Source organism: Barbatula barbatula (assembly GCF_947034865.1).
Source record: "Barbatula barbatula genome assembly, chromosome: 5".
Taxonomy (NCBI): domain Eukaryota; kingdom Metazoa; phylum Chordata; class Actinopteri; order Cypriniformes; family Nemacheilidae; genus Barbatula; species Barbatula barbatula.
The window spans coordinates 5,239,428-5,358,008 of record NC_136769.1 but is presented as its reverse complement, the minus strand read 5'-3'; the positions used below and the strand labels follow the sequence as shown (position 1 = coordinate 5,358,008).

At 38.2% G+C, this 118,581-nt stretch overlaps 12 protein-coding genes across 24 annotated transcripts in view; 7 read left to right on the top strand and 5 right to left on the bottom strand.

Annotated features, from left to right (window-relative positions):
* The first annotated feature begins 7,559 nt into the window (after positions 1-7,559).
* ptger1b (prostaglandin E receptor 1b (subtype EP1)) lies at positions 7,560-29,172 on the top strand. Of its 3 annotated transcripts, none has more exons than XM_079456983.1 (3): positions 7,560-7,673; positions 26,250-27,163; positions 27,814-28,805. In XM_079456983.1, exons 2-3 carry the CDS (start codon positions 26,294-26,296, stop codon positions 28,087-28,089), a joined length of 1,146 nt encoding a protein of 381 aa, XP_079313109.1. In that variant the 5' UTR covers positions 7,560-7,673; positions 26,250-26,293; the 3' UTR covers positions 28,090-28,805. The 3 variants fall into 3 exon arrangements, with proteins under 3 accessions (XP_079313109.1, XP_079313107.1, XP_079313108.1); XM_079456981.1 differs by lacking the exon at positions 7,560-7,673 and adding an exon at positions 25,072-25,460 and having other exon boundaries at positions 27,814-29,172; XM_079456982.1 differs by lacking the exon at positions 7,560-7,673 and adding an exon at positions 25,210-25,452.
* On the top strand, positions 22,099-26,269 carry LOC306894872 (protein Wiz-like; the record flags this gene model as incomplete). The annotated part of the gene is made up of 4 exons (XM_079457710.1): positions 22,099-22,347; positions 22,447-22,998; positions 23,138-23,587; positions 26,250-26,269. Exons 1-4 carry the CDS (start codon positions 22,344-22,346, stop codon positions 26,267-26,269), a joined length of 1,026 nt encoding a protein of 341 aa, XP_079313836.1. The 5' UTR covers positions 22,099-22,343.
* On the top strand, positions 29,024-39,356 carry ilf3b (interleukin enhancer binding factor 3b). Of its 7 annotated transcripts, none has more exons than XR_013786693.1 (19): positions 29,024-29,378; positions 30,190-30,279; positions 30,420-30,649; positions 30,730-30,910; positions 31,014-31,161; positions 32,644-32,735; positions 33,647-33,742; positions 33,823-33,940; positions 34,097-34,194; positions 34,273-34,384; positions 34,729-34,839; positions 34,914-35,119; positions 35,202-35,369; positions 35,540-35,665; positions 35,746-35,883; positions 35,977-36,100; positions 36,302-36,349; positions 36,826-38,566; positions 38,647-39,356. XR_013786693.1 is itself a non-coding variant. In XM_079456980.1 (19 exons), exons 2-19 carry the CDS (start codon positions 30,277-30,279, stop codon positions 38,781-38,783), a joined length of 2,490 nt encoding a protein of 829 aa, XP_079313106.1. In that variant the 5' UTR covers positions 29,024-29,378; positions 30,190-30,276; the 3' UTR covers positions 38,784-39,356. The 7 variants fall into 7 exon arrangements, 4 of the variants coding, with proteins under 4 accessions (XP_079313106.1, XP_079313103.1, XP_079313105.1 ...); XR_013786694.1 differs by having other exon boundaries at positions 35,528-35,665; XM_079456980.1 differs by having other exon boundaries at positions 38,213-38,566.
* On the bottom strand, positions 39,331-41,559 carry itln3 (intelectin 3). The gene is made up of 7 exons (XM_079456984.1): positions 41,382-41,559; positions 41,135-41,281; positions 40,691-40,938; positions 40,447-40,605; positions 40,092-40,212; positions 39,903-40,006; positions 39,331-39,823 (listed from the first exon to the last, which is right to left on the bottom strand). Exons 1-7 carry the CDS (start codon positions 41,422-41,424, stop codon positions 39,686-39,688), a joined length of 960 nt encoding a protein of 319 aa, XP_079313110.1. The 5' UTR covers positions 41,425-41,559; the 3' UTR covers positions 39,331-39,685.
* A 1,247-nt stretch (positions 41,560-42,806) lies between these two features.
* farsa (phenylalanyl-tRNA synthetase subunit alpha) lies at positions 42,807-50,252 on the top strand. 2 transcript variants are annotated; one of them, XM_079457147.1, is made up of 14 exons: positions 42,807-44,177; positions 44,583-44,743; positions 45,228-45,365; positions 45,476-45,574; positions 45,651-45,769; positions 45,910-46,002; positions 46,234-46,362; positions 46,553-46,668; positions 46,981-47,065; positions 47,169-47,268; positions 47,356-47,524; positions 47,685-47,762; positions 48,198-48,312; positions 48,419-49,541. In XM_079457147.1, the coding sequence occupies exons 2-14, from the start codon at positions 44,597-44,599 to the stop codon at positions 48,522-48,524; spliced, it is 1,494 nt and encodes a 497-aa protein (XP_079313273.1). In that variant the 5' UTR covers positions 42,807-44,177; positions 44,583-44,596; the 3' UTR covers positions 48,525-49,541. The 2 variants fall into 2 exon arrangements, with proteins under 2 accessions (XP_079313273.1, XP_079313272.1); XM_079457146.1 differs by lacking the exon at positions 42,807-44,177 and having other exon boundaries at positions 44,495-44,743; positions 48,419-50,252.
* LOC306894519 (uncharacterized protein) lies at positions 49,610-51,826 on the bottom strand. The gene is made up of 3 exons (XM_079457148.1): positions 51,593-51,826; positions 51,103-51,471; positions 49,610-50,813 (listed from the first exon to the last, which is right to left on the bottom strand). Exons 2-3 carry the CDS (start codon positions 51,332-51,334, stop codon positions 50,527-50,529), a joined length of 519 nt encoding a protein of 172 aa, XP_079313274.1. The 5' UTR covers positions 51,335-51,471; positions 51,593-51,826; the 3' UTR covers positions 49,610-50,526.
* Positions 51,827-54,712: 2,886 nt separating this feature from the next.
* syce2 (synaptonemal complex central element protein 2) lies at positions 54,713-56,310 on the top strand (the record flags this gene model as incomplete). The annotated part of the gene is made up of 5 exons (XM_079455833.1): positions 54,713-54,776; positions 55,449-55,535; positions 55,612-55,688; positions 55,779-55,986; positions 56,116-56,310. The coding sequence occupies exons 2-5, from the start codon at positions 55,452-55,454 to the stop codon at positions 56,308-56,310; spliced, it is 564 nt and encodes a 187-aa protein (XP_079311959.1). The 5' UTR covers positions 54,713-54,776; positions 55,449-55,451.
* Positions 56,311-56,317: 7 nt separating this feature from the next.
* Positions 56,318-63,817, bottom strand: LOC306893788 (uncharacterized protein). The gene is made up of 11 exons (XM_079455832.1): positions 63,720-63,817; positions 63,603-63,639; positions 61,608-61,632; positions 61,173-61,418; positions 60,501-61,085; positions 60,264-60,424; positions 59,725-59,948; positions 59,136-59,297; positions 58,551-58,671; positions 58,274-58,368; positions 56,318-58,188 (listed from the first exon to the last, which is right to left on the bottom strand). The coding sequence occupies exons 3-11, from the start codon at positions 61,618-61,620 to the stop codon at positions 58,083-58,085; spliced, it is 1,713 nt and encodes a 570-aa protein (XP_079311958.1). The 5' UTR covers positions 61,621-61,632; positions 63,603-63,639; positions 63,720-63,817; the 3' UTR covers positions 56,318-58,082.
* A 1,882-nt stretch (positions 63,818-65,699) lies between these two features.
* LOC306894849 (uncharacterized protein) lies at positions 65,700-69,148 on the bottom strand. The gene is made up of 5 exons (XM_079457687.1): positions 68,994-69,148; positions 68,466-68,689; positions 67,849-68,010; positions 67,264-67,384; positions 65,700-67,071 (listed from the first exon to the last, which is right to left on the bottom strand). The coding sequence occupies exons 1-5, from the start codon at positions 69,009-69,011 to the stop codon at positions 66,970-66,972; spliced, it is 627 nt and encodes a 208-aa protein (XP_079313813.1). The 5' UTR covers positions 69,012-69,148; the 3' UTR covers positions 65,700-66,969.
* Positions 69,149-72,399: 3,251 nt separating this feature from the next.
* On the top strand, positions 72,400-88,294 carry LOC306894447 (choline transporter-like protein 2). Of its 4 annotated transcripts, none has more exons than XM_079457004.1 (22): positions 72,400-72,553; positions 77,097-77,145; positions 78,851-78,924; positions 79,820-79,898; positions 79,998-80,082; positions 80,363-80,473; positions 80,553-80,613; positions 80,729-80,852; positions 81,122-81,205; positions 81,308-81,420; positions 81,511-81,642; positions 81,728-81,827; positions 81,914-82,006; positions 82,405-82,489; positions 82,673-82,935; positions 83,080-83,174; positions 83,531-83,634; positions 84,211-84,284; positions 84,413-84,483; positions 84,608-84,696; positions 85,093-85,177; positions 85,761-87,314. In XM_079457004.1, exons 1-22 carry the CDS (start codon positions 72,523-72,525, stop codon positions 85,922-85,924), a joined length of 2,166 nt encoding a protein of 721 aa, XP_079313130.1. In that variant the 5' UTR covers positions 72,400-72,522; the 3' UTR covers positions 85,925-87,314. The 4 variants fall into 4 exon arrangements, with proteins under 4 accessions (XP_079313130.1, XP_079313132.1, XP_079313131.1 ...); XM_079457006.1 differs by lacking the exon at positions 85,761-87,314 and adding an exon at positions 87,420-88,294 and having other exon boundaries at positions 72,402-72,553; XM_079457005.1 differs by lacking the exons at positions 72,400-72,553; positions 85,761-87,314 and adding exons at positions 75,452-75,599; positions 87,420-88,120.
* Positions 88,295-90,545: 2,251 nt separating this feature from the next.
* LOC306894351 (ral guanine nucleotide dissociation stimulator-like 1) lies at positions 90,546-101,546 on the top strand. Its single transcript, XM_079456822.1, has 17 exons — positions 90,546-90,827; positions 93,541-93,815; positions 94,800-94,844; positions 95,168-95,337; positions 95,669-95,811; positions 95,905-96,141; positions 96,228-96,331; positions 96,423-96,507; positions 97,417-97,491; positions 97,562-97,648; positions 97,944-97,976; positions 98,213-98,334; positions 99,128-99,223; positions 99,363-99,486; positions 99,591-99,842; positions 100,026-100,140; positions 100,429-101,546. The coding sequence occupies exons 1-17, from the start codon at positions 90,804-90,806 to the stop codon at positions 100,572-100,574; spliced, it is 2,133 nt and encodes a 710-aa protein (XP_079312948.1). The 5' UTR covers positions 90,546-90,803; the 3' UTR covers positions 100,575-101,546.
* A 16,536-nt stretch (positions 101,547-118,082) lies between these two features.
* The window catches only part of nfil3-2 (nuclear factor, interleukin 3 regulated, member 2), a 10,004-nt gene continuing 9,505 nt past the window's right edge, over positions 118,083-118,581 (bottom strand). The window contains exon 3 of the mRNA XM_079456811.1: positions 118,083-118,581. This exon is cut by the window's right edge and continues 3,215 nt beyond it. The gene's annotated coding sequence lies outside the window, so the exon portion shown is untranslated.

The following is a 118,581-nucleotide window of genomic DNA, read 5'->3' as shown; positions in this document are numbered from 1 at the left end:
TTGTTGTTTTGCTTACCGAAGTACATCACCATAAATTCCATATTGCTTTTGTTGGCCAATCTGAGGTTTGTATTGTGCTTTTAACGATTTCTTTTTTGTATAAGGTCATGGTGAGGTAGAAGTTTTGATAGTCGCCTAAATCTTATGGACGATGAATCTATATTTCAAATTCTTGTGTGAGAATCTAGAATGATGTCATCAGCAATTATAAGATGTTAATCATAGCCTATTATTAAAGATTAATATTAGTGACATTTCACCATCAGTAAAGTTCATTTTAGATCTCATTCGCTCTTAACAGAATGATCTCGAGTCATGTTAAACTATTGCAAAACTGTTTTTAGAGCGTTCCAAACTGCTACCGCTTTGGACACGATCTCCATTTCGTGTTGCATTTCGTAATCCATTTTCCATTTTCCTTCTGCGATCAACGATGTCATTTTAATTTGACTTTGTTTACACTGATGCATGCGCTTATTTTCATTATTGAAACCCCAAAGCATAACTTTCCATTAAATCAACTTTTGTTAACTTCCAAAACACAAAGTCTAAATTCATCCTGTTGCCATCTAACGAAAGTTGTAAATCAATTTTCCTGTATTAAATTTGAGTGAATCGCGCCTCTGTTGCAGAACAAAGTGTCTTTTACATGGCCGGCTTTCAGAGGTCTCCAAATCCTTCACTCAGCACTCATCTTCCATGACATCATCAGTTCACGCTCCTCATTTCTCTCTTCGCCGGCCAATGAATTCCTGTCGACTGAACATCCAGAGGATTACGAGGATCTTCTGTGTGCTGCTGCAGTTCTTGTTTTCGTCTCAACTGTTGTGAATCGCAGCGGCCACATTTAGCTTGGCATCTGCTAATTCGTTTCCTGAAGGGATGCAGGTTGATTCTGTGGGTGTATGCAGTGAGAAAACAGAACGACAGCTCTGTGACGTTGTTTTGCTTTGCGTGGGCAGATGGTGTCCGGGAAATGGAACGAAATCTAAAAGTAGTGAAGAATGTGAAAGAAATTGTTTTATGGCTTGAAATTTTCTGAAGATGTGACTGGTGTTTGTTTGTGCAATGCTCACTGAGCTTAGTTGTTTGTTGTTGGCTTTACTGACCCCTGTTGTCATCCAGGATGTTTATGTATTTTTTTCTTTACTCGAAAAGAAATTAAGGTAATTGATGAAAACATTCCAGGATTATTCTTCATATAGTGGACTTCAATGGACTCCAAATGGTTGAAGGTCAAAATTACAGTTTCGGTGCAGCTTCAAAGGGCTTTATACGATACCAGACGATGAAAAAGGGTCTTACTTAGTGAAAACATCTCTAAAAGAAATTAAAATGTACGTCTTACGACTTTACGTTATATGTAATTCCGTTGAAAAGGTCACTTTTCACAAAATGAATTTGGACCAACTGAGATTTTGGAAGGACAGCAACGATTTTTTAAAGAAGCAAAGTGACCCGTGTTCCTGTAAAAAATGTTGGGTTATTTTCGAAAGGGACGAATCCAACCATTGGGTTGTGAGTGAACTTACTTGTTTCAACCCATTGTTGGCTCAATATAAACATTTTCTGATCTAAGTTGTTCTGGGGTTGGGTTCGTGGGTTTTTACATTGCAGTAAATCAGTGGATCTCAACCCAAAGATTTTCATTTGATGCCCCTTCACGCACATGTATGACAATCTGCTTTAACGTTTCTCTAACATTTTTCTGCTATGATTATGCTGTAATTTCGACAAGCACGGTAAGAAAGCGAAATAGGGCGAAGAAATAAACCTGGGTTATTTTCAAGCGAGCGATGGGTCGGAAAACTCTGGGTTAAAGGTCCAGTGTTTTAAATTTAGCAGCATCTCGTGGTGAGATTAAGAATTACAACTAAGGAATTTTACAGATAAACTATTATTTTACTGTTGCAATATTTATTTATTTTCAGGCACCCCATGACTAGATGTAAATGTTTAAATCAACTCAAATGTAACCCTGAATGTTGCATTTGACTAAATGTTCATTTACAACCCAATGGTTGGGTTCATCCCTTTTGACCCAATGGGTTGAAATTACCCACCATTTTTTTTGTGTCATTGTTTTTGTGAGTATTAGCAAATGTTCGATTGAGTTTCCATGCACACTAGCTTCTCGAGATAGAAACTGTTTCTTCTCGTATGCCCGTGGACTTAATTCCTAGTTGAATGATGTCCAGTTTTGGAAATACCATAAAAGGGCCTCAATTTCCCCAACATACCCTGCGTTAATCCAACATTATTCACGCACTGCTTATTAGCGCATTCCTAAAGAGCATATGGCTATACAAATACCATTTATTAATCCTCATATTACAGGTTTGGACAACATAAGGGCGAATAGATATTTTTGGGTGAACAATCCCTCTAATTGAGAGTATTGTATTGTGTCTCTTATTTGTTAGATGCTAAGTGCATTTACAGCAGGAGGTCTTGAGGTTTAGTGTCTCACTCAAGGCTGCGGTGGTCATTAAAGATAAAAGCCAACGACAAACACTTTTACAAACAGATGTTCCTTTTCCTGCAAATGCAGTATGCGGTCCTGAGAGACAAATCTCTCTTCCAAAATACACCAAAGTGTACTGGAAAAACATCAATGAGTCTAGTGGATGCACGGACATACTGTATTCTGGTCTTTTTTCCAAATACAACACTTGGTGTCTATGGTGCTTATATCCCTAACGTCTGTCATATTCCTTCCACCTCCACCCACATCCCTCCGTACACGTCTGTTGTGTTGTTTTCTCCCCCATGTTCACACTTTTTGTCCAGATCGGGCAGTAATGTTTATGTTGGCCATCGGCTATAAATCTGACTTATGCTGAAAGCAGCCCTGTTAAGATAACAACACCATGGGAAGATGTTTTTTTTTCGGCGCAAAACATGTGTTTAGAGAAGATTCGCCAACGTCCAAACAGATGTGACGGAGAGGCAGCGTTTATCTGTGCTTTGGTGAAACGCAGCTTCCAAACTAATATTAAGTCGCTTGCTGTTTTCCCTTTCTAAAGTGTTTTTCACCATCAGGATGCTTTCTCAGCTTTTTCTCTTCTCGGGTTTTGCTGTCTATTGCGATGACGGGCTGATGAAATTAAACATGCATTATTATAAAACTGAAAGTTCTGGTGCTTGATACTCATTGGCCGATCGCAACAATATTATTGTTTTTTGCAAAGCAACCTTTCAAGTTTAAGTGTTAAATTGGTTACACCCAAGACCATTTTCCACATTAATGCATCTAATAAACAGCGGCCCCTAAAAGTATTGGGATGGGATAGTTGACCTAGAGATTACAATTATTTTATTATTTGTGCCATCGTGTCCTGTCAAACACGTATTAAAAACCTCTGTGGAACACAAAAGAAGATATTTTGAGAAATGTCATAGTGGTTTTGTGTGTATCCAATTGAAGTCAATGGCGTTCAATGGTGTTTGATGACCAACGTTCTTCAACATATATTTTTTGTGTGTTTTGCAGAAGGAAAAAGTCATAAAGGTTTGAAATAACATGAGGGTGAATATATTATCAAATCATTTATTGTTTATTTTTTTTGGGTTAAACAATACCTTTAAGTCTCGCTTCAAATAAAATTGAATGTATTTGTATGTCATTGCATTATAATGTGTCAAACTGAATGAAATGGTTTGCTTACAAACTGTACTGTGACTGCAGTGGCAATCGTACGTTGTTCGTACAGACATACAATGTCCCATTATGTCTTTTCTCATTTCCAGCTTTATGTCATCTTTATGACAATCCGCTAAAACCAGTAAAAAGAAACACTAGTGCATAACATTTGCATCAAAGAGCATGCGTGTGGATGTTGTGATGTTCGACAGTATTCTCTCGAGTGAGCCTGTTGGTGTTCTGGTAACTCTGATTCACAGTTTCCTTCTAATATTGAGGCACAGTGAAAGCTGCTTTTCCTCGACAACCGGATTGCACTGGATGTGTTATGAATCATTAGGTTCTTGTATGCAAGAATGACCCACGAATTATATTGACATTTTTATATTGAGCACATTCAAGCTCTGCACTTCTTATGAGATGTTTGGTTTATGAGATGTTGGATCGATCGGTCATTATTTGATTTAAACTGGATATGCTTCAAGCTTCTATCATCTTCATCGGCAGGCTTGCTTTGATTTATCGTCCCGTTGATTTTCCATTGCTGTGGTGTTTTGAGGTCCTTAATGTTCCAAAGTTGCCCGAGAACGTGCTGTCAAATTTCTCATCCATTGATGGTCTCATACAGCACTGTATATGCAGATTTCAGTAAAGTCCAGGTAGATTTACAGAGTTTAAATTGTTGTACCGTGTGAAATATGAAGAGCCGATGGGTCCAGACAGAACGGGTCCAGACAAATTAAAGGGACCAAGATAAAAACAATTGCAGATTGCGACTTGCTTCAAATTGTATCATTTAAATGTTTCTATTTCTCTCTCTCTCTCTCTCTCTCTCTCTCTCTCTCTCTCTCTCTCTCTCTCTCTCTCTCCCTCTCTCTCTCTCTCTCTCTCTCTCTCCAGAGACCACAGTGACGTTTGAATGTGTGTCGCTGGTTCAGGATAAAGTCATTAGACTGACGTTTCCTCATTACAGTGTGTTGGATTTGCTGACATGTTAATAATCTAATTTGCTTTATTTATTTATTTTGCATCGTTGGAACAAACCCATCTTGCCTTTTTTAACGTTCCCTACATCTTCACCTTTCTTTGCTGAAATGTATTTCTTGCGCATATATTTTTGTTCCGCACGTGCAAAATTATTTGATGTTTTGACAGAAGTAATGGTGCCTGACAGCCAAACATTAGGCTGCCATCTTTAGTTCAATTCAATAGAAAAAAGCCCTCGCAGACACCCAATGACCTTCTCTATATATTCCACGTATTACATCACAAAGACCCTCAACCTTGATTTTATTTTTATAGATCCCCTTGGTGACTCTGGCTTGGACACTAATACACTGGCATCCTGTGTAATTGCAGTCCGATCCAGACGAACGGCGAGTGCTATCTTTTATTTATAGTCTCTCTTCCGGACTCTGATGGACAATCAATGTTCAACGCATTAGGAGCCTTTCTTGAAAACACTAAAGCTTCCCTGTGCTAATTCCTAGCGTTTCATTACAAGTATTCCTGCATTTGCCGACACCATCATTATAGAAACATCTGAAGATAAATACAGACTTATTTATGAAGACCGGTGTGTAGACAGTTTAACTAAATTATCAGTTTTATGGAAAGTATTATCAACATCTAAATGATTCATATAGGTGAGTCGGGCGACTTTATCATTTATGTAAGGGAAGCTTTGATTTTGAGAAAAGTCATGGTTTTGTGTCTTCGTTTTACAATTTACTACATTTATTGCCGCCTGTGTGTAATGTATGCTGATTGTTTACTTTTTTATTACTGATGTAAATATAAAAAGAATGATCATATTTGAAATAACATATTTTATTTAGTTAAACAATTGGACGACACAGTTTAATTTAACCTTCTTTATGCAAACGTATCAAAATGAAATAAATCTGCGACTGAAAATGAAAAAAGTCAAATATAAGACAATACTTATTAAAAATTTGAGGGTGCAGTGACCAAGACATTTTCCTGATGTTTTCCTCTATTGAAGTGGTTTGGTGCTATCGATGGACTTCACATCTGAGTCACTTAAACATATTCCCACTCTCCATAATTCCTGCTGCCGAACATTCCAACGCCTTTATAAATCTAACCCCACTCATCCCAACAAGTTCTGCATATACCTGAAAGCTTTTGTTTGTGTCTCGTGAAATGAGAGATCAAATCTTCAGTACTGAACGTCTAAATATCTATTTCTGCTTCTCATCAAACGGTGAGTTACTCACGCTGGACTCGCGTGTTTATTCTGGAAGCCGGTTACAGTAAATGTTACGTGGCAAAAACAGCGAGATGCTCTTGACGTTGGATATGCATTCAGATTGTTCAACTACAGTAGAAAATGACTCATGTTGGTCTACAGGAGACTAGGATTAAAACTATTCACTTAAATCTCTTGCCGGCACATGTGTGTCTTCCAGATGTCTTAGACTGTCAAGTGTGAAATTTAAAGTCAGATATTTCATTCTAAAGTTGCTTTCAAAGAAAGCTGAAGGATCTTATGTGAAGCCTATTCAAGCCCTCCTGACCCCAAACGACCCCAAATGTGGATATGCTGAGGTTAGTTTCATGCCAAAGAGAGACTCTCTAATTAATTATATTCCTTTAATAATATAGTGAAGTGAAATGTTTTGTTTTTGCATGAAAAAAAACATTGTTCCCAACACAGTTTGTCTTATTGAAGACTGATGGTGGATACTAAGATTATTAACGCATCGCTTGCACATTATGCACCAGGAGTCACAGAACAAATGTCTTCGCCATGACTTTAAACAGCGATGGTTGGATTCAAACAAAGTGCTACAAATATAGCAGAAGCCTATGGGGTTGATTACAGATTCGGTGCCTAAAACGCTTTTTCTAAACACTTTATTTTTGCCTGTTTACAGAGACGTAGCTGAATAACATTCCACACGGACAGAGTAAATCCTGCATCTCCATCTTACTGGGATCTGCAATTCACTTTCCCATACAACTGTTGCCTTGTACTTTAAAAATGCCTTTTTAGTACAACGAGAAGGATAAAAACTGAACCACAATTGTATATTTTATATTACAGAAGGTTATATTGCTCAGATGTTGCTCTTTCAGAGCTCAGGAGATTCTCTGTTGTGTTTCGTTTAGTCTTACATGTTTGTCCTAAAACTGCTTAGGAGAAATAAAAATAGAAACATATGAGTATTACAAGGAGAGTATTAAGGTGTTAAATGAATGTAGATTGTAGAGGTGAAATCATTTCGATTTTGGTCAATTTGATGAGAATCAGAGTTCATATTTTCTGATTCTCAATAAAAAAATGAATATTCTGAGTCTGTGTGTTATTCCGGTGTGACGATATAACCGGAGGCATCATTTCATTTGTTTGGATAACAGCAAACCCCTTCGACAACTTGCATGGTTTGAGGCAAAGGTCTGTTACACAAATGTTGAGGAATGAGTTACCTTTTCATAACGTATAAATCAATATACAACGTCTCGTACAATAACAAAATGCACAAAATATGACCAAACCCAGCCATAGACATTCGATTAACATTTGAACCAGACACATAAAACAGCATTTTTGCAACAAATTTATAGGAATATACTGGAAAATATAAATAATACATTTTATGAATATACAATAAATGAAAAGCTGCCTTTCCCTATTAACTGTGTTAATATATAAACAATTTATTATTCTATATATTTAAAAAATAAAGATTTAATATAGCACACAATAGTGCACAGAAGAGATAACAGCTCACAACCATTCTTGTTTTTTGACTTTCTCATATTCCCTCCAGAGAAACTCAAATGATTCTCTCTGGTGCCAGAGGAGAAGATCTGATCTGCACAAACAAGAGTTGGGGCTAAATATAGGTTTTTGTGAAAAACAAGTTCAAGCTCAGCTATTGATTTCATTGAGGAACATTGAGTTCACATTGATGAAAGTGTTGTGCGTCTCGTGCACAGTTTCCGCGTTAGGTCTTCAGGAGCCCTGCATCGCTATAAGAAGTGTATGTGCCGTATCTCACGCGTGAGTTTGATTTTTTTGTGTGTGTTCCTGTGCGTCTATCTTTCCTTTGTTCTCGCCGTGGTCTTTCCGGAGAAATACGGCACAATCAGTGCAAAACTGGAGCCTGACATTCTGCCAGCTGTGTGTGCATCTGAAGAAACATTGGCACGATCACAAATGCAATGAAAGTTTGAGCAGAAGTCATTATCGGATGCACTTCACATCTCAACGTTGTAATTGTTATGATCGTAATGTTGCCCTCTAAATTACATATTGAAAGAGAAAGAAAAATGTTGCAGGCCAGACTTAGATGACTCAGGAAATGCAATGAAAAGTGCAAAGGTGTAGAAAACGTATTCTTCCGGCTCAAACACACCTTTGTGACCTCATGTTCTTCATAGAACGGATAGTTTCGATCCATGATTATGATTGGCTAAGCCATGTTCAAAAACTGACCGCATTACATCAGTATTTCTGTGTTATGCATCTGTGTTCTTTGGCATTGCATTTGAATTCAGTTTAATTCACAAAGCGCCTTTCACAATTTGCACAGTTGTAAAGCAATTTTAGTCGGTATATACATTCAGGCTGTGGTTACTAGTAAAGAGAAATAATTATGATCTATGGTATTACAGAGTATTATATATATGATGTACATTGATGAAACATGAGTGATGTTTCATAAGGATACTATGTTTGTACTATTGACTGTAAAGATGACTGAATTTCATTCCGCCATTTCTGTCGTGAACGAGGACGTGGAACGTGGTGGAAGAACCCAAGTGCAGGCAGACACGGGGATGAAGGGGTTAACACACAGACTTTAATAACAAAACAAACACCCAACGATGGGGTAAACACTAACAAAACTGAAAATAAAGACTTCCCGCAAGGGGGGCAAAAATAAACTAAGAATAATTAAACAAGGAACTTGCCAAACTGCATACAGTGACCAAGAACATGACAGAGACCAAGAACATGACAGGAAACAAGTACAACGAACGAGCACAAGACAATAGACAAGAGGGCATTAAATAGGGAGACTAACAAAGGAGATAACAATGGGCAGGTGTGGGTAATGAGACACAGGAGGAAAGCAATACTAGGAACGAGAGGGGCGGGGCCAATGACGAGACTGGAGAGAACACATATTATGTCCTGATTGACAATAATATGTTTCTCTCCACATAAAACATGTGGGTCTGTCATGATTCTGCCCCTAGACCAGAAAACCAAGACAAGATTAGGCAGAATCATGACAATTTCATTGAAAGGCTTTTTTATAGAAAGAAAGTGTCATAAAAACTTGGCCCGAAGTCTGTGTTTGGTTATAATATGACAATTTGTTTAATATTTCATTTATATTAATTTTGATTTATATTTACATTTTATTGTATAATAATTAATGTATTTAATTGAATTAAAACGCCTCAACAGTCTTTGCGATCTACCAGAAGTTAAGTTTGGGACGCAGGATAACATTTGTTCATGTTGTTGCCCCTAAAACCCGTCTATAGAATTTGGAGACAACGCAACATTTAGCTAAATTACTTTACTAGTCCAATTTTAATTGATTATTGATTGATTTAATTACTTATTTGTTTTTTAATACTATTTAGAAGTGTTTAATATCATCATTACTATCGTTGGGTGATTTATACACAATATCAGTATTGTCAATGCATAAGGTACAGTAAATGCATAATATAAGTCAAATGTAAAATAGTCGCCTTGGAATTATAAAGTTCAGTAATTTTCGTCAAGAGTCATTCGCATGTTCTTATTCTGTGACTCGCATTGTGTGATGTTTTTTCTTTACCTTTTGGCACTTTTTTAGGAAAGAAAAGATGTCAGTTCGAAACTGTTCAGAATGCAGTACCTTATAATCCATATGTTTGTTAAGTAAAGAAAGCCCCAGAATATTATTCTTGCTGTATATTTATTTTGAATAAGCATTTTATTAAATGAATAAGCATTGTGAATCTGTGGTTTACAGTCAATTTAGAAAGCCAAACTCCGCTCCATGTTGTGCCCAACGTCACGGTTATCTGTTCCAAATTCATTGTAAACAACAACTTTATCAGATGAATGTTCTGCCAAGTTACATTGCTTGGTTTTCATGAACATTGTCTCTCTCAACCATGTAAAAGCCCTGTAGTGCATGTTCTCCAAGCTTATAAGTTCATCTCTTTCAGGCATTTAATATTTCCTTATTCATGTTGTGAGTTCTGAGCTTTGGCCGACTTCTTGTAAAAACAGTATAGAGGTTAAGGAGATTTCTGCATGGATGTTAAACTCTACCAAAAAAAAAAACAATCTTTCCAGAAGAGGTTGTTCATCTCATTGAGTTTATTTAGGAGGATGGCCAGTCACACATATGAATTTGGCAGGGCTGGATGATAGTTTCACACAAAAATAGCATGTGCTCAGTCCTGCAGCTTAGAATTTGTTTTGTTTGGCGAACAGATATGCGAGAGGATCAGATGCACTTGATCCAAATGGATCATTTGAGAGAAAACGTTGTATTTTGGACCTCAGGCAGCGGGAGGACGTTTGAGGTGATGTCCTATACTGCAATGGGTGGTAGATATGGTCATCAACAAGTCCCTCGCCGACTAGATTATACACAAATAGATCATACAGGAGCGGTTCAATTCGTCTTTTATAAGTGACTCATTGTTTAAATAGATGTGTGATGATTCTCACTTTCCAGCTGCTCATGCTGACAAACCTGTGCTTGTCTTGTGAAGTTTATGGTTGACAGATGATTCACCACAGTTTAGTGCCTTTACATGACAACGAAGACGACACATTTTGTTGATCTATGTGTTTAAAGTAGTCACGTCATATTTTTTTATGGTAGACCGTTTAGTACTTTATGTTAAAATACTCTCACCCTTATATATCGGCATGACATAAAATTTTTCCCCAAAACACACTGTACATGTGTGCTGCTACTTTAAGGAACAGTTCACCCAAAAAAATCTAAGTTTACGTTTTGTCATCCCAGATGTATACTTCCTTTTTTCAGTTTATCAAACAAATGATTTTATGTATTAAATCTATATAATCCTAGAATCTATATAGGATGCTAAATCACGCCGCACGTAAAATCTTCATTCAAGTCGTTCGAATGACTCCATTTGGTTACTAAATATATGTTAATAAATGTTCATAAAAGTGAAACGAAACATGTATAGAAGAAAACGCTTATTTAGAGCTATTTAAACCAAAACAAATGCATATTAACAGTACATTCAACTATTTTGTCTGCAACATTTGAGTCTCATTGGTTCTTTACGTAGCCTGTCATCTGTTTGTCTGAACAATGAAATACTTATTTTAACAATAATCGAGTTTCACATTTATTAACCAAGTTTGATGTTCTGTTTTAATGTTTTCGTGATAAATAACGCCTCTGATCTCAAAAGATTGCATATTTCATTGCTGGCTTCATTGTTTCCACATCTTCCTCGTTGTGACATTAAAATTCCTCCGCACAGTTTAATGAGAGCGATGACGATGATGGTTTCACGAGAGCACAGAAGATATTCTTAAGTGTCTTAAGTCGGAGCGAGCGCTTTACTGGTGTTCAAACATGTTTGACCTGGTTTAACAGAGAGCAACTCAATCCTGTCGCCTCCTCCACAGTCTGGATGAAGATCTTCGTCAGAAGATTACCGGAAATACTTGAGTGTACCCGATTCTCATGGAATATAAAGGACATGGAGGGTCGCAAATCATTTGCCTTCTTGGCAAAGCCATTTTATGTCATGATTTATTCAAATTTATTAGTTAACCAATGCTAATAGCACAACAAACAAGAGGCAGACACAATGGCATGCATTCAGAAAACGTGACATGGTCTTTTGAAATAAGCAATGCACAAAGGCAAGCAAGCATTTGCATGGATAAAATATGCAGCAGATGTCAGAAACAAATGTATATTACAATGCAATGTAAGTCGCTTTGGATAAAAGCGTCTGCCTGTGGATTCAAATCTTTGCTCATCATTCTGAGTTTTTATTATTGCATAATATTGTGTGAAGATTATTCTTATGAATAAACCAGCAAGATATGTTTAATTGTGTCCTAGATTTCTACTGTTACTATTTACATTTTTTTATCTGTTTTTCTCATTGCACTTAATGATTTGCATCAACAGATACAGCTGGAAATCAAGTGTATATGACGACATGTAAGTGTCTCTTCTGCAGGGTTATAAAAGCAGGAAACACTCGACTGGAGTCCTGACGTTTACGGCGATGTTGAAAACTTCATGGTCATTTTGTACATATACATTTAGTCATTTAGCAGACGCTTTTATCCAAAGCGACTTACAAAGAGTTCGGGGAGCGATAAGCGATATGTCATAAAAGAGCAACAGTACGATAGGTGCTAATAGTTTCAACAAAAGCTAGACCGCAACCTGTTGAGAGAAGAGAGGTTTATATAATTACTATTATTTTCATTTGTACATGAATGAAAAAAGACTCATCTATATTAGAAAAGATAGTTTTCATTGAGCGCAGAATGAACTGGTTTAAACATGTCTGCAGTCAACTTTAAATCGATCTGTTATTTTTCTGGTAGCTTGTTATGAACAACAGTTTACACAATATTAGCCTGATTTCGCCGATCAGTTTGATGTAACGTGTTGTAGTGGACGACAACTGACGCTGCAACATCCCGAAAGCATGTTTAAATGGTTTTTTTTGTAGTTTGTGGCGGTCCTGTCACATCTGTGATGCTGACCAATAAGAGCACAGAAACCCTCTCGTGCACAACTTCCCACATTGCAAAACAAAAGGAGACGATTAGGGCTGTTCGGTGGAATAGAGGGTATGCATTGACATCACTTTCCCACTTGAACACGTCAGGACACGCCCCCTTGAGTGGTAAAAAAAGCAGCAAAATGACGGCTTTAAATAGGAGAAACGCAGAAACCAGGACTAAAACATGCAATTGTTTGCTGAAATTCAAACCAGTTGGATTCGACAGTGATCCTTACAAATAACAATGGAGATATGTTGCGCGTAATTCCGTTTCCTGATATTGTAAGCAGCCATTGTGCTTTGAGTGTTTTGCCACTCAAGGGAACGTTTTGCTATATCCACGTGGTGTTCACATGGGAAAGCGTGCATACCCTCTATTATGATGCAATACAGCCACGCAAAGAATGAAGAGGCCATTTCAAAGACCGTTTTTCAGATTTTAAATGTTTTTAGGTAAAAGTAAAAAACAGGTAAAAATAACAGTAAAGATGCTCTGTATTTCTTTCCGACCTTAAATACTGCGAAGAAAACTAATTCATATTCACTTTTAAGCAATACAACAGTAATATTTGTATTTAGGAAAAGTTTTGATTTGTGTCTTGAGTTTCCATTGCTGTTGGATAACTTTATGTCACTCCTGAGGTTTGATTTTGACAGACACTGTTTTTTTCTGCGGCTGTGGTTTTGGGCAAAACGCAAGACAAAACACTATGTTCATGCTCTTGTTTCCGAAAGTGAGTAGCCAATTTTGCCATGTATACATGTTATAGATGGCAAGCAATGATTGGTTGGCAACAACATGTAGTCCAGTGTTTCTCAAACTTATTTTGAGGTATAGGGAAGGGTCCCGAGCCCCACCTTTCCCCAACAAAATGGTAATACACTTTCCATTTACATGGTGGCATAATACAATTGTATCTACGTATGTGCAATCCTTGGGATCGAACCTGTGACCTTAGCGTTGCTAGCACCATGCTCTAAACACTGAGCTGTAGGAAAGCTTTGGCTATGTCTGTCTGGGTTTCGTCTGCTGGTACAAAATTTCCCGGTTTTCTTTTCATTCCATGTCACAAACGTATCCATTGCTACCTTATCCATTGCCTCTCCAAGTTGTGCCGCTTCAATTAACATCCCGGCATGAAATCGCTCTTCCGTGTGACATTTTCTTCACAGTCTGATGTTGTGTTATGTAAGGCTTACATTAAAATGTGTCTTTGTTTTGAGTGCACGGTCAATAAATAAAGGAATTCATTAAAATGACCCAATTTCCTCCCGTTTGTAGCGCCCCGTCTGTCTCCATTCCAAACCAGTTGGGCCCGCCCCACACTTTGAGAAACGCCGATGTAGTCTGACATGTTTCTTGCCAACTGCACAACAAACATTTAGGAGTTAAAATGGCATTCTCTCACAAATATTGTGTAGTTTTTCCAACAGAATGTTAAGTGTAAAAACGTTTTTTAATCATTTTTGCAGTTGCCTGTAGGCCCTTGTGACCTATTTTCATGGGTTAATTCCCCAGAAAACTATAAACACTGTGGCAGTGTTTACACTATGAAAACATTGCTGTGTTTGTTTGGTCAGCAGCTCGAGCAACCAGACGCAACAACAACAACAACCAATAGCAAGAGTTTGGGGCAGTTTGTCTGACCAGTGGAAGAGAGGGGAGTGTACTCATCAGTTTATGCCATTCAGTGTGGTGTTCAGAAAACGCACACTTCATGTTTTAGTAAATGTTTGTTTCAGATTGTTATTGTGCGTCTTTGTTCTTGTAGTTTTGCAGCGTTAGATCAACAGCGATTCGGACTCCAAATACGCTCGTGTTAAATAAGGATGTCCACGTTGTTTACTTGGCAAGATAGCAAGGATGGTCTGTCTCGACCTATTTATGGAACATCATCAGATACGGGCGCTCATTGATGTGGATAGCATATGATCAAAAACACAGATCACTGATGGGATTAAAATGAGATGTGGAAGATGTTTACACGGTTTTACATCATTTTAAAGAAATACGTATGGAATAAATACACTTGTTTTATGTGTCTCAGCGTATATGCATATTATGTTTATTGATTTGGTCAGTTATTCATGCAGAACTTTGTTATGTTTTACTGCTTCATTAATGGAATCGTACCTGATTTTAAATGCAGTGGTCAGTAATGAAAGTGAACAGCCTTACTCTAAGGTGATGACATCTTCTTTGAGTTTTACAGTCAGCTGGACTTCAAAGTGAAAGTGAGATGTCATTCAATGATTACAGATTCACAACACGCACACACCGCAAATGAAGATATTTTGGGAAATGTCTCAGTGGATCTGTGTTCATGCAATGGAAGTTAATGAGGGTCAATGTTGTTCGGTTGCCAACATTCTTCAAAATATCTTCTTTTGCCGAAGACGGAAAGTCGTACGGGTTTGAAGAGAGAGTCAATTATGATTGTTTTTATTCATTTTTGGGTGAGCTATACCTTTATGAAGCATCACTGTTTTGTTGACTAGTGTAATATGGACGTTTGTATGTGTATACAAAGTTTGTCGATAGCAAAACTCTCTTTATTCCTGCACATTTTTCTTCTGTCTTGTCTTTTTGAATATATGGTTCTTATCTTAGTCGCATACCGCACATGTCTCACTGAAGATATGATCCGACACAAAACACCCGTAAGTGATATCATACACCAGGGAATTCATCTGGAACTTAAAAAGACTTTGTTGAAATCCGGGAATTTATAAACACGAGAAATGTAAACGACGACAATTTTAGAAAGCGACTCTCATTACGCCTCAAATAAAGCAGATAAGAGGATGTTTTTGAATTTCATGCATTTTTTGTCTTAGATTGCTCAGAATGACCCAGTGTTTAAATATGTAGATGCATTATTAAAACCGTGCATTTATTTGTTCAATTTGTTTGGGTACTTCTGTTTTTTTCTTGCATTATTCAATAATTGCACGTTTTTGCTGTACTATAGTAAGGTAGCAGATGGAAACGTAAGAGCAAACAATCCCCGGCGGTTGTTAACAACGAAGAAAGAATTCACAGTTGAACTGTCTAAATATTGTTGTTCTGCTAATGGCTTTTAATTCCTTCTCTATAGAGACAGACCGACACACACAAACATTTGCTCATGAAATCACAAGCGGTTGCCGCACCTTCACTATACAGTAGAAATAAAGATTGCTAAAAGTTACTTTTGGTCGATCTGTACGGTTTCACCTTTAATATCTCTTTGAATGGTGCTTCTATGGCATCTTTCTTATATTTGATTTATTGTAACTTTTTCCACGACTTCTTTGCAACATAAAAGCTTTTATGTGTACTGTAGCTTTAAAATCTTGCTTACAAAGTTTTGTGTACAAACTTTTGAATATGCAAAGTGGGTGTTTAATATTTATTATTCTAAATTGTTGAAGTTGTGTCATTAATTTAGTCAGATTTGCATTTTTAAGCAAATAAAATGTGTTGGAAACTGTTTAGTGTGTATTAAGCATTGCCATCACAGGTTTCTGTTGTGTGATGTCAGTACTGACAACTTTGTTTATTTATCGCTTGTATAATATTTAGACTTCTGTTAACATGTTGAATTTTTCCAATAACATACTAACTGGGAAACAATGTAAAGAAGTAATTCATGTTAATCGGTAGCTTTATTTCAGCAGAGCTCTTTCGCTCCCTTTAACTGTGATGAAATGGAACGATTTGTTCTTAATGTCGCTGTGGAAATCTGTGTGTGTTGTGAAGCCGGCTTATACGCAGCTCTCAGGGAAGGGTGTGAGAGACAGAAATTGGCCAAGACCCAAAGCACACATGCTAGAAGTTACCAGCGCCTCTGACTGGGTTAATAAACGTTATGTGTCAGGCCTATAGCTGACCATTATATCTGCACAGCCTACGATAGAAAAGATATTCAATCCTCTCTATAATGAAATCGAATTGCCGGAATGCAAAATGTGTATCATGCGTAGGGACTTGTGGCTCAGAAAACAAGACTTTTGAAGGTTAAGAGGTGAAATAAGCAACAACGAGCCACCTCGAAAAGTAGGTACAAATTCAGATTGCGTTGATATATATAATAATTCGTATCTAAATACATTAGATTGAAAGTTGTGCTGAGTGAAAAGGGGTACATTTGTGTCCATGAACACGAATCGATAGAATTTATTTCATTACTATGTTGCAAATGCCTGCGAGACTGTCATGTAAGGTGAGGTCATGTCAACTTTTAAACAACGTACCATAAATTCTGCTGGTTTTTTTAGGTACATTTACATTACATTTAGTCATTTAGCAGACGCTTTTATCCAAAGCGAATTATAATAAGCGATATCTCATAAAAGAGCTATAGTACATTAGGTGCTTATACAAAGGTAAATGCGCTTTATGTTCAGATACTGCAATGGTCGCCATTTCAGCTATACAGAAATGTATTTGTATAGGTTTTGGCCAGAGGAATGTTGTGGAACTAAATCCTTTACTAAGAAATTGAAAAATTAGTTTTTTAGGTTTATTACTTCAATATCTACAGGTTGTGATGGTGCTGAATGAAACGTGAGTGTAATTCAAAAGATTAGGGTCAGTTTTTGGGGAGATGTTGGTCATTTGAGATGAAGCTTCATTTCAGATTTCAGAGATTCAGGCAATGGATTTGTGTGCATCGTACCAGAAACCCAAAATCTAAAAACATTTGGTAATTGTGTTAGTATCACAGCGGGGTTCTGGATCAGGATAGAGAAAACCTTTTAGCCTTAAATGTTAAGAAAATCTGTTGAGACTGTAGATGAGTATAAGAAAATAACAGTACAGCGGGGTCATTGTGGGTTGCTGATATTAACAGGATTGACCTCTGTGAAAACAAACCAGAAACAATTCATTTAGTTCTTCACGGTTTAATACATCACATTTAGCGAAACGATTTCTTTAGACCGGAGGCTCTGTTTGCCTTTTAGAGAGATTGACCTTTCACCAAACTGTACCGCTTGCGTTTTTTCCTATTCTGGTTTGTGAACTGGAGATGTTGTATGGTATCGGTTATCTACATTTACATTTAGTCTTTTAGCAGACGCTTTTATCCAAAGCGACTTACAGATGAGGAAACATTGGAAGCAATTATATCTCTTTAGAAATATATATTTTAAATATGATTGTTATCGTATATTCAGTTTTCTTAATCATTGCAAGTTCGACCTGGTTTGTCCTTCACTGTATTTTATTTTATAGTTCATTGTCTTTGCAATTCATTGTTTGCTTCTACCTCATCTTTCTCAAAAGCAATAAACAAAAAAAAAGAATGCCAATGTACCAAAGTAGATCACAAGAGCATGAATTGATCCTTCAAAGTTTGAATAATAAGAACGAAAAGCAATGACCTGAAGCAAAGTTCTGGGGCGAATACAAATAAATATTGGTGCATGCTGTTCATTTACAGTAAATTATCGTTTTTCAAAACGATTGAATTGAAACTTATTCTGTGTTTGCTTGTTTAATACAAACTAAGATGGGAATCGAAATCGTTTTCTGAAGTAATCTAGAAAAGCTTTTGATTTTTTTATATTCAATCATGAACAACGGAAAATGCTTGCAGGTGATCTAAGAAGCCAACGAAACACAAAATGACATCAAGAGTTATTGCTATTAAACTGAAGGACCTTGGAAGACGCCGCAGAGGGCCACAGCTCCTCTAGACGTCACTTCATTAATCCTCACGACGGTAAATCTACGCTTGTTTCTGGGCACTGTCAGCACAGTCACTTGACTCCGACAGACAGGGAAATGACTTTATTGGGCGGATGTGCTGTTTGTCATGAACGCAGTGTGTGGCACAGCTGATTGACCTGCCAACTTACAAGAGTTTATAGTTGGAGGTGGTAAAGAGTATTTACAGTTACGGCTGACGCTTGAGTATCTTTGGCTATTTGTCTTTTGTGGATGAGGACACTTGAGCTGCCAAACGGCTTGTCAGCTGAAGATAAGAACTTAAGGGCTTGTCCACGTATATGTGTGGTTAATGAGGGCATTCATGTTTTACACAGAGAAACAGAAGTGGTGGTTTAGCTTCATTCCTCTAGTTCCTGTAGCATACACAATGCAAAAATGAAAGAAACAGGCATTGCATGTCAGTACAACTAAATGCAGTGTCATGTAGTTTATTCTTAGTTATGTAGTATATTATGTCTTGACTGTCTTGATTTAAATTTGTTCAAAAATGGAACGACAGTGGCATTGAATTTGTCATATCTTTTAGACAGAATGGCTTAAAGCGTTTATCCTTTTTCAGTTCTACGTCACAGTATTTTCAGGCCTGATGCTTTATTCACAGACTGCCAACATTGGATTGCATGAGATCATGAATATTTGTTTCATGGGTAGTCAGGCTTTAATATCTTTAATTATTGTGCACCCATCAGAGAGGCCAAAAACAGCCCACTCGGTAACACAGATAAATCTTGCAACCATTATGAAAGTATGCTATTCCTTCCAAACATTGAACCCTAATATGGCAAGTTAACTGGGAGAAGACCAGCATTTGTTGTGTTTTGGATTGCTGGCTTGCCAACACCGTTTAACCGTCTTGACCAGTGCCAGCTACCATAAACTAACCAGCATGCTAATTCATGTGGGTTTATAGTCTTTAACGCAGAACCCGGTGCGTTGCATTTTGGGACTTGGGAGATGTGTTATTTCCCGGACAGGTCTTGGCAATGTCACTGCTCAGAAAACAGTCAGCGGCCCCAATTCTCAAATGTTTGCTTCAGTTCCACAACAAGGTGACCAGTTTCCCAGTTGTGCAATAAGAGCCAGCGGGCTGTTGAATTGTGTTCTAAAATGTAAGATGCATTTAACCCTCTTGTTATTACCATTTAAAAAATATATCATTAATCAGTTTATCAAACGACATTTTTATGTTAGAAATGTAAAAGACAGACTTTGTAACAGTTGAATTGGATGCCCATCATTTCCCCACAGAGGTCCTTTTCAGCCAAGCATCTCATCCAAGCGGAGCAACTGTGGATCGGTGAAAGATGCTGTACATCAAATGTTGTCTCTTTGAGTAAAGTGTTCTGCCAGGTTCAACCTTCGATGCCTGTGAAATGTCCCTGGAGAAAATTGCTCAAGGTTTTTAAATCATTGTGTGCGGTTTATAAACTTTCTCATATTGCTGCTGTCCTTCTGAGACCTCGTATCTCCATATTTCGTGATTAATATTATTTTTGCCATAAATCATTATTATGAGTCATCCTTTATGTTTGTCAGGGGGTTTTGCAAATATTTAACTAAAGAAGATATTAAAGGGGCTTGTCAACTTTGACAACACAGTATTAAAAAGAACTGCGTTTTTCCTTATTACTTAAAAAACCAATTTGTACAACCAAGGTTTCGTAAGGACATGATATATCTCTTGCATTTAATAGAGAATACATATTGGATTTTGTACGGTCAGATTTAGGGGTACGGATTCGTTGTTGCTTTTTTCTAATGTGTGTTTTTGTACGATTCCCATCATTCAAATAAATATGAATTAGCCACCTCGTAAAATGTTGCACATTCTCCTAACTTCTATTTAAAAACTTTGCACTGATATTTTCTGACATTTTGCCTGTTGGTTGGATGGTTGTAAATGGGCATAAAGTTGTTAGGATTTGTTTGGACCTTAGCAAGCGCATAGCGTTGCTCCCCATTTATTGACAAGAATCGTATTTCATCTTATTCCTCGAGGAGGCGTGCTAGAGGAAGTTGTTTGCTTATCTAATATATTGAAGTATTTGCCCTCATAAGACAAACGGATGAGCAAAATTTCCCATGTGGCGTTTTTTGTGAGCCTAAAATGTGATGACATTGTGCTCTCTATTTGAGATCTTTTGTCTCGCTAGAGACCAGTGAGGTCAGGGATTCACTGAATACTCATCCCATTTACAGCATTTAGCAAAAATTAAGCAAAGCCATCATATGATTGTATATCACATCCATCAATTCTGCTAATGTGACTGAAATGTAATGAGGGGTATAATGGTTGACAGAAAACCACAAACATGACCTCCATTGGTTGTTATAGACAAAACTAAGAAGCTTTTCAGATTTTTCTTTTGAGAAGACCAGTTTTAGATGAGATCTTTGCTCAGATTTACCATGACCAACATTTCTCATTCAATTCTTCCAAGGCAAAATTATTCTCCTGTGTTTGGGTGATGACCTGTAATTCTGTGGCTGGAAGATGCTCGACTGTATCCGCTCATAATGGTTCGGTTAATCGGAACAACCGAAGCCACAAAAGACGCCTGATGCCAGAAAACAACAGGAAGTCATTATGAATTTAGTGCCTCAATCTGCAAAGTTCTGGAGATCTGTAAGTACTAAAGATGTTTTAAAGAGAAGACAGATCTGAGAAACAGATTCCCCCTTAATTTACAGAATCCGTACATCACGCACCACCGCTTCCAGGTCCAAATTCTCTATGACGCTACACACAATGCTAATACACACTCATGTTAAAGTTCCAAAAACCCCAGTCATAACCTTTCCCAGACAGCCAGTGAATCATTTTTAGGATTTATTACACTATTGATCTCGGAGAAGCCGTAAGCTTGGAGACTGTAGTGGACACCGTGAGTTTATTCCTTACGTAACTTAACAAGTGGATTCTCCATGCTGTCTAGGAAATGCAATTTTCGATATTATGGAGATGATATATTCAGTATATCTTATTGACTCCTTTGTAGCCTTTGGTTTGCATTCTAATCCAAACCATGTCTTTATTCACGTTTGATCCCGGAAAGCCTGCAGGAATGAAGGCAAATCAAATTCTGATGTTCCTTGATCACAGACCAGACTGTTCATGCATTATATTTTCCTGTGATACCACAATTGCCTATGGTGGAAAAACACAAGATTACTTGATGTGTGCAAGATGTGTATGAGATCTTAAAGGGAAAGTTCACCCAAATAATAGTATTGTCACCATTTACTCACGGAATGTTATTCCGTACGAAGAAAAGATATTTTAAAGAACGTTGTTAACCAAACAACATTGATCCACAATTAAATTTTTAATCGTGTTAGTGCACTGTCAATCAATGTTAACAGATACACTTTTTTGTATCATGTTTTACTCAATTCTGAAATGAACATGAGCGAAGATAAAAACAATGCTTTTGAGTTGGTCATTGTTATGTTCGCTAATGCGTTAACAAATACAACGAGTGTTCCCAAAACTTTTAATAATGTTTTGTTTGATTACCATGTGTAGTACCACAAACACCATGAATGAATTACGGTGTTTGGATGAGATCACAGTAAATATTCGTTTTGCAACCAATAAAAAACAAACGAACAAAGAAACAATTATTGCAATAGTTAAACCATGTTTCATTTTCATAAGGGTCTGAACCCGGTCCGAAAAAGAAACCCCAACCTGGTGTTAAAATGAAATTTTATGACCAAACGCTCTCCCAGATGCACAGATGATCATTTACAGTGCTTTTGTGCTCTCTTATAGATGTAATGTGTGTGTTACATTTAAATGAGAAAACACAATTAACCATGACACAAATTGATATACCTGAAAAACTTACCTGTGATCTGTCATATCCCGTCAGGCTTGGGTTAAGCGCAGACCTTAATTGAATAAATCCTCTTGGTCATCTTATGAAACACTTATTGTGACTTTTGTGCATAACCGTAAGATATAAAAACAACTAGAAAACATCTTGGTAAACAATTATTTTGAGCCTGGTTGTTCAAGAACCTGAAGTATGATAATATTATTTTCCTGTCTATTCAGGTGGTGAGGAGGTGGAGGATGACAACGACGAAGAAGAGGATGCCAAAATACCCCTTGCAGATAAGTTGGCCACAAGTCCAAGAGAAAAAACTCTGTTCTCCTTTCAGGAACAGAGCCCTGAATCCAAAGAGACAGACTCTATGGGTAAAATGTATTACATTTCACATGTCAGATTACCACCTTGTCCACCACATTTCATTCTACTGTATTGTACTCAACCACCTTTGTCTTGCTTTCTTCTAGCCTCCAGCTTACTGAAATGTGAATTGTGTGGTGCTACCTTCGAGACACGTCGTGGTTTGTCTAGCCATGCCCGCTCTCACCTCCGCCAGCTAGGCATTGGTATGTCTGAGAACAGTGGGGCACCTATTGACCTCCTCCGCCAGATCACTAAAGAACGTGCCATGGATGCACGTTTCACTGGTACTCCTCCTTCCAAGGGATCACCTAAGATGCCCCAGCATCATGCCCTGACTATACCCAGCCCTACAAAAGATATTGAAACCGAAGAGGACAACAAGCCTACTGTCTCGTTCTGCGCGCGACCATGTGTTAAAGTTTCCTCTTCCCCTGCCGCTTCCTCTGCGGCCGGCTCGTTGCCTTCATCTCCATTTGTAAAGTCGCGCTCGCCTTCCCCGGTGCTGAGAAAAGCTCCCATCTCTTCCCTGCTTCCTGCGTCTTCCCCGCTGCGATCCCAGGAACACAAAACATTGGGAAAGAACAAAGCCACAAACCTCTCCAGTCCCAACAAACCGTTTTGGGCACCGCAAGACACGGATGCACCTTTGAATCTAAGTAAGAAAACATTTATGGTTAAAATTGATGGGCGGGTGGGTGTATTTGTGTATGTTGCTTTTATTAGCCCCTCGGGTTGGATTAAACCTTTAAGGTATTTATTGGAAATTAATTTGATTTTGGTGACTCTCTTTTCTAGCAATGGAGATGGACTCCAAAGACATTATTTGCCAGTTGTGTGGTGCTTGGTTTGAAACAAGGAAAGGCCTCTCAAGTCATGCTCGGGCCCACTTGCGCCATTTCGGAATCGAGTACTCGGAATCCAAAGGCTCCCCCATCGACTTACTCAACCGCTTCATCCTAACGGATGACTTTAAGCACAAAGCTAATTCTTTTCTCTCCGATGCTCCTGGAGACCTCAGGTCTCATAAGACCAGCGTGGCTTCCCCTTTACCCTCCACCTCTTCTGCTAAAATGCCTCTCGCCTCTAGTCTTATCCTATTCAAAACGACTCCAATGAAGACCAACATCGGCTCCAAAGCTACCTCGCCATCTGCCCACCTCTTAGGGCCACCTTCAAAGAAGCTGAAACCTTCCTCTGTTCAGGTTCTTCGTTTCGGTGGCGGAGATGCGATGCCCTTCCCTATAGGTAACAACTTTTTGGTTTCCTTGCATTTTGTAAATTGCGTCCTCAGTGTGTTAAAGGGAGAGTTCACCCAAAAGTAAAAATTGTGTCGTCTTTTGTATATGACACTTTCTGCTGTTTATCACACAAATATATTTTAGGAAATGTCTGAGGGGTTTTGTGTTCACACAATGAAAGTCAATAGGCGCCACTGCTGTTTGGTTACCAACCTTTCTTATCGTCAAGTATAGTCAGCTTTATTGATATAGCGCTTTTCACAATTTTCATTGTTACAAAGCAGCTGTACAAGAAAACATTGACTACAAGCTAAACATATAAGGTTATGCAAGTCAAAACACAGGTCAAATATCAGACAGACTAAATTCCTAAATGCAGTGTTAATGAAATAAAACTATAAAATTCTAGCAGCCCCCTGGCTAGGCAAACAGTGCAAAACAGTATGCAAACGGTGGTGAGGAGCCCAAAACTCCATTGGAGGAGAAAAAAACCTCAGAGGGAAACCAGGCCTAACCAGGGGATTAACAATTGACTTCCACTGTATGGACGTGTATTCTTCTATCCGAGAAATGTGTGTTAATGGCAGAACATTTAAAGAATTGAGATATTAAAGAGCCATTTAGACCATCAGACGTTGTCTTCAAAGTTCTATGTATGACTAGCTTTGATCTTTGTATTATTCTTCCCTGAAGGAATTTATCAGAATGTATAAATATAGAACAGTATTCGGCATTGACAATCTGGGATTATGATAAGCCTGATATTTAAAGGATATGATGCAAACGTAACCAACCTTTCCAACGGACATGGACTGGTATTTGTTATGTCTTTCAGATTAGTGCCAAAAGAATGCTGTTTAGGAATGGAAGTCAGTACCAAAAACAGTAACGTTACAGTGTCAGAGCTACTGCTCGACTCTAAACTAACTACTTACATTTGGTTTTTATAGTTTTAGTTGCTTCGAGAGCCACGAAGCATTCTCTAGAGGTGCAAAAAGTACAAAATTTACAAGCCCTGTCAGTACCTCTTACATCTGAACAGAAATTGTTCTTTTACAGCCATAAAGAAATGAAAAATGAGCACCTTTCACATTTTCTTTTGTGTAATTTATCCTTGTTTCTTCCCCAGTGTCCTTCCGTCTGGAATGTTTCTAGCTCTTATATCCCAGACCTGTCAAATCCAAGACTTTAATGCAAATTCTGCCCCGGCTGCCGCCGTGACCTCTTCGATCAACTTCTAGCTGTGATGTTAAAAGTCAGCAGTGAAAATGTGAGACATGTGCACTTTCCATCTCATGGAACACAGATGAATTTACTATCAATCTTATTGACCCTAAACGCTCAGGTCCTCATCTTTCCCACAAGAGCTTCTCGTACATCTGATGTCCAAAACTGATGCGCATTCGTAGAGACCTACCCAAACTGCGCGCGCTCACGTCCACCTCCGCCCTCAATCCAAAATGCACGAGCCCATTTAACGCCAAATAAATCAGACCAAACTATCGCAACGCTTAGGTGGTCGATTTAGGCATGTCTGCAGTTGAGCATCATTGAGCGAGCGCGTACTTGTCTCCTTTAAGAGAGCGTGTCCTGCGCTATAAATACAGCAGCGCGCGCGGATCACCGGCCAGTGGACGAGCAATAAAACCCGAGATCGACGCGTCTCTGTTACCGCAGCGTTCACAGTTTTTTCGGACTATACGTAATGCAGTCGTATTAAAACAAAGCTCGTATTCTGAATAATAGTAGTGATCGCACTTTTCTGGAAAGACACTCCAAAATCGGAAATATAACAAGTTTATTTCTGCATGTGATGTAAGTGAAGATGCTGTTTAGATGGAGTGACCAAGATGTGGATTATTTAAAATGCAGGTCAGATGGTGAGTTTTTCTTTTTGCTTATTATCCTATTTAAGAAAAAAAGCTCTCTCTCTGTCTCTCTCTCTCTCTCTCTCTCTCTCTCTGCGTTGTTTTCTAAATGCAACCTAGATTGCCTTTTTGTCATTTGCAGATTGCCTAAATGGCTTTTTAAAGACACAGATTAAAAAAGATGAGAGGTAAAAGCTTGAATGTTTGTGAAGATGTAAGTAGCTGATCTGACCCTCTCTACATTTACTTTGGTGTATAGTCAGGCTGCTTATATGCTTGGTTCCATCAAAAGTTGTGAATCTGAGGTTGCCTGCCAAAACATTTTGAAGTGTCCTTATATATTGCACACATATGTTTTTTCAATCATATTCAAGCAGTTGTTCCTGGCAATTACCGTGTTTTGGTCAATGGTCAGAAGTGTTGAAATTTGTGCTGCGCTTTTTGCTTTCTCATGTACCCGGGAGGAAATTGTGAAAAACAATGTTTCTATTCACTCAGTCTGCCAACTTTCTTAAAGGCGTGTCAGTATATATACACGCCAGAAGGCTTGTAATTTATCTCAACGGATTTTAGTGTTTAAACAAAACTAAATAAATAAAAGTATAAAAACAAGAAGGATGACATGACTTGCTTGATACTTTAACAGATCGGCCATGAATTCTTGTTTCATGATGCATTTATGAATACTGCTGACTGCTTTGCTTATAAATCCAAATAACAATCAAACAATCCTCGGGATAAATGCACATTGGTTTTGATCAGAGTGGTTATTTAAATCACTCTTTTTTCTTTTCTCTTCAGGTATGTATCTCAGAGGTTAATGGTCCTCATCCCATAGCCTGGAGATGTTAGCTATCCATCAATGCAACTCTTCAGCTCTGGATGCGGGAGAGCCCCTCGCCAATCAGATGCAGAACTTATCTGGTGTGGAACCAGTGCGATGCAAGGAAAACCTGACCACCCACACAACCAGCCCGACGGTGGCTGCCCTGTCCATGACACTGGGCATCGTGTCCAACATCATAGCTCTCATCATACTGGCCAAAGCTTACGCCCGCCTGCGCAAACGTTCCAAAGCCACCTTTCTTCTTTTTGCCAGTTCCCTAGTGGCCACGGACCTTGCCGGTCACGTTATCCCTGGCTTCCTGGTTATGAGCCTCTACATGGGTGACACTGGGCCTTGTAATTCCCAAACCGATTCCACCTGCACTTTTTTAGGTGGAAGTATGGTGTTCTTCGGTCTGTGCCCGCTCTTTCTCGGGTGTATAATGGCAGCTGAGCGCTGCATGGGCGTGACACGGCCTCTTTTGCATGCCCGAGTTGTATGCACTGCGTACACCAAGATGCTGTTGGTGATGATATGGTTATTGGCATTGTTTGTAGCAATTCTGCCATCATTTAATTTGGGCAGATATACCTACCAGTACCCAATGACATGGTGCTTTATTAAGGTGTTTAATAAGGACCCAGCGATCTCAGATGACAAGGACACGGCCATCACAGACGTGATTTTTGTGCTGCTCTTCTCTGGACTAGGACTGGCGTCTCTTGCCGTGGCATTTATATGCAACACAATCAGCGGCGTGACTCTGGTCATTGCCCGGCTCCGCAGGAAGACAGGCCACCAGAGGTCAACTCATTCACATGATATTGAGATGGTGGCACAGCTGGTGGGCATTATGGTCACTTCTTGTATCTGCTGGAGCCCTCTGCTGGTGAGTATGAGGATTACAGCTTAACAGGGTAAAGACAATTGACGTGATGGCACTTATTACAACAGTACAGTTATTATAATGATATAAACCATTTTCTTGTTATTATAATGGTTACATATTATATAGGCATTTGAAGTTTCACTATTATTTTTTGAATATAATAATAATAGAAAATGTTTTATTGATGATAATTAATAATAATTGAATAATTCATAATATTATAATTTTGTTTCATAATAAATCTTAATTAGGTACCAAAATATATCTAATATAGAAATATAGAGAGAACTTAAATATATGATTTACTTATATTATATACAAAATAACTCAAATATAAATATTAGTTTTTTAAATTATGAAACTGTGAAGTATTGGATAAGGAAATTGTATTATAAAGTAAATAAAACAGATCAATGAAACTGGTTTATAATAAATGTTAAAACATATTCAAAAAGACGATAATCGAGGTCTCACAATAAAAGCTATTAAGTACAATTAAGATATTGTGTAATATGTTAGCATTATTTGACTTTGCCTACCAAGAATATATCTTTGTAATGCTAATTAAAAAAAGGTCAAAGCTAATAATATCTTGCTTTAGGTGCATGAATGTAACATGGTACTGACTAAATGACTCTTCTTTTGTATAGGTCTTTGGACTAATGTCAGTCATCCGCTCATACAGTGGTTCTATGAAGGACGAGTGTGATTTACAGACCTACAAAAGTTTAATGGTACTAGGAGTGCGTCTCGCTGCCTTTAACCAGATCCTGGACCCTTGGGTCTACATTCTCCTACGTCGGGCCGTCCTAAGGAAGATCTACCGCTTAACCACAGGCCGCAATGACCGCAGGGGAAGCACATTCCGGCGCTGGGAGATTACCTCCTTGCAGAACTCAGTGAAAAAGGCCATTAATCTGAATTGATGGGGTGTGTGATTAAGGTCTGCCACATGGAAAGGACAAGGAGATGGACAAATATTTGGACAAATGCTACCATATGTTTGCACTGCAGTATTACTGAAAGAAGAAGAATGGATACACTGAAGAAGCATACTGGATACTTGATCAACCACAGAGACGTCAAACATGCTAATGGATCCTTTCTGCTAAATAAAATGTGAAATGAGAGTTTGACATGCTCTCTCGATGTCTTCTTCATTAATATAAACATGTGAATTGTGAGTAAGTGAAGGACTGTAATTATAATGGCCAGTCAAACTACATTTCATGACAATGATTCAAGTTTTAGATGTAAGTTTCAATGTAGATAAAAGGATGGAAAATATCCAAATAAATCAGGGGTCGAAATAAATGTTGTTTGTACCTAGCTGTATGTTTTAATAGTGGCTCATGTGCAAGTTGCGCATTTGAATCCGTCGGTCGTTGTGAAGTGATCTCTTCATCCAAAGCTTTTTTTAGATCCAGGCTATTTTAATTCGAATGTTTATTTCAGCTGTGCTGTTTTCAGCAGTTATACAGGTCAAATATCGACAAATGTTAAGTGTACATATTACAGACATGTAAAAGCAGAGCTTATATAAGATCGACTTTAGTATGGTTTCAGTGTTCATCTTTGTGTATATTTGCATTTTCCTTAATTATTTGTGATCGTGAAAAGTAAAGTCGACCTAAAAATGCGCAAAAGTCTCTCTTTATCTGTCTGCCAATGCAAACATTTCAAACACGCAACACAATGATGGTTGCATCACGAATAATGCAACCATGCAAAGTATAGCATAATTATGCATTTAAACTTTACGCATGCCAATTGTTTATTCACTCACAAATTGATTCTTCCCATATGAATGAGTTTTTGCTCCAGTGACAATATAAATGTTCAAATCGTAAATGCAGCGAAAGTGTTTTATTGTGTTAAAGCATCGCACCGCCCCCTAGCGATTGATCCTACGCCTTACACTCTACACGACTCATACCGGAGAAGGTTAATGTGCACGCAAAAACTTGATCACATGTCGTAAAATAAATGGCTTTAAACCGAAAGCATTCATAAAAGTGTCCGTGGTCCTTCAAACAGATAGAAAGGCCGTTTTATTTATGCGTCTAGTTTAACATGCGCCGGGACACGCCTCATCTGCCTGATAGCAACGCACGTTGATCCTATTGGTCTCCTTAGACCACGTGACGTTCGAAAGCGTTTCTCACGCTGATTCTCAACAGCGGCAGCGGTTGGCCTCATCTTTGTCGCTGAACCGGTGAGTGAATCATAAATATATCACATTCTAGGCGTTTGAAACGAGGATATATCGGTTGGGTTCTTCACGTTTATCGTCAATACAGTCCTGTATCGAAAGGTGTTCGACGCAAACCGCACATACGTATATATGTGCAGCAAACGCGACGGCTAACGGCTAGCATGCTAGCACGTCATAGATTTGAGCATAAGAGCGACAGTTCGGGATTCACTTGACGGGTTTTCTACGTTTTCGATTACGTAAATCGCGTGCATTTGTCTAATGTCTCGTTTTCTTCGGAAATTGACATTTGCCTTTATCCCGTTTGGAGGAAGGGTCACGACCATTTTACGTTTAATTTTAAAACGTTGTCTTAAAATCTCGAAAGCTCCAGAGTTGCTTTGAAATATTTTTCGAAACGGATTTAACATCAATGCAAAATGCACTGTTCGGTGTTTATGTTGAATGTGCTGTTTTACGAAGGTACGTCGTGTTTCAGCGCGTCGATGAGCAAATGACCCCATTGTCTGACTGCGTTAAAATGGCCGCACGGCTGTTGTCTGTACAGACCCGTTTTCTTTTGTTTTTGTTGTTGTGCAACAGCTTTAAATGTTATATTCATTTGAGTATATCGTTCCATTAAATGCCTATTTCGTTTCATTGTAATGGCATTGTTTAGAGAAACGGGAAAGTGTTTATTTAGATGCTTTGCATGAACTTCATCTGAAGAAATAGGTGTATTGTTGTAAACAATGTTTGGTTGTTTATTTGTTATGGTTGGTGCGATGTCTATTTACGATTTTATGCCTTCCATGATTGTATTTTGTTACAGTTTGACCAAGACAGCATTAGACCAACCACATTCAACGGTTAACGTTAGACAAACACTGCCAAACTGAAGAACCCTTTCATAGCAGATATGGTAAAGTATACAAAGTCAAAATCTATGTTGATTCGTGCAAACTGCACAAATGCTTATAACATAAAACTTGTTAGTCGTGTCTGCTGATAAAACACATTACGTCTTATTTAAATTGATTTCCACGTTTTGTTTGTGTGAAGCCGCCTCCTATCCGTCATCGCTCAATGCGCATCTTCGTCAATGATGACCGCCACGTGATGGCCAAGCACTCGGCCATTTATCCCACCCAAGAGGAGCTGGAGGGGGTGCAGAATATGGTTTCCCACACCGAACGGGCTCTCAAGGCTGTCTCCGATTGGCTGGATGAGCAGGAGAAGGGAACTGCCAAAACAAACACAGTTGATTCAGATGAAGACGGAGAGAAAGAGATGTAAGTGAGGATCCAATAAAATGGTATGTAGATCGCTAAAGTTGTCAGTAATTTAAAAAAGGTATTTGAATTTGTTGCAGCGAACCCAAATCTTTGGATCAGCCCACCCGTTCTCTGCGTGGAGTAATGCGCGTTGGGCTTGTCGCTAAAGGTCTCCTTCTGAAGGGAGATGTTGACCTGGAGCTGGTGCTGTTGTGCAAAGACAAACCCACCATCAACCTGCTGAAGAAGGTTGCAGAGAATCTAGATGAGCAACTTAAGGTACTATACTGCTTGATCAACAGAATCCACGGTTGAGGTTAAAGTCCTTACTAGTTTTTCCGTCAAGTCCCACTAAATCATCTCTACATCATATCTTGGGCAGCTCATCACTGAGGAGAAATACGATGTCAAGCCATATGTCCACGAAGCCACCATTGTCATCAAGAACTCCAAAGAACCACCGCTGACGTTGACCATTCATCTGACGTCACCCCTCGTAAGAGAGGAGCTGGAGAAGCAAGCCGCTGGAGGTAGAGTTTGATCCCGCACGCCTTACATCTCTCTTAACCACCCCCCACCCTACAGACAGGAAGTGCAGATGGGATGGACTCAGGCAGGGATATTGTTTATTGGGCCTTCAATGGAGCTTTGGGGATATTGTCTACAAAATAGCCATGTAACACTGATTGCTATGCTTACTGCCACCTGAAGTCTCACAGTTCCATGCAGGGTGATGTTTAGTTTTGATGGCCCAATATACAGTAAAAAAAAAGTGATGGGAGAAGCAGAAAAACATGGCCCAAGTATTTTAAAAGGAGTTTAATGAAGGCTTACTGAGAATTAGGAAACAAAAATCACAAACCTTGTTTGCATGTGTTCATATAATGACAGAATGGAACAGTTTGCATTGCAGCAAAAATGAGAAGCAAAAACATTGTCGAGTTCTGGCTCTTAGTCGCCAGAACTTCTTGCCTGTGCCTTTAAACAGCTGGAAGCAGGGGTTATAGATAATGCTAGACATTTGGGCACAATGCAAACACTGTATGCAGGGTGCTTGATAATATATATTGTCAAAGTCATTTAGTGAATCTAAATGTATATTAGACAGAGGGCGAGTTTTTAAGTCAACATGAAATAAAAATCGACCTGGCCATATTGTGCACACTGTTTTAAACTACAATTCTTCTCTGATGATGTCATATAGGCCGTGTGTCCTATTAGTAAATGTTAACCAGTATTTCAAATGATTGTATGGGTTGCAAATTACATTTCATGTTGACTTTAAATCAGAGGCCAAATCAAGAACACACATTTTCCGTGTCGGACAAGAACCGTACTGAAATCAATATTTTCGGTGAAGGCTGGAAGCCTAGCCCTATCTGTGACCCCGCGGTTCATGACACCTGCCTCAGGACATCCTAAGCCATCAGTTTTGCTGCAGTGTGGACTCGTTTGAATAATACCTTTTGTGTATCTGACTACTGCTGACTGTGGTTCAAAATCTGATTCTCTCTGTCAAGCCTTCTAGTTTGTCAATTTTAGGGACGCTGGACCTTTGACCAACTGGACACTCTCTGTCTCGGAAGGGGCAAGGCAGTGCACCCAAAGCAAAACGGGGCGAGGAGGAGGGGTTTCCCCATTATACATGAAAGCAGATCTTTTTTGCCCTTTCTTAATTTAGTTAGTAGCCTGATTAAAAAAACTCAAACTCTCCTGTTAAAATATACTTCATCTAAAATTTCCGCATATGCACCTGCATGCTTCAAAAAAACGTTCTCATGCAGTGATGGCTTACTTCCTGCCCAGATCTGAACTTTGTTCACACCGATCTCGTTGTTTTTTAGCACCGGGTGGGTTGTTTATGTTGGTTTGTTAAGCGTGGGGGAGTTCCCCCTCCTCTCCCCTCCACACTGCCTTTGGTGGGGTTATCTGCCTCCTCTCCCCCTGGCCGTGAGACAGAAAAACACCCTTGGTCAAACTGTACATTGTCTTCTTATTCCACCTGCCAATAGAAACGCTATCAGTCAACGATCCCCCGGAGTCTCTGGACAGGCAGAAATGCCTGACTGCATTGGCGTCTCTCCGCCACGCCAAGTGGTTCCAGGTTTGCATCTTGTCTTTATTTGTCTTCAAGTAGTCTAGTTTCTTTTGTTCAGTTTTTTGTGTTAACGCTATTTCATTCTGTACTTTTTCAGTTTTGTGGATTTTTCAGTGTTTCGGTGTAAAATGTGATATTCTTGCCAAATGGGTTTAAATTGCCTTGCGGAGAGCATTTTTGTCAAAGTTTACTTGCCTCTTCTTGGCCAATTTAAGTGCACAGTTAATCTTCGTCTGGATCTTTGCGAGTGTACCATTTAGATTTACTGCTATTTGCAACAAATTTGATGCCACCTTAGCAAGCTTCGTACGGGTTTGCCTTTGTCACGGCTCTGTGCCAAAAAGAAATTGCACCTTTCTGCCCACAAAGTACATCATGATAGAGAAAGTTTGCATACATTTATTTTATCCTTTATTTATTCCCGTGTTGTTCAGAAACTGTATATGACACTTTCTTCTGTGGAACTCAAAAGAAGATATTTAGTTAAATGTCTCTGTAGTTTTGTGTTCACACAAAGGCATTTGAGTCCAGTGTTGTATCCTCTTTTGTGTTCTGCGGAAGAAGGTAAGTCAAACAGGTTTGGAATAACATGAGGATGAGTAAATTATGGCAGAGGTTTCGAAGCTTATGCTTATTTTATAAATGCAGCTGCAGCATTCAGATTAAAGTCAATATCTTATTTGCTTTTGTCCGGAATTTTCTGTTTATTTCCTGAGATGATGCATTTAATGTATTTAAAAAATATATATGACTTAGGAAGGTGCTTAACCAAGCAGTTTGCTCTTTGTAACCACTTTCTTCATGTTGCTAATAACACGTTATTCTGTGTCAATGTTTTGTGTGAGTTTTGCTTTGGTGTTGTGCCACATTATGAGTCCATGAGATAAACTGGTGGGCCTTCCTCCTTGTGTCTCCAGGCCAGGGCTAATGGACTGCGCTCCTGTGTGATTGTCATCCGTATATTGAGGGACTTGTGCGTTCGAGTTCCCACCTGGGCTCCTCTCAGTGGATGGGTGAGTCCCAAAGACTTGTGTCGACCTTTGTTATTTCTGTGGCATGAAAGCATTTATGTAATGTCTCTTGTTTCTTGAAGCCCTTGGAGCTGTTGTGCGAGAAAGCGATTGGGACCGGAAACCGGCCAATGGGAGCCGGAGAAGCTCTTCGTAGAGTTCTGGAATGTCTTGGATCCGGAATCCTCATGGCAGGTCAGAGTGAGTATTGGACCAAATACTGAATACGCTGAATATGATTGGATGTATGATTTTATTCCAACAAGGATGTTGCCTTTTAAATTCCCTAAAAGCTTTTTAATTATAGAATATAGAAAGATGTTTCTGACATGTTCGGATGTCTGTGTCTGCTTTAAGGTGGTGCAGGCATCTGTGACCCTTGTGAAAAGGAACTAACTGATGCCATTGGTCACATGGATGGCCAGCAACGAGAGGACATTACACAGAGCGCTCAGGTTTGATTCACATTTGCGGTTTATATGACGTGATGTTGTCTGGGATTTTATACGACATATTTTGTGTTTGATTGACAGCATGCCTTGAGGCTTTCTGCTTTCGGACAGTTGCACAAGGTGCTTGGCATGGACCCGCTCCCCTCAAAAATGCCCAGAAAACCAAGGAGCGAAACCATTATAGACTACACGGGTAAAATAAATACATATATACAGTATATAATATTTCACTTCTGTGTTTCTCAATCTAATTTTGTTGTAGATGATATGTACATAAACGCATTACATTTGCAAAGAACATTTTAAGGGAAATACTCAAAGAAACGGTGTCTGAAGAATTTTTAAGTCATAATTTTAATAAATAAGTTGTGCTTATGATACCATTAATGAGAAGGCAGAAAAATAAGGAGTTATTGGCTTCTAAAAGATACAATTGGTTAAAAGCAGGATAAAAATAAGAACACATTTGGGTACCTAGATATTTATTTTGGAGAGGGAGAATTTTCACAACTATTTCTGTGATCTTTTATCATGCAGTTCAGATCCCACCCAGCGTGACCTACGTACCCCCCATGAAACGCCCCATAGAGGAGGAGACGACAGACGAGAAGAATCAAAACAAAAAGAAAAAGAAAATACAGAAGAAATGTAAATGTCACGCCTGTTCTACTCATTGATGGATCTATTTTTGCACATCATAAACATTTTTTTCGACCCTGTAGCTCCAGACGAGAAGGCTGAACCTTCACTGGCCATGAACGCCTTGATGCGTCTGAACCAGCTGAAGCCAGGGCTGCTGTATAAACTCATCTCTCAGACCGGTCCCGTTCACGTGCCGGTCTTCACCATGTCCGTGGAGGTGGACGGGAAGACCTTCGAAGCCTCAGGCCCATCCAAACGCGCCGCCAAGCTACACGTAGCTGTCAAAGTAAGAAACCCTGATGTGTTTAAAGTTAGATTTTTTTTCAGCCATACCAGAAGCTAAATACATCTCAAATGTAATGCTCTAGGTTTTGCAAGATATGGGTCTTCCCACGGGAGTGGAGCAGAAGATTGCTGAACTGGTGAAACAAGAGGAACCGCAGATGACCACAGAGCAACCAGAGACTGAACCACCACCAGTGACCCAAATGGAGCCGGAACCAGAACCAACCAATACAGAGAACAGTAATGATGAGGTAGTAAAATACATCAAATTCATAGAATGCGGCTTTATTCTTAAATTGTCGTTTTTGGTCGCATATGTTGGCACAACGTCCTTAAAAAGTGTAAACTAAATCTATCCCTGAAAAAAATCTCTGGGGAACGTTAAAGCATGTTTCTCTGGGTCTCTCAGAGCGCTCGGCAGCAGGGTCCTATCCTCACCAAACACGGAAAGAATCCGGTGATGGAGCTGAACGAGAAACGGAGAGGACTGAAGTACGAGCTCATCTCTGAAACGGGAGGAAGCCACGACAAACGCTTCGTCATGGAGGTGACTCGTGTAACCGTCAACCTATTAATTCGGTACTGTTGTTTCTTCCTGCCTAAACATGTCATTCCTGTCTGATTTAGGTGGAAATCGACGGTCAGAAGTTTCAAGGTAGCGGTTCTAATAAAAAGGTGGCGAAGGCTTATGCTGCATTAGCGGCACTGGAGAAGCTCTTTCCAGAAGGCTCCAACTCGGAAGCAAAAAAGAAAATGCCTCCAATGGTACAGCTCTTCTGTTGATCAGATCTGTTTTATCGATGTTAGGAGTTTGCTCGGAAGAGACGTTGTAATCTGTGTTTGATTTGCTTTCTTTAGCACACTGGTTTTGGGATGATGAGTGGGCCACCCGGTGACCTGGGAGCCAATCCCCGGGGCAGAGGAAGAGGACGTGGCAGGGGGCGGGGTCGAGGATTTAACAACGGTGGTGGATTTAACCAAGGTACTTATGACAGCCCAAACCATTCAAATGGACTCCTTTCTGTTTGTCTGTCTATCCTTTGTGTTCCTTTCCGTCTGTCATTTTGTACATGTGCGGACACACATTCCTGTTCTTACTTTACATAATTCAGTGCTCATATTCTTCACTTAATCTTTTCTTAGATCAGATTTGTTGATATTGTTCTTTCTAATATGGTTTCAGGTGGATATGGAGCATATGGCTATGGGGGCAATGCTAACTCCGGCTACAGTAAGTGTTTTTATCACTAGGGGTGTGGATGTCCTATAGTCTCCATTGTCGTCATTGTCATGTCAATTTTATTTCCTAAATGTTCTTTAAGAGTTCAGAATATAATCTTGCTTTGAAAATGTGACTTCTGGCTCTAGTTAAACTGGTTTTAGCTCCTCTTTTATACATTTGATGAACATAGATCTGCATCTTTGCTTTGTCTATCTTCCTTTTGATTTCTCTGCTTTGTTGAGCCATGGGACGCAAACTTTCCTCGGCGAAAAACGAGAAACGTTTCCAACATTCCAACGCCATTTTCTGAGGAAAGACTTTCTTGAGGGTGACCGGAGCAGAGAAATCTAAAAAAACCAAAACAATCTTTGATATCTGATTGACGCTCTTAAATCATGCCCATCGACGTGGTCGTGGCATGCCAAATCAGTGATAACACAGAAGAGATCTAATTCTGTGCTTCTCTGCTCTGTTTCATCCTATAGGTGACTTTGTCTCAGACTCCTATGGCTACCAAGAATTTGCAACATAAACCAGCCAATATTTTCAATAAGCATGCGAAATAAAACGAACACTTGGTTGTCCCACATTACGAGTTTTACTTGACGTATCGCCCGCAATCTCACCTCAAAAAAAAAAACTGCGCCCCACGATCACCTAACACTGTGGATGCGAATGGGACTGTGCTGCCTTCAGTTGCTGTGGAAATCAAGGATAGTTTGTCATGGTTTTGCCCATTGACCTCTTTCTGCCACTCTGATTGGCTGTTGGTTGAATGTTGGCAGACTGAAATGTGCATCAATGCACTTCTGAATCTTCACTGAAGTCTCTGTATGAGTTCTGTTGTGTTTTTCTTGAATTGTTACTTTCTTGAACTACATTTTATTAGTCTGTTCATTGCCATGTCATTGTTTTGAAAATGTGTTTTGTAATTGTGCTTAATTACATTGTTTGCAAAGAACGGGTTTGTTAACTAACAGCGAGGGGGGTAAGCACAGATTTTGTATTATTAATTTGGTGAACCAATGAACTATTTGCTCCATTTGTATTTTTTATACTTTTGCGTTATTCATAGAATTCAGATCATTGTAAAAAATTTTAATCTGCGTGTCATGAATGGTCTGAAGGCAGTCTAGGGGTCTTCTATGATTTGTAAGGCCTTTTTGCTCGCATTGCAAATTGCATCAGCTTCATTCTTACAAAGCTCTTAGAGTACACCTATTTAACATCCCTTGGAGTGGAAAACCAAGTCATGTTTTGCTGATCTGTTTCTGAATCCGATAGGATACTTTTTCATTGATGATAACCTCAAAATGTGAATTGGCCTGTGGTGTTAATAAAACATGTTTATCAGACACGAGACATTTCGAATATTGAAGGATAAATCAGCTGCACGTGGATATCAGCAGTGTTTGAATGTTGATAACAGTATTTGTATTTAAAGGGACAGTTCACCCAAAAATGAAAAGTCTTTCATTTACACGCCCTCATACATTCCAGACCTATATGACTTTCTTCTGAACACAAAAATCAAGGCTGTTAAGGTTTATACTGTAAACGTCTATACTTTTTGTTCAATTTCAATGCAAACAGGTTGACAGTAGGACGTGTGATCTTTTGAACATACGGTTATTGACATAAATGGCATCATGGAAGGTTTTGTCATTTCCATCATCATGTGGAAATGTATATTTTCTACCAAGATTCAATGTACAGCAAAAATGTTTTTAGCCTCTTGATGAATGAAAAGCTATTAAAACTGTCTGACTCTGTCAACGCCTCAAGGTGTGTGATGTATAAACGATAACAGTGCCAATGCTGTGGTTTAAATATTTTCAGAGCCATCTAAGTTATTTTTATGTCCCGCTGCAGATTTCTATAATAACGGCGGTTCTAACGGTGGTTCGGGTCCTGGACCGACAGGACCGGGCACAAACGCATCTTCTGGAGCACCAGCGGGACCTGCTGGCTTCAGTTCATATTTCCAGAACGATGGAGGCTTCTCGTCCCCTCCTTCAACACCCAAAGTAGCTCCTAAGAAGCCGCCCATGCTCCAGAACACGAGGACTCAAGGATCCGGAGCGGGTCAGGGAGGGTCCTTCGGTCAGTTCGGCCAGGGCTTCGCGCAGGCCAAGAAAAACTTCGGCCAGTCTCAAGGTGGAAACTTCAATTACAGCACGGCTTATCCATCGCAGGTGACCGGAGGGCAGGACTACGGCTATGAAGGTGAGAAAAACGTAGGGATTTTAAGATGGTTCGCTATTGGTGTGTTCATACAGATTGTGACTGACAAATTTGTCTTGTAGGTTACAGCAACCCATCAAGCTTTGGTTCACAGCAGGGTGGTTCAAACCAGAGTTTCGGTGGTAATGCCGGCCCGTACAACAGTGGATCAGCAGGATACGGTCGAGGAGATGGCAGTATGAACTACCAGTACAGATAAACTGAACGTCTTTTGTGATGGGTGGCGATTGAGCGTCAACCCTTGTCTCTCTTTTCATTCTAGAGTTCTCAATCTTTGGCTCTGATCACGATCAGACCACCTTGGACTTTAAAAAAACAAATGGCAGTGTCTTTAAACTTTGTGCAGAATAGTGTGTTTCTGTTTCTTTAAGTTAAGAGTTCTTTGAACCTGTGAACTCCCCCAAACTGCTGTCCGAAGCAAAGCATGTGAAGACCTGATGTTAGATATTCAGCTGCAACATCCACACCTGATTTTAACCATTCTGACTTGTAAAAATGTGTTCGTCCCGAGCTGTAAATCTTTAGTTTTTTAGTTTTTTTTCTTTCCTCCAGCTGACCAGCAACATTTCAGTACCGTGATTGTTGGCTTTTCTTTTAAATTAAGAGTGCACATGTGATGTTATGTTTTAAGTGGTTGTGATTGTGAATGTTGTCGCGTGTCAGGTCGGTGTAGCGTTCGGCTTTTTTTGGGGACGGGGACCTTTTTATTTTCTGCTGAACATGGTTGAAGAATGTGTGGTGTTTGTAATAAAGGATTTTATTTTGGAGGATCTCTGATGTTTGGTGTTCATGAATGCAGTCACGTGAAGGTTTCGTCAGAATCATGTTTTTTAGTCTTTCCAGTTTGAGTCCAACCTGCTGAATAGGTTTTTAAAGTTTATTTTCGAATAAATATAACATGATAGGTATGCCGTTTAGGATGAGCAGGAGTGTAATAAAAGTGAATGAAAATTATGTTTATTCAACATTTGTTTAATCCTTTGGTACATGGATTATTACAATTACATTTCCAAGTAATTATTTGACCAAAAATGCCAAAATAGTTCTTTTGTTTCACATCCAATAGCTTCAGTTTGATGTAGAATCGGTTTAATGATGCTCTTAGCGATAGAAGAGCAGCACGGCTGATTCAGTCATTTCTTTAGATGCATTTTTTGTCTTGTCGGAGGTCCACTGAAGAGCTGTGAAGTCTCCACAATGAAGAGGCTCCCGAAAATATCCTCCGCCACCGATACAATACTGCAAAACATAATCTTATGTCAGTTTGAGAACTTAATAATATCGTGTTCGTTGATGTCATGAATAAAGCTTTACTCACATGTTGTGAATCACATCCAGTGGGTTTAACTCCAGAGCACATGGCCATGGCTGATTTATCAGCGTTAAATACTCTAAAGGTGACGTAACCAGACTCGAAGTCTCCTGAGATGGATAAAAACCTCAAATAAATGACCTCAGACTTATTTATTTCTTTGTTATCCTTGATAATGCTTTCCTGGGTTTATACCTCTTAAAGACGATCCATACATGTCTTTATTTGATTCCTTGTCTCCAGTATCATAGACTACCGGACTGCTGGGTCCCATATCAGTCTTACAGTCACCTGCTTCATACTTCACAGGGTATTTCTGTCCAAACAAAAACAGATAATAAATAATATAAACCGTAATTTCCTAATCTTTATAGAAACAATGCTGTTCATCCAAATATTTAGATGCCATTCACTGTTATAATTATCTATCTATTTTTCGTTTTTATGTCAATTGTGGTTCAAGTTTGAACCAATATTGTAATGTGCTTTTGTTGATCTGTTATTCATGTTTTACTTTTAAATAATACAACAACAGAATTGTGTCATTTACCTGAAACAAGTGGTACAGGTTTCCACCATGCTCATTAAAAAAGTGGCTTTCTGTGTGATAGCGAAGGATCGCAGCGGTCGTCCAGTCTTTCAACACTTTATTATTCGGAACGTGCCACACTGCCACGTCCTGTGCGTGAATGTCATAGTACCCAGGATTCTGTAGAACGTCAAATCAAATGTTATTTATAACATCATGTCAATCCAGGTCCAGTAACTGCGAAGTGTCATGTGATTATCATCACCTTATAATCGTCACCTGTCGAACCCTCTGCCGTTCCAAACGTTACAGTGTTTGCCCACGTTCCCTCTCCCTCCGGCTTGTGATGGTCATTGCCCTGCTGACTCGACCAACGGTCACCGTATGTGCACGCCCCATGGATGTTGTTCTCGTGCACACTGGCTACAAGCGTCCAGCCTCCCCCGGCTGTGGTCATATCACAGAACGTCTGGTACACTGAACCGCTCTCTGTTGTCAGGAAGTATATGCCATCTAAAGAGAAATAAAAAAACAGAAAGTGTAATAGTTAAGGTTTTCACTACATAATGAACCATCAACTGTTAAACAGTTGTGCTTTATTTCAGTAGGATTAAATGATTCCCATCCGCCAGATAGTATCTCTCCAAAACCGTGAGACCATTCTATCCCATTAAAGCCATTAGATGTGCTGGTTTGTCAGAGCACTTACCCCCGGAAGCACCATATTTCTCTTTAATATCCAGGCAGCTCCGGGCGAGGGTCCTTAACCGGGCGTGATACTTGCCTAATTCTGGGTTTACATACGTGCCGTTTATAATAATGGGTTTTGGGGTCACATTTCCCAAAACATGAAGCCCTGCAGACAGAAGTTTGGACATGTCAAGACTAAACAGTGTTTAGCAATAAAAAAATGTAGCCCTAGATTTACATTGTAGAGAAAATACTACAGAACATACCAGTGTGCAAAAAGCACATCAGAAAGAAAACAAAGTGCAGCATCTTGGCGTTTTAGCTCGAGTCGTGGCTGTTGAGTGCCGTCCATCCAGACTGTGTTTATCCATCCCAGCTTATATTTGAGAAAAAGTGGATTTGTTGGGCAACAAAGTCAACGTGTTTCATAAACTTCAGGGGAATGCCCATTATTGAAACACTGATTACAATTCAGTTTGTTTACGTTGTAGCAATGTTCATCTGTTTTTGGCAAGTGCCTTTACCAAAAACATGGGAACACGTCAGCTTTTTTCTTCATTGTGTGTTTGCACTCTAAACAATGTGGCAAAAATGCCCACTTTTAAGTAAACTTTTCTGAGTCCAATGTCCACACACGGTACTGTCTGTTCGCGTTTTACTGGATTTTCCGGCATTGCCACACCAATGTGTTTCTGTGTAAAAAGTATATTAGAATTATCTCAATGTTTGTTTTTTATGACCAAACAAAAAGAAAACATAGAAATATATCTATCATAGTACAATCAAATTATATTTCGTATTATTATCCTCATCAGGACGCAAACTCTTTAAAAATGATGTTACCGCTTCAATGCTTTAACCGTCATTTTGTTTAGTAAACAATCCAAGAATATATTTTTCACACACATACACTAAATCTATACATGGTTCATTTAATTTTTAGATTAGATCAGATTCAACTTTATTGTCATTACACATATACAAGTACAGTGTAACGAAATGTAGTTTAGGTCTAACCAGAAGTGCAATTAGCAAGTGCAGGATATACAGTTAGAATAAATACAGAATACAATATTGATAAAATATAATACAGTTATGAAAATATTTTACAGTAGGTATGTACTATGAACAATATATACAGATCACTATATACTATTAACATTAACACTATGAACATTAATGTACAGGTGGATATGAGCAGATAATAATTTAGACTAAACAATAGTGCAAGTGATTAAGTGTGCATAGATTATTGACATTAGCTGTTACAGTTGCAATGCAATAGGTGAGTTAATGCAGTTGTTGAAGTAACAGTGCAGTGGATGAGTTAATGCGGTTATTAAAGTTACGGTGCAGTATAAGAGTTAATAATAGGTTGCAGTCCAGAAGATGAGTAAATGCAGTTATTGAGGTTACAGTGCAGTAGATGAGTAGATGCAGTTAATAGAGTTACAGTGCAGTAGATAAGTTAGTGCAGTTATGAAAGTGGTCCATTAGTGCAAATGAGTATATTTTAGATGTGCAAGTTAGCAGTATAGAGTGCAAATGATGCTGTGCGTAGGTAAACAGTCCAGTAGAGCAGATAACATGAAGTACTGGTGTGTACAGTTCAGTCATGCATGCAGCCCTGTAGTGCAGTGTAAACAATGTTATAGCAGCTCGGAGTTCAAGGTAAAAGAGGTAGTGGAATCAGTGGGGGGCAGAGTTCAATAATGAAACAGCTCTGGGAAAAAAGCTGTTTCTTAGTCTGCTGGTTCTTGTCCGAAGGCACCGGAAGCGCCTACCGGAAGGCAGGAGAGTAAACAGTCTATGAGCGGGGTGAGAGGAGTCCTTGAGAATGCTGAGAGCTCGACGCAGACAGCGTTTCTTCTGGATGTCCTCAATGGGTGAAAGTGTAGTCCCTGTGATGCGCTGGGCTGTTTTCACCACCCGCTGCAGTGCCTTGCGCTCAGCAACAGAACAGATCCCGTACCAGACTGTGACACAGTTGGTCAGGATGCTCTCTATCGTGCAGCGATAGAAGTTCACCAGAATAGTTGAAGACAGTTGGTTCTTCTTCAGTGTCCTCGGAAAGAAGAGACGCTGGTGAGCCTTCTTGACCAGGCATGAGGTGTTGGTGGTCCAGGACAGGTCCTCCGAAATGTGAGTCCCCAGGAACTTAAAACTGGAAACACGTTCAACAGCCATCCCATTAATGTGGATGGGGTCGTGTGTGCCTCCTTTCGCCTTCCTGAAGTCCACGATGATCTCCTTTGTCTTGGAGGTGTTAAGGAGCAGGTTTTTGTCTGAGCACCATGTGGCTAGGTGCCGGACCTCCTCCCTGTATGCAGTCTCATTGTTGTTGCTGATGAGGCCAATCACCGTTGTATCGTCTGCAAACTTGATGAAGGAGTTAGATCCGTTCACAGGCCTGCAGTAGAGGGTGAAAAGGGAGTAGAAAAAGGGGCTCAGTACGCAGCCCTGTGGTACACCAGTGTTGAGGGTGGTGGTGGTGGTGGAGCAGATGTGGCCTAACCTAACAAACTGAGGCCTGTTCGTCAGGAAGTCCATAATCCAGTTGCAGGTAGGGTTGTTGATGCCTAGGTTTCCAAGTTTGACGATTAGCTTGGAAGGGATGACGGTATTGAAAGCAGAACTGAAGTCTACGAACAACATGCGTGCGTAAGTGTCCTTATTGTCCAGATGTGTGAGCACAGAGTGCAGCGCCATGGACACTGCATCATCCGTGCTCCTATTGTTGCGAATTGGTATGGGTCCAGTGTGGGTGGTAGGGAGACCTTTAGGTGTGCCAGGACCAGCCGCTCAAAGCACTTCATAACAATGGGTGTGAGTGCTACAGGGCGGTAGTCGTTAAGGCACGTCGGGTTCGAATGTTTTGGGATGGGCACAATGGAGGTGGATTTAAGACATGCTGGAACCACTGCTTGGGCGAGGGACAGGTTGAAGATGTCCGTGAAGACCCCAGCGAGCTGCTCCGCACATGCCTTGAGTACACGACCAGGGATGCCGTCGGGGCCAGCAGCTGCATTAGTATCTAATACAGAAGATACTAAATAGGCAAGGTATGCAAAATCAAACTGGCGTACAAACCAAAAGGAAATTAAATACATTAATTAAAATAAATAAATAATTTAATTTAATAAAAGGAACAGAATAACATTGTTAAAACTTTAACAAATCACACCTGTACAGTACTTTTGATCCTTTTCATTACCACAATTAATGGAAATATCGCTGTTTAGGTTGGTTTTTGACAATATGATTCATGGTTACTATTGTTTTACTATAAATACTGAAATAAAATCAAAGTACCATTGTATGAAAATGAATCATTTTTGGATGTAGTTATCCTTTAAAACAAGGACTGTTAACCCTAACGAGTTAAGTTACCGTAAACAACAGCGCGTTTCTTTTCCCGTGTCTACGGTCATATGTTTGACGTCACGTCCGGTTCCTCGTCGCAGCAGAAGGCGACTCCAGCATGGCTGACACCGGGCTTTTAGAGTCTTTATTGCGGCTCGTGGAAGCCGCCGACGCCGGGATTGACAGTCAGGAGGCCGCGGCGGGTCTCGGGCTGGATCATCAGGTGATCGTGGGGGCCGTGAAGAGTCTGCAGGCTTTAGGAGAGGTGAACATCTCCGGCTGATGCAACAGCGCTGTCACGGACGCTCATTCACATGCAGTCACAGTATTGTTTATAGTACATTTGGGTTGAATTGTCTAGAATCGTCCATGAACACGTATAGCTGTTATGATCATCCGAATAAAGTTATGGGTTGTTCCATACAACCTGAAAGAAAGCATCGCAGATATTCTAATGGACTCTGAATGATCTATGGGGGTCTCTACTGGTAATGTGTTGAGTGGGATGTTATCTGGTGGATGAAAACCAATTAAATATTATTAAATTCTACTGGAACCACTACATGAAGAAATACTGTAATGGTTCTAATGGTAAAGTGCTGATGGTGCATAAATGGTAACCATAAGTATTTGTTTCTGCGTGCCTTGGCTTTCTTTATTGTGTCTGTTTAGTGTTAGTATATCAAACACTTTAATTTCAAAACAACGTGAAAATGTTACCATCTGTTGACGGTGGATGATGTTCACAGGTGATCGCAGCAGAACAGAGATCCTCCAAACACTGGGAGCTGACCGGAGAGGGCTGCGAGATCGCCGAGCAGGGCAGTCATGAAGCCCGAGTGTTCAACGCCATCCCTGCCGAGGGTCTGCCGCAGAATGAGCTCATGGTGAGACAGATTTATATATATACGTTAGTCTTTAGACATCTTGGGTATGTGTAAGGAACAGTGATGGTATCCTGTATGGATTTCCGACTTGTTCTGTGTTTTCTTTTTAGAAAATGCAGAGCGGGAAGGTGGGATTCAGCAAGGCCATGTCTAACAAATGGATCCGTTTGGATAAAGGTCACGAGGGAGGGCCCAGAATCTTCAAAACTGTGAGTTATACATCAAATAGCCTGGTCTTCACATCTTTGCATAGCATTACCCAATCGTTTCGAACGCGCGTTTCAGGTGGAAACCATTGAAGACACGGTGAGAGAGAAACTGCAGCTGGTGCGGAAGGGACAGTCCTCAAAAATGGAAGAGAAAGAGAAGAATGACCTGAAGAAACGCAAGCTGCTCGCTGAAGTGTGAGACAGACTTTATATTCTTTATTGTGGTTCATTATGTTGCAGTGAAGGCCTTGTTGTTGGTGTTTGTGTTGTTTCATCGTGATCATTGGGAGGCGCTACAGACACAGTCTGAAATAAAATGGACTATTTTATTTCAGGACTATTAAGTCATACCAGATCACTAAAGGAAGAGACTTCAGCATCACCATCACAAAACAAGAGACCGAACTCACACCAGAGATGATCGCCAGGTGAGAACAGCCACTCGACTGTCTTCAAACTCTTTAATAGCCCAATAACAGGCTTACTACGTACAAGACACGGTGAATTCAGTGTCTCAAGAAAGGAAAATAGTAGTACAAATTACATCAAGCAGTATTTTCACAAACAATATATATATTTTGTGTGTGTTTGCTATGACTGATCAGTATATCTAGCTTTTTTATTTCTTGTTTTCTTTCTGTTCTCATTCTGTTTCTCAGTGGGAGCTGGAAGGAGAAGAAGTTTAAGCCGTATAACTTCGAAGCGATGGGCGTGGCTCCAGAATGCGGTCACCTGCATCCGCTCATGAAGGTCCGCACGCAGTTCAGACAGATCTTCCTCGAGATGGGGTCGGTTCTTCTACAGCAATACATCCTTAGTTGTGCTCAAATAATTCATGGCTTTGCTAGCTTTGTGATCAAACACAAGCAGAAGAGATGTCTTGCAACGATTTTTACTCCTCAATGGTGTTTTGAGTTTAGTTTACTGCTGTCTTGATATATATTTTCAAATGAAATAATATATATATTATATTCACAGGTTCACGGAAATGCCCACTAATAACTTCATCGAGAGCTCCTTCTGGAACTTTGACTCTCTGTTTCAGCCCCAGCAGCATCCGGCTAGAGACCAACACGACACCTTTTTCCTCTCGGGTGAGGAGACACTGACACTGTCCTAGTCCCAGAGTTACAAATTGCTGTTGTTTTGTGTAAAACTACACCGTAAAAACAAATTTCAGCTGGAGAGACAGAAATATACCGTAAAATAATCATTTTCCTTGTAAAATTACAGGATATAAGAATATACATATAATTTTTCCCCATTTTTCTTGTAAATTTGCTGTCGTTTTTCTGTAAGTTTACAGTTTGAGAAATACAGTAAAAGTACAGTTTTTATTTACATGGAGATTTTTATCATTTTCAAAATTACATTATTTTGCAGTGATAAGTGTTTGTGTTTTGTAGACCCAGCACTGGCTCATGGGTTTCCTCAGGACTATCTGGAAAGAGTGAAGAAGGTTCATTCTGAAGGTGGTTATGGATCACAAGGGTAAGACTATCGATGGCATGAGTTTTAATGTGCAATATGGATTTCAATTTTTTGCTGTAGTTGTAGATTTAATGTTGTTGTAACATCTGACATCACTTTTAAGATACAAGTATGATTGGAAAATCGAAGAGGCTCAGAAGAACATTCTGAGAACACACACGACGGCGGTCAGCGCTCGGATGCTGTATAAACTCGCACAGCAGGTGCACGCTCGCTCAATGTTTCATACAAATGTTAGAGTTCATATATTGGCAGTGGTTTAGATGTTTGTTTTTTTGTATGTCTTTCAGGAGAAGTTTACACCAGTGAAGTACTTTTCCATCGATAGAGTTTTCCGTAACGAAACTCTGGACGCCACTCACCTGGCGGAGTTTCATCAGATCGAGGGCGTGGTGGCCGACTACGGTCTGACCCTGGGTGACCTCATGGGCATTCTGCATCAGTTCTTCACTAAACTAGGTACTTTTATTTTTATTTAGTAGTTTGATACACTGGTGAATACATGGTTCTTAAAATGTTTACCTAAATACACGTGAAGTCTGTCAATATGCCCACATGTAAGATTACAACACGTAGTCTTGTTTAATAAAACTAATGATTTTATACTGTTGTATTTCAGGAATTACAAAATTACGTTTCAAGCCTGCATACAATCCTTATACCGAACCTAGCATGGAAGTGTTCAGCTATCACGAAGGTAAACGTCACCCTAAAACGTTATATTGTGATATGTTATAAAAATGGTCATGTGTTTAGATTTAGAGAACCTGTGGGGACACATCTGTAGTGATGTGGCTTTTTAAGCAGCGTTTTAATTGTAGAATATTATGTCATTGAATTAGATTAAAGAAATTAAACTAAAAGGCATCTGAAATTAAGTGACATTAACAGACTTTCACAAAGCTTATTTTACCATTGTTGTTTTTTTATTTACTGTTGTTGCATGATTTTGAATGCTTTCATGCATTAAGTTATGACAGCCTCAGTCAGGATGTTTTGGTTTTTAAGTCGTGTGTGTAGTTCTTCACAAATGAATATTCCAAAAACACCCAGAAAATAATCCAATATTTTTCTCTTATTATCTATTATCCGGTTTTATTATCTAAACCCTAACAAACTGATTCTGTCTCAGGTTTGAAGAGGTGGGTGGAGGTGGGGAATTCTGGGGTCTTCAGACCTGAAATGCTGCTGCCCATGGGTCTTCCGGAGGGCGTGTCTGTCATCGCCTGGGGGCTGTCCTTAGAGAGGTAAATTCAAACTATGATCAAACTGTAAAAATAACAAATTTAGAAAGTTCTAGTGTGGTTTTAAATGTTTTCCTTTAGTAATTCTTCCCCTTCTGTTCTCTGTTAGACCTACCATGATCAAGTATGGAATTAACAACATCCGGGAGCTCGTGGGGCACAAAGTGAACCTACAGATGGTCTACGACAGCCCTATATGTCGACTGGACTCTTAAACTATTCTCTCTACGCAGAATAACTCCTCACAAAAGGCTTGTTGTAATACTCAGTGTATATGGGTTCATTGACGCAGTCTTGACTGGACTTGACGCTGTTACTTTCTAAATCATAACACAACACCATGAGCTATATTTTTTCAGCTCGGGCATTAGCTAAAAAAAGTCGAACAGGCTGACATCAAAGAGGTAGTGGATTTGAATAGCGAGGAGGATATTCACTTCTTTGCATGTGGACTGCCGTGACCTTGAGTCACTCATAAAACGATATTGTGTACCACTAAATGCCAAATACAGAAATCTAATAAAAAAGATTTGGTTAGTGTTTGTCACATTTTATGATTTTAAGTGATATGTTATCTGTTCCACAGACTATTTTCCATCAAAGCCTTGTATGAACAGCTACGTGGGTTATTCCCACAGCCATGAATACAACGCAAACTATCAAAGCCCTCCACTGTAGAAATGCCAAAATTAAAAATGTTTCTCGTATAAAGCTGTTTGTTTTGAAACTAATTAATTCACGAATTTAACATATTCAGCTATTTATGTGGTTCAGAACCTATGTGACTCTTTCTTCAGTTGAACACAAAGAAGGTTATGGAATGGAAGTCAATGGTGTGTAATGTTGTTTGTTTACAAATGATCTTCAAAATATCTTCTATTGTGTTCTGAAGAAGAAAGAGATTAAATAATGAACGACTTCTTGGTGAACTGTCTTGTGAGAGGAGCCGGTTTGTGCTGTGGTATCACGGCTCACTTGTGGCTCTTTGGGGGAGGAGAGCTTGAACGAAACCTTTGTTAGGGATTATGTCTTGTTTACTTGCTCTAATGTCGTAACATCTTAAGTGCCCGGGTCAAGGTTTATGCCCTGACGTTTGAAAATAGCCTGTTTGAGATCAGCCTTACTATAGCTCAACGTCTACTCGCTATTTGGATTCCTTGCATCATTTTAACCAATTCTGTAAATGAAAGCTTTTGTTATTTTGACTGCAGATGAGCGCGTCACAAATATTGAAAAAATACATATTTTAGAAATGTAGTTCATGTAGAGAGGCAACAACACAATGATATCCACTTGTTTTGCGCATTGTAAGGGAACAAACATGTATGTATTTGGTATGTTACATTTATTTACAGATATTGTATAACAGTGTAAAAAGGTCAAAGGTCTGCAGAAAAATATGAAATAGCCCAATCAAATTTTACACTGGACTTGATCTTGCAAATAACAGAACAGATCAAGCATTCACATTCAAACGAATCATCTCCATCACAACAGTAAGCTTATAGTGATCCTTTCAAGGGCATTTATTTCCCTTTAGACTTCCATCCAAGCAAATGTTCCCTTCTCATCTCTGATTTTTGAGTCCTGTGAAGTGACACTCCGTTGAGACCACCTGAAACTAATAAGATTTTTCTGCGTATTTGTGCAGGAACGGAAAGTCTAGACTTGAGTCGTTATGTCATTAATGCCGAATGAGAAAGTAATGCCAAGCATTTAAAGTTCTGATGCTTTTTTATATTAATCCTTCTTTTGGGGATAACTTGATTATGTGGGGCACTGCTGGAGTTAATGTAATCGTCTTACACAACTGGACAAAAGTAATATGACATGAGGAATCCATCATCTGCGTTTCAAAGTGACCTTTCGGGTCCAAAAATGGTCAAATGTGATATGGAAGAGGATTCCAAATAAACTGCAACAAGATGCTTTTATGTCCCCTTAGCGTGCACGCTAAAGAAAGTCATGCATAAAGTTGATTTGCAGGAATTGCTTGAAGTGATCAAATGTATATCCGGAAAGCACAGTTTTATCAGTGTTAAAGAACATGTATACCTTCACATTTGCACAAGCTGAATGTGATCTGAGGTCTCAGATGATGTCCAGCATACGTCTGTGAATCCTGTTTTTTTCCAGGCCCCTACCCTTCATGATCATAATGCTAAAACGTCATTCATTTACATTGTCTCTTTGCTAATTCCTTTGAAGTTTCTACTATCAGACATCCCGTGAGATAGCATAAGTTTCCCCAGGACTGTTTGGTACAGACGGGCTGTTGGAGCTGTTTGGGAAGAAAGATGGAATGTAGGGAATAGCGGCCAGCAGGAGAGGGCTCAGCTGGGGGCTGTCGTCCGATGATAAGGGGATAACCACATCATCCTGGTCCCACACATGGAAAGCATTTGAACGGGAGAGTGAAAGAGCTGTGGGTAGGTGGCTGGATCCGATGCTTGGCATGTCACCCTCTTTTTCAACATCATCTTCATTAGGGCCGAGTACACAGTCTGCCGGGAGAGGGAAGAACAGGGGTCACCGTAACACTTAGTAAATGTAACATTAGTCATAGCTTGTGTCTCCCCGATCGGTTTTTTGATTAAATAATTGTCCTTGTAATGTCATTGTTTGATTATTATGAACTTAGATCTGAACTAAAATGATTAAAATCAGATTTTTAACCACTATTAAAATTGAATGATCATGCGTTTTATATATATATATATACACACACAAAAGCCTTATTACAATACACACACACCTTTCTAAACCCTTTCAGTGGTCATTCAGACCTCTTACCTGCTACATCTCTTGCCAGGTCTTTGATTAGATGTCCAACTATCGCATAGGCGACTGCAACAATGACCAGTGCTGCCATTAACAGATACAAAACTCCCTTTGGTAAGGGTATAAGGTCTCTGGGCACAGGCTTGTAGTCTTTAAACATCGGGTCGTCGTTTGGAAAGGAGTACTGAAAGGCATGTCCAGTCTTATCAGTAACATTGAGACTTGTAACGTTGAGAGAATTCATCACCAATCTCTCCCTTAGTACCAAATCCACATCAGAAAGCAGAGATTGTGTTTGCAACGTGCATTTATTTTTCTTTCACCAGGTGGAATCCGGTGGTGCTTTTTTTGTCATCGAAAGCTCATCTGTGAATCATCTGTCTGTAAATGTCAGAAAAATGAGGCTATAGGTCTGCAAACATCATGCAAAATCCGACTCCAACCCCGAATGGTTTATTTTTATTCAGTTTTGATAGTTGATAGTACAGTTGAATGTCCTCACCTTCATCGCAGCTGTATGTCCATTCCAGTTTCGTTAAATGCGCGACAGAAGTTGACTGTTTGTTATTTTAAGACTCATTTTTGTCTTCGTCCGCGTTATTTAACGCTTTTTTCCTAATGTGTGAGGGTTCACGAAACGTCCTTGTTGCGCAGGCGCGTTTGTGCCGTGTGCGCTGTCCGCGGTGCTGAAGTCACTCGCCGTCCGCGCGGCTCCACTTTCCACTCGATTTAATCCAATGGTCATCATTGGATAGACGTTGATAAACTTCTTGATCCAGCCCCCGATGAGTTGATAATAGCCGTGCTGCTCACGTCTGACGTCCCTTAATTCCAGCTAAGTCGAGGATTCCGCGAAGATGGTGATCCCTCTGAAGAAGACGCAGTTTCCTATTGACATTTGTAACTCCCGTTTACTCGACCAATCTTGACTTTGTATTCGCAGAAACACAAGACTGTGACAGTCCCAACCCGAGTGATATTTTTAGTAATGAACGGTGACCAAAATACTTTCTTGGTCATTTAAGTTGTCACCTTGTTATATATATTTTTATGCCATTATATATTTGATAAAATATCTTTTTTACAGTCTAATGTAATATAATAAATGGCTGCATCCAAATGCATCGTATCACACATACAATGTATAAGGCAAATACACAAAAGACAGTTGCCAAATACACGGAAACAATTACGAGACTTTACATAAAGCTCATAGGCTGTTTGTTGGCAGCAAGTTATCGAGAGATCCCGACTTTGAGATCTGCTCTTGATTCATGGAACCTTCGGCTTAACCTCTACTTAAATGCTACCTTTAGCTTCCCTGGTGCAGACACATTAGTACAAATGAACAAAATGTAACCTTTATGGTACAAATACCTTACTGTCTAATGTTAAAAAGTATACGGCAGGTATAAATTTGACACACTTTCTGAGACATTCTAATGTGTGAGCTTATAGATTAAGGTTGTTTTTTAATATTGATCTTTGTGTTATCTTTGGATAACATGAGGATCAAGTATTCCCTAAGAGTCACAAACTCAATTCGTATTCGTCCTTCAACATATTTTTCGGAAGGGTTCGGTTTTATCATAATAAATTTTAAGCTAAAGCTAAGCAAAATGTTCCCTTACATAACAACTTGAGCTTGTGTGGGATTTGTTGATTTCCTAATGGCCTGCTTTAAATTCAGCATGGCGCGACAGAAGACTATGATCCGCCCATGTAAGTGGATCTGTTCCACTACACGAAAGACCTTTTATCTCCTCATTGTGTTTTCCTGATGGATTCCCTCCAGGTCAAGGCAAAGTGGGGCACTACTAAACCGAGATAATCGCTCTGGGTTCAGTGGGTAGCAGGAACAGTGGGTCAGATGTCATTATTTGGTGATTTAAATAATTATATCTTTTAAGGTTTAAAAAGCATAGTTTTTCACAGTCAGGTTACAGGTATTAAGTCAATTCTCACATCCATAAAGGTCTATATTCCTCATAAATGGGCACATAAGAGAAATTAAATATAGTAATTATTTTATGTTCTATTTTTTCCTCCTCTGGGGTTGCATCTGCACATTTTAGTTCAAAGTCTCATTCTTTTTGTCACACATGGATTTTCTCACTTTCAAAATAAATATCTTGTGCTAAGACTGGTTTAATTTATTGGTATTAATCCATTCTTTGAGAATTTATATGGTAAATTTTCATTTAAAAAAAAAAAACCTTAAACCTGTCTGGGCCAAAGCTGACCAGTTCTGTCATTTACCATTAACACCATCCCAAACGAGTGTAAACAAACATATTCTTCCTTTTGTCCTGTTAAGGAATGGTTTACCTTCAAAATCTATATTGTCAGGAATATAAGAATGCATGTGTTTTAGTAAACGCCATATATTTTTCACCAAGTGATTTCATGGCAGCACATCCAAAAGTCCAAAAAGGGCCATACAGTTCCATTACATGAGGAAATACCCAGCTAAAATCAGTTTTTTGAGACTCTGTTCTTTCATAAAATCGTCCAACATAAAGTAAAGTACATTTTGTGAAAAATGCAACCTTGATATCTATAATATTGACTAAGTATAAGTCAATGTCAATGATTGAAATCGAACTTGCTCCGTTTATCATAATGCTATTTCCGTCTTAAAATCAGTAGAATTATGCTTCACAACATCCCGTCCTCCTCTCTATATCTCACTGTTTGCTATTTATTTAATTATACATCTGTTGAAACCTCCCATTTGTGACGATGGTCAGAAATGTCAAACATCGCATCCCTTTTTAACACTTTTTGTAGCACATAAAAATATGTGCTTTGCGTGGTTTTTAAGACCTTTATAGCCTGGAATCTATCGGAAGAAGGTTAAACGGCAGTCTTGCAGTGTGCAAATGACACTGTTTGTTTATCTACAGGTACCGTATATCCCAGCTGCCTCTTGAGGATTAACTGTGACCTCTGACTTTCATTCATCTCATTATTGCAGTCCATTATGTTCAGAGCTTGTCCAGGCCTCCATGAATTTCCATTCACGGATTACTGCTCAGATACTGAACGAGTTTCTCCTAAAAACTCAGTGTTTGAATTGCAAACTAAAGAAAAATATGAGGAACATTAGGAAACATCACAGACATTCAAATGGATTTATGGGAATTATGGTATAAATAGGAAAATGCTCTTGTGGTCTCTACTGGCTTTTGTTGGCGTGATGATGGTTCTGGTAATTATAATAATAATAATAATACATTTTATTTAATGGCGCCTTTCAGGACACCCAAGGACACAACAGAAACACAAGCAATAAAACACCAATACACAAAAGCACAAAATATTACATTGAATAAGTAGATTTAAAGAGTTTAATTTGTGATTTAAAAATGTTGATAGAGTGCTGGTGGCTATATATTAAAAAATACCATGAAAACCATATTTTTAGTGTGTGCGCGCGCGCGCGTGTGTGTCACGCGCTTTCAGAACGACAGGCAACGAACAGCACGCTCAGTAAATCCCAAATGCAAAAAAATATGTGTTTTTAATACGTCACGTAATATCATAAAAAATAGCGTTACGTAAATTACAATATTACATGCTCTGAATACTATGAATACCAGAATACGTGACACTCGCCGTTAACCGAGAAGCGCGCTCACGTGCGGTGCAGGTGACGCGCATCATTCTAGGGTGGGAGCGAGTGTGTGAGTAGCCAAATGTGAAATACCTCTTAAAAGCGTCAGAAAATATCACCAGACAATCATTATTTTTATGTATAAATATTCCAAGTCGCCGACGAAACTAGTCAAGACACACGTTACTCGACGTTAACACTTTACTTAAGCTACTCAAATTCAGTCAGATAAGCTAAGCGACCCGCTAGTTACCTAACATCACATACATGCTAACGTGTGACAAAGTGAAAAATTCAACAATAACAGTGTATATAGTGCACTGAAATGTACAAAACGTGGCTCTAAACTAAATCAAGTTATATTTTCCCGCACGTGTCGCTTAAAAACCGATTGTACACGATCTTAATCTAAATACGACGCTATATGGTAATATTTAATATTGTTATTTTTCAAGACTGCAATCCCTTGGCAAAATTAACCATGTTATTTTGGCAGATTGAGTATAATTTGCATAACCATAGTTTTAAAATGGTTACTGTTGAAACATGGTTGATTTATTGTTATCATCGTTTAACTACAGTTAGCGAGGTTGGTTTGGTTTCATTTGCATGCTAATCTTGGAAATATTGATTATATCATGTAAATATATACACATGAATGTATACAGTGTGCATGTTAGAATAGCATATAATAAAAGTATTGTATATTTATCGCTCGTGTGTATTTTCTATGTTTATTTAGGCCATGGCTCAGCAGCTTTTTGGAAGTTCAGGGTCCATAACATTACATTCAACACCCAAAACGGATCATCACCAAGCATCAGCAAAGGTATATAAGATATTTCAACGAACAATAATGTTGAAATGATGTCGCTTTGCTAATGTGGAACCTCTTGTCTGTACAGGTGTCAGATGAGGGGCAAACCTCGACAGGTGAAACATTATCATTCGTAAACCTGGATGAGAGCATCGAACAGCACAGGTGAGCCATTAGAGCACCATTTTTAGATATGTACCATACTGTATTGGTCATTGATAAGGATTGTTGCCGTCTCCTCCATCTCTCACACAGTGAGGACTCCGGCATCTGTGTTTCAAAATCCTCAACTAGAAGTTCATCGGACCATAGCACCGTTGAAGACGGTAGCATACTGTCTCCCACCAATTCAAGAATAGATGATATTGGAAAGAGGGCACAGGATCTTATCGAGAGGATCAACGAACGCCGGGCCATGGACCAACATGTGATGAACAGCTTTGAGGAGCAACTCACGAAAAAGGTATTCAGAGGCCAAGAGATAGGAAACGAATGCAATCTAAATCTGGATTGTAATCTTTCTGGTATATATTGCCTGAACAAGTTTAATACAAAATTTCACGGATGTTCTGGCTCACGTGTGTTTATGCAGGTGAGTGAGATGTGTCAGCAGGTTAGGGAGCAGATGTTTGACTATTATGAGCAGCATAGTCAGGGCATGCAGGCCATCATCACTGAGCTGTCTGAGGTGCTGGAGAGAAGCAGTCAGCTTAGCATGGAGCTACAGGAGGCCAGTCAAACTCTGAAAGCTATTAACAAAAACCTGCAGCACGTCACAGAGCAGTAGATATTCAGCGTAAAACGGTTTTAATATAAGGAGTTCAAATGTATTCTCTACATTTATTCTAATATGATTGGTTTGTTTTTATACAGTGGATAGAGACAGAGGTTTGTTCACATGCTTTAATGGGTTTACAATGCTCTACAGGTTGAAAACTGAATTGCAATATTGTTCAGATGTAGAAAGAGAAGGATGCTATAAGCGTAATTTGCCTTCTTATTTGTATGTATGAAATATATTTGTTTCTTTGAAAAATACAGTTTTGTTACATTACATTTTTTTAATTGGCTTGGTAACTAATGTTTGGCCTTTTTTAGGATTAAGGATTTCCAGTACCGTCTGTGTAACAAAAAGTGGAAACCCTATAATTACACAGTTTATTTACCTGATGTAAATAATATACTTTCAATTTAAAACAGCCTAACACTGAGTATAGTTTAAATGCAATCTTTCTGTACATAGTAATGTACTCGGCAATCCTGCACAATACTTACAAAACCTTCAATTAAAAACTGGTTACAACATAGAGAAATAGCCCTTTGATGCTTGTGGGGAAATCTCGCCCTCAGTCTTGGGGAGGACAGACGGTTCAAGCCATCTTCAATGATTTAGCCACGTATCCCCCCACACCAAACCCATATCAGTCTGCAAGGGTGAGATTACAATCCTGTGGGTACAGCAGGGCAAGTGTGAACCTGTGTCATCTATAAGAGTATGTTATCTTATAGCTTGTTTAGATTTGTACAAATTATTTGACCAATGAATTGACAAAATCACAACTTATTTTGTGTCTGTTTGAATTAATTCAGGACAACAGCACCACCACGTGGGCACAGATTGTAAATGACAATGTAGACTGTTATCAGTTTTATATAAAGCACTTCATTAGTTTACAAAATAAATGCCTCTCAATTGATCCTATATTTAAAAACATGCTGTTGTGAACCATTTTTAAAACTTAAAAGTGAATGGAGCATAAAAGAACAGGATATGAGTTTAGGCTATAAGATACTCGTGCAATGTAAGCTTAACAAAACCATTTTCTACATATTGTCTAAATAAAATAATATATAATATTAAAAGTACTGCACTAATGGGTAAAAACCTATTAGATAAAAAAACAATACTGATGAATAATATACATATTCAATATAAACATTAGCACAAAGCTTGATTCGCAGGGAAGGGAACACATACTTAGAATAGAAAGTGAATCAGGTAAACTAGAAAATTACCTCTTTGGACAAATATGAAAAGCTGATACAAAATTGAATACCTTGGAAAATGGCATTTAAGACATTTTAATACTTTTTAAGGGCCCTGATTTTCTCTTAATGTATTTATAAACTTTTAATCCTTTTTAAGACCGCACAGACACTCTGTGACAGTGCAATGAGTCCTGATAAACAGAGTTTTTTGCATTACCAGGAGCTGGTAGACAATGAAGAGAGCAGATGACTTGCCACGTGGAGAATGTCTTGGGAGACTGGATGAACACAGGAGACAAACAGAGACTTTTGTTGGAGAAACACTTGGAGGTAGGTACTCTGAGAACACTGGTAAGTGCAGCTTTGCAGCGGAGAAAGTGCAGTTGGCGTGGTGGCTTGTTATAGTGTTGTGACTGGGGATTGGGGAATGTGGATCAGGTTTCCAATTCCAAGAATGCAAAGAACAGACTTGTGTTCGCGTGGAGACTGGTTTTGGAAGGCAGCCTAGGAAGAATGAACTCAGAATGACACGGATCCTAAAATGTCCTGCTCCCAAAAAGGAAATGAAGACTATGCAGCATTGTAATCCCAGCTCAGGTCTTTAGCCAGCCCGTGTAGACATATAAAGAAATCTGGGAAATGATTAAGCGATTTCTTCTCATCAAATTGAGCTTTTCTGTTGGCAAACAAAAGTGTGAGATTTAATTGCAAGTATAGATAAAGCAGAGATTAGATTCAGAGACCAACGCCACATCACTTACTCATGCACCAGTTTGTTACGCATAAAACGAACAAAGCCAAGTAAGTCCTCTGGTGTCTTTTGGTTGATCTCTTTGGATGTCCATATCTGCAAAAGCTGCAAATCATGCACTTTTTATTAACTGCAGATGTTCACGTTCAGTGTTAAAAAACAAGAGGTATTCACAAACCTTATCAAGGTTGATGGCAAATGATATCTAACATTTTTTTTAATAACAATATAGTTTTTATTGCAATGGTTTTGGATTTTTTTTTTTGCTGTTTGATGCTTTTACTTACATCAGTTTTCCAAGCAGAAAAGGTTTTCTCCACACTGTATTTCTTTACAGTGAGACACCATTTCTGAAGTTTTTCTACATCGTCACCCACTGCTTGATGAATACAATTTCTGACCTCCTCCCTGAAAAAAAGTGCAAGGCGGTTTGGTTAAAGGATCTGCTCAAATAAATAAAGTTAGTGAAAATGAATGTTAATCTAACGGTCAATCTACAGTAATAAGACCAAAAACATACACCCTTAAAAAGAAAGGTGCTTCACGATGCCATTGAAAAAACGCTTTGGTCTCATGATTCCATAAAGAACCTTCAACATTTGAAGAACTTTTCGGTTTCACAAAGGTTCTTTGTGGCGAAAAAGGTTCTTTACAAGAAGTAAGAAAGAGATTATTATTTCAAGAACATTTGACTGAATGGTTCTTTGTGGAACCAAAAATGGTTCTTCTATGGCATTGCTTCGAAGAACCTATTAAGCACATTTATTTTTAAGAGTGTACATGGTACATGTAATGCACTTATAATCAGCATTTTTCTTTGATATTAGACATACTTTGATAACTCGGGTTTCTCTTCACTGTTTCTAAGTTACCTTTTATTTTTCGAAATTTCCAAACGCTGAATGGCCTCGTCAATGGTCAATGTTGCTGTTGGGTTTCCTCCCACACCGTTCATCAGGTTGTAGAGGTTGTATATATGTTCATAGTATTGTACTTCCTCTCTGTCTCCAAGTTTCCTTAGAATGGCATCTTTCCTGAAGAAAATACAATTTTGCAAATAAGAGTACATGTAAGTGAGCAATATTTTGCAAGTCTTCTGATGACATGCTTAGATAAGTTATTGTATGAATTCATGCAAATGATGGAAGGAAAGTACCTTTGAGTTCTGAGACTTACAGCTCAAGACAGATGCTAAGATGAGACCCAAGATCCAGACAGTAGGAAAAGAAAAGCTTTTATGAATAAGAAACCATTTAGAACAGAACAGGTAGAAACAGAGAAAACAAAAATCTGAAAAACTAAAGAAATGTACAGTTTGCAGCTTGAGATTGAGCAGAAGATGCATCACAAAATTATTCAGGTGGCAAACATCACCACTTCGTGAACAGTATGACATATTTTATTCCTCAGATATACTTTCTCGAACATTCTATTCTATGTAAGACATGAAATATAATTTACCTGGTGTCATCCCAGAAGTAAGGATGCTGTAGGGCCTCTTCAATGGTCGGTCTCTGTGCCGGATCTCTGTTGATCATTCTCTTTATGAGATCTTGTGCTGCTATATCACAGACACCAGTAAGAGAGTAATTCCCTTCTCTTATGTTAGTCTCTCGATCAGAGTTATTTACATCAAAAGGATGTTTCCCACCAGAGAGGATGTAGTACACTAGCATGCCAGCAACCTAGAATAAATGACAACCCGTGAAGCACAAACCGATCTGACAGTGGGAATAGTACTGAAAAGAGTCCTGAGATCTTCAAATAAGATGCTCCCTTCTTGAAAATGTATGGTATCTGTACTTTAATTTATAGACTAAGGACAAACACCTTATATTAAATTAAGTTGACAGTCTAGTTTTCTCATTATTTTGGTACTTTTAGATGTGTAATTCTAAAGATAATCAGTATAATTTTTGAAACTCTTCCCAGATCCTCAGTTTGCACTCTTGAGCAGTTATATGAGAGCAATTGATTCAATAATTTATTGATTTACAAACCTGGATATCTGAGCTCATTTTGTATATTATTTTTCCAGAAGGAGCAAGGGTCTCCACGGCCTCCCAGCCTCTGGTACCAGCTCCGTTGGTATTCACAGCACTGCCCTCCTCCAGTTTGCGACTTAAGCCAAAGTCAGCTAGCCTTGCATTATGTTCTGAATCTGTTGAGAGTTTTGATGTTACTTTATTATATCAATAAAAGGTAACATTACTTACTAAATAAACATTTTTTCATACCAATCAAAACATTTTTAGGTTTTATATCCCGATGTATCACTCTTTTTCCATGGAGATATCCAAGGCCATCAAACACCCCCACCGCAATTTTTTTTAATGCGTCATCTTTTTGGTCTTTGTTTTCTTGATTATTGAGGTCTTTCATGTGGCTCTCTAAATCACATTCACAAAGCTGTAGGGCAAGGTAAAAGAAATTCGTATCTTCTTCAAAGTCCATATATCTGACTATGTTCCTGCTTTCAAAACTTTGTAAAAGCCTGAGTTCATTTTCAAAGTTGCTTTGGTTTAGTTGACACTTTAATATTTTTTTAATGGCAACCTCAGTACCATCTTTTCTCAGGCCAAAATAGACCTCTGTTCCACAGCTTCCTGAGCCAATTTTGTACTTTTCCTTTACCAAAAAGTATAAAGTGCCAATTTTATAATTTTTGTCATTCTGTAACTCTCTTTGTAACTCCTCAATTGTACGTCTGTGCTTTATAGAGGACGGGTTCCACTTGATGAGAACATCCTCAGGTGTGCCTGTGATATCTTGTATTTTTTCTTGAGATTGCAGTTCTCCAGAAGAGGTCTGTGAGGAGGATTCTAAAATACCACACCAACAGAAAAGATTTCAGAAATTGTGTTCAAAATTATATCCATTCATATCTTTTTACTATTTTTCATTCTTACTTTCAAGGTCTTGAACAAGGTAAGGCTCATTTTCTTTTAGTACTTTATAAAAGTATGATATTACTTCAGGTCCTCCAGACAATACAACAGTTAAGAGCTCTCTCATTTTCTGATGATTAGTTTTTTCTGTACTGATTTCCGAATACGTCTCCCTGGAAAGCATTTTTCTCTCTAACAGCTTATCAGCAATGGGCATCACAGCAGTAACTCGTTTGATCAGAGATGCATAGTTGTGTTTTACAAAATCTGAAAGAAATAAAAACTACTTTAGAAATTTCACAAAATAATAGGAAACTCCCCAGGCATACCTTTGTAAATCTTTTTTCACAGTTACTATACGGTAAGTACACTATACTGTGTAACAACATGAGTCAATAAAAAAATAAAATGATGTTCTGAAAAAAAATAACATGATGTTTAATATAATGTACTTGCCCTGGTTAGCCATTGCTGTTCAGTTCTGTAAAGAAAAACTCAAGATGATCTACTTGCATGATTTACTTGATCAAAAATAACAACATCATAAGCATTAGTAACGTTAAAACCACACTGGCAGAGATTAAGGTATGGAAGCCCAATCCTGCCAAAAATAAAAATTAATAAATGCAAAAATTAATCCATAAAGAAATGTAAAAAAAGCGAAAATAAATACAGAAATGAATTTAAAAAAATAACAAAAATTAAAGTCAAAATGTATATTTATACTTATTTAATTTATTTAATTTAACATTTATAATTTTTTGGTACATTTTTGTATTTCTTTAATGCATTTATGCTAATACGTATGTATTTCCACATTTTTACATATTCACATATATTTATATTTTAATTTCTCTGTCTTTATGGTAATTTTTGTCAAAATCCTCAATTATGAAATTGTCTTTTATTCACCTTAACACAACATGCACGCACACTTTGTGCAGTTATTACCGTGTTTTGTTCCGTAATGAAAACAGCTCATACCACAACAATGTGCACTTACACAAATGCTCCCATATGTTATTTGAGGTCGTACAGGTTACATTAAGGGAGCATACTGTGGGATTTTTATGTCTTAAGCATTATATTAATTACAAATGTATTCTTGTATTTTCATTAAGCATTATATTAATCACAAAAAGAATGTCTACATGTGCATTAAAGTTTTCCTTGCTGATATTAGAGTGTGCAGCTCTAAGTTTCCACAGGATGTGGGTTTGTGGTGTGTGTGGGCGTAAAAAGCTGTGTGTGCAGAAAGAGGAACTAGGGGGAGAAAATGTAAGAGCCAATGTGTTTTACAAACGGTTTGATTGGAAAGCATAACAAACATTAAGAGAATGCTATGAATGGTGATAATAACTGAATTTAGGGTGAAATTCGGTGGAGGAAATATGTTGTTTTACAGATACCATATGTGGCTGCACCCCATCGGACACGAAAGAACCAGCCAATGCAAAGAAGACGACCAGTAGCGAGAGCGAAGATACACACACAAATCTCTGTTAAATATGTTGTGAACTGGCAGGGCGGGGCGGTTCCTCTGTAAGACGGTGTGTGTCTGAGGCTGCCCAGCGCTGACTTTCTGATTAATAAACTCGAGCTTTTGATCAACTTGAGTCCTAAAGTCCGATTTTTGGATGCGCAGGACAGTCAATGTCCAACAATACGAAACTAAAACGGTCGCAATTTTGAGCCCATCACTCCATCCTGCCATTACATAAGGAAATTGTGTTCTTGAGACTTATCAGATCTCGTCACACCATACAATTTAACCATGGTGTTCCTTCAGTATAACCAGAGTAATCCATGGATTTTGTAGTGGAACTGTGGTCATACAAATCTGCCAAAAGAACATGTTTTCTACACTTACACTATGATAAAATCATGTTTGATTTCCTTTAGGGCTTCAATAGTAAATACTACAGTATATATTACTGTAATATATAGTATGCTGCAGTTTACTTTGCTGTAATATACTATATTATTGTTTCATTTGGTAACACTCATGTCTTGCATGTGTCAGAGCACAAGATGAGACACAGCCCCTCATTACCATATAGACACAGAAATGTGTAAATAAATACATTTTGAAATAAATGTACAATTGTACATACATGTATATTAGCATAAATGCAAAAAATAAACACAAAATGTACAAAAAAATCAATGAATGTTTAAATAAATAAATTATATACGTTTAAATATCTTTATTAATTCCTGTATATATTTATTTTCGCTTCTTTACATTTCTTCATGTATTTATTTTTGTATTTATTTATTTGTAATTTTTGCAGGATTGTGCTTCCATATAAGGGACCTCAAATAGTCCGTAGAGCATTTTTTTATTGACAGGTATAGTGTAGTGTATATTGTACAGATATAGCACGTGCATATATATAGACACTTTTGCTTATATAACTACCATGAAAAGTAAGTGTAAAACCTACTTACAGTATTGTGTCCAACGGCGCAAAGACAGAAAAGCGACCTATTCATGAAGGGCTAAAATATGAGTCACATCTATACCATCTGTAATTTATATGAAACGTCAAAAGTAATTTAATTTACCTTACAGCACGGGTCTCCAACTCTGGACCTCTATATTCACTTTGCTCCAGATAGCTTCTTGAGAAGCCTTGTTCTCCAGGTTTCGACCGGGAAATGGAGAAGAACGCGGAAAAATTCGCCACGAAGTGCTGCGCAGTCCGATTGACGCGATGACATCGAAACCTCGCGAGAATCATTTGAGAGCGGTCTGCCGCCGTATGTAGTCGAATCGCTCTCGCGGTATCAATTTCAAATGCCGGTCAATCTGCGCAGCACCGCAGGCTACGATCGAACACACCCAGCCGTACTGGCACGTGTGTGTGAAATATATTTGTTTCTTTGAAAAATACAGTTTTGTTACATTACATTTTTTTACTTGGCTTGGTAACTAATATTTGGCCTTTTTTAGGATTAAGGATTTCCAGTACCGTCTGTGTAACAAAAGTGGAAACCCTATAATTACACAGTTTATTTACCTGATGTAAATCCTACTTTCAAATTAAAACAGCCTAACACTGAGTATAGTTTTAATGCAATCTTTCTGTACATAGTAATGTACTCGGCCATCCTGCACAATACTTCACAAAACCTACAATTAAAAACCGGTTACAGCATAGAGAAATAGCCCTTTGAATCTTGCCCTCAGTCTTGGGGAGGACAGACGGTTCAAGCCATCTTCAATGATTTAGCCACGTAACCCCCCACACCAAACCCATATCAGTCTGCAAGGGTGAGATTACAATCCTGTGGGTACAGCAAGGCAAGTGTGAACCTATGTCATCTATAAGAGTATGTTATCTTATAGCTTGTTTAAATTTGTACAAATTACTTGACCAATGAATTGACAAAATCAAAACTTATTTTGTGTCTGTTTGAATGAATTCAGGACAACAGCACCACCACGTGGGCACAGATTGTAAATGACAATGTAGACTGTTATCAGTTTTATATAAAGCACTCCATTAGTTTACAAAATAAATGCCTCTCATGAGTTTAGGCTATAACGTTCCCACGCAATGAAAGCTTAACAAAACCATTTTCTACATATTGTCTAAATAAAATAATATATAATATTAAAAGTACTGCACTAATGGCTAAAAACCTATTAGATAAAAAAACAATACAGATGAATAATAAACACATTAAATATAAACATTAGCACAAAGCTTGATTCACTGGGAAGGGAACACATACTTAGTAAAGAGTAGAAAGTGAATCCGAAAGATATCTGATTGACACAGATGTCATATAAATTCATTTGTGGATTATCTTTGGAAAGTTTCAGTGAGTACAGAAAGAAAAAACCCTACATTCATTTACTCGATTGCTTACACTTTCAATGAAGACATTTCAATGGTCATGTTCATGGTGTCTCTTCTGCATCCTAGCTCAAGCTAAATATCCAAGCTCAGGTCTTTGGCCAGCCCATAAAAACGTATAAATATAAACATATAAAACATATGGCTCCGTTTCTGTTCTATCTGCCTATACACACTGATCAACTAAAGCTTTAAGGTCTTAACTAGTCATAAGTACCTTTGATCAACTTAAAAATGAGAATTCATTCACATTCTGCAAACTTCATCAAACTTTTCTCACTCAAATTGTAATATTTGTGCTTTGGAAACCACAATGAAAAGTAAAAGTCTGTTATATAGCATGATCAAAAAAAGAGTCAAAAAAATACTACAGGTGTTAATATCTTTGTCCATAAATAAATAACCCATCTGAGTACATGATTAGATTCAGTTCTCACATCAAACTGTATTGCAGAGCTCTGCTCTTTATTTCCTAGTGCACTGTATCAGGTTTTTATATCTTTTAATGTCACTCCCTATATTTGTTCACTTATTTATTAAATAACACGGAGAGCACCGGATACCTATATCTTGTAGGCATAATAAACACCCAATATAAGATTAAGAATAATTATATTTTTATACATTAAAATAAGGGAACCGTAAATATATACAAGTATATGCAGACTCAGGAAAAGAGGTTAAGAGTCAAACAGGTGAGATGTTTATTGAACAGCAACAATGGTAAACAACAGGTTAGTTTTGACGCAGGGTATATACAGGAATCATGAACCTTAATTTCTTACTTTTCATACACTTTGAGACCTCATCGCCACTTTTTTTGTTTTAATCAGTTACATTGGCGACACTTTAACTTAAATTTACTAAAAACTGATCGTAAGTTACACAAACTAAACAGTCTTAATTTGTGATAACTTAGTTTGTGATAACTTATTAATACAAAGTAATGCAGAAGGGTGGGAGCGAAGCACAAGAGAATTCATTGAGCGACTAACTCAAGGTGTATTAGAAAGAGAAACAAGGCTACGTCTTCCTACAAACATAGCAGTGCGCCTCGCGGTTATTCCCAGAGACGGCCCTCAGCCATGATTCCAACTCCTTATCCTCCAACCATTTCCCCATTAGTGAACCATTTTGTTTCACAATGGAGTGTAAATGGACCTCCCACTTTTCGCCTATGCAATGATTAAATTCAGGTAAACTAGCAAACTACCTCTTTGGACAATAATGAAAAGCTGATACAAAATTGAATACCTTGGAAAATGGCATTTAAGACATTTTAATACTTTTTAAGGGCCCTGATTTTCTCTAAATGTATTTATAAACCTTGAATCCTTTTTAAGACCTTGACAGTGCAATGAGTCCTGATAAACAGAGTTTTTTGCATTACCAGGAGCTGGTGGACATTGAAGAGAGCAGATGACTTGCCACGTGGAGAATGTCTTGGGAGACTGGATGAACACAGGAGACAAACAGAGACTTTTGTTGGAGAAACACTTGGAGGTAGGTACTCGGAGAACACTGGTAAGTGCAGCTTTGCAGCGGAGAAAGTGCAGTTGGCATGGTGGCTTGTTATAGTGTTGTGACTGGGGATCGGGGAATGTGGATCAGGTTTCCAATTCCAAGAATGCAAAGAACAGACTTGTGTTCTCGTGGAGACCGGTTTTGGAAGGCAGCCTAGGAAGAATGAACTCAGAAGGACACGCACGCTGCAGTGACTCGGATCCTAAAATGTCCTGCTCCCAAAAAGGAAATGAAGACTATGCAGCCCTGTAATCCCAGCTCAGGTCTTTAGCCAGCCCGTGTAAACATATAAAGAAATCTGGGAAATGATTGAGCGATTTCTTCTCATCAAATCGAACTTTTCTGTTGGCAAACAAAAGTGTGAGATTTAATTTAATTGCAAGTATAGATCAAGCAGAGATTAGATTCAGAGACCAACTCCACATCACTTACTCATGCACCAGTTTGTTACGCATAAAACGAACAAGGCCAAGTAAGTCCTCTGGTGTCTTTGGGTTGATCTCTTTGGGTGATGTCCATATCTGCAAAAGCTGCAAATCATGCACTTTTTAGTAACTGCAGATGTTCAAGTTCAGTGTTAAAAAAATCAAGGTTGATGGCAAATGTTATCTAATAATTTTAATAACAATATAGTTTTTATTGCAATGGTTTTAACAGGGACAGGAAAACTCTTCTCTTGTGTTTTGGCAAAAATTTTTTTGCTGTTTGATGCTTTTACTTACATCAGTTTTCCAAGCAGAAAAGGTTTTCTCCACACTGTATTCCTTTACAGTGAGACACAAGTTCTGAAGTTTTTCTACATCGTCACCCACTGCTTTATGAATACAATTTCTGACCTCCTCCCTGAAAAAAAGTGCAAGGCGCTTTGGTTAAAGGATCTGCTCAAATAAATATAGGTAGTGAAAATGAATGTTAATCTAACGGTCAATCTACAGTAATAAGACCAAAAACATACAGCCTTAAAAAGAAAGGTGCTTCACGATGCCATTGAAAAAACATTTTGGTCTCATGATTCCATAAAGAACCATCAACAATTGACAAACTTTTCTGTTTCACAAAGGTTCTTTGTGACGAAAAAGGTTCTTTACAAAAAGTAAGAAAGAGATTATTATTTCAAGAACATTTGACTGAATGGTTCTTTGTGGAACCAAAAATGGTTCTTCTATGGCATCGCTTCGAAGAACCTATTAAGCACATTTATTTTTAAGAGTGTACATGGTACATGTAATGCACTTATAATCAGCATTTTTCTTTGATATTAGACATACTTTGATAACTCGGGTTCCTCTTCACTGTTTCTAAGTTACCTTTTATTTTTCGAAATTTCCAAACGCTGAATGGCTTCGTCAATGGTCAATGTTGCTGTTGGGTTTCCTCCCTCACCGTTCATCAGCTTGTAGAGGTTGTATATATGTTCATAGTTTTGTACTTCCTCTCTGTCTCCAAGTTTCCTAAGAATGGCATCTTTCCTGAAGAAAATAAAATTTTGCAAACAAGAGTACATGGAAGTGAGCAATATTTTGCAAGTCTTCTGATGACATGTAAATTTCAGCCTGTTTAGATAAGTCATTGTATGAATTCATGCAAATGATGAAAGGAAAGTACCTTTGAGTTCTGAGACTTACAGCTCAAGACATATGCTAAGATGAGACCCAGAAGTCAAGACCCAAGATCCAGACAGTAGGAAAAGAAAAGCTTTTATGAATAAGAAACCATTATGAACAGAACAGGTAGAACCAGTGAAAACAAAAATCTGAAAAACTAAAGAAATGTATAGTTTGCAGCTGGAGATTGAGCAGAAGATGCATCACAAAATTATCCAGGTGGCAAACATCACCACTTCATGAACATTATGACATATTTTATTCCTCAGATATACTTTCTCGAAGATTCTATTCTATGTAAGACATGAAATATCATTTACCTGTCGTCATCCCAGAAGTAAGGATGCTGTAGGGCCTCATCCATGGTCGGTCTCTGTGCCGGATCTCTGTTGATCATTCTCTTTATGAGATCTTGTGCTACTATATCACATACATCAGTAAGAGAGTAATTCCCTTCTCTTATGTTAGTCTCTCGATCAGAGTTATTGACATCAAAAGGATGTTTCCCACCAGAGAGGATGTAGTACACTAGCATGCCAGCAACCTAGAATAAATGACAAACCGTGAAGCACAAACTGATCTGACAGTGAGAATAGTACTGAAAAGAGTCCTAAGATCTTCAAATAAGATGCTCCCTTCTTGAAAATGTATGGTATCTGTACTTTAATTTATAGACTAAGGACAAACACCTTATATTAAATTAAGTTGACAGTCTAGTTTTCTCATTATTTTGGTGTAATTCTAAAGATAATAATTTTTGAAACTCTTCCCAGATCCTAATGCGCTTCTTGGACCTCAGTCTGAACCCTTGAGCAGTTATATGACAGCAATTGATTCAATTTACAAACCTGGATATCTGAGCTCATTTTGTATATTATTTTTCCTGAAGGAGCAAGGGTCTCCACGGCCTCCCAGCCTCTGGTACCAGCTCCGTTGGTATTCACAGCACTGCCCTCCTCCAGTTTGCGACTTAAGCCAAAGTCAGCTAGCCTTGCATTATGTTCTGAATCTGTTGAGAGTTTTGATGTTACTTTATTATATCAATAAAAGGTAACATTACTTACCAAATAAACATTTTTTCATACCAATCAAAACAATTTTAGGTTTTATATCCCGATGTATCACTCTTTTTCCATGAAGATATCCAAGGCCATGACACACCTCCTCTGCAATTTTTTTTAATGCGGCATCTTTTTTGTCTTTATTTTCTTGATTATTGAGGTCTTTCATGTGGCTCTCTAAATCACATTCACAAAGCTGTAGCGCAAGGTAATAAAAATTATCATCATATGCAAAGTCCATATATCTGACTATGTTCCTGCTTTCAAAACTTTGTAAAAGCCTGAGTTCATTTTCAAAGTTGCTTTGGTTTAGTTGACACTTTAATATTTTTTTAATGGCAACCTCAGTACCATCTTTTTTCAGGCCAAGATAGACCTCTGTTCCACAGTTTCCTGAGCCAATTTTGTACTTTTCCTTTACCAAAAAGTATAAAGTGTCAACTTTATTGTTTTTGTCTTTCTGTAACTCTATTTGTAACTCCTCAATTGTACGTCTGTACTTTATAGAGGACGGGTTCCACGTGATGAGAACACCCTCAGGTTTGCCTGTGATATCTCGTATTTTTTCTTGAGATTGCAGTTCTCCAGAAGAGGTCTGTGAGGAGGATTCTAAAATACCACATCAACAGAAAAGATTTCAGAAATTGTGTTCAAAATTATATCCATTCATATCTTTTTACTATTTTTCATTCTTACTTTCAAAGTCTTGAACAAGGTAAGGCTCATTTTCTTTTAGTACTTTATAAAAGTATGATTTTACTTCAGGTCCTCCAGAAATTACAACAGTTAAGAGCTCTCTCATTTTCTGATGATTAGTTTTTTCTTTACTGATTTCCGCATACTTCTCCATGGAAAGCATTTTTCTCTCTAACAGCTTATCAGCAATGGGCATCACAGCAGTAACTCGTTTGATCAGAGATGCATAGTTGTGTTTTACAAAATCTGAAAGAAATAAAAACTACTTTAGAAATTTAAAAAAAATAATAGGAAACTCCCCAGGCTCTCTTTGTAAACCTTTTTTTCACAGTTACTATATGGTAAGCACACTATGTAAGTATACTGTGTAACAACATGAGTCAATAAAAAAATAAAATGATGTTCTGAAAAAAAATAACATGATGTTTAATATAATGTACTTGCCCTGGTTACCCATTGCTGTTCAGTTCGTAAAGAAAAACTCAAGATGATCTACTTGCATGATTTACTTGATCAAAAATAACAACATCATAAGCATTAGAAACGTTAAAACCACACTGGCAGAGATTAAGGTATGGAAGCCCAATCCTGCCAAAAAAAAAAAAATTATCCATAAAGAAATGTAAAAAAAAGCGAAAATAAATACAGAAATTAATTTCTAAAAATAAAAAAAGGTAATGTCAAAATGTATATTTATACTTATTTTATTTATTTATTTTAACATTTATAATATTTTTGTACATTTTTGTATTTCTTTAATGCATTTATGGTAATACGTATGTATTTCCACATTTTTACATATTCACATATATTTATTTCTACATTTCTCTGTCTTTATGGTAATTTTTGTCAAAATCCTCAATGATGAAATTGTCTTTTATTCACCTTAACACAACATGCACGCACACTTTGTGCAGTTATTACCGTGTTTTGTTCCGTAATGAAAACAGCTCATACCACAACAATGTGCACTTACACAAATGCTCCCATATAGCATACGAATCTAAAATGGTCGCAATTTCGAGTCCCTCACTCCATCATGCCATTACATAAGGAAACTGTGTTCTTGAGACTTATCAGATCTCGTCACACCCCTAAAATTTAACCATGGTGTTCCTTCAGTATAACCAGAGTAATCCATGGATTTTGAAGTGGAACTGTGGTCATACAAATCTGCCAAAAGAACATGTTTTCTACACTTACACTATGATAAAATCATGTTTGATTTCCTTAAGGGCTTCAATAGTAAATACTACAGTACACTACAGTATATATTACTGTAATATATAGTATGCTGCAGTTTACTTTGCTGTAATATACTATATTATTGTTTCATTTGGTAACACTCATGTCTTGCATGTGTCAGAGCACAATATGTTACTATGGCCTTAGAGTTTACCACACTGTGCTCAATTGCCATGTCTGAAACAAGACACGCCCCCTCATTACCATATAGACACAGAAAGGTGTAAAAAAATACATTTTAAAATAAATGTGAAATAGTACATACATGTATATTAGCATAAATGCAAAAAATAAATACAATATGTACAAAAAAAAATCAATGAATGTTTAAATAAATAAATAATATACGTTTAAATATCTTAATTAATTCATGTATATATTTATTTTCGCTTCTTTACATTTCTTCATGGTTTTTTTATTTTTATTTTTTATTTTGGCAGGATTGTGCTTCCATATAAGGGACCTCAAATAGTCCGTAGAGCAATTTTTATTGACAGGTACAGTGTAGTGTATATTGTACAGATATAGCACGTGCATATATATATATATATATATATATAGACACTTTTGCTTATATAACTAGTAAGTGTAAAACCTACTTACAGTATTGTGTCCAACGGCGCAAAGACAGAAGAGGATGCGACCTATTCATAAAGGGCTAAAATATGAGTCACATCTATACCATCTGTAATTTATATGAAACGTCAAAAGTAATTTAATTTACCTTAGAGCACGGTTCCCCAACTATGGACCTCTATATTCACTTTGCTCCAGATAGCTTCTTGAGAAGCCTTGCTCTCCAAGTTTCGACCGGGCAATGGAGAAGAACGCGGAAAAATTCGCCACGCAGTGCTGCGCAGTCCGATTGACGCGATGACGTCGAAACCACGCGAGAATCATTTGAGAGCAGTCTGCGCCGTATGTAGTCGAATCGCTCTCGCGGTATCAATTTTCAAATGCCGATCAATCTGCGCAGAACCGCAGGCCACGATCGAACACAGCCAGCCGTACAGGCACGTGACCTATATATTCTTTACACAATATTAAATAATCCGTTTTTTTGTCATATCAGTCATGCTCCTACCATACGACTCCTCGTTTAGTGTTATATTAATTATTCATCAAGTAAGAAAAACAGCGTCTTTGTGAGATACGAATAAACCCAACGATTGGTTTACCCACCTGTCAATCAGGGAACAGCCAGGTCCGCGGTTGGCTGGCCAGTTGTACCCGCCCCGTCCCGAGTGTTTTTGAGGACTCGTGGTGGGTTCCCTTTACTCGGCAGTTTCTCGTGGAGTCGTGCGGGAGCTCTGAAGTGTAACTCACTCCAGCACGGGGTGCAGTTTGGAGTTTAAGTCTGCGAGCTTACTCTAAAATGGACGTGATGGACGAAGGACCCAAATACGGCAAGTTTGTTTCGTCTTCGGTGTCGTTTGTGTGCCGTTACTGTTGTGAAAGTTCATGCTCGAAATGCAGCCTCCGCGTATTATTGCAGAACAGAAACAGAAACTGATTTGAAAACCTGCTTTATTGGGGTTATTGTTGTTATATACAGTATATAGATCCAGAAATCTCAGCTAATGTTTGCTATATTTGGGTCTATGTGTTGTCCTGCGGTGAAACACGTAGTGGTTTTTAAGGGTTAGCTGTTGTAAAGCAATATCCGCTATTTAAAACCGCAGTATAGTCGTATTTTGTCAGATGATTTTTGGGACCGTAACCCACTTATAGCATGTGCTGCATTCTAGTGTATTTAAATGCATTTACCCTTTGAAAAAAAAGAAATATTGCATAAATGCATGTTTAAAAAAACATTAAAATGTATAAAAGTTGTTTTCTTTTCATAATACTTTTTGTAAAATATTAGGTAGGCTGATTGTGAGTAAATAAACAACAAAACATAAAACGAACGTCTTTCTTTTTGATCAAATTTGCATATATTGACGCGTTTGGGGTCAAAAGGACCCCACGCATTAAAAGTGTCGCTAAAATCTTGACATCATAGGAGGGTTAAATTATGTTTACTGTTATTGTGCCTTGAGGCATTTGGACTATATTGAGGTGGTTTAAATCCGTTTTTGTTATACTTCCTTGTATATACACCTATACAGAAAGAGTCATACCTTGCAAATCATAGGTACTTAAAAATGTTCAAAAATCATGTTTTTTATTTTGTTTTCATGCATTTCTTGTTTTATTTTCTTGGGTTATTGTATTGTTCGAGTTATTATTGCTTAAATCAAGACAAACCAATTGCAGTTTGATTGATATTATTTGGAATGCACAATAAAAGCGTCATCTCATCCTTGAACCTCTTCATATGCACAATGTCCCAAACAAATGTAACATGGGTTTATAAGCCTAGTTTTATTATTACAGTAAGGAAAGTATTATTTTCCGATCGTAAAAACAGCCTTTGTGGATATGCGGGCGTGTTTACTATACCTCTATTGTATTTCCAAATCTTGCAATAGTGGGAAACTTCGCATAGGCATATGAGCCTGTGCAGCTGGGTGTTGGCCATGACTAAAATCTCTCCTTGGCATATTGACAGTGGGTGAATTGTGGTTGGTCTAATTGCAAGCACATGGTTGCTGTCTGTCTGTTGTGAGTGCCCTTAGGAATGGAAGATACCGATGGAAACTCTTGGCTCGATAATATAACAATAATTACAATGCTGTCTATGTCAGACATATAGAATCGGTTCTTCTGTAAGCCATTGGATAACGTTTGACAAACGTTACTGTAATAAGAGCTCAGGCATTTTGCCATATGGAATATCTAAGCACATTCCCGTCCTCATTTTCTATAAAGCATCTTTATTTATTAACAGTACAAGCACGCCATTTCGTGCCCTCTCTCATTTGTTTATCCAACGATGTTATACCACATCCCAGCATTAATGCAAACATGCAGTAACGTCATGAATGTTGTTTGCTATTCATTTTACTCTGAAATCTTTGTTATTTGATCAGTAAATTTAGAGCTAATATTTGTAGAAACACTGCCTACTAACGTTTTACTCTACTTTTCTTAGTAGCTCTTGCAGTTCAGTACTGAAGTCAAGGGACTACGTTGTGGGAGGCCTGCCCGGTGTGCCCACATGTCAAATTGGATGTAATTAAAGGGTAGGATATAGGACGGTGTTTAGCAAGATATAAAGGATATTTCTGAGCTGTGCTGTATTTATGTGCTATTTTAGCCGTTGAAGGCCCACGACCTGAGCAACTGAGCAGATGTTTCGAATTATGGAAGGAATAACTTCTCATGTAGTTCAGACACTTATGAGCAAGCTACTTTTTAACAGTTTTAACAGTATTACAGTTGTGCCAGAATCTAGTAAACGCACTACCATTGAAATGTTTGGACGGACAACTTCACTGTTGCAATTATAGAATAAAAGTATAAAGTAATGGAGAGATTCAGTGTCACAGTCTTAAGGTATTGAACATAATTCTTTGCGTACTAATCTAGTGTCCAGTTAAAGTCAGGGTTTGAACTTCATGTAAACTTTTTAGGAACTTTCTAAGAACACCGGAGACCAGATTTAACGTTTGGTTTGGGGTTTTATCTCAATTTCCTCACCAAAAAAAAAGTATATTGTGTGTTTTTGAATTTTGTTCTGCTTGCATTACTGTCAGTCACAGAACATTTACAGTAATATATGATCTATTCTCAAATATCTGTAAGAGGATTTATTATGTGATGACACAGCTTCCTTCCATTACTCCTTATGTAAAAAGGAAAGTGCTATTGATTTGATCTTTTTTGCTAGCATACAGTAATGGCCATACTATTTTGAAGTACGTTTTCATTCGGTTTTTTTAAACTTTATAATTCCTCATACATTGTTAAAGAAATAGTTCACACACAAACCTGTATGACAAAAGAAGAATATGTAATTTTTCCATTTGGTATTGAAATAAAGCTAAAACTCTAGACCCAAGGCGATAAAAACAATTTATTCTAAAACTTCATCATTTACTCTCGGTTTTTGTTGTTCCAACCACATATCACTTGCTGATTTGTGGCACACAAAAGGTGGGAAGATAGCGGCCGTTTTAAAAATAAAAGTTTTCTCACTTTTTTTCAAGCCGGCCTTGTTATATATAGTCCTTGATCTATTGCACATTCATATCTTAGAAAATATTTTGGGGTGCATTCAAGTTTGGTGGAAACGATAAAAAATGCTGGCAAAGCTGGTGAGGAAAGAGTTAAAATAAGGGAAAACAGACGATGTAAGGATTTGAATCGGTTCATCCCCTTTGTAGACCTATTTCATACTGGTTCGACCAGTTTTCTACAGCGGTCGGTTATTTTCTCGACAGAGAACAGGAAGTGGTAAAGTGTTGTGAGACTCTTTGCTCGATATCACACGAAGGGTATCAGATCAACAGATAGACACGCTAAAAATCAAGATGCCCGAGGAGGATGATGCTTACAAAAAGAACGGTAATGTTAACCGATTAGAATCTCGTCTTGTGTGAATGTTTGTGTGTTTTCGTTGTTGCGCGGGTGTGGGAATGATTAAGCCCTTACGATAATCGAAGCTCTCAATATTTGCCTTTGTAAACTCGTAACAATTTAAAGTTGAGTTTATTTACATAGGTAATGACTTTACTGACCGCAGCGACTTTGCAGTCAGGCTAGTTTAATGAAAGGACATTACAGTACCATATTACAGGTGCTGTCGCATACAACACATACAACCAGTTTCTAGAATGTGTAAAACTACAGTGTGTGCCGTCCTTGTGCTGTGCTTTAGTCTGGTGAAACTGATCTTTAATGGGTGATGGGTCTAGTGTTGGCTTTTATGTAAGCATGACAATACACTGCTGCCTGTCTGGTAACTAAAGCACTCGGTCTTTGAAAGACTCTCAGTGGGTGTGGATGTTGACAACAGGCTGAAATGCCACCGCAGAAATTCCAGTATCATATTCTCATGAAGTGATCGAGGTTGAATACATTTCAGAAATCTACGGCATTCTATAAGGAAAAAAATCAATGTAAAGATAAATGCTTGCAAATGTATTCAGTAGCAAGTTAATGGTAGAATTAAGTCTGTTTACATTATTGAAGTACTGTGGCACCAGATTGTATTCGGACATGCAGTGCACTTAAAAAGTGTTTGTTTCATTACTTTACATGACCACAAACAAACCACCTTAAATCTTTGAGCGAACTAAAAATGACTCAAAAGTAATTTCCATCTCTAGTTCCAGTAACCGCAGTACTGTTAGACACGCAGAAAGTAAAACTTTCCATTAAAAACATGCTCATGTTCCAATAGATGCGTCTACTGCATGCATACGAATGCCTTTGATATGTTTTGCTTTTAAAGTGCGTTTCATTCTTCAAAAATAAATGCAACGTGTTCACTTTTGCTATTGTAATGTAATCTGTATTGTAATGAAATCGATACGAAGTTGTGGCTTAAACACCTTTGGAGCCAGTGTTTATTTAACATAATCTATCCGACTCATATTACGTGATATGTTTGACATGAAAGATTCGTCACCCTTCGGGTTAGGTTTGTGTAAATCTAAGCAATAGTGACCGTGATCACTGGTTTAGAAAGCGAAGCTAAAACAGGCATGTCGCTCATCCCATGAACTTCTTTCTTTAATCGATTGAGCCAATGAAAGCGAATTGTATTTCTGGCTAGTCTGCCCGAGTGAAATGAATTCCCAGCTGTGGTTTTGGTGGTATGATAATGATGCAGTGCTTCTGGTGGTCACGTGTCCTGTGTTGCTGGATGATCTTTTCTGAGTATATGTGAGGCGTCTTATCCACAGAAGCTCCCGTCACTCAACTGGAATGTTAACTTCAACACAAGCTAGAATTGTGTTTCTCAAAAACCTAGAAAGTTTCTATGAAACGTAACTGGTTTCCATACGGATGATTTATAATGACCCTGTAAAGGATTGACTGTTTCATTTCTCCTTACAGGACAGCCCAAAAAATATGACCCCACTTTCACAGGGCCTATCCACAACAGGTAAGAAAAGAGCACGGCTTTTGTTTATTAATGGTGCTTTATAACAAGCATCAACTTGTCTAATCTCACAACAAAGTGCACAAACTGCAAAACTGATCAAGAGGCAATCATTACCAACAGTGAAAACTTTCAAAAACTTCCCAAATTTCTAAATATTTCTAGTTTTATGGGGTTTGTTCTAGACAGAACAGCTGTGCCCTTTCTACCACATTCTGTGTTATTAAAGCTGTTTTCATATTCTGTTACACAAACGTGTTCATATCAGATGAGCTTTACACACTTTTAAACAGGGTGTCCGCGCGCTAGTAAAAAGAATCTACCACAATTTTGGCCCTTTTATAGGTAGTAAAGGGTAACAAACTCAATTTGATTTTGTAGTAAATTTTTCATCACCACCCCAATATATTTGTGTCTCCATGTTTTATCTTCATCTAGCCTAGTTTAAAAATATATACGGTGCTAACAGGACCCTGAGTGAGTCGGAGTTTATAGCAATGACGTAGAAGTAAACCGTGTAGAGTTCCGACGCCAACAACATTTTCCGCCTTTTTGCCTCAGTTGATATTAGCCACTTGCTTCTATTTTCTACCAAATTTACAGTGTGAAATGGGGAAATGTACGTTTTTTCGCAACCTTGGGTTGACGACCCGTCATTTAAAGACTGGCTTAAGCCCGTAAGGGGGAATGACCGGGAAGCATTAACTCTGTAAGGTGCCCGCTAAACACAGTGCTCACCAATAATGCTCAAGACAGTTGACAAATCTGTGACTATACCGATAAGCCAAGTGCTACATCGTCCTGAAAGTTTATTATTAGCAAGTGTCATAAGCTTGAGTATGTTATCATAAACAAAAGTATGTTATTATCAACAAGTAGCGCTTTAGAGCAGGCCTATTCAAATAGCGGGCCCGGGGGCAAATTTGGCCCGATTTAAATTTATTCTGGCCCGCGACAGATTAAAAAGTCTAAAAAATAAAAAAGTACAAAACAAATCTACGAATCTGCTGCGGCGCACAGACAATAGCTATTACTTGTACACAGCTTTTACCCTTAAATCGGTAAACGTATGTCTCAGTATTTGCAGTATTGCACTTTGTTGTAGGCCTATTGTTTGAAATACTAAAGGAAACCAAAAGAATAATGGACCTAATTTTATTACATATATTATGTACCTTACTATATAGTATATTTAATATACCTTTAGCTGATATAAATTTGTCCGTCCGGCCCTCACAAATTTTGGAATTTCCTATTTTGGCCCCCCTGCAAATGTATTTGAATAGCCCTGCTCTAGAGGATTTTGGATATTTTGGTAGCCCTCGCTTACAAAAAGGTTGGAGACCCCTGGTGTGAACACACCCTTATAGTAAGTAGTAAGTGGCGCTTGGCATACCCCCTCCCCCCCCAAAAAAGGGCTGCTGCTTGATGTCGTGTTGGTAGTAAAAAATTTTTTGGAGGTGGTAAATTAATTTCTATGATTCCTGCATATACCCTGTTATAGTAAACAAGCTCTGTAATGTTTTTGTATATATGCTTGCAGCCTGAATTCCTCCATTGCTATGATAACTTTATCAGCCTTTCCTGATAACATAATAATAATACTATCAAACATTGCGTTATACGTCTGCCACACCAAAATTCATCTAGAAGTTGATCAAGTTGACCACTTTTTATTACTAATGGGCGGTTTCTCTTTACACCACAGAGGATGTACAGACATTATTTGCTGCATCTTCTTCCTGGTGGCAATCGTGGGGTACCTCGCAGTGGGAATTGTGGGTAAGTCGCTTTTCAACTTTGCTTTGACAAACGCACCCTTATGTGTTGAAGGATGTGGGACACTTTGTATGGATGTGAGACTCTGACACATTTGGCTGTTACCCAACGATCGATCAAGCTGAAAAACACACGAGTCTGAACACTCCGTTTAACATGCGGTATCTCACAGATATGAGCACACCCCTCACATTTAAGTAAATATTTTATCTTTTCATGTAACAACACTTAAGAAATTACACTTTGCTACAATGTAAAGTAGTGAATGTACAGCTTGTATAACAGTGTAAATTTGCTGTCCCCTTAAAATAACTCAACAAACCACCATTAATGACTGAACCGCTGGCAACAAAAGTGAGTATAAATGTCCAAATTGGGCCCATTTAGCCGTTTTCCCTTCCCGGTGTCGGGATAATGTGATTCGGGATACTATTTACAAAAATGTGAGGGCTGTATTCACTTCTGTGATTTAGGTTTACGTGAATGTGTTTGTGTTTGTAAATACAAAATAAATATGCACATTGCATATTATAACGAATACACAAACTTATTCTTGAAGTGGACGAGGTTGGCTCAGAATACACAGGCTTTTATTCGACAACAATAGACCGTCTATCAGGAACTTACTTTCCCCAGCGCTATTTCTCTTGTCTTTGTCGTCTTGCCTGTGTTCAGCCCGTCTCTATCTTGTTGTGAGACACTCTCCCCCTTATATCCGGTCTCTCCGCGCCCTTACTGGAACGAGACACAGGTGCTGATTGTTTGCAGGTGACCCACTCACTCATCGCTCATTTCCCGGCGCTCTCTCTCCCGCTACAGACCTCGCTAAACCACGCCCCCTCGCCACAATCATATTATGATAACATATGATATCTTAATTTGTATCGTTCTTCCTCAGCCTGGTCTCATGGAGATCCACGGAAGGTGATCTACCCTACAGACAGCACGGGACAGTTCTGTGGACAGGGAAATCTGGAGTAAGCACAACCGAACTTGAGAATAGCACTTTTTGTCATTGTTGTCTCCGCGTCACTCTTTGACTGATGATGTGTTTATGCTTGTGATATGTGACGCAGTAAGAAGCCCCTGTTGTTTTACTTTAACATCATGAAGTGTGCCAGCCCCATGGTCCTGCTGGAGTTTCAGTGTCCCACCCCGCAGGTTTGTCTCTTTCCTTATATCTCACCTCACTCTTTTTCGTTGGGATTGACATGTGACCTACAGTATAGAGTTTAAATATTAAATATCTTGTGGTGAAAATTGATAAATGGACTAAATGTCTAAGCGCACAGACTTTGAAACATTTAGCATTGAAAAATATTTTTTTTGCAAGACTGGGTTAGTTAATCTTTTTTTCAAGACCTGCACATGAATGGGTCATCATTGACCTTTTATCCTTCAGTCCTTGCGACGTCTTCATTTGCTTTATTTCTATGTATAGATCTGTGTAGAGAAATGCCCGGATCGTACAATGACTCTGCTTACTGCCAACAAAAATCCACTGGAATGGTCTTATTACAAAAGTTTTTGCAGAGAAGACCCAGGGCAGAAGGCAAGTACGAATAAAAAATTGGCTATTATAACTTCCTGCAAATGTCTATTGACTAATCACGTTTCTCTCTCTTCTAAAGACTGTGACAGAAATTTTGAAGCAAAAACTGTGCCCGTCTGTCCTGGTTTCCAGCAAAGCATGTGAGACTCCTGTTGTCATTTCTGATCTTTATTGTTATTTAAATATTTATTGTGATTACGATTGTTTATTTTTGAGATCGCTGTAATCCAACTAATATTTGATACTTCTCTTAAGTTTTGCAACGCTGCTTTCCATCTCTGGGCAAAAAGGGTGAAGTCATCACAGTGGGTGATAAAGAGACGTTTGATGACGGGGAGGGAAACACGAAAAATGCCAAAGACCTTGTTGCCGGAGTGAAGTAAGAACTTGTACTTTCAAAACACAAGACACATTCCTCACTCGCTCTCTGATGTAAGAGGTGACTTCACAAATCTCCCTACGTTGCTGATTTTGCATATTTTATATCGATCTGATATTTGTCTTGGTCAGAGGTTTTGCTGACTAACAAATAGCTAACCTTAAAAAAAGCCAGCGACTTATACTGTATGTTTGTGCATGCAACAAATGAAGATGGAGAGAGAATTTAAGAGAGCTTTGATTGTCAATCCACATTTGCATTGATTGCAGGAATGCCACGATAGTCATGGAGGGTCGACAAGTTGCAATGAAGATCTTTGAAGATTACACCAGGTCTTGGTACTGGATCCTTATGTAAGTGGTTATAATATTCATTAGATCTCCTAATTTCAAAAACCATCCATCAGTATTTGAGTCATATGAACATATGTTCATCATCTGTGCCTTCGTGTTTAGTTGTTTGTTGATAGCTGTGGTACTGAGTCTGATCTTCATCGTTCTTCTGCGTTATCTGGCTGGAATCATGGTCTGGGTCATGATCCTCATGGTCATTATTGTCATTGCATATGGTACAGTGTTTATTCTCTTGAATACGTTCCTGTGTTGTTCGTTCATGGAAAAAACAATAGTTTCACTGTGTGTGTGTGTTGTTAACACAGGTATCGGTCATTGCAGTTATAAGTATATCACTCTGAAGGACACACCCGGTGCTAATGTCACCCTACAGCAGCTTGGAGTTCAACCCGACTTCACTGTGTACCTGCACATCAGACAGACCTGGCTGGCCTTCAGTGAGTCGACCACTTTTGTCATTAAAGTGATCAGAATTGTAAACGTTGTTACAATTTTTCTACTTTGTCGTGTTTCTCCCTGCAGTCATCATTCTGGCCATCGTGGAGCTGATCATCATCCTGGTCCTCATCTTCCTCAGAAACCGAATCCGTATCGGTGTCGAGCTCATGAAAGAAGCCAGCAGGTCTGTTGCTTTCGCCACAATATTTATCAGCCGTTGATAAATGAAGATGATTTAGTCCTACTGACCTGTTTTTTGACCTCTTTCAGGGCCATCGGTTATGTTATGTCATCACTCTTCTTCCCTATTTTTACCTTCCTCCTCCTGACAGTGGTCATCGCTTACTGGGGCATCACTGCCGTGTATCCTTCTTGAGATGATGTTAGATTTAACAGAACAGTTCACTCCAAAATGAAATTCTGTCTTCGTTTACTCGCCCTCCAGTTGTGTCTTTGTTCTGTTGAACACAAGATATTTTGAAAAATTTAGAAAAACCAACAGTTCTGGGGCACTTTTTTTCCTAAGGTTGACTTAAAAGCCACCTTTCCAAAAATGTCCTTTTTTTCATACTTTTGCTCTTGCAACACAAAACCTATTCAAACAGTCAAGTTGTTGGTGATGTAAAGATTTTGCACAAAATATTGTACATTTTTAATTTCTAAATCATTGCGCAAATGCACCTACTGGACACTGTAAAATGAATTGTTTGTGATATTTGTCATCAGAAATCATGTTATTAACTCTTAAACGTCACGATCAGCTTTCTCTCCACATCAAGTGAACCGGTTTATAAAGTCTTCAATGAAACCGTGTGTTCTCATTCCAGATTAACGTGCAAACCTGAGGTTTGTGCTTGAAATGACGTCATCATGGCCTATCTTGACCTTGTGTTATTTTGGGCGCGCACTACCTTGTATCGACAATAGATACAGACCCAAGAAAAGCATTCTTTGCAAATTATTGTAATACGTATTTGACCAAATGTTATAAAATGATTGATCTGTTTCTATTTTCCTCTCCTTTTGTAGAACTTCACCCTGTCTGAGATAAAGAGAGACTGTCCACGCTCCGAGTGTCTCTTTGCTTTCTATGGTGGGGAGACGCCGTACCACAAGTACCTGATCCTCTTTCAGTTCTACAACGTCTTCCTGTTCTTCTGGTGTGCCAACTTTGTCACTGCCTTGGGTCAGATGACTCTGGCAGGGGCTTTCGCCTCCTACTACTGGGCTTTAAATAAATCTAAAGACATGCCCACCTTCCCTCTCTGTGCCTCCCTGGGCAGATCCCTCAGGTAATGCTTCACTATTGATATCCACGCATGTTTCTAGTCTGAAATAGAAAATTTGAGCTTTTAGTTCATTTATGTTGCCTTGCACTGTTGAAAATGAGGAAGATCATCTCATTCACCTTTAAAATAAATGTTGGTCATGTGCAGGTATCACACGGGTTCTCTAGCGTTTGGCTCTCTCATCCTCGCCATTATCCAGATTATCAGGGTTCTGCTGGAGTATATCGATCACAAACTCAAGGGTAAGAAACCGATTTCCCCGCATCATTGATGGTAATAACACCGCTTTCCGAATCGCTCGATTCCGATTGGGCGAACGCAGCATTTTGCTGCCGAATTCTTCTATAATGATTGTGATACTGTGTAGTTGGCAATGTCTCCGTGAAGTGATTCTACCTACAGTTAGTAGCTCGGTGAAGGAACCTAAGTGGGGTTTATTCTGAAAAAAACTATGATAGTATACAGGACAAGGACTGTGTTTGTAATAAGAATCATCCGACTGTTCTTTATATCTCTCACTGTCCAGGAATGTCCTGTTGGTTTCTCTTGGTCTGATTTAGTTTCTTTAATTTTTTGTCGTTTTGCTTTATGCGCACAGGAGCAGAGAATAAATTTGCCAAATTCTTGATGTGCTGTCTGAAATGCTGTTTCTGGTGCCTGGAGAAGTTCATAAAGTTCCTCAACAGGAATGCCTACATTATGGTACGTGTTTATCATAAGACATCTTTTAGAAGTTCCTTTGTTGCAGTTAGCCTACCGTTGCAAAAATAAGACACATTTTTTACTTCCGTAATAATTTTACATTGAGGCCAAACAAACCTAAACAATTAGCTTTTATTATTTCCATATGACATTTAAAATTTAGATATAGATAAAGATATAAATAAAGTTTGTTTTAAAACTGACGTCTTTGTCATCTGCAAAAAAAAGCAATATATGCTACAGAATTTGGTACTACATAAAGGAAGGTGGAAATAATAGCAAATTCTGCTATTTAGCCACCTAAAACACTGCAAGGGAATATCCTTCACCATGACAGGCCTGTTTTCACGACAAAAGAAATGCACATTAAATTGCAGTATATTACATGTCCAAGTCTTTACGGGATGTGTATGAAGCCACACACACACAGATTCCAGAAAATCGCTGGCAGTGTAAATAAACCCAATTCCAACGATCCCGGGACAAATTTCCCGGGTATTTTTTTGTTTCACTTTATTTAGTTCACATTATAGAATCAAATCAAAGTAAATTTTCTTTGCGTCTTCTGTGTCACAGGTGGCCATACACGGGAAAAACTTCTGCAGTTCTGCCCGGGATGCTTTCTTCCTCTTGATGAGAAATGTCATCAGGTCGGTGACCTCGGCACTGCTTTGCATGACACAATAGATCTGTTAAATTTGGTACCAAAGTATATAGGCTCACTAGGGAGCGTCATTAAACTACAGCATGTTTTACAGTTGAATGTATTTTTTTTTAGGGTGGTGGTCGTGGATAAGGTGACGGATTTCATCCTGTTTCTTGGAAAACTCCTCATCGTGGGTCTCGTGGGTATGTATGCTTTTCTGAGACACGTTGCATTAAGATGCTGTTTAAAACCTGTTTAGTTTATACAATCAATTTGTTATTTTAAACCGTGAGCTGAAGCCGATTCTTGTCTCTCTTTTGCTTTCAGGTATCTTCGCGTTCTTCTTTTTCTCTGGACACACAGAAGCGTTTAAGGGCGCAGCACCCAGTCTCCATTACTATTGGGTTCCTATTTTGGTATGTTTGTGGAATGTAAATTAACACTATTGTTTCTGGTAACTTGTGTACAGTATGTATATACGTGTGAGCATAAAGGGCCCTATCGTACACCTGGTCTGCTCGTGAGCGTGATCCGTTTCTCTGTATTCAGTCTTGGCGCTTGCAAACTCAGCCATAGCGATTGCGCAACGGCGCAAGCTCATTTGGCTTTTAAAGGGAATGCGAGATGAGACTCTTATTGGTGTATTTCTCATTATGCCTGAAACACACCCATGACTCATGACAAGAATATGTACAACCCCTTTGGACTATGCGCCTGGTGCGCCGACACTTTTCTGCTGTAAATTTCGCAAAAGTGGATTCGGTTAAGACCATGCGCTTGGATTGTTAAAATCGTTTTTGTTCTTTCCTCAGACGGTGTTGGTGGGAACATATCTTATTGCTCATGGATTCTTCAGCGTTTACGCTATGTGTGTGGACACACTCTTCCTCTGCTTCTGTGAGTACTGAACTTCACATGTTTACAAGTATGAGTATGAGTATGAGTATGAATACCAAATTCTGTTGCGGTAGATTTATTAAATGTTGAAAGAATTGCACAGTAGAAGACATTTAGAGATTCACGTTCATGGAGGGAACGAATGTTCCTTTTACAAAATGTATTGTTTTACCTTTTTTGTTTTCAAATGTTTGGCTTTCTCTGAATGACAGTGCATGTAGCTCGGTTAACTCGTATTAATCGTCTGAAGACTTTCTAAACCGAGCCTAATATATTCTGGTGTGAGGAGTTTCTTATCTGATGTTTGGGGTTTCAAAGTTTGTCTGCCTTCCTGTATTAACCTGAATCTTTCTCTCTCTTTTTTCCTATTGGTGCTTATTTCTTCTGTCTTTCCATTGTTGCTTTATTTATCCACTCCTTCATATTAAACATCTGTTGATCACAATCCAAACAACAATCTCATCATCATAAATGACACATCATATATGAATAACACTTATCACAAATCCCATATGATTACTTTTATAAAACCTCGCCCTACCCAAAACACCTCCCCATTTAAACCCATTAACGCGACACAAAGGTGAAGACCTCGAGCGTAACGATGGCTCCGCGGAACGCCCGTATTACATGACCGCTACTCTCCGTGAGATTCTGACCAAGGACCTGGATGACCCGGCGGCTCGAACCCCTGCCTCACGCGAAGATACCATGCAGCTGACAGCCCCATACAAAACAGAACAGTGACTTTCGCAAGCAGTAATGGGAGTATAATCTCAATTTTACGTTGAAGACAATAAGCTCACAAGACCCATTGCTATTTAGCAAGCAATCGAAGAGAAGTGAAAGTTTGAAACTATTGGTCAATTTGTTCAAATGAATGGAAAAGATGAATTCGCCTATTTCACAATATGGTGATAGAAACCGGAATTATGGAAGAACTTCCTGTTTTCTCGCAGGCATTCGTTTTATTTACCATAAGCAACTGTAGAATATGTTGTCCGATTTGTTCATGGTTTACATGGAGATGTAAAAATAGGGAAACCAAACATTACAAAAAGAGTTTGAGCGATTAACTTCAAGGTCTGATACATGTTTGAAAAACATAAAGGGAGCTCTACATGCTTAACTGCTTCTAGTCTCCACAACTGTTCTGTGAAGTGAATGGAGATAGAGCATCAAGCGTTTACCCAGCTTCCGGTTTGTACACGTCACGCTGTGAAATGGGTCTATTCTGTCAGTTTATTAGCAGACATGTTTGCTTTTTTTAGTTTTGCTCCGAATCTTCCACAAAAGAGGATAAAATATTGGGACTAAAAATAGCTTTGCTAATGTGTTTGCAGAGAACAGTTATTTAAAAAGTGTCCTGCATTTTCACTAGCTGAACAGCACGACTTTGAAATGTCTTTTAAGTAAATTCTCTTTCCTTTAGGGGCATGACAATGACTTTGATATTAGTAACCATGACGATTGATATGGTGTTCATTCTAAACGTATATTATAATGTTTATGATTTTGCACAAATATCTTGTTGACAGTTCAACTTGATAAGATAAATATTCATTTACAATATTATGAATATTCCTTCTGATGTCATTTATTTATTCAATTTAAATAGATACCACAATATAACGTAAAACTACAACTTCATACATTTTTTGGCCCATAAACTAGGCTGTGAAAATCAAAACATTTTACATCAGGGCTTTCGATTCAACATTTTAGCTGTGAGATGTTTGTGTAACAAGTGTCCCTTATTCGTGTACATCTCTTTTTAAAATGTCCAACCCCTGCAGTTTGCACTGTCATGGACATCACAGCGACGTCTTAAGCCTAATGCTGCTGATAACATTACTGCATTTGTCTGTAAGCCATATCTCTTAACGCACTTTAAGAGTTTTGTGTCAATCGTTGAATCTTTGTAGCGATGCACAACTAGTTAGAAAAACTAAACCGTATTGCTTTTTCTTGAGGTTTGTCATCTTCTACAACTTTCTATAACCACCATGTTTAACCTGACTGTCTAATTTTGCTGTTCTTGAATCTTCGGCTCTTTTCTATTTTGTAATCTTTACTTAATACTGTAATAGGACTTAATATTCTGTGCAATAAACAATGTGAAAGATCTGTTCATGTCATCTGTTGGTTTGCTGTTTTCCGGTGTGCTTGTTTCATCTACTCCCTGATACTTTAACCTGTTGTGTGTGTTCCTCACAACTTCTCACATTTCCATTTAACACAGTGGAGGACCTGGAGAGGAATGATGGCAGCGCAGAACGGCCTTATTTTATGACCGAGAACCTTCTCAATGTCCTGAAGAAGAAGAACCAGGCCAAATAGTCTGACATGAGCTCAGTCTGTGGGCCGTTTCAGACGATCTTTTCAACCTAAAACAACGATTGACCTCGGTTTCTTGCCCAGAAATCAACGTTTTAAATGCAGAACCACCAAATGCTAAATTACTCGAATGATGTAAAGCTCTAAGATTTTATTTATGTATTCTGTAACACCCGCCAAACATTTTGATTCTCAAATGCTTATTTTTGCATTGTTGTTTTTGACACACGAGATATTCTTAGTGTTAAATGTTACATTCGGTATGATTTTTATAGATGGATTTTTTTAACCTTCATATTGTGCTGTTTGTACATAATATAATAAAAACAATGGCAGCAGTTAGATATTTCATATGCATGCCCACTGCTTTATATGCAGCTCTGTATACATCATGAAAATTAAGAAAGGGACTGACATATCTGTAGAAAGGTAATGCAGTTGAAGTCATCTTGTTTTTTAAGATTTTAGATGGAGTGGAGAACGTTTTAAGTTTTGTTACATGTGTGTGCTTCAATATGTGGAAAATAAAGGATTTTGTATAATAACGTAGTGTAAAATGTTGCTTATGAAAATGAAAATTCTGTCCTTTACTCGCCTTGTCATTTCAAACCTGTATGTCTTCAACCGCAGAACACAAAAGATATGTTGGTTTTGTGCCCATACAATGGAAGTAAATGGGGTCCAGTGCTGTTCGATTACCAACCTTGGTCAAAATATCTTGTGTTCTGCGGAAAAAAGAAAGTTATAACGGTTTGAAATAAAAGCGAGCGTGCGTAAATGACGACGACAAATTTCATTTTGTTGAATATACCTTCAAATTACTTAATGACCTACAGTATACATAAAAATGGAAATAGCATAAAGCGGTTAAAATTCAATTTTCTTCGAAAAGTCTGAGATACTAGGCTTTCTGGTCATTTATTGGGCATCCACTAGGAGGCGCTGTCAAAATTGTCACTTGAAGAGGTTAGAATATTTTTCCATTGAGTTGCATAGGTTTACATTTTTGACGAATTAGCATGCATATTTATTTAAAGCTAAACGTAGAGTATGTAACATAATACCATATATGTATGTAAAAACAATTTGACAGAATATAACATTTGTCCACAGATCAATAGTAAACATTGTCAGATTGTCTTTAAAATAGAAATTAAGCTCTTGTATCATACAAAGAACTGTGCAGTAAGACATCCCAAACCATCAGATTTCCACCTTTACCGACAAATATCCTATCTCTTAGTTCAATATAATGCAAACCAGTAATAAAATACAAAACATGATTCAATTAAGTTGTAAGACAAACGGTAAATAACTATGTTATGTACTTCATCTATCTACTTTCCCATTATGACTCTAGGGAGGTCATGCGCCACAAAAAAATCACTGTGACCAAGGTATAAAAAACCCACAGAACACTCTGAACAATACAGAGGCACAATTCCCAATGATCTACACTGATCACCATGATACTCACATCTCCAGGGGCTGGTGTCTACCGGTAACACTATAACCCAGTTTTATATAATCCACACACCTTTGATATAGTTCATCAGAGCTCGGATTTCAAGACATTGTGCTAAATCTGGATGTTTTGTGTACTGTAAGAATAACACAAGTATATCATAATGCATTTGTTCTTGGCCACAGTTGGTATCCAGCTATACTGCCTAATTTTGAATCTTAATTTCTTCTAAGATACAGTATTAACATAAGATTAAGTGTGCCATCTACCCTCATGTTAATGAAGGCCATATGCCTCCACCGATGTGTGAAAGATTATTTGGCAAGCAGCAGCAAGATCAGATGATCCACGGTGACGGCAGTAGCCACGTCACACAAATCCCACGGGACAGACACACACACCACTCTTGGCCTCTGATGTGCACCAACCGGTAAACCTCTTCCCTCGGGCAGTTCATTCTGACATGGGACTAGATCAAGACAGAAGAAAATGTATCTGTGGTTTATATCAGTGTTTCTCTGATTGGATAAAGATAGTTAAAAAATAATAGGAAAAAGTTAAAGAAAATACAAATCATTTTAGTTGGACATATGCAGAGTTGTGATACTCATGTAGAGCTGCGTTGGGTTCTGTTAAAGTGTAGTAAACAGTTTTTGGGACAGATTTATTGGTATTACATTACTGGGAATATCTCCATAGTGAAGCAATAGTAAACATGTAAGTTTAGGTTACTATTGACTTACTGCAGTAACCATTTATTGTTCAATAAGTTGGAGGACACATTTATTTTTGTAAGGGACGAAATGTCTTATTTAGTATGTAAAGTAAGTAGCCTAGTATTTTCTAATTGTTGACGCAATATTTTATTTCCAAGAATTCGAGGGCCGTTATCAATTTTTGCTTATTTTTATTTACATAAATATTTTATTTACGTTACACGTTTAAAATATAAGCAATTGTGATTATATTACTATTTTGTTGTGAACAACTTGTTTATAAAGAGTTATACCATTTAAATCTAAATACTCCTGTATGAACGCTCCTTGTACGCAGGAACGACAATCGCGACGCAAATAAATATGCAAATTAGCGTCATTTTGCAGTTAACGTAACGAGTCAAGTTTTGGGGGGACTGTTTGTAAATTTGTATTTGTAATGAGTTAAACTGCACAACAAACGCGTTAACAGTGTCCACTCAACATTAATTAACAACATATTAGTAAGTATTAAGGTAAGTCATTTTGCATTCCCTGGCACTTTAACGGACGGAACGTATTACCACATCAATACCACAACACAACGAGCACTTCGTGTCATGATCGACATCATCCCCAAAACGCAAGACTGTCTCCGCCATGTACGACAAACGCAAGTTACAGAAGCGTTTTGTTTGCGTTGTAGAGACGCTCGCATAAACAAGCTTTTGATTGGCCGAGCTGGGCGTCCGGATTCCCTCCGCGAATCAGAAGAACGCGTCAAGCGCTTGCAAATGGGGGCGGTCTTGCTGCGTCGAAAGCTCCTCCCACCTCACACTCCCCTTGTGAGCGCAGGTAAAGCGCACCATTTGTGGTGCCGGATCTCTCTCAATCCACATATTATTTTACCATAATGTTTGATTTATTTAATTATACAGCGCTGGTTTTAACTTCACTGTCGTTTCTTGAATAGCCGAAATCTAACTTTCGAAGCAGCGGTGAGATTCAGAAGAAACGTTTTTTTATTATTATTAAATCATCAAGATTTTAATTTCCTGCTATCTTCTTACAGGACTTCAATAGCTGATAGTCATGGAAAGGATTATGTCATAAAAGCATTTTCATAGAAATGGGAAAATGGGAATTGACAATGGTAAGATAACGCATGTTTTTTCATATACGTCTATTTAGATGGAAACGCAAATGTAGATCGATTCTATAGTCAAACACCTCCTGCTGTGCACAGGTTTGTCTGTATTGCATACAGAAGCCTATGTTTCTGTTGATACTTTAAATATAGAAACATATCATGTTGTCCAGCACCTGACAGCAATAAATCAGCAGTCGGTGTCTGTATGATGATGGAGCCCTTACACTATGTGGTTCAGAGAGAGGAGTATAATATATGTGTTTATAATATTTGAACATGTCTGATGTTAATGTATTTATAAAGAAATGTCTTTCTTTCAACACAGCGTGAAGTTTACTGCCGTGATGCATAAATACTGTTTTCTCTAAATTGTTTGTGACAACTTACCCCAGTATGCTATTGCAAGAGTACACAGTGTTGTATGAGACGCATTACAGTTACCTGCATTCTGCATGACAATGGTATGCAAAACCTGTTTTTCTACCTTGATTGAATCACATGCAATTATTCTGTGCGACCTGTTCCTAAACTTATCAACATCTCATCCGCCGGTCTAAGGCTCAGGGCCGTGTGTCATGTGTCTCCCTCTGTTTTGACCACCGTGATATTAGGGCTGGATGTGGGAAATCCAATGGAGGCTAAGCCGACATAAATGACCTAGTGGGCAGCAGTTCAATACGGCTTTTCTGCAATAACCTTGATTCTACTTTTTTGTTCTTTAAGGAAAAGCTGCTGTAACGGGACATCTGTATAGTGTCTTATGAAATAAGGGTGATTCACTGTACGTACTGTATATGTACAGTAACGGCCTGTTCCTGTCATGTGTGCCCTTATCAGATGGCAAATGCCCATGACCTGGTGTGATTTGAGTAAAAATGTTCTGAATGTTATGCATGCAGCTCTAAGGGCTGATGCATTCGAAAAATTGCAATGTTCTTTTAGAGAAGGTGAGCTGGAATTTGTGGCCAAATACGATTCTAAATTGACAGATTTCAGATAGATTATTTAATCACAAAATTCAGTCCTCATTTTCTCACCTTTGAGTTGTTTAAAATCTGTATACATTTCATTGTTCTGATGAACGCAGAGAAAGATATTTGGAAGAATGCTTGTAACCAGACAGATTTTGCCCCCCGTTGACTCCCATAGTAGGAAAAAATCTATCTATCTATCTATCTATCTATCTATCTATCTATCTATCTATCTATCTATCTATCTATCTATCTATCTATCTATCTATCTATCTATCTATCTATCTATCTATCTATCTATCTATCTATCTATCTATCTATCTATCTATCTATCTATCTATCCATCCATCCATCCATCCATCCATCCATCCATCCATCCATCCATCCATCCATCCATCCATCCATCCATCCATCCATCCATCCATCCATCCATCCATCCATCCATCCATCCATCCATCCATCCATCCATCCATCCATCCATCCATCCATCCATCCATCCATCCATCCATCCATCCATCCATCCATCCATCCATCCATCCATCCATCCATCCATCCATCCATCCATCCATCCATCCATCCATCCATCCATCCATCCATCCATCCATCCATCACTTTACACTACTTTACACTACTTTACTTTACTTTACTTTTGATATCTGAGACCCAAAACGTTTCTATTGGCTCCCCATTTTCTCTCATTGATAACTAGGAGGAAGTAATGACATTTTCAATACATGCTTTTTCTTTTTCTGCCGATTGGCCTCTAAACAACCAATCGCCCAATTCAGAATTATGGTCGAAAGGTTTTTCTTTGCTTTTCTTTTCTTTTTCTTTACAGTCAGGTAAGGCCCTCCAGTATTAACCACAGGTTCATATCCTTAAAGCTTTAGATTTGAGTCTCTTATTTTGCTTTTCTCCTCTTGTTTACTCTTTTAACCTGTCAATAATGGGCTATAATTGACGGTCTTTGGCGACACACCAACTTATTATAGTGTTTTACAGTCAATACATAAGCCATACTCAGCATTACATCTAATCCTGACTCATTAATACACGTGTGGACTTGCCCTAATGATGCAGTGACATCACCTGCGATCCAGTCCGACTCTAGCGTGTAATAATGACTCTTTGTACTCATGTATTTGTTTGTAGATCCAGGATGCTTTTAGCTGACTGGGTGTTTTAGAAAGTCCATTACGCTTAATGTTTTATATATTAGAACTGGGATCAGCTATTTAGTTCCTCGGCTGTATGGCGTCTAGTTTGCTGTTATATATATATAAAGGTTAACCATAAGAAAGAAAAATCTGAGATGTGATGTCTTTATTTTCCATGTCTCCTTGACATGTTGAGATTAATGGACACTTTGCAGGTGTCTCTTGCATCTCAGATATTTGTCATTGGAAATAAAGTGTGAAATCTCACAATAGTGGTGTTTTAGAAGAGATTTTTTGTCTCTCGGTTGGGACAGATAAGATCATAATGAACGTCATGATTTAAGGTTAAAATTGACATGAATGTCTAAAGGGAAAGTTTTTTTATTTTTACTCCAACTTTTTTCAACCGCTTTAACAATTATTTCAGAACGAAGTACAGCATATCTCGCCGGCAAGACACAGTCAGTGCATGAATGTCATGATTCTATCATTTCCAACTTTGAAATTCCCATAGCATCATGATGATGTTAAAAGAAAAGTCACCCAGCCTAAGAATACATGTAAATAATGTTTGTGTCTTTGACCCAGGAGCCTGTTCAGGAATGGGGTGAAGAGCACGAAGACGGGGCGGTTTTTGGGGTCACCTTGCGCAGAGAGCCCGTTCAACAGCCGGCCGAGTCCACGGAGGCTTTCGTTCGGTACAGGACATGTAAGGTGCGCAGGTTGAAAGCAGCCACGCTGGACAGGCTGGTGTCTCACCTCCTGGATCCCTGCTGTCAGGAACAAGACTACGGGAGGATCCTGCTGTCCACGTATCATACCTTTACCAGCTCCAACAAACTCATCGAGACGCTCTTCCAAAGGTGTGTTTGTTCGGTGTCTGGGAAATGCATATGAAAATATTTTGTGTGGGCTTTGGTTTCTGTGTTGTGTTTGTATTGTGTACGTATCACTTCTGAAGAGTTCCTTGTTTGTCTTTAGTTCATATGATATGTGTTCACCCCGTCACTTCCTGGAACTCGATTTTAAAAACTGTTTATTTTGCATGGATTTAAATAAGTCATGCGTTGATAATTGAGGTGTATCTTAATGGTACGTTTAGCAAGCTTTATTTCAAACGTTAGACGTCAAAACCTTTTATCTTTATCCACATGGATTCCAGACAATTACATGATATCACATTGCACTAAAAATAAACCTCTTCCTTGAGCTTTAAATCCATCTCTTCAGTCACTTTCAGTCTGATGTTATATCCATCATGTTTCTAAATGAAATAGCGTCCCTTTCTCTTGGCATGGTTTATTTGAAGATCAGTGACTTGATATCGAATTCTGAAATAATTCAATGACATGGTACAGTGGTATCGGTCAAAAGTTGTAGAACACTTACTATAAGTGTAATGTTTCTTAAAATCTGAAAGTTTATGCTTAATGATCTTAAATTAGATTTGTAGACAAAAATATACTGTAACTAAAATGTTTTTGAATAAAAGTGTTTCTGAAATGGGTGTCTGTAAAATAATTGAAAAACAGACGATAAGAATAGATGGAAACTCCTTCAACATTGTTTGAAGAGCAGGTGAGACCTGAAAAAACATGTTTTCTGCAAATAGAAGGCAAAAGGTGACAAATACTGAAGAGGATATATATATATATAACAATGATATTTATAACTAAATTATAAAAATGTAACAATTAAAAATGTGTTTTAATTCCCAAAGTTATATTTGTGTTATTCCATATTCTTGATGATTTGGCTACTTTTTTACTAAAATGTATGAAAACTTTTAATTGTTAGTTTGTAAGTGGAGTATATAATGAAATGTACTTTTTATTACCATCTTGTAGGGACCATCTTGCCTCCGAGCTTCACAGCATCAAGTACACTAAGAGGTAAAAATAAAAACAAAACAGATTTTTTTATTGAAAAGATTTGAGCAACAGTGCTTTGCTCTGAGTAAAAACAAAACATCTGTTTAAACAATATGTCCAAAAACAATACAGTTTTGTACAGTATACATACTTTGATTATACTTTTAGTTATCATATTTGTTTACGGTAAAGCAAATACGTAATTTTGTCTGAACAATGGCAGGCAGAAAATAGGCAGTTCTATTCGGTATCTCTAGTTAAAATAACATTGCGGCAATAAGCAAGTCTCATATGGCTCATCTACAGTTTTGCAAATGTGGTTTTAAAATTGCTCTCCTCCCCAGCTCATTGTGGACTTCTCTTCAGATGTGGTTGGAGGAGTTCAGTGAGGATTTCAGAGATCCACCCATGCATTCATCTCTGCGTCTCATGAGTTTACAGCTGAGGGGATACACAGCTCTCTTCCCGTTGGCTAAACGCTTTGAAGCGCTCCTTAAGAAGTTCCAGGCCGAAGGTTGTTGTAGCTTTCATATCCCTTTAAAAAAGCTGTAAACTAAATTAAAATACAATGTACAACCTGATCTAACAGACATCACTGAAAAAGGTGTTTTGAAAAATCTCTGTAACAGCCCTAAAGTCTTTAAACTAAAAAGAGGAAAGAACCAACATGATTTAGCCCATCAGAAAACTTGTTGTTTGTTCCCTGCCTACATCCTACAATTTTGTGTGTTTGGGTTGCTTGATATAAGGTCGATTAACATGTGGTGGCACAAATAGCAAAATATTACAAATGGAAAGTTAGTTGATTTAAAGTCAAGCAAAAAACTCTTCTGCCTATAATTCAGACGTTGTGGCCAGCGGATCAACTGATCATGCAGAACATCCAGACCTAGATCAGAGGAAGGACCTGGATCATCTATCCACTCAGACGTATTTCATGGACTTCTCCGTCACAGATGTGGCAGAGCAGCTGACTCGCATGGACGCTGTGAGTGCCTGCGTTCATTGCACGTATTTGATTGGTTCCTTCCGATCCTCGTCTGTTGGAATTTGTGTTCATCTTTTAATGTTGCTTTCATAGGAACTGTTTATGAAGGTGATTCCCTTCCAATGTCTGGGGTGTGTGTGGTCTCAACGAGACAAGAAAGAGAATCTTTCTCCTACTATATGGGCCACCATCGCCCAGTTCAATGCCGTCACCAACCTGGTCATCACCTCTTTGCTTTGCCCCTCGTACAACCTAGTCCCACCTTTCAGCCCCGCCTCCAGAACCACACATAGAGCCAGAGTCATTGAGAAATGGGTCAGAGTTGCACAGGTAAGGGATGTTGAGGCATCGATGGAGGTTTATATACTGTATAATCTATACCTTTAGATTATCATCCAACTTCTTTTCACAACTAGGGGTGCAGGGAGCTAAAGAACTTCTCTTCGCTCTGGGCCATTTTGTCGGCCCTTCAATCCAACCCTATCTACAGGCTGAAGAAGACCTGGGCCGCTGTCAGCAGGTACAAACAAACACAACAAATGGAAAGTTAAGAGATAACCTGGACGAAAGTGTTTTTTTAAAGGCATATTTCTTTGTAAATCTCTTTGCAGAGAGACCATGTCTGTCTTTGAGAACCTGTGTGAAACATTCCCGGATGAGAACTGCGTCCTGACCAGCAGAGATATCTTTGTGGATGTAAGAAATTGTCTGCGTCGATATCGGGCTGACACCTTGTGTCTTCATTTTTCGCTAATTTAACATTTGTAATAAATCTTTACTGTTGGTCCCCATGTTTGCGGACTATTTTGAATTAATAAAAAGTTTAGAAGAACTTGTCAATTTAGTGTTTTAACTGTTAGTTTTTGAACCATTCAATTTATTTTTGGAGTAACAACTATTTATGTTAACTATCTTATGGATCAATCTTGCAAATTAGATTTATACATCATCTGAAAGCCCAATAAATAAGCTTTCCATTGATGAAGGATTTAGGATGTTAGGATCGGACAATATTTTCCCGAGATACAACTATTTCAAACCCTGGAATCTGAGCGTGCAAAAAATCTACATTTTGAGAAAAACACATTTAAAGTTGTCCAAATTAAGTCCTTCGCATAGCATATTACTCACAAAAATAAAGTTTTTATATATTTTCGGTAGGAAATTTAAAAAATATTGAATACTTAAAATCCTAATGATTTTTGGCAAAAGAAAAATAAATCATTTTGACCCATACAATGTTTTTTGGCTATTGCCCAAAAACAATATTTTGCTATTTACGACTGGTTTTATGTTGGGCCACATATGTGATAGTAGCGGTCAAGTTGGTCGTTTTGAGGATGTTTTTGATCAGTTTTAGGTCAGTTCAAATTGAAATAAATTGTATACATTTTTTTCGGTGTTCTATAAGAATTTTTGTCATCTTTTTATACACCTACAATATTAAACGAAACACATGTGATGTTTGTCAAAAAATGTCTTATCCATCACATCAATGTGCTTGAATTGTTTGATTGATGTTCACCCGAAAGCCTCTTTTTTTCTTGATTTTATGATGGTTGATGTTTATTTACCCTTATGATGAACTGCCTCACCATGTTTTAGGATGGCAGCCAATCTAACACGGATAATACTACTGCCACAAAACCATCCAAGAGATGTCACCTTACAAGACAAATGGTATTGACAAACTTATTAAATATATCATTTTTATATAAATGCTATTGATGACAGAATGATTTTGTTACAGAGCACCTCTGGAGGGACGGTACCATACCTGGGGACATACCTCACAGCACTGACAATGCTGGACACTGCCCTGCCAGACGTTGTGGAGGTGAATCTGAAACCTTGTGTGTGTTTAGGAATAATGCTAAAGACCACTTAAACCACCCTAGCAACACACTTCAGAGTACTTTTTATAGTACACATAGAAGCCTCATAAGTGGCTCTTTTTATCAGCTGTTATATGTACGTCGTCCACCATATTGGAAAGGTCAAAACCAAATGTACCAAATATTTTGTTTATTTTGTTTCATTTTTATTGGGTTCAACCTTCTCTGACCATACAATGAGCAGGAATTAAATATGATGAAATTATATCTCAGTACTGAATATCTTATCATCAACAGGGTGGCCTTATTAATTTTGAAAAGAGGCGAAGGGTAAGTCTTTCTTTCCGTGGACTGCCTGTATCCATGGCTACTTTTCTTTGTCCAGATGTTATTCGCTTCACACTATGAGGCTTTGATCTGATATTCTTATGATATGCTCATGTTTAAACAACACTCTTGTCATGCTGATATTCATCTATTGACCATTCATTTGTGGTTTCTTGCGTAACAGTGTTTTTTTTCTTCTTCCTGCACACTGGATTTCTGGGAAATCGTCTCCTCTTTAGGAGTGTGAGATTTTACGGCAGATCCGACAATTGCAAGCCTCATGTTGTCAGTATGTTTTAACCGACCATCCTGAGATCACAGCATGGATACAGAACCAGACGCTTCTCACGGATCAGGAGAGGTAAGATGATCGCTGTATGAATCTGAACTACAGTGTGAGTATGTGAATGCATACAGAAAAATGTATATTGTTCCCCCATGTGCTTTTCTTTAAGTTATGTAACTAAGCGTTAGTAGGAATACAAGGCACACTTAAAGGGATACTTCACCCAAAAAAAAACGACCCTAACCCCTTCGAGTTGTTCCAAGTCTGTGTAAATGTATTTGTTCTGATGAACACAAAGAAAGATATTTGGAAGAATGGTTATACATTTTGCCCCCCTTTGACTGCCATAGTATGAAAAATTACTAAATCTTTTCTTTGTTCTGTTGAATTTTGAAGAATGTAGAACACCAAACAGTTCTGTAGCACTTTAGACTACCATTTGTAATTTTTTCCTACTATGGGAGTCAATGGTTGTAAGCATTATAAGCATAAGCATTCTTCCAAATATCTTTCTCCGTGTTCATCTGTACAAAGACAATTATACAGATTTGGAACATCTGAAAGGTGATCATTTTTAGGTGAAGTATCGTTCTTAATATTTTCGGGGAAATCTATAATCATAAAAATGTGAGTTATTATTATGTTGTGTATTTGCGTGACAAGAGGTGTTTAAGGTTAGTAGAGAAGAGACAAGAAACATCCGAGGCAGATATGGGTTGGTAATTTTCTGCTTCTGCAAAGTGCCGTTGATCGTATCTCTGATACAATTTTAGATTATTAAGAGCTCCTTCAATTTAATCTATAACTCTGATATGACATCACTTCCCTTTCCTGTATTTGAAATGTTTCTCTGCATCATCGTCCTCAGCTATGAACTTTCCAGACAGCTTGAGACTTCTCACGACTCTTCTCCATCATCCAACAGCGGTTGGAATCACCGAGCTCTCACCAAGAAGCTCTCCTCGTGAGTAATTATTCAGTGTCCTCCAGTTTAGCATTCATTCAGGTTTATCTGAATCCATCAACAGTGTAAGTAAGCAGGATCCAAAACAAATACTTACATAATGCTATCAGGTCAATCTAACATCAATGTGTGTTGACAGGCTCTTGACAGGGAATGATGGATCTAAAAAGAATGCAGATCAGATCAGCCTGTCTTCCTCTGGATCCAGCAGCTCTGAGCTGGAAGAGATGTCTGCATCTCAAACCCTGAAACTCATGACACCGGTACAATCACCTGTTTTTATATATAAATGACATAAATGAATATAGACTAACAAAGCTTGTCTTCTTCTGGGCATGGAAATGGATCCCTGTTTTTCTGTCTTTAGTCTCTTTCCGGGTGCGGCCAGAACAGGACTGAGGCCTCTCCCTCCTATTCTAGGCCTAGTTCTTCCTCCGGCTCACAGCAAGATCTCAGTCCATCCCCCTCGGCATCACCTGACTCTCACCTTGTCTCCGGCCATAAACGCTCTGCCTCTATGACATCGCTCGCCTTTTACAACAGGCAGGTGGACGACTCCTGCATCATCAGGGTCAGCATGGAGTTCTGCAACAATGGAAACATGTACAAGAGCCTCTTGGTGAGTTTTTTCCCGTAAGCCTGTCTGTTATTTACGACAACATCACAGACATCAGACCATTTAGAGACATTTCGCTTTGACGTGACTTTAAAATCCTTGATACGGGATCCATAGAGCGCTAATGTTTAAAACAACTCTCGACCCTGTGCCCTATTAATGCATTTTTTATGACTTCTTGTGCAGTTGACAAGTCAGGATAAGACAGCTCATGTAATCCAGAGAGCTTTACAGAAACATAACCTGGAGGATGTAAGTGAGCAAGAGTTCACTCTCGTACAACTTCTGGACCAAGGCAGAGGTACTGAAAACGTCTTATTGTGCATTTGTTCTTAAAATTGTGCAAATTATAAACAGCATCCCTTTGCAATGTCAGATCAACAATTAAATAACAGAGCTTTTGATTTAAATACATATGGTCCGACACAAAAACATTTAAAAAGAGGAATTTAGGACTTTTAATATATCATTAATTTGTATTGATGTTTGTAGAGATTTCTGGTATTTTTGTATGAAAATGATCAATTTAAGTTTTAAAATTTTGCAGGATACATGTACAATCTTAACTAATTTTTTTTCTCTTTTGTAGAATTGCATATTCCAGAGAAGGCCAATGTATTTTATGCCATGTCAACATCAGCCAACTATGACTTTGTTCTGCGGAAATGCCCAAAAGGACAGAGGAAACATCTCACCCGCTCTGTCTCACTGTCCTCGGGACGATCCACAAAATAAACATGTCTGGAGTGATACAAACTCTATTGATATACCGATTGCCAAGATGTCTCTCAGACCCAAATAGCTATGTCTGACATAAAGAACAAAAGAACTCTCTCTCTTTCTGCATATCACAATGTGACAATGCAAGATTATCTCTCCAGGTATATAATAATCCACTAATTTTGAAACACAATCAGACACCTAGAGGCCTGGGATGGGACGTTTATGAGGGCCAGTTTCTAAAAAGCACATGTAATGATGGACAATAATGAAAAGATACTTGATCGGTTCACAATGTTCCTTCTGATTGTATCTGTGTGTTTATAAGAGGTTACTCCCACAGTGTAAAGTGACATTTCAAAGTCACACTGTTGCTCCATTTCTTGTTTACTGTCACATGACATCATTTCAATGTAGTTTTTTTAAATAACTGCATTTTTGATGGTTTACAGTGCGAGGTAGTGTGGTAATATTGATGTAAAATATGTAAAATGTCATTAAGAGTAAAAGATAAATAATATTATTATGTAGATATTTTAGTGCAACAGGGTTTATTCATATTTTCTTACATTGTACATTTTATGATAGAGAAACAATGAGATGATAGTTGTTTTAATAACACTTGAAAGACTTTGTTTTATTTATTTTCTTTTTTTTTGGTATTCCGAGCCCTGTGACATTTCTCTGCCCTATTTTTGTCATAATGTCAACTTGAGATTCAAATTTGATGGATCACTAAATATACTAGAAAGTCCTGAAAACAATGACTGTGAATACCAACCTGAGAGTGCAAATTGAAAATGATTGATTTGGTTTTATATCGATAAAGCGTATATATATATATATATATATTATATATATATTGCTTTATAAATGGCTTAATCGGCCAATAGTCCCTTTGTTTTAGAGACAGATGGATGCAAGGCACGAAACCCCTTGTGTCTTTTTCCTATGTGATATTGTGGTAATAAAAATATCTTGTGCCCGAAGGAAAGTCTATAATATTTTATACATAATGTAACTGAACATCTTGAATATTCAAGAAGTTGGGGAACACCGGTATTGCTCTGTTTATTTGAAAATTACTCCTCCAAGTGCTCCTCCTAGTGGAACAAGTATGCAGGTACAATATATTGTTTTTTACATTGATTCTGCATTTAATATGTTAGCATTATACAGCAATATATATATGTAGGTATATACCCATCCTAATGTAGAAACAAGCTCGATTGATATGTGTTCCGTGCATTAATTGGTTTGGTTCTTTCGTCTTTGGGATACATGGAGCAGTGTACCCACTTTAATAAACTTAAAGCAAAAGACGTTATTTTTTAATACATGTGGTTTGTACACATTCACAAACAATAGAGCGCCTGTTGATGATAACTGATAACAAAAGAAAGAAACCGAGACGAACCTTTACTTGGCTAAACGTGTCTCTCTGATATTTTGAATTTAGACTGCGATACTAAACTCAACCGCTAGATGTCAGTGAACCGCACGGTTCCTTTAAATGCGACAGAACTCCAGGGCCCATTCAAGAAATAGTTTTTTTAAATAAAATGAACATACAACAAAATTCTACAAATCCTTTATTTAATATAAATTGTCTACAGTAATATAATAATACAAATGACTATCAACATCAATTAAATATAAATAGTTATATTATTAGACAATAGCCAAACACCGGAAGTTAACTGGGAGGTAGGCGCGTGCTACCTATGAAACCGCCTATACAAATTAGCAAAGCAAGTATTTTAGCTAAATAATATGACAAAAGGTAAAGATGAATGCAAGTAAAAAAACACTAGTTTTGATTGTGTTATTATGACTTGAACTATGTGTGTTGTAATGCTGTCAGGTGAATTGAAGAGAAAGTGTGAGAGATTATTGAAACGGGTGAGTAGCCTAGCATCTCTGTGAAACCAGAGCTGCAGGCACTTCTCCTTTCTTACTTGCCATTATAAATCCCATAATATGACTCATCTGTGATGACAATACCTTATCTTGCTTTCTATGCTGCATGTATGGTTTTAATGCTTTGAATGAGCTCACTCCGGAAAGTCCCCGTTGTGATGTTGTCTGCAATCGTCACACATGTTGCTTTATCGTTCTTAACCAGGGGGTTTACTTGTGTATATTGATATAAACATAACACAATGTGTAACTTAAAGAGAAAGCAATTACGAATTTAAAGAACAATAATTGTGTTGTAAAATTATTAACTTGTACAAGCAGAAACAGTGATGTAGTTGCGCACTTCGGCCACCAGATGGCACACGAGTCAAAGCCTGAAGGACACGATTATAAAAGAGCATGTACACTGTTTCAAACAGTTTTGGTGGTCTGTTTTACACTTTCTGGTGCCTTTTTAAATTTGGAAATATTATGTCCGATTAGCTTGTTCTCACCGGATGAGATCTTTTACACTGAGGTATGGCGTCAAAAGTGTTACTAAAGAGGAAATGGACATAAATAAGGAACCATGACATAGACATAAAAAAGGCCACATTCCAACATGTTCAGTGTGTGTCTGGGTGGGAAAGATTGACTCACTCTCTGGCAGGTCTTTGGGATTTTCACCGCGGGCCCGCTGCCAGATGAGAGCGGGACCTGAATCAGTGCGGTGCAGTGCTCGAGTCCAGACAGGCCCTGCGTGGGCCGCAGCGTGGGAGCAGACGGGGGATATGAAGCGCCCAACGCTTAATCACAGCCAGAAGTCTGAAAACATTACACTGGAAGTGAGCGACACAACTGAACTATAACGTTTCCTTGACATTCCACAAGGTCGCATGCTTGTTATGTATAGTTGTGTAAGTGTTTGATCACAGCAGCATTCTTTGTTCATGTCGTAAATCTTTCTGTGTAGACGAGCTGTCTGACACAATTTCCTTGTTAGATTCAAAGTGCTGGGATTGCAGGTTCAGTTACAACGTGGACGCATATTCAAGGTTGAAACCCATATTGGTAAACACAAATCTGAATTTTAGGTTCCTGCGATCTCTCAGTGGTGTTTATGGTCTTGTAATATTCACTTTAAAGGAGTTTTGTGTAACCCTACAAAACACACAATCGAAACTGTAATGGATTTAATGGTTAGAATGGGAATTGTATTGGTTTTAATGGAAATCGAAACTGTGTCTACTTTTGAGGAATTCTATTGGTGGGGAGTTATCTGGCTACTGATTATTGTTATAATGGCCAAAGGAAGTTTGTGATTTTGTAATGGTTTTAATGGGAAAAGCTGATGGTTCATAATTAAGGGACAATCCGCAGCTAACCGTGCATTGAAGGGTTTTAATGCACGGCACGTCGGGTGGTAGTCTCCGCGAAGTGCATTAAATTCCTTTATTACACGGCTGGAATGCTCGATTCCGATTGGCCAGTCGCGACATTTGCAGGTTCGTTATTCCCAGATAACGTCCTCAAAAAACCCGGTAACCCGGATGCAACAAATCATTTTGACAGGTTTTTTTACACATAAAATATAAATACACATAACATACTGTATGAAATTATATTTACAAATTATTAAACCAAATTTGAACGTAATTTCTTACCTTAAAACTGAAAGTAAACGGCTTTTCCTTGCGGAGGGTCTGCATTTGATAAAAATGAGCTAATAATACATTTCTAATTCACATTTCATGTCTAATTCAGTTTTATCTTAGTTGACAAGTAGCCGTGTAATAAGCGGGATAATGTTCAAGCAGCCGGCTGTTATCGCGAAATAAGACTCTTCAGTGTAATAGAAGACCCTCCGCTTCACACCGGGTCCTGATAACACTGTCAGTGTTTATTAGTGTGATAACAACCGGCCACCTGTACATTATCCCTCACTTAACGCACGGCTAGCTGTGGATTATCCTGCTTATACCATGGTCATTTGCTTAAGCTGTTATTGATGATGTTTACAGTGTAGTTTTAGATAAAACCGGTGAAAATGACGGCTCTCTTCGTCAGTTAATTTTAAATCTAATCGCTACCCGTGCGATAAAGGGTTTTAGTGCACACCTTTCAGCCAATCAGAATTGAGTATTCAAAAGACCATGGTATAATGGTATTTTAATGCGGTAACAAGGTTCAATAAAAGGAAGGAGGTGGGAACCGGCGAACGTAAAACAGACTTTTAATAAAATAAACAAACAACAAACCGAAAGTAAAATGCCGGCAGCTCCCTCACGGTCAACTGCCGGCCATACTAACACATCACAAAATTCTAGGTCTGGTCCTCTCTCGCCCTTCCCTGTTGTCGCTCCTCTCTTATGCTTCCGTAGCTTCTCCTCCTCCTGACACATGTTATCACACTCATTACCGGCCTCGCGTCATTCCCTCACGGCTCTCGTCCCACCCTGCTCTCCAGAAATGCAAACCATAAGAATTTCAGTGATGGTTTCTATAGTTTTTTTCATCAGGGTTGGGACAACGCAAATACAGGTGGAATACAAAATTTGCGTTTATAGAAGAGCATTAAATCTATATATGATTTTAATAATTTATCGCCCGTTGCTGGAACTGACTGTAAAGGATAATCCTTTTATTGGCGGTAGTGATTGTTTTCACATCGATTGTATCGTTTTATTACTTTTGGCGAATCATGTGACTCGTAACGTTTAGTTTTTCTCACCTCGGACACGCTTTCTATTTCGAGAGAATAATTGCTTTTTATAAGGAAGAGCCCAGCTGCAAAACAAAACCGTGTGAATGCATTTGTTGGTCTATAAAGGAAGTTTACACACACATTTACTCATGCTTGCTGTGTACACACCTACATGTACCTATTTATATTATTAACCTGCGTCATCTAACAATAACTTACAGAACAACATAATTGGGTTCTTGCATTCACACACGTGCGCACGAAAATCATCTAAATGTTTCAGACAACCCCACTTCACATATTTTCTTAACACGGTCCAATTCCTGAGCAAACTACAGTTGACCTACATTAAACACTTTGTCCTGTTGTTTAAGCAGCCCATATCCATGTTCTCGTTGTCGGTCTCAATGTTTACAATGAAAAATGAAAGCAATTAAATAATAATTAAGGTTATGCAGTGCAGTCCTCTATAGAGAAAGGTTGTTGTCGACCCATTTGTTAAAAAAATGCTCGGCCGAGTTGCGTAAAGTGCTAGATTAGATGACAATCTGATGTTGACTGAAATTAAAACCAGATTTATCATGCCGCAGATGTGGGGTGTCTGTAGTGCGGGGGGGGTTGTCGTATCAGTTGGGACTAAAGCGCTTGTCATTACCGAGGGGAAGATTGATGATACAAATTACAGGCAAAGTAAAACCTGCAGCTAGGATGTTGAAAATAGGAAGATTGCTCATTTCTCTCTGTCTCTAAATGAACTGTTTAGTGGCTGAAGGACGAAATGATAAATGTCCCTGAGTTGCTTCGTCTGACCTAAAGGACCCTAAAATCTACGGGAAGAGAGCCGGCCATTGAACTCCATGCTTTATTTCAATGACCTTGAGCTGGTCTGTTTGAGGAAACAGACAAATATTCCCTCCCTTTACTGTGTAGTGCAAAATCAGTGCATTTTCTAAATAGTTTATAAATGTCTTTGAATTTGTCCAAATCCTTTTCTTTTTTGCTGGAATGCATCTGTCCTAAAAATGTGTAACTCGTAGGGATATATTGACATCATTTAGTCTTTACAGTATGTTACATTTAAATAATTTATAGACGGTTCATCGCCAACAACATAAACAAACGGTTTGGCCCAAAGTGAGGTCCGGTAGACCTCCACAAAGATTCAATAACTGCTAAGTAGTTTTTATTTAATTGAATACAATAAATATATATATATATATATATATAATTTAAAATATAAACATAAACTGTTAAATTATAACCAAACACATACCAAAAGTTAACTTCGGGCCAGGCTTGTGTGTCCGATGAAACCGACCATAAGATGCTTTTATCCAAAGTGACTTTACCAACTGTTCAACCAGAAATCAAAATGTTGTCATTTAATTACCCTCTTTTGACCCCCATTGTATGAAAACCAAAACGACGGAGACATTTCTCAAAATATATTTTTTGTACTACAGAACAGAGTCAACAACCTGAGAGTTAATAAAGGATGACAGAATTGTTATTTTTGGGTGTACGATGCCTTTACAATTCATTACGCGCAATATATAAATAGCAATATTTAAAAGAAATGTAACAAAAAATGTTTGCAGTTCTCTAAGGGCCATCTCTCGGCTTCATTTAACACGTTTACCATTTTTATTGTTTCTTAATTTCATACATTTTCCTCCAAATCGGCACTGAAAATGCACACAAATATCAACAGATTCTGATGAAAAATGACCGTTTGTCTGCTGAGTGGCTCGTGCATCTCTCATTTGCCCAACTGTTGCGTCTCAGGGCCACGCTGAACTTTCCCCTATACTGCTCAGAGGACTGTTTGACTAAAGCTGTGCTTGCACGCGTGCGTGTCTGCTATTTCCATCTGTTTAGATAAAAAGATGGAGAAAAATAATGTTGTTTTCTTTCCACCTCTCTTTGTCATTCTCTTATTTGGATGACGGTTTAATGTGTTTTCCATTCTTTCGTTTACACTGCGTGTGTGTTTGTGTGTGCGATGCGGAGCTCCGACAGGATGACTCATTCTCTAACATTGGCTTTTTCTCTCTCACACACACACACACATGCTGCCATCAGCACATGGCCTCAAGACACCACAGACTCTCGTGGCACGTGGTTCTCTCTCTCTCTCACCTTCTTCTTCCTCTTGTGCTCTCATTTCTTTGTGTTTCGCAGGTGCGTTACCTGTGTGGATTGTGTTGACTCTGTTTGTATCAACAATCGAAATCCACACGAATCCAAACACGCCTACTTTTAATTGCACTTTCTTTAATACATTTGCTTTCTTTACAAAAGATATTATAAGCAATAATCTGAGCGGAAATTGAAACGTGAAGCGCATTTTGGTATGCATTTGCTCAATGTCACTTATTGTGACGTCTTGATTGATTGATGACCTAAAAATAGGGTGAAATTTTAAACGTTTCTCATTAATGTCACGTCAATGTTTTTGTTGTATACTTTTCAAAAGGTTTGCATGTTAAATGGCAGATTTTATGACTGTATACTGTATTCTCAACCAAGCCAGCTTTCTCTTCAGATGAATCGCGCTCGAGGAGACATCAGGAGGTTTATTTTTAGATAGTTTAATGAAGGCATGTAGGTTATTGTCAAAATGTCATGTTGCTACTTGTCTTCTCTGTACAGATGGTCTAACCTAACTAAACACTCGTTTCTTTGTCAACCACATTATTTGGAATGAAAGTCTACATTGCTGCTGATGTAATATTGTTTCAACAAACATAAATTAATCTCCCTTGTGGGATGATGCAGTCTGTAATTTGCCTCCACCGAATGAATTGCATCTCCTGCCCGGGGCTGTTCTGGACAACAAAGATATGACATCATCATTTAGTATTTTACAAAGTTCTTTCTTTCTTTCTCAAACATTTCTCATCAAATTTGCACAAATCCACATTACTTTAATCCACACCTTGTTCAATTGTTCCATCTATTTCTGTTTTTGTGCCTTTTAAGCGATTTTAGGGGAAACATCTGAGACTAATTTGATCCATAAATGAATCAGAACAGAGAACTCTCTGGAACTTTGATTAAAAAATATTCTGTCATAATTTACTCCAAATGTGAATACATTTCTTTGTTCTGCTCAATACGAAGGAAGATATTTGGAAGAATGTCAGTAATCATACAGATCTCATCCCCCATTTGCTATCATAGGGAAAATAATCTCTTTGGTTACTGACATACTTGAAAACAAAGAAATGTATACAGGTTTGGATCAATGTAAAGGTGAGTAAATGATGACAACATTTGATTAAACTATCCCTTTAATATTTGCTGTATATTATGGCCGGCACAGATGTTACGTGATCTTATGCGTACAGCTCGTGTCAAGTATCGGCGGTCCTCTCGCTGTTGTAATCCTAGATTAACCTCGTACATATTAACCTCGCACACATGTACTTTGTCAATGTCACGACGCGCTACTTCATTATGACAACAAACACTACTTAAAGTAATTCGAGACAGAACCACACCGGCAAAATATAACGATTCTTTTTTTATGTGGTGGGGTTGATGGAGTTTAAATGTAAACTTCTGGCATGGATTGTTATTGTCTGCCCGCTAGAAGTATAACACGATGTAGATGTAAGTCTATATATAAAAGAAACTCGACCGAGCCATGGCCCAACTCAACAACAGCTGATGCATTCCTGTTCTCCAGCCCCGGCAGCTCCCCCTCGCCGTCGGATCTTTACATAACCGCTCTCGCCCTTGCAGGGGTTTTACAGTACCACGCTTCTTTTTCGATGCATGTGAACTCGCTGTCACATGGGGACGTGCCGCGTCGTCTCCCTCTCTCAGGTGTTTGTGTGAAGGGAGAGGAAGTTGTTTGGCCTGTGACCTGAATCCGTTCTTCTTAACACAATCCCTCCACGGGCCTACGAGCTCAAGGTCTTCCCTCTCGCTCTCTGTTGGAAAAGAGGTTACTTGGTTAAGGTCTTTTGATTTCACAAGGTTTTTGTTATGGTAATATGTAAGGGTGTATGTTTAACGTGGGATGAAAGACAGATTTCTATCTCAGTAACTTGCAAAAAGATATTAATCATTCACGTGATCGTGTTTATTATTTTACACTACAGATTAATTAAATTGTGTAGGGCATTACCATTGAGATATTTCCATTTAAATCAATTGCATCCTAAAAAGACATGACATATGCATTAAAATAAAAAAGTGTCTTGATTTTATATTGTCTGAATTTTCAGAACGCAATGGGAATTCGTGGCAAATTCATATGTATTCATATTAATCTGTTCTTTATGTATGACCTGCTTTTGTGCTAGTGATGATCAGGGTTGAGGAGTTGAGCTTTATTATAGTTTTTTCTATTAATTATGCATTTTTCTGATATTTCACATCATAGTATGAATTATCTTCCTTTTTAATTATGTACAAATTCTCCGGAGATCAGGCTGGATGCTGGAAATGCTTAAAACAATTAAACGCTTAAGTTCTTGACAAACTAGAAAAATATATACTGCACACGTGACTTGGCTATCAAGTAACTTTTCTTTGTTTTGTATATACATATTATTCAACCCTACCCAAAACATTTTGAGAAGAAAACATATTTAGTTGATTACTAAGAAATCGATTCATTTTCGGGAATAATGATGAGGCGGAGACAGATATCAGATGATCAGTCGGGTCATTGTTTGCAATCATAGATTTGAGCCGGTAAACAATTTGAACGGTTGTTTTGTCACAATCCATCCATGGCTCTCTGTTTAAAAGTCACGTGCGCTTTATAAACCTAGTGCTACACTTGCCTTGTTTCCTCCGGATTTAACCTGATGGCATTTATTGTTTGCATGAAGTATTTGACCTATCCCTTTCCGCTGAAAACACTGCCGTTGGGAAACGTAGATAAGACTGGAGCTGAATCATTAACAAATCAAAGTAAGGTGTGGCCAGAGATGTCGAAGCAGGTCAACGGGTACACGTGAGGGGAAAATGATTCCACCTGTGAGATGGTATTTCTGGCTGAGCTTTCATTGAGTTGACAGGTGATAAACCAACAACATCTTTGGATAATTATGTGATAGGTAAATTAAAACGTTTTTTGCATTAGCGTCACATCTTTTAAGAAGTGACTCATTTTAGAGAAATGATTCCTGTGAAGTTTATTACGACATACTGGCATATTTTACTGCTTTATAGAAATTACACAAAGTTTTTTTCCCCTGAAATTGCATATGCAAGTTCCAGAGTGCTTAACTCTACGAGTGTTAAATGTTTTTCGATATTCTGATACGTATGTTGAATATCAAAGAAAGGGAGAGATGGAAATTCACATAGAAACGGTATCATTATGATACAAATTTGGAGGTCACAGTGTGAAAGTTGAAATAAAACAGCCATCACATGCTTCTGATCCGGACGAATCTTTAGCTACTTTAAAATGAATCTAAAAATAGATCAACATCAGCAGCTGCGGTTTTTAATTTAAACCGTGTTAACAACATGCACGGATGAGGAATGCAAGTCATTTAATACGGGAATAACATCCCATCGTCACAGGGTTCCACAGACACGTCTGTTATTTACCCTTTGACCTTTACAGGAAGTTCAGAGCTCTCCAGTTGTTTGGTTGGGTTGCCAGAGCCCTTCATTGGGGCTCAATTTCAGTTCGGAAAGCAGGTGCTGCTTTATTCTCAGAGCGAACGACATTATAAAATGTGTTTAAAAGCTTTCGGTATATAGACTGACTCTGATCTGTATCCTCGGGGCATCTATGTGACCTTTGATCTACTTGACATATCAACACTCAATGTTAACACTCTGTGACAGCTGTAGGAATAACCTACACACCCATAAACCAACAGGAGAAAATATGTATAATGCTTACGTTTTTTGTCAATGGCACAACATTTTCAGAAATTGTGTAATTGTGAGTGACACTTGCCCATTGCAACACTTTATATAATATATTCATATTATTCATACCCATAGAAGTGTTAGACTGAAACAGTTTGACTTTGATATGCCTGAGCCCTACAGCATCTGTTTAATAGTTGATTTCTCTGTAAACCTCTGTTGGTCCTGTAACATGAGGTCTTTTATCATCTTTCAGTACGTGACATGAGTCATAATGTATGGCTCATTAAACACGTACAAGCATGTTATCTGGCAATAATATTTCCAGTTAAACACACACCGGAACAACAAATGTTGCAAGCGAACAAAGAATTCCCGTATTTCAAAAAGATAGAGATGTTGGCTTCCCCTAAATCTTTTCTCGTCCTACTCCGTCGCCTTTTTTCAAATCCCTACAGGATATGAGTTGGACTCTGTAAACTTTGGACTGTGCAGGCGGTGATGAAAGAGACAGATAAAGGCCGTGAGAGAGGTGCTTTATCGACAGGCCTGTGGTGAGTTTCAGCATAGTTTGGAAATCTCGGATCACCCGGAGGTCTGCTTACGGCCAAATTACTTGCAGGGTTTCCTACAAGAGTCCTCCGTCCAGATTCCATAGCGCACGTTTCATTTCAGCGCGCGGAGTACACAGCCCATGTGCGATGTTTTGGTTTTGCGGTCCGAATCGTTTCAACACGCCTTACTGTTTCCTGCAAGCAATGTGATAAATTAAAACTGTAAAAAATAAGATTGTTTTACTTTTACTGTAAAACATGCCTTCAGAAAGAAACAACTGAGATATTAGAGAGATTTTTTTCAAACCGTTAATGAGATTAAATGGAAACGTTTTCTCCTGAAAAACGACGCAGTTTCACAAGAAATGCCTGTAGTGTCACAAACTGAGCTCAGATTTTTCAAGTCTGCAATCAAAAGTCGATATTATTGAAATTCTCAATATGAAAACATTTCTTATCACTTCTATCCAAATCCAGATTTACTTTTACTATTTTACCACAATAAAGAAACACAATCAGATCTCCTGAGCTATAAAAGCGCAACATCGGCGCCATAAATTGTTCATCTATCATTCCATGACATGCCCTCTGTCCTTATTTGTTTTCTCTTCTTTCTTAGGTATTTTGTCGATTATTGCCTCTTCAATGGATCTCTTGTCAATGCTGTTTGCTAAAGAAGCAATCATTATAACTGTTGCTTCATTCTTGGGGTTTGCACACATCTCTAATCTTAAATCCACAAAGGAAGGTGTGCTTCCTTTAACTTTACTTTTTTAAGCAATTTTACTTTTCTTGTTTTGCGCGGAAAACAAAAAGTGGGCAGACTAAAAGAGTGTTTATTTGCAAAAAAGGATCCGACTCCGGTTTAATTGTTTTTCATGAATCATGTTTTTATTTTATTATTTAGTTTGTTAGCTATATTTGTGTCTTTTATGACTTCATCAAAACAACAGTTTTATTTATATTATTGGGGATGCACAATAAAAAAAATGTTTGAAAAACTGGTGTCATCTGTTTTTGCAAATGAACTTTGCATTTCGCAAACAAATACGAGTCCTGGTTAATAGGTATCAACATGGAAAACCCTAACAACCATCCGTAACACCCTATAAACCATATAGCAACGTTCTAACAACCTCCCTGAATAACATCACCAGAGCAGCAATCTGCCAAGTGCCCATTTAATAATTTTGCAGCACTTTTTTGCACAAGATGTACCAATCGGGTTCACATTTTAGACTTCAATAGCATCAAAGAGAAATCTCTTATCACCTCACAGATAAGTGTCAACACTGCGGCATTACAGATAACCAGTGCTCAAGGAACGGCAGACATTTGTTGTCTTTCGCAGAAAAATGGTTGCATCGATACTCTCTAGGATTCGGAGAAAAATGGTTTCGCTTGTTTGAGAGAGAGAAAGAGAAAGAGAGATTGAACACAGTTTAGTCGAAATGCCCATGTCTGCACAACGCTTGACCCCGCCCACTTCCTTCCGAGCTCGTTTATGACTGGCTGCCCTCTCGTTGCCATGACGAGCAGGTTCATTCAAGGTCTGTGTTTGCTGGGAGGAGGTGATAGGCCAGAAAGGGAGGAGCTGACCTACATTCTGCAGAAGCCTGTGAGCGGCAGTAGCTATTGAACAAAACCATTCAGCATGTCACATTTTTACAGACGTTTATATATGCAAAGGGCGTGGTCCGGCTTCTTAGCAGGCTTTGAAACGGCAAACGCCGTCCAAATGAAACATGGACGGCATATGAATCAAATGACCAATGGAGGAGAATGCGTGCATCTGAAAATCACAACCTTTAAAGGAAATGAGAACTGTTTGTGTATATCGTATAAAATAAGAGTTGTAAATGATAAGTGCTTGTTTAAACAAACAACATTGTAAAATGTCAATCTCTTCCTTATGAACTCGGTTGAATTGCTGGAGTTTATGATGTTGTTAAAATATTACAGGTATGATTGTGGAAAGGTGCGGTTGTAATCTTAAAGAGTGACATCCACCTAATCTGACCTTTTGAAAACACTTGTAACTATTGTATTAAGGTCGATTCATTCATAGTTTCAGATGACATTTTATCAGATATTAAACTATTATATATAGGCTATCCAAAAGCAATGTGAAGTGCATTCAATACATTTATTCCTCAGCATGTGTGTTCCCATGGGATTCAAACTCATGTCTTCTTTCTTTACCCCAATGCACACACATAAGACCTAAGAAGTAATATATTACAAATATATTCGTGCACGATCCCAGACGCGTTTCCAAACAGTATTACCAGAAAATGAGTCAAGCTTGCACAACAGGGTGTCAGGTAAAGCCAGGGTGTTACAAAAGCGGCCAGAGCCATTAAGCTTTCCTTTCTCCGTCCACGCTCCTCTGGCCTCACATGGGCCGCCTGACCTAATTTCAGGCTACAAATAGAAAAATGACAACAAAAACAAAAGCTGGAGCGGACCGTGTAGAGGGATCGCACATTCACGTGGGCAGGGATCCAGCTAGACTGTTGAAAAGCGTGTCTGTGCTCCCTGAGAAAACAGCGGGCGTAGAAAAACGCACCATGAGAGGCTTACATTTCTGAACACACATTAACATGTTGTGCAATCTGTCTGTGTTTCGCGCAGCTTCTCATTTTTTTCAAACAGCAACCATCACAGAAAGACCAATGGTTTCCGTTAATACCCTTATGAATTATTAGGATTTAAACCATTACAAACTTTCTTTTTCATAGTGTGTTTTGGGCATTATATCAGTTGGATGCCAGAGAACAACCAACCAACATAATCCATCATGTATTACTAGATAACATTATAGTTTTCGTTAAAAACCAATGTAATTACCATTACAACTATTAAATCCATGACATTTTCTGTTGGGTTTTTTGTTAGAAATTTGTGTTTGCATAAATAATTCAAAGTAATGCATTGGTAATAATTGTTTTTCTCAAAGTTTTTAAATATTACCGGAGATAATCAAGAACAAGCATTCAGCTCAAAATGGTTCTAGTGTGAAGAACCTTTGTACGTATATCATTGAGATGATTATTTACGATTATGATTTATGATTAACGTGTATGATATGATCATTCCTTGATGATCATTTTGATGGGAAAAACAGAAGGTACGGAGAGATTTCATCTTTTAAACTAATGCGGGAAGAGATATAGTCCTATTTATAATTAAATACATGCACAACCCAATCCTCTGTTATTAAGCTCATATTTCTCACTCTTATCCTCTCGGACACATGGCCTTCTGTCTTTTCTCTGTACTTTCTATTGATGTAGCTGTGCTTGCATAATGGAAAAAACTGTTTGTGTTATTTATAGTCCAGTGTCCAGCTGAAGCTGGTCTTTATTGCGACGTGCAGTGTCTCTGCTCCAACTGCATCTTTTCATGTTATTTTCACCTGTTTCTTCACTTTCTCCAAATTAATGCAAATAGAAACAATAGTTTTATTTGAAATTTGGGAGAAATATTGTTAGTAGTTAGTAGATCATTTTGCCTTAACGCATCTCCGTGACTATATTTCAAATATTCTACATTTCATTCTTCGTGTCTTGAAAGTTGTGCCTATGTTGTTACTGATATTTCTAAGGTTTTGAAACTTGAATATTGTGCTGACAGCTTTAAGACTTTTCATGTCTCTGTTTTTTGTTTCTGACACATTTGGACCATAATAACATAACAACTTATCTGTTTGGTTGTTTCTCTAAGCTGCCTAGTGTGTCATATCAGTGAATGAATCTGTATGCAACCTGTTTTTCTATTGTGCCATAAAAATAAATCAAAAGTTTAATAATAATAATGTTAAAACTGCAATTCTGGACTTTTGCTTGTCCACAAACTGTTGGGTAGCCAAACAAACTAAAGCAAAAACAATCTTTTTTTTTAATTCACATTTATTCATTTGGCAGACGCTTTTATCCAAAGCGACTTACAAGTAGTTTTTTACAGTGGCACATTACTGCAGAGCAATCAGGGGTAAGGTGTCTTTGCTCAAGGGCACTTCAGTCATGACCTGCTGGCACTGAGATTTCAACCGGCAACCTTCTGATCACAAGCCCAACGCTCTAACCCCCAGGCCACAACTGAGTTATATCACATATAATAACTACTGATGGGGGACGGATATTATGCAAATTTGGCATGCTGTCCCCGGGCCCGGTGTGTGCACGGACTCGGGCCGTTATACTGTGGTAAAAATAGGCTTATGGTCAGGAGTTGGGGTGGAGGAGGGATGCTTCGAAAATGTAGAACGAATGCGGGTGAGGTGTCTTGTCTATTTGTAGAGGTTTTCTCTCGAGCTAAAAGATGATTGGTGAGATTGGTTATAGCAAGCCAGCCGGTGTAGTTATCTACACGTGCTCCTCCCGAACTTTGTTACTAAAACATCATTATGTACCATGAGACAACACCGTGTCTATTTGTTTAATTTAGGTAGCAGTAGCACACATCAAAGTATATGCATTTCGCAGACATTATCCTCCACAGCCCAAAAGTTTTATTTACACTTTGTACTTTAATTGCAAATGCAGTGCTGTGGGGAAATCGTGTTAGAACTTGTGATGGAGAGTTTACAGCAAAACGTGCTGAGCGATATTTCCGCACAAACACACGCAGTAGCGGACTGATCCACTGACCTCACGCTCTCGGCAGACAGAAATAAACCCGGTAACACGAGAGGTCTGTTTTCCCTCAGCTCAGCCGTAGCTTTCCTCCACACAGCCGGCCATGTTTCCCTTCTATTTTCCGTTTTCTCACAATACTCCTAATTCTCTGTCCATCATCCATCATTCCTTTTCTCTCTCTCTCTCTCTCTCTCTCTCTTTCCTCTCTTCTCTCCGCGCTGACCTACTTTTCAACTGACCTGTTTATGCGCTTCTATGCCCTACAATCACATAAGAGGGAAAATGGGAAACAAAGCAGAATTCACTGAAGGCTGTTGTTTTAACTATTATAATGTAAAAACAGCCGTGGAAAACGTAAAGAGATCATTTCAAAATCATTTCCAGTTTTTCCTTAATTTACTATGTATGTGTTTAGGTGAAATGATCGCTTTTGTTTCATTCTGTGAGCTACTAACAATATATCTCCCAATTTCAAACAACATTTTTTTTCTATTTGCGAAAAATGAAAATGGAAGAAACAGGTGAAAATAACAGAAAAGATGCTCTGTATTTTTTCAGACCAAAAATACGGCAAAGAAGTTCACCTTAAACCAACACATTTTATTTGTTAACCTTGATTTTTATCACAGTTTTCATGTGTCTTGTCATGCTGTCAGTCTATAACATTGCTTTTGGATGACTCCGGAGGTTTGATGTTGTATGAAATTCGACATTATACATTTAGAAATGATCATTACATTTTTTATTTTACCAAACATTTCCCCACAGGGTTACTAGTATTCATTACAATAGTTACACACCCAAAGGGTATCTGTGTATCTCTGTCCATTTTCTTTTGAATTCTTCTCTCTTTCAGACAAATTCATATTAAAGACAGTTTGTGACCTGTGTGTGTGACCTCTCTCTCTCTCTCTCTGTCTTAGTCTGCCCTTCATGCACCGATTGTGTAACATCCGCCATGTTGAAATTGTTGTAATGAGAACAAAGGGATTCGGTTTTTCACACGCACAACAGATTCAAAGAAATGATTTCCCATAGACAGGTTTATCCCGATCAAGCTTCCCTACACCCGGCTTCATTTCTCATCCTGTATATGGATTAGATGTTAAAACCAAAACCTGAAATCTATCTGCTGACCTCTGCAAGCCAGACTCTTCCGTACAAGCACATCTGAATAGCGTGTACAGTTACCAAAAAAATAAGGGTTTTGTAATCGTATTGTACTGTAGCGATAGAAAGATACAGATTGTTTGGATCCTGTTTGACGGCATTGCTCGAGATGCTTTGTTTATGCAACTTAAATACACAGCTTGCTGATTGACATCTAACATTGTCTTAAAACGGTACGTGTGCAGCTGCATGAATGCCCTTTATGTAAGTATCATTTCACGGAACGCGGCTGTGTTTCAGGTTAATAAACAGCACAGCTATTAACTAGGCCAGTGTTACATAAGCGCTGTAAGCCCATGGTAAAGCTGGATAGATGTGTGCCAGTGTGTCAGTATCTCATGATAGGTCAGATCAACATATTCAAAGCCCTTGTCATTTTATGAGATTACTTAAACGACAGAGTTAAAGGGTAAGTTCACCCGAAAATCTACTTTGTGTGATTTTGTTTAGTCCCCAACATGACGTTAAACATGTTTAGAGAACTTCCAGCATCTTCGGAGCAGGAATGAAGATATTTAGGTGACATCTTTGAGATTTCCTAATACTAAGAAACCTAATACGCATGCCTCAAAGTGCTCTCGTCCAAGAAGAAGACGAAGGGTCTCGTGAAGGCATTCCAAACACAAACTTATATTTAGCAAAGCAACGTACAAAAGCAACCCCTATCGAAAAGCACAGAAGTTAAGAACGACAACAAACAAATGCATGAAAATTTCAACATTTTATTTCTTTTTTGTTTTTTTAAATGCACCCAAAGCTACCACTGAAAATTAGTGTTTTTACAATATGCATCCTTTTTGAAAACAGAGCAGCATAACCGGCGGTGTCACCCGAAATAAGCCTTGCTCACATTTCTGTCCATATTATTTTCTTTGCTAAAAAAACATCAAACATCACTCATTTTGAAACACACTGAAATGGCGAAGTTGTAGTGACATCGTGATGAGCAATAGCACAATCGCAGTAAACAGGAAGTAAAGATGATGCTAGTGATAAACAGGACAACACATGGCCCCCACACAGTTCAAAAACACAACACAGTGTCGTGAGGAAATATTTTACAATTATACACAAGTGCCATAAATTAATCTGACAAATATTAAAAGGGGTTTGTGATTCTTACTTATAGAAGTTATATTAAGCTTCTTTTAGCATACATGTAGTTCTGACTAAAGAAGAATCTCTGTTATTTTGCGGAAAGTCTAGAA

Coding starts and splice junctions, on each gene's coding strand:
- LOC306894849 (XM_079457687.1), bottom strand. Junction 68,011..68,465: donor TACTTCTGGGATGACGACAG/GTAAATGATATT, acceptor TATTTTCTTCAG/GAAAGATGCCATTCTTAGGA. Junction 67,072..67,263: donor TTTCTGCTTGGAAAACTGAT/GTAAGTAAAAGC, acceptor CATGATTTGCAG/CTTTTGCAGATATGGACATC.
- ptger1b (XM_079456981.1), top strand. CDS start 26,294: ATGTTAGCTATCCATCAATGCAACTCTTCAGCTCTGGATGCGGGAGAG. Junction 27,164..27,813: donor TCTGCTGGAGCCCTCTGCTG/GTGAGTATGAGG, acceptor TCTTTTGTATAG/GTCTTTGGACTAATGTCAGT.
- LOC306894351 (XM_079456822.1), top strand. CDS start 90,804: ATGGGAAAATGGGAATTGACAATG. Junction 94,845..95,167: donor AGCATCAAGTACACTAAGAG/GTAAAAATAAAA, acceptor TCTCCTCCCCAG/CTCATTGTGGACTTCTCTTC. Junction 99,843..100,025: donor ACATGTACAAGAGCCTCTTG/GTGAGTTTTTTC, acceptor CTTCTTGTGCAG/TTGACAAGTCAGGATAAGAC.
- itln3 (XM_079456984.1), bottom strand. CDS start 41,424: ATGCTGCACTTTGTTTTCTTTCTGATGTGCTTTTTGCACACTG. Junction 41,282..41,381: donor GATGTGCTTTTTGCACACTG/GTATGTTCTGTA, acceptor TTCTGTCTGCAG/GGCTTCATGTTTTGGGAAAT. Junction 40,939..41,134: donor GAAATATGGTGCTTCCGGGG/GTAAGTGCTCTG, acceptor ATTTCTCTTTAG/ATGGCATATACTTCCTGACA.
- LOC306894447 (XM_079457003.1), top strand. CDS start 75,566: ATGCCCGAGGAGGATGATGCTTACAAAAAGAACG. Junction 75,600..77,096: donor TGATGCTTACAAAAAGAACG/GTAATGTTAACC, acceptor TTCTCCTTACAG/GACAGCCCAAAAAATATGAC. Junction 80,853..81,121: donor GACCTTGTTGCCGGAGTGAA/GTAAGAACTTGT, acceptor CATTGATTGCAG/GAATGCCACGATAGTCATGG.
- ilf3b (XM_079456977.1), top strand. Junction 34,195..34,272: donor ACATTACACAGAGCGCTCAG/GTTTGATTCACA, acceptor TTTGATTGACAG/CATGCCTTGAGGCTTTCTGC. Junction 35,120..35,201: donor AGCTACACGTAGCTGTCAAA/GTAAGAAACCCT, acceptor GTAATGCTCTAG/GTTTTGCAAGATATGGGTCT.
- LOC306893788 (XM_079455832.1), bottom strand. Junction 60,425..60,500: donor ACCTAAAAATGTTTTGATTG/GTATGAAAAAAT, acceptor AACTCTCAACAG/ATTCAGAACATAATGCAAGG. Junction 59,949..60,263: donor AAATGAGCTCAGATATCCAG/GTTTGTAAATCA, acceptor CATTTATTCTAG/GTTGCTGGCATGCTAGTGTA.
- farsa (XM_079457146.1), top strand. CDS start 44,597: ATGGCTGACACCGGGCTTTTAGAGTCTTTATTGCGGCTCGTGGAAGCC. Junction 45,575..45,650: donor GGCCCAGAATCTTCAAAACT/GTGAGTTATACA, acceptor CGCGCGTTTCAG/GTGGAAACCATTGAAGACAC. Junction 47,525..47,684: donor TCAGTTCTTCACTAAACTAG/GTACTTTTATTT, acceptor GTTGTATTTCAG/GAATTACAAAATTACGTTTC.
- LOC306894519 (XM_079457148.1), bottom strand. CDS start 51,334: ATGAATTCTCTCAACGTTACAAGTCTCAATGTTACTGATAAGACTGGA. Junction 50,814..51,102: donor CCTGGCAAGAGATGTAGCAG/GTAAGAGGTCTG, acceptor CTCTCCCGGCAG/ACTGTGTACTCGGCCCTAAT.